The following is a 144,179-nucleotide window of genomic DNA, read 5'->3' on the forward strand; positions in this document are numbered from 1 at the left end:
TGCAGTGTCCCGGGGTCCTGTGATTGCCTTTTGTATCCTTCTGACAAGCAAATTCCATGGGGAAGCCAGATTCCCTTAACAACCATGTTACTAATTTAACAACTGCAGTGATTCACTTAACAAATGTGGCAAGAAAAGTCATAAAATGGGGCAAATCTCACTTAACAAATTTCTCATTTACGAACATAAATTCTGGGCTTAATTATGATCATGTCAAGTATTAACTGTGAAGGAAGAGCAATCAGAACAAAGTGAATTAACTTTAAGTCTTCTTTGAGATAATGATAGATTATTATCATTAATATTTCATTTGAACTTCAATTAGGCTTTGATCAGAGAAATGAATCTTTTGAAAGTGGCCAGAAATGTAGCATGTGATCCAGACAATATTTTAACATTAGAAAATTGGAGAGTAATTTTGTTTAAAAGGACCATTCATAAATGATGATCCATTTTACTGAATATCATTGGGCAGGATTCTGCTTCAAAAGGAACACAATACAAGTCATCCTGTACTGAACAAGGAAGGAGAAGCAGCAGCAATGTGGTGGAATGCCATATTTGCAATGTTTTTGGCTAATTTTGTCTGTGGTAGGGACTGCTCTAGGACAACGCCAAATAGGCAAGGGCTTAGGGTGCCAAAACTTAGGGAATGTCAACATTGTCCCTCCCAATGAATCATTCTAAAAATGAAAATATTTTCATCAGTGGGAAGTGCACCATCAAACAATGTGGCCTCAGGGAGCCATATAACCTTGAGCTGATCTGTTTGATTGCAAGTTTGCAAGCAGGGATGATCTTACTTTAAAAAAAAAAATAAGGTACTTAAAAATGATTAATATTTAGAACTGACAAAGCTTTTAATAAAACAACCCCAAACCCTTCCTAATAGCATACATTTGAAAGAGTATTTCTTACATTTCATGGTACTTTCTAAGCCTAGAGCTTGTTCTCCAGACTTGGAAGGAGAAAATGAATCAATATTATTCATCCACAGGCTCTGCACTATAATTTTTATTCACAATTTATATAACCAATTATATTATTTTTATTGTTTTATTGGCTGTTTTCTTCTTTAAAAAAAGATACTATTGTATCCTTTTTGGACAGCCTTCCCAGAACATTGGTTTAAAGATACCTGACAGGCTGCAGCCATATTCCTCTTCAAGCCTTGGCCTGCCACACTTTCTATTATTCTACTATGTCTTTTCTATTGCAGGAAAATGGGAGGGGGGTGGGGTTGTATGAAGTAGATGCTATGTAGCCAAAACAAAATTCCTTTCTTGAAAGCCAAGGTCATCCTTTGTCTCTGCACCTCTGCACTTGACCGGAACTGGATGGGTGGAAGTGCCAGCATGGCAGTGGAAGATTGGAACATGTGATGGGCTGATGGGTGGGGAGCAAGATCTTGAACTTTCAACTGGGTGGGGAAATCTGGGAAGCTTTTAGATTCAGGTTTTCCCAGATGTGCCAATATGGATCTCTTAATAAATTGGAACTTTGAGCAATACTTTGCCTTGGACTCTGATTTAATTTTGGATGCTATTTGGAACCTTGATAATCTGTGGTAGCGGATTTTGAAGCTGTGAAGGACATACAGAGCTGGGTGGGTAGCAAACCTACAGTGAACTCTTTTACAGATGTTTGTCCGTTGTCACAATTTTACACATATATGCCACAACTATGCACATCAGAGGAAAGTTGCTCAAATGAAGGTTGTGAGGACTCTCTGTGGCTGTCCTCAGCCCTCATTTTCCACATGACATTTTACTACTATATCTGTAGGCTACTAGAGGCTATGTCAAATTGTTCAAATATTACAGTTTTAACTAATGCAGATGAAAGGCAGAAAGAAATGAAATTGTTTTGATTGTTTTGTGAAAAATTACCCAATAATATCCCTAACCCCAACCAAGAAATAAACAACAAACGAGCCATGATACTGCCCAAGAGTCAAACTCTTACAGCGCCCAAACCAATTTGTAATCCTATACCCTTTGCATCTGTCAAGTTTGGTACATAATGTAGAAGCCTTTCTATGAAATGGTCTATTCCCACGGAGAATTTCATTACGGAATGATGCTCCATGCGAATAGTAATTTTGTTTTATTTGCCTTACGCATATGGGAATATTTATCTTCAAAGTTTTTTCCTCTGGCTCAGAGGCGGCTTTGTAAAACAGATGGTCTTGTGTGGCCTAATTGTACGATGATTTGTTGTGTGATTCAGTAGCATTGTTTATTTATACAGTGGTTTGATGGAATTTGTACACTGCATAATATTGTTCCACAGTGCTTTCCTTCAGGAACACATCCCATTTCGCGGCTGCAGTTGTAATTAGAGGGGGTTTGGAAGACCCTTTGATCTCAGTTCACTTGCTGCACTGAACCAGCAACATTAAAGAAGATGAGTCCTTGCTGAAGCCAGCCTTGCTGGATTTGGAGATTTAGAGAGCATATTTATCACTGCTGTAATGTCAGTGAAATCCCTGCTATCTGCTATTAGATGTTGCTCCAATATTCCAATTTCTAAAGTACTCTACTAATAAAAGAGTTTTCATAATGGAAGGGTGGCCACACATGATAAACATTTCAGGACCATATGTCAAATAGAATTCTTTATTGGCCAAGTGTGATTGGACACACTAGGAATTTGTCTTCGGTACATAAACTCTCAGTGTACCTAAGCTATAAGTGATAAATCATGATCATGGTCATCATAAAAATACATTCATCATAAATCATAGGACATAACAGTGATAGATACTAAATAAGCAATCAACACAAATCATACTGGGAAATTAAATACAACAATATAAATTGTAAAGATACAAGCAACAAAGTTTCTATAAGTAGAAAAGGAGATAGGTAATAGGAAGATGAGAAGAATAGTAGTAATACAGTCTTACTCAATACTTTGAAAGTGTTGTGAGAATTAGTTGTTTAGCAGAGTGTTGACATTCAGGAAAAAAAACCGTCCTTGTGTTCTGGTGTGCAGTGCCCTATAGCGTCATTTTGAGGGTAGAAGTTGAAACAATTTATGTTCAGGATGTGAGGGGTCTGTAGATATTTTCACAGCTCTCTTTTTGACTTGTGCAGGAGACAGGTAGAGAGACATTGCTTGATGCTTAGCAGTTGGTTTCTTGAGTATGAAGTCCGAAGTGAATCACAGGGAATATCTAGCACTAAACTGTACTGATAGTTGTAATAACAGTCAGCAAAATTCTACGACTGAATCTATCCATAAGCATCCTGTTCATTTTGCAAGGAACACTAACTTCCTTCTACTGAAACAAACAAACAAACAATTAAACACCCAACCAAACAAGAATATCGCCTTTTTTATCTTCATTTTGATTGCTAGAATTTCCTTCATTGTACAATTAATACACATTTTGTTCTTTGATAATGAGAAAGCTCGTTCCTGGATGAATTTTCAAACTTTTTGGGTAAGGATTCTCTCCAGCTCTGTCAGCTGGGGATTTAGTTTGATCAATGTTGAAGAGGAACTCCCTTTAAAAAAAAACTTAACTGCCAGAATTCTAAACTTGGTGATTTATTCTGTCACCAAATATTCCTCCAACTAAAGGCCAGTGGTTTTTGAAGACCTGGCTTCAAATTAGTAATATTGTACATATTTGCTTTTCTTTTCATCAAGTATATTTTGGGGCATGTATCTAAGCTCAATGAGAATTCCATGTTTCTTAGCCATACTCAGTTAATATCTAAGTTAACAGTTGATTGAACAGAATAACCAAGTATCAGATTTCAGTCTTCAATTCATTGGTTTTCTAAATGTAAAATGTAGCATTTTTGTAATTAATCACATTAAATTACATTACTGTTGTGTTGATGACAAATGGATGGCTGTAACATCCACCTATTGGCATATGCCAAAAGCCAACATTACATTTTCAGTTAATATACTGGAAGAAGCATATAGAAGAATATCATGCTATCTCAAAAAAGGAGTAAACTAAAATGAATGCTTTACCAAGGAAATATATTGCTAACACCCACTTAGAATAAGTAAATGATTCCTTTGATTTGGACACTGTAGCAATATTGACTGGATTGTAAATAATACTGGTAGTTAACCTTTTCTGTTATATTTCCACGAATCAATTCTTACTACACATTTTTACAGCTTTCCTAAAATTTGCTGACCTCCAAAAGTAGATGAGCACAAGGTAGTCCAGATATTTTTGTTTTACATTTATGAGAACTGAGATCGACAGTACAACATAATTTAGATTGGGGAAGGTTGCGTAGTATATAGTTTTTATCTATAACTGTAAAACTAGCCTATAAAGGCTTCCACCTTTAAGAGGAGCAATCTAATAGAACAATCATATTCCTAAATGTGTGTAACACTTTTCTGAAATGTTGCCACTAAAAGCTAAATTGTTATTCAGATCTAGAAATGTGATTGTAAACCCATCAGGTGTTATTTGGAAGGCTTCTGCTAACTATTGCTATAGACCTGTCACAGAGTGAAAGGTAAATACCTTTCTGTTTTCCAATTTTCTTGGCTGTCTGCACAACAAGTTCATTTTCAACATTACCTTGTAATTAATGACTTGTAAGAAACATGTTCAAAGTTATATTTGGCTGGAACTCCTTGAACTCTGTTACTATGAACTAAGCACTGTCCAAAACAGACTTTCCAAGTATTTCTATTGAGTGGATTAGGCATCCATAATTTTATGCATCTTTAAAAATAATACTGTTTTCGTTGTTTATGAACAGCAACTTTTGTCTCTCTTCTTAAAATGATTCTCTGCTTTGGAGAGAAACATTACAACCACCTCAGACACTGCACCACCAATGTAGGTATATCAGCTAACAGCAGGACTACCTCTCTCCAATTGTCTTCGCTCATTTTACAAGGTCTGACAAGGTCAGCAAAGTATGGATCTCTTCACTGAAGGATATCATCTCACGGAACTCCAGAATTTTGTCTTAACTGTCACCACTCCTATAGTTTGCATTACCCCTTGGTCCATATAGCCCAACCCTGATGTTCTCTAGGAAAGCTAAAAAGATGTGACTCTTCCAGCAGGGTTTTGGCTCTAGTGTTTTGCAAACCCTCTAAGACAGGGGTGTCAAACTCAAGGCCTGTGGGCTGGATCTGGCCCATGGGGTGCTTAGATCTGGCCTGTGGGGCCAACCTAGAAACAGTGAACGACTGGCCTGTGGTTCCTCTGCTGGCAAAAATGGGCTGGCCCACGGCCCTCCTGAGCTCTGTTTTCACTGACAGAGAGTTGCAGAAGCTATCACAGCCAAAAATGGAGCTCAGGAGCCCATTTTTTCTGGCAGAGCACTCGGGCCACCACAGGAGCCTCCCAACACAAGTGATGTCATGCTGGCCACACCCACCCTGGCCACAGCTCCCATGGACCCTGAGATCAAACACAACCCTAATGTGGCCCTCAATGAAATTGAGTTTGATACCTATGCCCTAGGACTAGGATTATTATGTTTGTGGCATTCATAAAATAACTGTTTGGTATTTGTTTGTCCTTCTACTGTTATGTTATATTTTTATTATCCTGCATGGTTTTTGGAGTTGTTCAAACATATGGCAGTCTTACAAAACTAATTAACAAATAAATAAAACTACTCTTGAGTCAGTTTAGTGGCAAATATATTGTATGATCCTGGAATATACCAATCTGCAGATATTGTACCGGCCAGATTTTCTGAAATTTGTGATTTTAATATTTTGGAAGGAAGACTTTTATATGTCCATGTCAGGGTGAATTTCTTTGCTGAAGCAGTTTGGGATTGATTTATGACTGAATATTGAGAACATTAGTAAGAAAAAGAGCTTAAGGAAGCACTTGGGTTTGTTTCTGCATCTGTATGAATGCCTGTAGTTTAACATTGTTATTAGTTCCTCCAAAATCTCAAAAATAAAAGAGCTTGCGGTTTGTGTAGGTGTGCATGTATATGAACACATACTTTAGGGGCTTTTAGTTTATGACTTTAGGATAGTGATCAAAATGTTCAGTGTTTCTCTTTTTACTGCATAGGCCGCTCTACATCTTCCCATCTACATAATGTCACAGAGATCCCTCCTTCAGGCCCTATGAGTCCCACTCCAAGGCCAAATGGCGCGAGTAATCAGGACCCTGGTCTCAGGCTGTTGTCGCTAAATGCCAGGTCTGTAGTTCACAAAGCTCCCCTCGTCCGGGACCTAATATTAGACGAGAGGGCAGACCTGGCATGTATTACTGAAACCTGGCTGGGCCCGGAGGGAGGAGTCCCCCTCGTAGAGATGTGCCCAGAGGGTTTTCAGGTGCTTCATCAGCCGCGATCTCAGAGAAGGGGTGGGGGTGTGGCTATTGTTATCCGAGAGTCTCTAATACCTCGTAGGATCCCTGCTCCGGAGCTTGTCGGGTGTGAGTCCCTGCTGGTGAAGTTGGACCTCAAGGGACAAGTGGGTCTGCTGTTAACGTACCTGCCTCCCAACAGCGTTGCAGCAGCCCTCCCCTTGCTCCTCGAGTCGGTAGCCGAGCTGGCAATTGAGTTTCCCAGGCTTATAGTTCTGGGGGATTTCAATTTGCCTTCGCTCGGTGAACACTCTGATGGGGCGCAGGAGTTCATGGCTTCCATGACAGCCATGGGCTTGACCCAAGTAATTCGGGGCCTGACTCACTCAGCGGGTCACATGCTCGACCTCGTATTCCTCTCGGAGCAATGGAGTTGTGATCTTGGTTTGAGGGGTAGTGAGATCTTACCCCTGTCATGGTCGGACCACTACCTACTGAGGCTTGACTTTCGGAGACCAAACCCCCACTATAGGGAGGAGGAACCGATTAGGTGGTTCCACCCCAGGTGACTTATGGACCCTTTGGGCTTTCAGACGGAGCTTGGAGTTATTCCTGATACCCTCGTCCGCAGTCCGACGGAGACTCTGGTTGCTGCCTGGAACTCAGCAGCGACAGAGGCTCTTAACTGGATTGCACCTTTACGGCCGATCCAAGGCAGTGGATCCAGGAGGGCCCCTTGGTTTACTGAGGAACTCCGGGAGATGAAGCGCCGAAAGAGACGCCTAGAGCAACGATGGAGATCCAGTAAGTCCGAGTCAGACCGAGCACTTTTAACATCTAGCATCAGAGCTTACCTCCGGGCAATTAGGACGACTAAAAGAACACACATTGCCTCTCTGATTGCTTCCGCTGAGTCGCGCCCAGCCGCCTTGTTCAGGATAACCCGTTCCCTCCTAAATAGGAGGGATACGAGTGATCCTTTGCAAGGCAGAGCTGAGGATTACGTCCAATTCCTCGCAGATAAAGTTGCTTGGCTTCGGACGAACCTGGACTCCAATTGCGCAGAACCAGCTGAGGCACCAGGGGAGAATCTGGCAGGACATCACTGGGCTGAGTTTCAGGCTGTTACCCCTGAGGACGTGGACAAGGCCATGGGAGCTGCAAGTGCTTCCACATGTGTACTGGACCTGTGCCCCTCCTGGCTGGTTGCTAACAGCAGAGAGGTGACACGGGGCTGGATCCAGGCAGTTGTTACCGCCTCCCTTTGGGAGGGGTTCTTTCCCCCCGCTCTAAAGGCGGCGGGGGTGAGACCCCTTCTGAAGAAGCCATCTCTGGATCCAGCTGTTTTAAACAATTACTGTCCAGTCTCCAACTTCCCCTTTGTGGGGAAGGTTGTTGAGAAGGTGGTAGCCTATCAACTCCGGCGGTCCTTGGAGGAAACCGATTATCTAGATCCCTTCCAGTCAGGATTCAGGCTGGGCTACAGCACGGAAACCGCTTTGGTCGCATTGATCGATGACCTCTGGAGAGCCAGGGATGGAGGTTATGCTTCCGTCCTAGTGCTCCTTGACCTCTCAGCGGCTTTCGATACCATCGACCATGGTATCCTTCTGCGACGACTGCGGGAGGTGGGGGTGGGAGGCACTGTCCTACGGTGGTTCTTACCTCTCGGACAGGTCGCAGTCGATGTTGGTCGGAGGGCAGAAGTCGACCCCTAGGCCCCTGAATTATGGGGTGCCACAGGGATCGGTCCTGTCCCCCCTCCTGTTTAATATCTACATGAAGCCGCTGGGTGAGATCATTCGACGGCACGGGATAAAATACCATCAGTATGCGGATGATACACAGTTGTATCTGTCCGCCCCGTGCCAACTCAGTGAAGCGGTTGATGTGATGTGCCAGGGCCTGGAGGCTGTTAGGGACTGGATGGGGGTTAACAAGCTTGTACTCAACCCAGATAAGACCGAGTGGCTGGTGTGCTTCCCTCCTACTAATTGGCCAAGTGTTCCATCTCTCAGGCTGGGGGGTCAAACAGTACGCCCCTCAGACAGGGTTCGCAATTTGGGAGTCCTCCTGGACCCACAGCTGACTTTTGAACACCACTTGTCGGCTGTGACCAGGGGGGCATTTGCCCAGGTTCGCCTGGTGCACCAGTTGCGTCCCTACCTGAACCGGGAGGCTCTCACAACAGTCACTCGTGCCCTTGTGACCTCTAGACTGGACTACTGCAATGTGCTCTACATGGGGCAGCCCTTGAAGAGCATTCGGCGACTACAGCTTGTCCAGAATGCAGCCGCGTGAGCGATCGTGGGTGCGCCTCGGTTCACCCACGTAACACCTATCCTCCGCGAGCTGCACTGGCTGCCTATTGGTCTCCGGATACGCTTCAAGGTGCTAGTCGTCACTTATAAAGCCCTTCATGGTATTGGACCTGGGTACTTGAGAGACCACCTGCTGCCAATTACCTCCACTAGGCCGATTAGATCCCACAGATTAGGCCTCCTCCGAATTCCATCCACCGGCCAATGTCGACTGGCAACTACTCGGAGGAGAGCCTTCTCTGTGGCTGCTCCGACCCTCTGGAACAAACTCCCCGTGGAGATTCGAACCCTCACCACACTCCAGGCCTTCCGCAAAGCCCTTAAAACCTGGCTGTTCCGACAGGCCTGGGGCTAAAGAACTGTTGCCCCCGCCTCGAATTGGTATGACTGTTGTGTTTTAATTATGCATTGTTTTTTTAATGTCGTTTAAATTCTTGTCTGTATCCCCCTTCCCTGGTTGAGTTGTGAGCCGCCCTGAGTCCCCTTCGGGGAAAAGGGCAGCATATAAATAAAATCAACAACAACAACAACAACAAATTTGTTACTAAACTTTCATCAGAATGAGATACTTCTCCATTCAACAAGTGGGACTGTGTAATGATACATGGAAATGACCTTGGGTGACAGGAGAAAGAGCCGCAGTTCAGGAAATGAAATAGGACTCCAAAAGAGGGATAGAAGTGGAGAAAGCATCTTAGAAGGGAGCTTGCCTAGTTTTGGGGAGAATAAAACAAGGAAGGCGAGAGGTACTTTCAGACTTTCAAGAGTCTGTTATTGTAACCTTACAATAGTGTTAGGTAGTGTTAGTATTCACAGTTGGTGCTTTTTGTCTGAACTGTCCTGAAGGTCTGACAAACAATTTAATTCTGTTGCTTCCTCAAAATAGGACAATGCTCCAAGGGGTTAACATCATTGCCCAAAGGATCATGGGTTGTCCTCTCCCCTTCTTGGGAGAGTTTTATAGCTCCCATTGCCTTAAGAAAGTTCAAAACATTCTTAAAAATCCATCCCATAATGGGCACCCTTTTTTGAACTATTACTATCTGGCAGATGGTTGTTGTTGTCAGTTGCGAAGTCATGTCTGACCCATCGCAACCCCATGGCCTTCCTGGTCTTCTACCATCCTCTAGACTCCATTTAAGGTCATGCTACTGCTTTGGTGACTCCATGCAGCCATTTCATTCTCTGTTGTCCCCTTCTTCTTTTGCCCTCAATCCTTCCCAGCATTAGGTTTTTCTCCAATGAGTCCTTCCCTCTTATTAGTTGGCCAAAATATTTGAGTTTCATCTTCAGGATCTGGTCTTCTAAGGAGCAGCCAGGGTTGATCTCCTCTAGGACTGACTGGTTTGATCGCCTTGCAGTCCAAGGGACTCGCAGGAGTCTTCTTCAGCACCATAGTTCAAAGGCCTCAATTCTTTTGACGCTCAGGCTTTCTATGGTCCAACTTTCGCAACCATACATTGCAACTGGGAAAACTATAGTCTTGACTATACACACTTTTGTTAGCAGGGTGGTATCTCTGCTTTTTAGTATGCTGTCTAGATTTGTCATAGCTTTCCTCCCCAGGAGCAGACTGCAGACTTTCTTGGCTGCAGACCCCATCTGTGGTGATCTAGGAGCCCAAGAAAATAAAATTTGTCACTATCTCCACTACATGGCAGATGGTACAGGACAATAAAAACAAGGACAAATAGGCTAAAAACAGCTTCTATCCCAGGGCAGTAATTATATTGAACTCTACTGTATAGTGTAATATTAATGTGGTATCAAGGGTTTTCAATTCAATTGTATAGAATGTGAAGGATGTGCGCTTTTGTTTTATTTTTATAGTTTTCTTATGTGTGATGTACATTGAAGATGGCATTTAATTTCATTGTACGAGGTGCAATGACAATAAAGCAGAGGTGGGTTCCTACCAGTTCGCACCTATTCGGTAGAACAGGTTCATCAAATCTACTGAACCGGTTAGAAGAGGTTCCACCAGTGGACCCGGAAAGCAGGCCACACTTACAGAAGAGGTTCCAAAATTTTTTGAAACCCACCACTAGTCCTTGGATATGATTATTCTACACTATCATGCTCATATTTATAAAACTCAGTGCCTCTGTGAAAGGTAAGGATGACTACTGCGTTTGTGGTGCAATCAAAACATTGCGTGTGTTGAAGTTATTTTAACGCAAACCAAAGATGCCTTTTAAAAAACAAGTTTACATCATATTCTTATGCATGCCAATGCTGTGTGTGAGGTAATTTAAGGTGGTTCTGACAAGTGTCGTCGGCATCTTCATATCTGGTCACATGGGTGGCAAGCCACTCCCATCCAGTCACATGGGTGGCAAGCCACTCCCACAAAGGTGGCCACACCCACAGAGTAGGTTCGAACAATTTTTGAAACCCACCACTGCAATAAAGTAAACTAACCAACTAACAATGAATTTCCAAATGCAATTCAACTGCTGTTCACTACATTTAAAGCCCTGTATAGTTTTGGACTTTGATATCTTTTTCAAGATAAATTCAGCCCAACCAATGAAAGATCCTTGATTAACAGGGATACAATGCAGTGTCTGGGTCTGGAGAGCTTCCGCCTTAGGAATTCCCTACTTATGGAATAGCTTGCAAGGCAAGGAAGCATCTCTGTTACAGCTTTTCAGAAAGTTTAAAACTTTCTGAAAGATCTAGGCCATCTGGGAGGGGCACTTTGGGGATTCATTGCAGAATTGTCAATACCAGAATTAATTTCATTGCACTTGTGATGACCTAACCCAAACATCCCCACATTCGCTACAAGTCCTGGAACAAAGCTGCCACACGCACCTTCAGAAGCCTTTGGCTGCAAGCAGTCCAGTAAGCCAGGTTAACTGAGCAGCAAGCAGGGCCAGCAGTCCAATAAGCCAGGTTAGCCCAAACATTAATCATGGCCAGCAGTCCAATAAGCCAGGTTAGCTAAACAGTAACCAGAGCAAGAGGTTCAGGGAAGCAGGCAAACTGGCAAGCCCCACAAGACAAAGTACAGCAATCTCCAGGCTTTGGCAAGTGCACATGAGGCTCCACAGATTCAATGCTTGTTCCCGAAAAATGTCCCTCCTACCCTTACATCTCAGTACCCAGGTGGTCCTTGTGAATAGGGGCAGGGCACACTCTTCCCTCATAGCCACCTTAATCTGTGTTGATCTCACCATCTCTCTTCCCTCCTTGCTCTTGTATCAGGAGGGGGTAATCCTTGCTCTTCTCCTGAGCTCTCACTGTCTGCAGGCCTTACTAATTCAGAAAAGCTTTGCCTGGACTGGCTCTGCCCTTCCCAGTTTCCTCCAAGGCCAACGGAGCCGGCCTCTCCATCTCTGTCAGTTCTTGTTCCAGTTCATCTTCCTCGATGGGGGCCTGGCAGCACTGTTATCTTGCATTGTATTTTCTATTGCATTATTATTTATTACTTTTGTATTTTGTTATATATTTTTGTGAACTTAAGAGTTTGAATGAACTGAAGTGGTGCATAAACTTGAAAATGAATTTTAAAAGTTCAACAGTGTTGACAACCAGAAGCAATAGCAGTAAAATGTTTAAAAGCGTAGGACCAACCCTGCAATTGGGTAGACAGGTGAGTACTTTAGAAAGAAGATGCTGGGAGCAAGATAAACATTAAAATGTACGAACTGTGGATTCCATTTACCTTGTCCCACAGCCCTAAAGTGGTCAGCTCTCCTCAGATGAAATGAAAAATTCTTCCCCTTGAGTAAGAAGATTTCAGTATGACCATTAGTTGGAAAAATAAAGAAGAGCCGAGGTGGCGCAGTGGTTAAATGCAGCACTGCAGCACTGCAGGCTACTTCAGCTGACTGCAGTTCTGCAGTTCGGCTGTTCAAATCTCACCGGCTCAAGGTTGACTCAGCCTTCCATCCTTCCAAGGTGGGTAAAATGAGGACCCGGATTGTTGTTGGGGGCAATATGCTGACTCTGTAAATCGCTTAGAGAGGGCTGAAAGCCCTATGAAGCAGTATATAAGTCTAACTGCTGTTGCTAAAAAAAAATAAATAGAAATAAGAAAGCTTTAACTTTTTGCCACCATATACTGGTCATCTAGAGCAGGGGTCTCCAACCTTGGCAACTTTAAGCCCAGAGGACTTCAACTCCCAGAATTCTCCAGCCAGGTCCCTGATCTAAAGTTCTGCAGCTCCAATCTGGTAGTACTAGATAACCTATTCTGGAAATTTGATTACTTCGTTATTTGAAGCAATGACCAAACTCTCAAAAGTTTAAACACTGAAACAGGGCCTGAAGCTTGAAGTGCTTTATAAAAGGTAAGTTATGCTGACATATATGAATGCTGCACAAAAACCCAGGAAACAGTGGTTATTGGTCTTCTCCTGCCAACATTTTGGTTTGGTATTGAATGTAGTTCATTCAAAAGCAAGATTAGATTGTTGGAGCACTACTGGGTAGGTTACTTTATGTCCCTGGAAACTGCTCTTAGATTCCAGCAGGTTACTTCATGAAATGAGCGTATCCAATTTGATTGAGACTTCTCATCAGTTTTCTGTTCCGTTTAATTATATTTTTATACAGATGGAGAAATTACCATTACATCCATACCTTATGACAAGCCAACTACATGACTTCATATCTACTTTATAACCACATATAATTACATAACCTCATCATTTATTTTCTCTCAAAACTCATGGCTCCTGATACTCATCTTTCTGATCTAAAATTCAGATTTTGGATATTAAAAAAAACCTTAAAACACTTATACAATGTGTTTCCTCCCTGCCTCTTTCTCCTCCACCTCACTGAACCTCACCAAAATATCTACTTTTTATTTAACCATGTTATTATTTAAATAATACAGAAAGAATGTTCCGTATAGGATAAACAAAAGGCAACTAGTCCAGCTGAAAATTTGGCATAAGCAGCCTTGTTTAAATTGTATATTTAAGAACCATGGTGGCACAGTGTTAGAATGCAGTACTGCAGGCCAACTCACTGTTCACTCCAGGAGTTCGATTCTGAGGGGCTCAAGGTTGACACAGCCTTCCATCCTTCCAAAATTGGTAAAATGAGGGCCAAGATTGTTGGGGGCAATACACTGACTCCATAAACTGGTTATAGAGGACGTAAAGAAATATGAAACAGTATATACATCTAAGTGCTATTGCTTTTTAACTGGTTGTGCACACCAGTTAATAATTCAGCTATTTTCATATTTCTATTCCTACATAAAACGTGATCTGAAAAGCATTTATCATGTATTCCATTCCTGCTAGTTGGTTTTTTTAAAGCTGAACTAAATTCAGGCTGATCTGGACTTGAATCTCTGCATATACAGTAAGATCTTTGGGCTGTTGATTAGCCTAACCTGTTTTTTGTAAAATATCTACATCTATCGCCATATAGATCAGTTCTTGATCTTAACCATAGTGCCCACAATGATCTCCCTTGGAAATCTCCAGAGTTTTATAATATCAAGTTTTTATTTATGTTTTTTTCACTTAACAGTGAAAGCAAAGGACCCATCACAAAGCAAAGGATGCATTACAAGCAACATTTGTGTTTCTGATTACGCTTTGTGATCTTTCTTAAGTCTTGCCTTTCTTGCCTTTCCAAAAGCAGATAAGCTAAGGCAGCCGAAAGCATTCCTGCAGGTTCAAATAAATGTTGGAAAGTTGACTGAGAAACCACATTCAATGTATGAAATTACATCCACATGGAGGGAAGTAAGCAGTTGAGTTCTCCAAGGTTCCATTTGGCCCAATAGCTTCATAAATGAATATTTAATAGCTTCATAAATGAATAGAAGGGGAACTCATCAAAGTTGCCAATGAGACTAAACTGGCAGGAATAGCCAACACTCCAGAAAATAGGCTCAGGATCCAGATAGAACTTGACAGACTTGTACATTGGCCCCTATCCAACAAAATGAAATTCCATGTAGAACAAAGTAAGGTTTTACACTTAGGAAAGAAAGATCAAAATACAGGTACAGATTAGGTGAAACCTGGCTCAATAGCATTAATTGTGAGAGAGATCTTAGCATCTTAGTGAAAATCCTAAGCTCCATTAACAGAAGGATAGAATCAAGACCATGTAGTACCACTTTACAAAGCCTTAGTAAGACCATGCCTCAAATATTGTATCCAGTTTTGGTTACAACCAAAAAAGATGTCAAGACTTTGGAAAAAGAGAAGAATAACAAAGATGATTAGTGGCCTGGAGACTAAAACATATGCAGGAATTGGATATAGCTAGTCTAGTAAAAAGAAAGACCAGGGAAGACATGATAGCAGTGTTCCAATATTTGAAAGGCAAACAATAGGAAGTCAACCTATTTTCCAAAGCACCCAAAGGCAAGGCAAGAAACCACAGATGGAAACTAATCAAAGAGAGATCCAACCTACTACTAATAAAAAATATCCTCAAATGAGAACAATGAACCAGAGGAGCAGTTTGCCTTCAAATGTTGAGGGTTCTCCATCACTGGAGGTTTTAAAGAAGAGATTGGACAGCCACCTATCTGAAATAGTATAGGGCCTCCTGCTTGAGCAGAGGGTTGGACTAGAAGACCTCCAAGGTCCCTTCAACTCTGATATTCTATTTTCTACCCAGCAGTCTTCTATTAGTTAAAGAGATGTTTTTGTGCTTGTACCTGGCTGGTGAGAGTCATTTTAGTGAAACTGCCCATAATTTTATAAATGTCTCCATGTTTCCATGTATCTTGCAGGAAAGGCAGAATACAAAGGAATTAAGTTGATATGCATTCTTCTTATGTAGATGATACTTTCACCATAATAAAAAAGGACCAACCCTTGTTGCTGCTTATTTAATGATTCAAAAAGCTGTATTACTTATGTTTAAACTCATATGCCAGAGATTTTAATCAGAAGCATCAGATGTTTACTTTAGAAAGTAATAACCACCACTCTCTATGGAACATTTCCATCTGAAATAACTAAAAAAAGAAGCATTTTTGAGGTTGGACCTTGTAACTTCAAAAAGCTTTGCAATTTAATTGTATACATTTGAAGATTGTTTGCAACACTTTTCTGAGCTGCGTGGCACAGTCACTGATTTTATTGATTAAATAACTGCTGCCTCACATTATGTAAACAGATCGTAACTAGTTTTATGACTGGGGGAGATTCCATCCAAAAAAGAGCATTTTAGCACAAACTCAGATTATTTAAAAGAGATTTTTAAAACATTTCTGTATTCTTTTTTTATTAGTAAAGCTTTTATGGTATTTGCCATTGCTAAGGGTATGGAATTTTACTTTTCTACAATGTCGCTGTTGAAAATTGAGTAAGATATATAATAAATAATTATTATTGTAATCAATAAAAGACATCTAAGAGAACATCTAGGATATTACTTGTTAGGAGTAGCTCTAAAAATGTCAAAAAAGCTCCCCGTGTATGAAGGTGGCAGCCTTTTAATAAGAAAGAGAACTATCATTTATTTCAGAGTAACAGAACAGCAGAATTGGAAGACACTTTGGAGGTCTTTTAGTTCAACCCCCTAGAAACCCTATAATATTTCAGACAATTGGTTATCCAATCTCTTCTTTAAAACCTCCAGTGTTGGAACACTCACAACTTCTGGAGGCAAGTTGTTCCTCTGATTGTTTTATCAGGAAATTTCTCCCTTTTTTCTTGGTTAGTTCTCTCCTTGATTAGTTTCCATCCATTGCTTCCTGTTCTGCTTTCAGGTGCTTTGGAGAATAAGTTTACCCCCTCTTTGTGGCAGCCCCTTAGATATTGGAATACTGCTATTATAACCACCTTTAATTCTTCTTTTCATTAAACGATACATACCCAATTTCTGTAACCATTCTTCATGTTTTAGCCTCCAATCCCCTAATCATCCTTGTTATTCTTCTCTGCACTCTATTTCTTTTATTCCTGGTCCTTGGCTATAATGAAGTATGATGGTGGTGGAATTTGTTTGCAGATGTTTTAGGGTATGCTTATAAATATGGATCTAGAAGTATGTTACAGTGAACTCAATAGTCCTTGAAAACACATATGGCATACAGATCTGATCTTGGGACCTCCTGTGGAATAAGGTCTTGCAGCTGAAACATATGCCCAAGTTTTTGACATTCTTGAGTCTATTATTTTCCCTGTTTTGTAACACCTTGCCTGATTAAAAGTTGAAGGAAATTCAAATAGTCCATATAAACCTTTAAGCTTTATGGCTTATTCCCAATGAAGGTGTTGCTCAGTTATAAATTTAAAGATAAATAATGTATAGAAAGAAAACTATCTGCCAGTTAGAAGAGACAGTCATTAGACAACAAGTAGTTTAACGTAAGGGAGTTTCAATTTGTTTGGTGCATTCTCCTTATCAGAATTATCTGTGCTATAAAAACTTATTTTGTACCAAAACATATATTATGTTATTTGTTGTTTTAAAATGTCTGGCCTCTATCACTGATGATGTTATCTAGTTAGGATAATGAAAACAACCAAGCACAGAGAGCCCCAACTGAGGCTACAAATATTAATTGTTGTCTGGCCTGTTATTTGAATGGGGAAAAATGGAAATAAGAACCTAATCTTAAATGTGTTCCCAGTCTGAATAGGGTCCATGTACTAATTTTCATCAAAATCCCTTTGCGAGACTATCTTGAAGGTTCTCTTTACTATTAATAGCAGTGTGAGAGAGAAATAGCTAGATGGCAAGTTTAACCCCAAATCACTGTATTCCTGCTCCCCACTTCCAAATAAAATATACACCAAAATCATGCTTCCTCCTATATTTTGTAATGTTTATTTTCATTTAATTAACATGCTTGATACATACTAAAGCAGAATAAATTAAAATAAGACTAATTAGCCTTTTTTATACAAGGAACATCTAAAAATGTATGACAGCTGATGTTCATGTGGATGCTTATGATTTCTTTTAATAAAAAAAGCAAAAAGAGTTATCAGAACAATACAGATATAATGCCTGATCTTTAAGATCAATTGTGAAGCTGGTGGATTGAGAAAGACAATTAATTAGTTTACTGATTCCACGTAAGATTATTAGCAATATTTGAATCTATCAAATATTATTACAAATACCCTTCTTTCTAAATGTGAATTCTAATTAAAACAATTCCATTTAGACTAGATTTAATCAGGGGTAGGATTAATCCAATTTAGGCTACGTCCTGGATATTTTGCTTAGGAGTAAGATTCATCTGACAAAGCTTAAAGGACTACCTAATAGTGAGATTTATGGGAGCTAAAGCCACCAGTTTGGGGAAAAGTAATTTAAACAAATTAAATATCATTTATGTAACAATTATTTGTATTCAATATAGATAGGATTTCAACCAATATTACTTTGGTAGCATTAAGTTACAATATTCAGGAAAAGTAACTGGAGACTGTTTACCTTGGTGTAAAAATCAATATACCTGATACCTTGTGTTCCTGTTCCAGTCTTAATAGTTCTGGGGAAAAACCATTAATCATCAAAAGGTAATATTTCTTGACTGAATCAGTATAAAACATTATTTTCTTCACCATACTATGACTTCCCGAATGCTCAAATCCAACAGTGGGGAGCACATGTTGAGAAACAACTTTTTTCATTGTATATCTGTATATATAAATAAGCAGTGCACTTACAGCTTTAAAAGTTTGGTCCGGCTTGGAAAGATAACCCGTAAGCTTTAATAAATCCCTATATGCACAAATCCTGGGTTTGTTGAGAAGAAAGATAAGACTGCTTCCTGTTCTGTCCCACTGCACCAAGGAGCTACTACCATTTCCTTAGTGTCTACTATGTTGGACAGTGTATTGGCCCTTCCTTTCTTTAATTTGGAATTTAACTGACCTTATTACAGTACCCTTTTAAGTAATTAATGAAGGAGTATGGTGGTTCACAAGGTTAGGACATTGGGCTGACAATCGGAAGGCTCATGTTCAAAACCCAGTTGCTGCTGCGGGAGAAGGTGAGTTCCTGTCACAAGCTCCAGCCAACCCAGCAGTTCAAAAATGGCCAACTGCAAGTAGATAAATAGGTATCACTTCAGTAGGCAACTTAAGGGGAAAATGAAAGGAGTCCTCAACTGGGTGTCGCCCAGCAACAGTGATGTCACTGTTCAACCCAGAAGTGTTTTGGTGCTCCCAACATGACAGTAGTTGTAGTAGAAGTAGTAGTAGCAATTATTAATACATTTTTTAAAAAAATAGGGGCAAGTGTCAAAAATACTTCTGTACTCAATCTGCTGTTCCCCAGGAAAGGGGTAAAATTGCACATGCAACCAGCTTTTACAGATTTCTCTGGTGATGCACAGGCCCTTCACAATTGCCAAGTTCACTTTTGCCTTTTGATCTGGAAGATCTTGTCTTTGGACTAACTGCCTGTGAGCAGAACAAGGAAATCAAGGGCAGCCTCCAGTCTCATCCCATCATCCATCTTCAGAAGTGTGTGTGTGTGTGTGTGTGTGTTTTAAAATTTTAAGATGTTTAAAGATACATACATTTTATACAAAAACAATATTTAAATCTATCTCTCTGTCTAAATACAGACCGAAAGGGGGAAAAAGAGTAGCTTGCATCATAGAGATGAAAAACAACATACAAAACGCATGTATAGCAAATATTATAAAACATGTATTTGTAGTGCAAGTTAAAAGTACAGGGGACTCTACTTATACTGGCCAGCTCGAGGGAAGCACATGATTCCGAGTAATCAACAAGAGCCCCCAAATTCAAATTCTTCAGAGTTGACAGTATTAACAGAATACAAAAATATGGTGAAAATTTACACATTACACATAAAGTACTTATTTTTTTTAATAGTTTACAATAGAGATCTACAGATATGTTTCCAATTTAGCTGGCTTCTTACTACCCACCCTATTTTAATATCATAGGTGTGGTTACATATATCAAAAAACAATCTCAAAGCATAGCTATACAGCAACATATTAGGGTCTGAAGATGAGACCAGTACATGTTAAATATTTCACTGGCTTACTAAATTGACAGTTTATTCATTTACAATTGTTGTTTTAATCTTAATAGATTTGTCTTTGAGACGAAAACAAAATGTCCTTTATTAATAACCTCCTCGTATTACAACAATGGTATAAGGCTTTACATAGAAGCCCGCTTAGGCGTTCTGCAAGAAAACAAAGGTGTGTGTGTGTGTGTGTGTGTATGTGTGTGTGTCTTTTCTTTTATAGTAGGCTTTCTTAATGATGTAATAACAGAATTCTGTTTTAATTGGGTTAAACTAATTGTTGTTTTTCAGGCTATTTCTGAGTTCATGTTTCCCATATATTAAACACATTTAGTTGTTTGTTTGGTTTGGTCTGAACATTTGTGTCTTTCTAGTCTGTCCCCAAAACCCCTAGGGCAATACATATTCTTGTTTGTTCGTATTACACAAAAATAAATAATGCACTGTTAATCCTAAAAACTACAAGGAACAGATAGGGCATCTATGGCATAACAATATAAAAATCAAGTAAGCCACGGGATAGATACAGCAACTCCACTTAATGGGTTTTTCCTGTTTTTTTCCTTTCACATAAGAACTCTTTAACAAATTCTTCCAGTGTTTATTTTTTTTAAAAAAAGGTTTTCTTTCTTTTCTTTCTTTCTTGTTAGTATTTCTGCTTTTCTAAAAATGCTTCATGTCTATCTCACTAACCAAGTAGATGAAGTGTAGGATAAGGCTTCACGGTTTTGCATCAGGTGACTTGTTTAAAAACAAAACACGAAACAATGAAACCAAGTTTCAATCCATTCAGACTAGTACCGTTTCGTTTTTCTTCTTTTTAAAAATCATGGATGATGGGTTGTTTTTTTTGTTTCCTTCTTTTTGAATGTTTCTTTTTCTTCCTTTCTTTCCAGAGGGGGAGGGGGGAAATGCATACTCCAAAATGCTCCAATACATCCCTTAGCTGCATTTGCAAGACTTTACAATCATGTTTGAAAGCTGTTCAATTTTGGGTGTTTTGCCAATGTAATACAAGATAGTGAGAGGTTCCAGATCCTGGGATACACAACACGGAGAAGCAGATGCTTCTGGGTTGATTGAGTTGTACAAGCTAAGCACCTAGGAGGAAAAAGACAAAAAGAAGATACTCCTTCACATTCTGCAGTTATTACAGTAGCAAATAACTTTGGGTAACAAGGAGCCTAGGGCTCTGATGGCATCATTGACATGGTGAGAATTTATTCATTTAAACTAATTATACTCAAATTCTTTTTCCTCTGTATAAGCCTAGACAGCTGGAATCAATCAAAACACAGATATGTAAAACATCCAAACAGTAGAGAATTTTCACAGCAGTGAATTACTTTTTTTATGTAACAGCTGTTGATTAAAAAAAAAAGAGACACCAGTGAATAACTTCAAAAATGTTCTCTCAAGATTCTAGGCTTCACAAGAAAGGATAGAGTTGAAAATTGCATATTATTCTTTGGCTTATTTTGAGGGAGCAGTTGATAAAATTATATAAAATAACTGTTAAAAACAGCAAGGGAGAGAAATAAAATGCCCCATTAACATTTTGCTTTTTGCCATCTCCCTCCCTTCTCTCTCTCTCTCTCTCTCTCTCTCACACACACACACACACACACACACCAGAAGTGATATTTAGCAGGTTCTGACCGGTTCTGGAGAACTGGTAGTGGAAATTTTGACTAGTTCGGAGAACCGATAAATACCACCACTGACTAGCCCTGCCTCCTTCTATTCTCTGCCTCCCAAGTCCAGCTGATTGGGTGGAAATGGGGATTTTGCAGTAACCTTACCCTGGAGTGGGGAGGGAATGGAGATTTTACAGTATCCTTCCCCTGCCATGCCCACCAAGCCATGCCACACCCACCAAGCCATGCCCACAGAATCAGTAGTAAAAAAAATTGAATCCCACCACTAACACTCACCCACCCCGGGAGTCAGGGTTGGCCTCACCTGACCTATTGCTGACAGTTTCTTAGTTCCACATATTTTAACTTGCTTCAAAGAACAAACGAAATCCTGTGGGATGGGAACTATTCAGTCCAAAATCATTTGTTTGGTCATTCCAGAATGACCAAACAAATATCTTACAGGAAACCCATAAGCAGAACATTGCAACTAGCCCTTTCCCACTACCCACTATAAGACCTTGACTTATAGTAGTTCATTTAGTGACTATTTAAAGTTACAACGGCACAGAAAAAAGTAACTTATGACTGTGTTTCACAGTTACAACCTTTGCAGCATCCCCATGATCAAATTTGTGATGCTTGGCAACTGCTTTATACTCATGACAGTTGAAGGGTTACCTTTTGCAACCTTCTGACAAGCAAAGTCAATGGGGAAATCAGATTCACTTAACAACCAGGTTACTAACTTATCAGCTGCAGTGATTCACTTAACAACTGTGGCAGGAAATGTTGCAAAATGGAGAAAGACTCACTGAATAAATGTCTCACTTAACAACAGAAATGTTGGGCTCCATTGTAGCTGAGGACTACCTGTATTGTTTTAGCACCTCTGATCTCTAAAAGCATATCTTCTCAAGATAAATAGCTTGTTCCTATTTATTTATGATCAAGGATATCATGTTTAAAATTGTTTAGAAAACAAATAAACTAAAAACGAATGTTCTGTATAGCCCCCACGTTTATAAACAATGCAAGTTATAATCCTTTCAGTTATAATCTGAACACATATTTCTACTGTCAGGCATCAGCACCATTCCTACTCAATGAAGGTTACTAACTTCTGTGCTTACCATTGATTTATATTTCTTTACACTGTTTTGGCAGCAGGATGTTGCATGGAGTTGATTGCCTTTTTTAAAGCACCAGATAAGAAAGCTGTGCGGTGGGTTCTAGCCAACGTTATTGTCAGTTCTCTCATTCGCACGCTGCACATGCAAATTGTTCTGTGCATGCACAGAACTCCCAAAAAAGATGGTAGCGGTGATGGCAGCAACCAGGGAACTGGTTCAGGAGCATGGCCAGCCTGGTTCGCTGCCAGTTCTGTGACCCAGGCCAGCATACCATTACGTGTTCATCCAAACCGGTCCAAACCGGTAGGAACCCACCTCTGCTTTGTACCAAAGTACCCAATTTTGAGTTTTTTGAGGCTAGATTTTCTTTAACTTTGAGAGCCTGAGTCAACTTTGCCATTAGTATATGCATCATGTGTTACAATGGAAAGGACATGGTTTATGGCAGTGTTGGCAAACCTTTTTGACACAGAGTGCCGAAACAAGAGAGTGTGCATGCATGCTTGCCGGAAATAGAAAGAGCAAGTGGCTAGCGCATATGCATGCACCAGAAACCAGAAAATCATCTTCCCAGCTCATGCATGTGCACTGAGTGGCTACTCTTCCAGTTTCCATTGCTCTCACACACGTGGAGACCAGCTGGTCAGTGCGCCAGAACCCAGAAGAGCAATGGGCAATGGGTTGCATGCCCGGAGAGATGGTTCTGCATGCCATTTCTAGCATACGTGACATAGGTTCGCCATCACGGGTTTATAGTTTTAAACCATGGTTGCCATATTTATACATCCTTCACCATTGAAGCCATAATTGTAATTTTTGTACTGACAGATGGATGTTCTTTTTGTAAGCCACATTGGAATGAATCAGAACTGCTTAAAGTCAAAATATTCATTCAAATGATGCAATCACAAGAAACAGCACATTGCAACAGGCTGTGCAGATTCTTTATCAATGTAAAAGGTAACCAGTGGTGGGTTGCAGGTGGTAGGCCCCTGTACGGGCATACCAGAGCCTGCCTGGAGCACTGGGTACCGTTCTGGTACAGTGCTCCAGAGGGTCCACCTGCCCGCCTGAGTTTCTTACCATGTTTTAAAGCCTTCGTGTTTCCGCGCATGGCACGTATAGCACCTGTGCGATGCTCCGCTGAGCAGCTGGAGAGTCGCAGAGGCTTGCGGAAACGTCTTTTGCAGCTACAATGCACGTGCGGGCCCCGTGTGCATGCACACTGTGCGCATCCATGTGGGCGACGCCGGGCCCGTTCCAACCGTACCGGTTGGAATGGGATCCGGAACCCAACACTGAAGGTAACCTCCATGCCAGGGTCTTTTAAAAGCAGGACTTGATGAACTTTTTGTTTTTGAAGAATAAAAGATTAGGAATGGGAGGGTAAGTGGATACATTGGAAGTGCTTTGAAAGAAGAATGTAGGGCAAATAGTGACTGAAGTTACAAATAAAGGATATTCCATAGAAAAGGAATAAAAGAAAATGAAATCACAAGAAATCATAGACTGGACAAAACTGGTCTATATGACTTAATAGGCTCATTCAGTCGGTGGCAACTTCAGATATACATATTAAAAATACTTTTTCCACACAAGTGCTTATTGTACCAAGATAATACTGCTAATAAGGTGGGGGGGGGAGAAGAAATGTCTCCACTCAGTAACCAGAGGGCTAAGATCAAGAGTAAGCCTTTTGCTATTCAATAGGATAGTCTGAAGGAAGAAAAACTGAACATGAAGCTGAACAGAATGACAATCTCCCATCTGTTCTGAAATACTGTTCACACTGAATTCTGCACATTCAGCTGGAAGATTTATCAGTATTTTCCAACAAAGCTGGTAGCTCACATGATCACTGAGGCAGAACTGGTAGGTATAGCATAGCTTTTCCTTCAATACATCCTGAGAAAATATGATGGTAATGGCTCAACAAAATTGTGACCCCAACATCATTGAGCATGAAAAATCAAAGTGGAAATTAAAATACAATGTTCCAATGTTTCTATCAATACAAGGATTTCTTTTGTTGCATCATCCTTTGATTTCTCTTGTGGTTCTGGATATGAAGTACAGTTCTTCGGCTTTTAAAATGATCTTTTCCTTTCTTTCAATTTCTGTCAATGGTGTATGCCATAATAATCAGATTCTTTAAAATGTTGGGGTAAATGAAGTGTTACCATAATATGATCTATCAATTAATTAATTAAAAACACATTTTAAACTAACAAAATAGGTTTTGTTCTGTTTTATAGCCCTAATAGCCCTAGTTTTCTTAATTTTCTAAAATACTTACTCTACTGTGCTGAGTATCTGAACTCCATAAATAGGGGCAAGCTCCTGCACAGAAATTTGCATTATATCCTTTAGGTTCATGTATCCATTTCCATCCAAGATCTTTCTTGAAATCAATATAAAATTGACGTAGACAGCAGTTATCTTGCACATTCCTGTAAATGGAATTATAGACATAATATTTAATAAGCTTCTATGCAGTGCAGATTCCTTAAGGCAATAAATCGTTCAGAAATACAACAAGCAGCCTTTTCTGTGGGTGAATTTTATGAAATCCACAGTTTACTGATATTTTAGAGCACACTTTCAAAACTCTCTTATTAATAAGATCTGGTTTCCAACTTGTCAAAAATAAACCTGAGCCTAGGCATAGGACTACCTCTTAAGAATTTTCCACCATAAAACTGGATGGACAGAAGTAGTAGTAGTACAAATTTCAGCTTTAATGAATGGAGTGAGTGGGTGGTCAAGGCCAGGGCACAGGAAAAAAACAATTCTTTAATCAGGCTCTCCCATCTCCAGAATGGCCACTTTATTAAAAAAAAAAAAGGCACATTAAATTACTCTTTTGTTTTAGTTCTCAGCATGTCATAGATTGTAGAAGAGAGAAATCCTTGAGTTTACACACAGAAACACAAATACACACATTGTAAAGTTTAATACTATATTTTTATACTTAGTGCCACTCTGGGTTCACAATATACAAATATTCATGCATAAAAAGGAATTAATGAATGAAATGTTAAGCAGTATATTGTAATTACATAATTATGTAATTAAATTCTGGGTTTTTTTAAAGGATGCATTAAAATAGCATATGAGTGACACTTTGTGGGCAAATATATTCAGGAAAGATTATTTCTTCACTTCTCATGTGTGTCTGTTTATGTTTCACTTTGTTTTGTTTTTATTGTTTGGGAATATGAAATAATGAAAACGATAACATAAAATAAAATTTTAAAACTATAATCTGCTTCTTTCTAGCTAGGACTTTGGAAGGAAAAGGAGAGTGATAGTTGTTGTTTCACTAATAAAAGTTTTGTGTATTTCATTGTTAGGATTTATTGCAGACATTTCAAGTTTCTCCTGGTCCTGCCAGTCAACATTTCTTGACGGATGGGACCCAAAATGTGCCCAATTTGCTAGACCCAATATATATCATCATTTGAGATGAGTGTGATTTTTGCATGGACATATCCATGCAATTTTCTTGGGAACAGAAGACGTTTATCATACCATACCATAGCTTCCCAATCTGACCTATCGTCCTGGTATTCTCCAGAAGGTTCTATTCAGAAAGGAGCCTATTCCAAACGCAGACAAGATCAGCCTAATGCTGCCACCTGTTAAAATTTATTTTTACAACTGCATCCATACAAATGCATTAGCAAATGCAAAATTTATCTCTAGACAGATGCTCTTAATTATGCTATGTGCGTAGGTGAGCAGAGATAGGGGAATCTTTCTTTAACCAGTAACAAAATATTTTTGAGCAGTTTACAGTCATCTTATTTGATTGTCTTGAGGGTGGAGCTTCATTGGTTTTTGTATCTGGTGTTTTAATTTTCTAAGCTGCCTAGAGTTATCATGAATGAGTCAGACAGTCATATATATTTTCTTAATGATTAAGAAATTATTTCTTAAATTTATAATTTAAGTAATAGGATCAAAACAAAATACAGCCATAAAATATAATCACTTGCTTCCTGCCAAAGAAATAAGTGATGACCCCAAAATATCTCCACGACAAGAGTGAAATAATGCAACCCCAACAAACCTGAAGGGCTTGCCAAAAAGCCCATTTTTCTTGATTTTAAAAGAACCCAAAGAATTGGGGCAAACTTCATCTCGGGGGGATGGTGTTCCATAGAAGGTGGGCAAAGGGGGCAATGATCCAGAAAGGGTAACTCGGTGGTTCCTCCAAGTGCTACTTCCCATGGATAGGGATCTAGAGCAGAGTTCCCTAACCTTTTCAGCTTTGTGGACCAGCAGGGGGATGGTTCCACGCACATGCCTGCCGCTTGTGCAAATGGAGTGTGCACACATGAACTTGCCCACTGCTTGTGCAAGTGGGGATGCACGTGGGTGCACGCTCACTCACCATGGCCCAGTTTGGAACAGCTAAAGGTCCAGGGGTCGGGAACCCCTGATTTAGAGGAAGTCTTCCCTTCTAATACAGGCAGCAGCTACCCAAATTGTTTTGGTCCTCCAGATATCTAGGACTGAGTCACATAAGATTTAAAGGAGAAGAATAGTACCATAAATTATATCTGGAAGCCAATTGGTAGCCTTGAAATACTTATGATATGGGGGCAAATTAATTGGTTTCTACCAGCCTCTGTTTTCTGGACCAGTTTCTGGGTCTTCAAATATTCCAATGCAATAATCAAAATGAGAGGCGATCAAAGCATAAATGGTAGTCAGTAGCACTTCCTGAACCAGGAAAGGTCACAATTAATGCCCATGATGGGGTGATAGAAAGCCTTCCTAGCCACTGTTGCCACCTATTCTTTTCCTGGAGTTGTAGGTCCGGGAGAATCTCCCTATTACAAGCCAGTTTTGCACAGGAACTGCAAACCATTTCAGTATCCAAAATGGAATATCCTGCTATCAGAAGGCTTCGAAAAGCCACTGTCTCTTGCAACTGAGCCTCAATTCCTCCCTATTCAGACCTTAACTGGTTCCAAGCCACATTTTATGATTTCTGGCACTACATTAGCAGCTGCTCAATTACTAAATGATTCTGAGCATATGCTCTTGTTTTATACATTTGAGACATATTGCTAGAGCATAATTATATTTGTTTAATTTTTCAGATTGGAGATAGCCTACCTTTTGAACAGCCAAAATGTCACAGGGATTTTAACAAAGGTGCAAATAAAAGCAAATGTTATTCTTCAGTAAAATGCAGTTAGTACAGATTGCCAGAAAATGAACAAATCAAATTTAGGTTTGAATATACTGTATAATCTGATGTGTATCAAGTTCCTCCCTTCCCCCAATTCTTGATTTGCTTGTTGAAGTTATGAAGCAGCTGCTCAATGGTTCCTTTGCCAACTATCCTGAAGAAAGTGTCTTCTTCAAAGCAGCCACCCAAGTCCTTCAGCAGCTGTAGCCCTTCAAGACTTTCAGGAACAAATCCAGAGAAATACAAACTTTTTATCCAAAGTTATGTGGGCGGGGTAGGAGTGGGAAGTGACATATATTCCTTTCAACAGAATGATGTTAAAATTACAAATAAAAAGCAGGTTCCTTTTTTTTAAAAAAAATGGACTGCATTAATATTTTTACACATGCATAAAAGTCTATAAAATCTTATAATGTGATTACCTAAAACAATAGGCAGCATCTAAAGCACGCTTCTTCCGCCGACTGGATTGTTGCGACTCAAGTCTGTAGGAGGGTAATAACATTAGCAGAAGATGTGGGCTCTTCCCACTGTATTTTTTCCTACTGGACTTTAAAGCTTTCTCACCACTGGAATAAGGGTAGTCATCAATACCTTTAAAAAATACATTTTGGTAATAAATATTGTGTTGCTTTTTTTGGAACAAATTACATAAAGTATCTCTTAACAAGAAATTTAAATCATAGAATAATAATCAGGTGTGTTGGCATCAGTTGGGCTGATTTGAGACATGCTGATGCATGAATGTGGGAAGCAGGGACCTGCATTGAATTAAATATCCTATATTTTTATTATCTCTGCATCATTTCAGATCAGGAACACTTGCTTTGTTCATATCAATTATTAGTCATATGATCTGTTATATTTTCCTTATCCCACAATTATTATAAATATCCACATAGTATTTATGTAATACCAAGCAAATATTAATTCTTTTCAATGCAGGGCCATAGACAATAGTGTGTCACTTTAGATCCATGGAAATGGAGATCTAAAAGAAGCAGCTAGAGAATCAGCCCCAGTGAAGCAGGGACCATAACACAAGTAGTTAACATAGATAACATGTGAATCTAGTGACCTGCATTGCCATATAGACTCTATTAACATGCTTGGCTGTACCTTTTGGATACATCTAAGGTCACCAGTTAGATAATGGCAAGGGTTGAAATTAATCATTTACATTCTGAACATATGTTTCTCTGAGCACCAGTGCTGATATTTATTGGTACATAAAGAGCTTATAGCTGAATGCTCAAAATCAAGAATCTCTACGCAAATTGCAAGATGAGTACACAAAGATCACACAGGCAGAAACATTTGCATGAGTACTAATGAAGCTAGCAAGAAAATTATGCTAAGAAGTAACTTATTAAACATGTTCTAATCCATTATCAAATAACTACTTTAAACAAAGATACGTTCAGCAGTTTTTACAGATATGCTATACCAGATTTTGAAAGCAATTGTTTAAGGATCTTTTCTCCCACACCGTCTGACACCCCATATTTTCCTTCACTAGTATAGTTTAGCAATATTGGACATATTATAAGATCTGCTGAAACATTTCACATTCATTACACAATTATTTTATTTTTAAATTTTTAGTTATTACCTGCAAATCTTGCCTCTAATTCTTCACTTTTATTTGGAATAATATAATTATTTGAAGGCACAAATGTACAGCATGGGCAATGTAAACTGATCTTAAGTCCCAAATTTCTGTCTGCAAAATATAAGAGAAAGAAAATTTGCTTTATATCAGGTCAGGCAAGACTTCAATCTGTTCAAATTTAATACAGGTTAACACTAAAGCAATTAATTACTATCACCTTTGTGATGGAGCCATTCATGTACAGCCTCGGTTACATCAAAAGATAACCATTCCCCCTCAGCTCTTGTTTTCACAACCTTGCTATCAATATAGCGTTGTGTAGGTGATGTGGGATCTTTATTTTTGATCATCTGCAAAACAAGAACATTTATATTCAGTGATATGGAATCCTCACAATTTAATTTGAAAAAATAACTAAGAGGGACTCAAAACAGAATACAAAAAATAACTACAAACCTCAAGAGGTTGTGCCATCAGTTGATCTACCTATCTATCAATGTCATGAAAATATATTCTGACATAGTATTTTGACCAACTCTTATACAACACAATTATAAGAAAAAAATATGGAAATAATTTGTAGAGATCAGCTCAACTGCACAAGTGAGATTCTTTTCTTCAAATGGAGATTGTGTACACAAATTTCTATTGCTTTACCATAACTTGAAATACATATAAGCAAATTTCCTGATGTCATTCTTTTTTCACCTAATTGTTTATAATTCATCTCTTTTTCTTTATGTTAAAGTAACTTTAACTAATGCAAGATAGATAGAAATCAATTTCAAGACTTTTATTCCTGAGTACACCTTTTGTATACAAATGCAATGTTTTTGTAGTGTTTCTTTACTAAAGAAAAATGGATACATCTGTTCCTCAGATTTTTTTTTTTTTACATTCCTTCAGTTTTGCATATTTGAAACATGGATTATTTCAATGTAAGACAATTTTTAGTATTCATGACTGCACTAAGACTTCTTAAAGTCTGAAATATAGAGATCACGGAGAAAAATGGCTTTCAAGATGATAATGTGATATTTGAGTTGCAATTTACAAATGAACGTGATAATTCAGGTGCAGATTTTAATATATTACTGTTTAATCTACTGACAATGAAAATATAATAAATAAAATGTGAAAGATGCAGCTATGAAAATCTTGCAAGAGATCTTAACTGCATGAATGAGTGAAATCCAGTATTATGGATACTTAAAGAGTTTGGTTCAGACTTCAGTAGGCATTGTTTCATATTCATAGCATTATGGGAGAGCAAATTGTGTCCAAATAAACATTTAAAAACTGAGTTTAACATAGATTTAACACATCCTATATCTACTTTAAAATACTCTGGGACCAAGATTTTTACTCTCTTAGAAAATAAAATTAGTTGCTAGGAGTCATAAACAACTTGATGGCATATAATCAATTGGAAATCCAACACTGATGGGACAGGACAAATATCCCATTCCAGATATTGCCAGAATGGATTAAGGCAGACATACTCCTAGAGGCACTAAGCAAGTTTTCCTTGCACCAAGTGTACTCCAGACAACAAACATAAATTGCAACTGAGATACTAACAATACCAAGAACTCTGCTCACCTATTAAGCATAAGTCTTTAACTTTTCATGAAACTTGTTTCACAATAAACATCCAAGTATTTTGTTTTCATCAAAGTATAATTATGGCTTCCTACATTTAGTCTGTTTCTAGGCATATACTTTACCCAAATCCTTTTTGTGTATCTTGGCTGGATGCCTTTCTTTGTACATCATCTCAAATGCCTGCCCAATGAAAGTTAAATTGTGGCTTGGGAACACATGATCTGCTTTTTTACCACTGAGAATTACCATTTCTCCATTTGTCTCAGAAGATAATGATAGACAATACTTCTCCTTACTCTCTCTCTTCCTCCTTCAGTCAATTCACTGTCTTTCTCATTCTTAGTCCTTCTGGGATAGCTTTCAAGCCTTTGCTAACTGACCTTTCATAATTTGATATGTCTGTTTCTTTTCTCTTGGTATACTTCCTTTTTTTCAATTAAGTCTTTTAAATCTCCATTTTGCTGTTCTTTCTTGGAAACCTTATAGAGAAATTCCATTATCTAGATGAGAAACTAGTCCTCAGTAAAATTCCAATGTCTAGATAAATGATTATTTATTAATTATTATATATATCAGTTGATTTGTAGATTTCTGAATTACTGGACAATGGCACCTTCAGAAAAAAATGCCACAGATCATATAGGGAAGCAATTTTGTAGTGCCAGATGGATTCCATAAATATTCAGTTTCCCTAAAAGATGCATTTTTTACGACATAGATACAGATTTGAACATACCCTAAATAGATCAGTTGATCCATTATCACATTTCAAGCAGTGAGTGGTCTTGAAGCCTGCTCTCCAAATAAAATCTTAAAGAAAACCACAGGCATATAGGATGAGGGAGTTCTTTTGTACACCTGGCTCTAGTCCATTGAGAGCTTTAAAGTTTAAAATAGTTTTATGTTTTATATCCAAAGCATCTTGTTTTCTGGGAACATTGCTCATGCCATAAATGCTTAGGGCTGTGTCTTCCCAGGCAAAGCAAAAGAATTAAATTAAAATCCAGATGCTAAAGAGGGATGTCACTACAGTCAAGTGAGTTAGAGATTCACACTCTGTAATATGTTAGGAAAAAAACTGAAATCTCTCTCAAACACAAGCTACTCCCAGGATAGCATCTACTGCAATCTGCTTTTTCCAAACTTTCCTAGAATATTTTATCTTTGAAACATATATGGATTTATCTCTTCTCACCCAGTAAAATTTATTTATTTAAAAGTTTTATATGGCCACTCATCTTGAGCAAATCTGGATGGTAAACAATCCAGACAATTACAACAATCATAAAACAAATCAAGCCAATAAAACAATGAACAAAAACCCTGTGCCATCATTTGCCCATTGGGATGCTCAGTTAACCTCCTTCCATGTAGACATAGAAAAGCCATGCTACTGAGGTCCTGCTAGATGACCATATTTCAAGAAGAGGACTTGGAAAATGCCCACCCCATCGGATCTAGTGGGATGGGCAGATATTCTTAGGGAAAGATGGTCCCACAAATAGTCTGATTCTTGCCGTGTGGGGTTTTAAATGTGATAACTAGCACTTTGAATGGCATCTGAAAGAAAACTGAAGCCAGTGTAGTCAATAAAGATGTTACATGGGCAAACCTAGTGGCAGCTGTTGTCTTCCAGACCAATTGTAACTTTCAAATAGTCTTCAAGGGCAGCCCCATGTAAAGCATATTGGAATAATCCAGGTGGAATGTCTATGGAGAGTCATCCAGCTCATGGTTGTACCAAAGGTGCTTTTCCAAGAGGCAACTAGACTTTCTGGTTTTTCTTTGGGAAGTGAAACATCTTCAAAGAAAAACCAGGAGGTCCAATTGTCTCTTGAAAAAGCACCTTTGGGACCTTCCAGGTGGGAAGTAACTAAAGTGTGAGTGACTGAGCAAGAGCTCCACATCCAGGAAAGGGTGTAAATGGTTTACAACACAAATCTATACAGACTCCCACCCTTAGATATGGCTGCTACTTGCTCATGGAGCCATGCATCCAGGAGGACTCTCAAATTGTGCACCCACTCAGTATGGAGAAGTGCAACCCCATTCAGAATCATGATGATAAATCACCAGGCCCCGTTGACCCAAACAATATGACTTGCTTGGCCCAGAGTAGAAAATAATAATTGCATATCATCAATATACTGATGATACTGTATTCCATGTTGTTGGATAACCTCATCCAGAAATCGTATAGTTGTTAAAGAGGAGAGGTGAAAGACTCAAGTCCTGAGGTACCGCACATTGCAAGGCCTAAGGTATGAACTTTCTTCCCTCACTGGCATAGAGAAAGAAGTAGAACCAGTGCAAAATATTGCCTCCCATTCCCAATCTCTGGAGCCAGTTCAGAAGGATAACATGATATCAAAATATCAAAAGTCACTGAGAGTTAAAAAGCTCCTGAGAGATCCAGGAGAGCCAGGACAGTTGTATAATCCCCATTGGGAGCCCTCCAAAGGTCATCAGCCAGCATTACCAATGCCATCTCAGAGTAAAAGTTGGCCTGAAAAGATTCCAAGTAATATTACTCAGCCATTTCATTATTCAAGATTTAGTTTGATCATACTCAAAATGTTATTTCACCACATTCAAAATCTTTGGGTTTACAGGATTTTTCTTATCTCCATCTCATATCACATGGCTTATTTTAGTTGTTAGTTGCAAAATCACGACCCCATGGACAACATTCCTCCAGGCCTCCCTGTCCTCTACTATCCTCTGGAGTCCATTTAAGCTCACTGCTTCAGTGACTCCATCCAGCCACCTCATTCTCTGTCATCCCCTTCTTCTTTTGCCCTCAATCTTTCCCAGCATTTGGCTCTTGTCCGGTGACTCCTTCCTTCTCATTAATTGGCCAAAGTATTTGACTTTCATCTTCAAGATCTGGCCTTCTAAAGAGCAGTCAGGGTTGATCTCCTCTAGGACTGACCAGTTTGATTGCCTTACAATCCAAGGGACTCGCAGGAGTCTTCTCCAGCACCATAGTTCAAAGGCTTCAATTCTTTGGCACTCAGCCTTTCTTATGGTCCAACTTTCACAGACATACATTTCAACTGGGAAAACCATAACCTTCACTATACACACTTTTGTTGGCAGGGTGATCTTTTCTTTTTAGTATGCTGTCTAGATTTGTCATAGCTTTCCTCCCTGGAGCAAGCATCTTTTAATTTCTTCCCTGCAGTCCACATCTGCGGTGATCTTGGAGCCCAGGAAAATAAAATCTGTCCCTACCTCCAATTCTTCCCCATCTATGTGCTAGGAATTGAGAGGGCCTGATGTCATGCTCTTAGTTTTCTTAATGTTGAGTTTCAAGCCAACTTTTGCATTCTTCTTCTTAACTTCTTATTTCTTTCCAGCTATCTCTCTCTGTTTCTTGAAATAAATTATGAAAAACAAAATCTTGGATATATATATCCAAGAATTATATATCCAATAATTTATATATATATAAATTCATTATGGTGAAGTCAGTGTGAAAAAATGGGAGTATCACCATCCTCTGGGAAGATAAAATAAAGAAGAGTGCCATATAGGGTTTCTTTAACTTCCCAGAGGAAAGACGACATGACAGTTTAATAAACATACTAAATATTACCCCAGTAGTTATATAACATAGTAAATATAATAAACAGACCATTCTGCCTCTTACTATGCCTGAATTTTAAGCAGTGGCCTTAGCACAGATGCCTGAGCTTGCTTGAAAGTGATTAATGTTGTTGGCTGTTTGCTGAAAAGTGTTTCCGGGATATTTCCCATTATTAACTTTTGCCAGCAGGATTTTGGCAACCTCAGCCACCTGCTAAATTCTGCAGGTCATGTTATTCCGTCAGCTGGACTTCCTTAAAGCTATGTAGCTGCAAAGGGAAATAGTTCTGCCGAAGCGGAAGGCAGTTGGGGTCTTTCTTTTGGCTTCAATCAGCTTTGTGTCTGGCAGGCACTGAGAACAGAGTGCGGACCTTAACAAGCTATTGTACGAGGTACAGCACACTTGCCAAAATACAAAAGGTACATATGACTTGCCAAATGTTTTAAAGCCGATAGTTCTGTGATCCGCTTCCTGTGATCTTGCCAAGCACGTTCATCATGCAAGATTGCAAATAACAAGGACATGTGGCATACTACATAAACCCCGCTTATAGCTTGTATCGGGGTAACACAACTATAGTGGATATTGATTGTTTGTAGTATTATAACAGTCTCTTAACAGTGGCTTCAATTTCCTCTGTTTGTATTTAGCATGGTAAAAACTACCATAGTTTAAAAATGAAAAAATTCTAGCCTTCTTGTCTGTGAGAAAAATGTATGTTAGGGCTCTAAGAAAAGCTACCATGGGTCTTGCACCACTAGGATCATTTCTCTGATGCTTTCATCTTTATTTCAATGCCAGTTCTTTATCTTGGCTGCTCTAAGCACCACACCTCAGTGCCTGTAATCTCTGCAGCTTACATAAGGATAAAACAGTGCTCTAAGTTTGTCTTTCTTCTTGGGCCAAATATATTTTATCAAAAAGTCATCCTTGCCAAGATTTTTTCCTGCTAGAGGTTAAAATGTATTAAGCTGTGAAAATACTGAAAATGTAATTTATTTTTGGCTTGTTTGAGAAATGATTACTGTGAATTCTGTGTATTTCGATGTACCCATCCACAGTCATGCAAAGAACTGAAGACAAGTGTACAGTTAAATGTGCAATGAGGCTTTTATTAGGGGAAAAAATGGGATCAGCTACAATACAATAGCTGTCACAATTTGCATAAGCCAGTTTTTTTCTTTGACAGAAGCATTAATACTTCCCACAATAAAGCTGCCATATTACCCGAGACTTCCTCTAGTGTACCCCACTTGCACTAGCAGATTCCACTAGGAGAGATCAATTGATAGTTGTTTTTTAATCAACATATTCTAAAATAATTTATGGGTATCAAATGAATTAATGAAACTGAAACTGGGACAGAAGAATTTCATTATAAAAGTATCATTCTCCATCTTACCAGTTAGCCAAAACCTATATTCAGATCTAGATGATCTTTTAATATGTTACATCATTAATGATTTGTACACTGTATATTGGGGGATGTCCAAAGAATGCATAAATAGCATGGTCATAACTCAGAAAAAGGCTGGGACAACATGAATAGCTTAGCACAGTTCAGAAATTATCAGGAATACATTTTAATTTTTGATTAATCAAAACTCTTCTTAGCTACCACTGCCTAAAACATGCTAGGCTAGACTAAAAATCAGAACCATGAAACTAGATCAAGATACCACCATGGATGCTGATTTAGGCCATCTTTCAGTTCATAAATAAAAAAAATGTGACTCTTGGACTTTTTAAAATTCTATATAGCTGGTCCTCAATTCATTACTGCAATTTAGCCTGCAATTATGGTGATAGGTTGTGACAGTCATTAAACAGGTCATCACATAACCCCATCTGATTTTACAAACACTGTGGTTGTTAAGTGGACTTTTGTTCACTGTAGGGCATTTTTTATTGGAAACTGGAAGTAAACACCGGTTTCTGACAAAAATGTTATAAATCAGCTACATGACTGTGGGCATTGCAAATGTCTGTAAATACCAGCTGGCTGTTGAATGCTCAAAATGCGGTCACATGACTATAGGAAGGATGACCTGGACATTGTAGTTTCTAATTTGGGTTGTAAATATTTCTTTTAGGGGAGAGGTTCTGTTGCAACTTCAAATGATACAAAAGTGACTGGCAGTAAGTTGAGGACTACCTGTAGTCTTCCTTGAAGTCACATATATTGTCTACTATCATTCAGAGTGAATGCAGTTTTGGGGAGACTCTGGGTTTGGGCTAGTTGCATCTTCAGTTTTGGATGGGGTTGCACTCCAGAGTGGGGGGTTGTCTTAAATTCACGGCTCCTAGTCAATGAGCAGATGGAAGCTGCAACCAAGAGGGCCCTCACAAAACTTTGTCTAGTGTGCCAGTTGCCTCTGTTCCTGAATCAGATGGCCATCAAGACTATCATTCATGCTTTAGCCATCAAAGGATTGTATTGTATAGGGTGCTGTTCTTGTTCTATATGGAAGCTGCAGTTGTACAGACTGTAACAGCACAAGCAATGGTTGCCATGCCATAATACGTTTATATAAAGCCATCGCCTCTCGAATTGCACTGTTTGCCATAAGGCTTCCAGTTGCAATTAAAGGTGTTGACCATCATCTGTAAAGCTTTTCGTGGCATTGGACTAGGTTTTTCTCCTATCTCCCATGGTTTCTGCCAATCTGGTAAGATCAGGCAGAATCAGTAGGCCTCTGGCCCCCTCAATTAATTAAACAATAGCATCTGTTGGGATCCAACAGACTATTGCAGCACCTGCCATCTAGGATGTTTTCCTTCTCCTTTCCTGTGTGGTATATAGTACATTCCATTCCTTCCAGAAGCTTATCAAATATCTAGGTATGCTAAAGCTTCTGATAAGAGCAGCAGTAAAACCCAGAATTTTGGCTCTATTTTTCATGATGCTTGATGTGCTATCAAAACATGATATTGTTTCCATGGGAAATCACTTGAATCCCTGCTTGTTTTATAGTCTGTATATAATACAGAATATGCCTACTATTCAGCCAATGTACCCCATAAAAACAAAGGTGGCACAACCATTCAAAATAAGGGAGAGGATGTTTCACCCTACTTCCGCTCTTTGCTTGCCTTCCGTGCCACAATGCCTATTTCTTTTTCAAATGCTTATTTGTAAACTAGAAATGTGCCAAGGTTTATTTCCCTATTTTTCTTTCTAGGCAAGAAGTTTCTTAATAAAGTAAAGATGTCATGAAATCAACAAAAATGCTACTGAGGATATGTGTTCAAAGACATTCCCATAACATTCAACCTTTTATCTGATTAAATTCCAGTAAATCCTGGATTTGGCAACCATTTTTATAAGCAAAGGAAGAGACGCTGGATGTTTGAGATTGTTTAATCATTTTATTTCTTCCCCTCCCCGGATTTTAAAGTAGTTTTACGTGTTAATTGGATTTGCTGGAGATCTGGAGAAAAAAGCTGACAAGTTATGGACTCACGGGCAGAGAAACAAAAGCAAAACTTCATTGGTAATTTAGGCAAAGAATGTGCTGAGCCAGAAATTATTTAAAATCCTGTCTTTTAAAAATATAGGTAGTTCTCAACTTATAACAGTTTGTTTAGTGACCATTCAAAGTTACAACAGCACTGAAAATGTGACTTATGACCATTTTTCACACTTATGATCCCTGCAGCATCCCCATGATCATATGATTTACATTTGGATGCTTGAAAGCTGGCTCACATTCATGGGAGTTGCAACATCCCAGGGTCATATGATCATCTTTTTCAACTTTATGACAAGCAAAGTCAGAATCTGGTTAAATCAAACCATATTTATTTAACCACCACATTGATAATTTAATAATTGCAATGATTCACTTAACAAATTTCTCAACTTAGTAAAATGGGGCAAAACTCCATTAACAAATTTCTCATTTAGAAACATAAATTTTGGGCTCAATTGTGGTTGTAAGTTGAGGACTGCCTGTAATAACTCAAGACAACTAATATACCTAGTATTCCTCCTCCTCCTTCCTCCACAATAACTCTCTGAGGTGAATTGGGCTGAGGAAGAATGACTGATCCAGTGGTGGAATTCAAATAATTTAACAACCGGTTCTCTGCCTTAAGGACCAGCTGAATAGGCGTGGCTCAGTGGTCATGTGACTGAGTGGGCATGGCCAATTCAACATCACTCACATTGATGGGCGATTCGCCTTAGCTGTTACAATGTAATAAGGGTTAACGGAGAGGCAGTTTCTGTAAGCAGGGCAATAAATATTAGGCTAGAAACAACATCAGAATGTTTCCTTCCTGCCTTCCTTACAAGATTAGCTCTGAAAAGTGGGGAAAAACAAAAGGAGAACCACCAGTTCTCCCAACTGCTTAGAAAGTTAACAACCGGTTCTCCCAAATAGGTGCGAACTGGCTGAATCCCATCACTGGACTGATCCAAAGTCACTCAGCTGACTTTTGTGCCTAAGACTTGAGTAGAACTCAGCCTCCTGCTTTGTAATCTGGTGATTTAATTGTTGGGCCACACTATTTTTATGGGTTTTTTAAAATATAAACAAACAAACAAAACAAACTGGAGTCATCTGTAACTGAACAACAAATTACTAAACTGGGGGAACAAATTAAACAGAAGAGATCCATCAAAAGTATGAAAGGAAATTGGGACAACCATAACAGGAAATTGCAGAGACAATCCCAGCTATGAAACTGGGAAAAGCCCTTGTTCTTGATGGCTTTCCAACTGAGTGCTGCAGAAGTTTTATAGTCTTATTAGTATTTAAGCATATGTGTTGTGTTTATCAGTGTAGTTTCTCATTGTATTTTAATGCTGTTTTAACTTTGCAACCTTCGCCTATGTTAGTTTTCGGATTTTTCAGTCTATAAATCTAACTCAGTAGCAAAAATAAGTTAAAGAGTGAAAACCTATTAAGGCTGGATTTTAATGTTAAGAATTCATCTCAAGGCCTAACTTTACCAGATGACTTAAAAAAAAAAAAGAATAAGCCTAGATGACTTGAAAATGCAAAGATGTATATCAGATTGGTGGCCCTGGCTTCAGTGGAACTAATTGGCCTTAAATCGGAGCAAGTTGATTTAACTGGATTACATATGAAGTTGCAAGTGAATTAAAAAGAGCATAAAAAAGACTTGCTGGCACTGAGCAGTTAGAAACAAAATAAAACAAGCTCCTGGCTTTAATTCCATGGAACACAAAACATCATCAATTGAACTAAGACAAAATGGGGTCAGGTGGGGTCACTGAGGATGAGAAGGACTCCACCCAGGACTCTGTCATATTTTTTTGCAAAGTAAAGCTGCAATCTTGGGCTTGATTTATTTGAGAATAAATTGCACTGTGCTGAACTGGATTTGCTTCTAAGAAAGCATGCAGAGGACAAAGCTGGAACATTCTAATGATAAACATGTTTATATATGTTAGAATCAGTATGACACACTGAGTAAAGTGTATCAGCCAGCACTTGTGAATGTCAATAAATGTCATATTCCACATTTATTTATTACTTTTTCTAGCCCTAAATCTCATTGTAGCAGCAGGAGCAACAGAAAAAGGACCATATATTGCTTGGATCATTCCAGAAAGTTACAAATTATGTTCTCCTCACACTGGTAAAATAAGCAAACTGACAGCTTGTCTATTGTAGCTTCAGGATTTTGATTTCTCCCCTTAGCAGAGCGACAATTTAATTTAAAGAGGAACCACCAGTTATTAACGTCTGAGGTATTACTCCCAGAGAGTTGCAAAAGGTGTACACTACAGTCACAGATTTGTAATTTTTAATACAGAAAAAGAGAAGAATGATCAAACAGATGATTATGTATTAATCAGGTTATCTATGTGTAAATTTAATTAAATGCAAATGAAATGAAATCAGTTTTATTTTTTGTCCTTGTCTCATTTATGTTTCCTTGGAATGAGATCTGCAACATGGCTTTTGGCCTGGAAAATTTACTTCTCCCTGACTCACATAGCAAATCTAAAAAAGAGGGACCAGAAGCAAGAGATGCAATTACAGTAATTCAGTGTAATAAACTTTTCTTTGTTTATATAGTTTAAAGTGGTTTTTAATCAGCTGCTAATAAAGATAAATTCATACATGCCTTTAAAAAGCAAGCATTTAAGTATATTTAAGTATAATGTATATTTTTAAGTTAACTTTATACTGTTTTTTTTCTTTCTGCAATCCTGATAAATGGTAAATTTAAAGAATGAGATTTCTCTGCTACAATGCGTGAGATTTCTTTTCATAAACTGCATTTCCCAAAGTAACAAAGAAAAGAGAATGACTATTACTATCTATTTATAGTGTCTAAATATGTTACAGAAAAATGACGCATATTAAAAAAAAACATATAAGGACAGCAACAAAGCTTTACCTGATATAGTTCTATCCGTTGTTCTGATACACGAGCTTTCGGATTCTGTAAGCGGAACACTCTAAATTCTGCTTTCACTAGGTTGGAAGCATTTTTTTCCATCGCTGAGACATCAAACCTCACTCTTCTAAAGTACGGGTTTTGATTGCTTGTTGAGATGAAATCTGCAAGAAATTAAAATTATAAAGACATTACTTTTTTTTTACAGGCTGCTACATAAGACAGATCCCAGAAACAGTGACGGAAATGTCTGTAGGATGATAAAACTTCCAGCAATCAATTTTGATATCCTTACTGTTTAAGCGGATAAACAAACATATGTGTTTAGTTACAGAAACAGCAGATTAATAGTGATCAGAAAAAAACATGCCCAAGTTTATTTCAGGGCATGCATTTAACCCTATTCTTTGAAAGTGACTGAGTATTATAAATTGGGACCTACTTATGATAATTATATTTTTAAAAATTATCCAAATAGTTCCATAGGTGAAGGTAACATATGTGGTAGTCCTTCCCGACTCTAGGGGACAGTGCTAATCTCTGTTTCAAAGCTGAAGAGCCAGCGCTGTCTGAAGACATCTCCGTGGTCATGTAGCCAGCTTGACTAAATGCCGAAGGTGCATGGAATGACCTTGGCTTACCTGAAGGGTCGTTTTCAGTATGCTGCGAGGAGAGTCCAAGCAATGGGTTAAACTCAGCCAATCTGCCCAGGACTGAATTAAAACTTTAGCCATGCCTCTGGTGTTGCCTTGACTTGCCAGATTTTCAATGAAGGCATGGAACTGTACGTGTTGATAAGAAGTCCAAACTAATCCAAAAAACCCAACAGGTCCAATATAGTAGGCAGACAGAATGGCACCGGCAGGCAAAAAAACACAGGGGAAAATGTGAAAACAAAATGGTGGCTGTGCCAAAAAAAAGGCAATCCAAAATGGTCATCGGAAGCAAATAAACAGCCTGCCGAGGCTCCGCACTAGCAGCTGGCTTCCCCCAGCAAGCACAGACAGCAGTAGAGAAAACCTCTGCTGGGAAACAATCGCGCAGGTGGAAAAAAACAGTGTGATTGTGTGGACGTCAGAACTCTAAGCCCCTGCTTAAACTGGCAGTTTCTGCAACCTCCGCAGCCCAGAACACTGTGGAAGTCGAGAATGGCGAGATAGGAGAGAAAAATCAAGAAAGGGTACCTGTCCTGCTCTTCCAAGGGAATAAATAACTGCAAAAAATGGAACTGGAGAGTCCAAGCAATCTGCCAAGAACTGAAGAGAAACTAAAACGCGTCTATTGGGCTTTGACTGAATTGAAAATCTGGCAAGTCAAGGCAACACCAAAGCCGTGGCTAAAGTTTCAATTCAGTCCTGGGCAGATTGGCTGAGTTTAACCCATTGCTTGGACTCTTCAAACAGCGTACTGGAAAACATTGTTATTTTCCCATCAAAGGTAGATCCTATTTTTCTGCTTGCATTTTTACCTGCTTTCGAACTGCTAGGTTGGCAGAAGCTGGGAAAAGTAACAGGAGCTCACTCCATTATGCCACACTAGGGATTTGAACTGCCAAACTTTCTGATCGACAACCTCAGCATCTTTGCCACTGAGTCTCCGCATCCCAAGATAGTTCCATAATGGAACAAAAAACCAGTAGCTATTAGTTTGCAATGGCAATTTCAAACAGAAAAGCTCAACCTGCCTCAGTTAGGCATCCCGGAAATGCGCTGGGATTACAAATACCAGAATTCCCAGCCAAACTCAGTATGAATGATTCCATTTGCATTAGAATTAACCATAAATGGGAGAACCTATGTATGGTATCCTCCTAGAGAGCTGTTTGTTTCCTAACCTACCATAGTTGCACAAATTTTGAGAACCTGGTTTTATTCCTAAGCCTGCGGTTAGGGAAATTGTCAAGTCTCTGTTAGTTTCTTAGTTTCTATTCTAAGTATTGATCAGTATTTTCCAGACAGATTTTTTCTTCATTTTGTTTTTTTATTTTTTGTGATGTAAGCTATCCAGTGTTGTTTGGAAGTTGGGTAGCTCTAAAGCTATTGCAATAAATGCATCCACAAACAAAGAAGTAAAAAAGTTGCTTATTTCTTTGATTAGTTTCCACCCATTGCTTCTTGTTCTGCCCTCAGGGACTTTGGAGAATAGTTTGACTCCATCTTCTTTGTGGCAAACCCTGAGATACTGGAACACTGCTATCTTGTCTCCCCTAGTCCTTCTTTCCATTAAACTAGACATACCCAGTTTCTGCAACCGTTCTTCATATGTTTTAGTCTCCAGTCCCCTAATCATCTTTGTTGCTCTTCTCTGCACTCTTTCTAGAGTCTCCACATCTTTTCTACATCGTGGCAACCAAAACTGAATGCAGTATTCCAAGTGTGGCCTTACCAAGACATTATGAAGTGGTATTAACACTTCACGTGATCTTGATTCTATCTCTCTGTTTATGTAGCCTAGAACTGTGTTGGTTTTTTTGGCAGCTGCTGCACACTGCTGGCTCATATTTAAATGGTTGTCCACTAGGATTCCAAGATCTCTCTCACAGTTACTACTATTGAACAAGGTACCACCTATACTGTACCTATGCATTTAGTTTTTCTTGCCTAAATGTAGAACCTTACTCTTTTCACCATTGAATTTCATTTTATTAGATAGTGTCCAATGTTCAAGTTTGTCAAGATCCTTCTGTATCTTAAGCCTATCTTCTGGAGTGTTGGCTATTCCTGCCAGCTTGGTGTCATCTGCAAATTTGATGAGTTGCCCATTTATTCCCTCATCTAAATCATTGATGAAGATGTTGAAGAGTACTGGGCCTAAAACAAAGCCTTGGGGTACTCCACTGCATACTTCCCTCCATGTATATGCAGTTCCATTGAGGACTACAAGTTGAGTGCGGTTGTTCAGCCAGTTACAAATCCATCTGGTGGTGATGCTGTCTAACCCACATTCTTCTACTTTATCTAATAGTTGGTTATGGTCTACCTTATCAAATGCCTTACTGAAGTCCCAGTAAACTAAATCAACGGCATTCCTCTGGTCCACTAATTTTGACACTTTGTCAAAGAATGCAATAAGATTAGTCTGCCATGATCTGTTTTTGACAAACCCAAGTTGGCTTTTGGCTATTACTTTGTTTACTTCTAGGTGTTCGCTAATTCGTTGCTTGATTATCTTTTCCAGAATCTTTCCTGGTTTTGAGGTCAGACTGATAGGTCTGTAGTTTCCTGGATCTGTTTTTTCCCCTTTTTTGGAGATAGGAACCACATCAGCTCTTTTCCAGTCCTCTGTCAGTCCCCCGGTGCTCCAGGATCTCTGAAAGATACAGTTCAGTGGTTCTGAGATCTCATCTGCCAGTTCCTTCAGAACCCTGGGGTGTAATCCCTCCAGTCCTGGTGATTTGAACTCGTCTAAGGTAGACAGGTGCTCACTTACCATTTTATTCCCTATTTCAATTTGTGTGCCTAATCTGATTTTTGTGGTGCTGTTTTTGATAGGTTGGACTGTTTTATCCTTTTGTATAAAAACAGATGCAAAAAATGAGTTAAATAGTTCTGCTTTCTCCCTGTTGCTTGTCACATTCTTGCCACTTTCTGCCAGCAATGGGCCAATTGTTCCTTAACTATTTTCTTGTTTCTAACATGTTGGAAGAAGCTTTTTTATTATTTTTTACTTTTGTGGTAAGCCTTTCTTCATTGTGAGCCTTAGATTTCCTCACTTCATCTTTATAGGCTCGGGCTATTTACTGATATTCTGCCTTAGTTTTGTCTCCCTCTTTCCACTTTTTATATTTATCTTTTTGTCTTTCAATTTGTCATAGAGTTCTTTATGCAGCCATGATGGTTTCTTTTGGGAGCTGTTATTTTTCTTCTTCATTGCTATTGTGCTAGACTGGGCTTTTGTAATCTCATTTTTCAAAATTTTCCAAGCTTCTTGAGTTTTACTTTTTGACTACCCTATTACCTGTTTGGGCAGCCCCTTGAAATACTAACCAAAGCATTGGGGTAATATGCCACAACAGCTGATGAGTTGTAAGCTCATAAAAAACCTTGGCCACACATTTGGCAATTAACTGCCCACAGAATAACTATTTCTAAACCATGAATGCATGTTCATGCACAGCCTAGCTCAGCAAACCCTGCTGTGGTTATTGTATAGTGAGAAAGTGCCAATTGAGGCAACAATGTGGACTTCAAAATCTTCATAGCTTACACTGACCACAGCTTTCACCACTTGGAAAGTGGTGAACCATCCCTGAATAACTCTTTCAGCTTTGAAAACACTCAAGAAAAGGAAGCATTTCAGCCACAGTCATACCCACTGAATAGTGTGTGTGTGTGTATATATATATATACATATGTACACACATATACATACATACATATATGTGTATATATATATATATGTATGTATGTATGTATGTATGTGTGTGTATATATATATATATATATATATATATATATATATATATATATATATATATATATATATATATATATATATATATATATATATATATATATAAAAGCAGGTCTAGCATATTGATACCCCCTGATGAGAAGGCTCAGTGCGCTGTTACAAATCTTGGGGCTTAAACAGAGCAATGTCACTTTTCAACATCATATTCTTTGATGCTGTTTTGTAGCATTTATTTGTACATCTTATTTTATACCTCTGTTTAGTATATGACAAATTTAGGATTAGCCAATAAAGTATTCCTTAAGAGAACATCATAAAGTTCCCACATTTGAGGTTACAAGCAATGAGTAAATGGTACATATACTTGGGATTTACAATCAGTAAGATAAAAAAACCTCTGCCAAATAAATAACATATTGATACAAATACTGAAAGTATCAATTATTATGAACTACATAATTAGCAGTATAATCACTGTATGTCAGTTTATAGTGATACATGAAATTTCATTGGAGTGACAAATTTCCGTGGTTGAAATGGAAAATCTTAGACTGAATATCAGAAAATTGCATCCCCATGTATTTTCAATTACTGTTTAGGGGCAGAAAATATAAATCATTTAAAGAAAAGACATTTATTGAAATCAATCAATCACTTTATTCATAGCCAGGTACTATTCAAGTTATTTCTGTACTGCCTTTTGATTGATGAGCTTATTCATTAAAGTGTCAAAAAGATATTTGCATAGTAAAGAACCTTACTGTTAAGAATCTATTAAAAGGATTAAACTCTGCTTGTTCTAAGAGATCTCTTAGGAAATGGGCAATGCTGGTGGGGACAATGACAATTTAATTTCATGTGTCTGGAGAGCTATTGAGTGGGGAATCTGCTAAAACAACCCTTTTATCTTTATTAAATGTGAAATCATAATACTTACAGAAATGGGTTTCTAAGCTATATTTCACAATTTTCTAAAATTTTCCAAAATCTGAGGATTAATATTATTAGATTAGTATACACCAAGAGTAATATCCTCCCGGTTCGGCCAAACCAGTAAGGAAGATTGTCCCTGGTTCTGCAAACCAGTAGTAAAAGAAAGCTTCCGAGGATCGTGTGGCTCAGCAGTTAGCCACGTGATCATCGGAAGCTCCCTCCCCACTTTTTTCCTGCCTATTTGTGTGAACCAGCAGGAAAAAATGCTTTAAAAAGTGAATGGTCATGCCCACCCATTCATATGACCCCACCACCAAGCCACGCCCACAGAACTGGTGGGAGAAAAAAATTAGATTTTATCACTGGTATACACCAGTGCTTTTCACTCATTAACTTTAAGATGTATGGACTTCCAGAATTCTCCATAATGGCTGGGGGATTTTTTCAGCTGAAGTCCACACCTTAAAGTTGCCAAAGTAGGGATGATTATATTGGTTCCATTGAGAATTTGAGTTTTTCCTTTTACCTACTCGTTCTTGAATAGGTCATTACTGAATTGATTATCATCATTATCCAAAGAAAATCCTATTGGATTTTCTTAGTCCTTGTCAAGGTCAAACTGAAATGCCAAGTCGTTAGTACCACATCCACAAGATCAACAAGCAATTATCCAAAAGCTCAGCTAATCATTTCAACTCATTGAGACAAAGCTAAAAAACAGCTTTCTATCATTTAAGTATAATTTCAATGAAGTACCCAGAATTATAATTTGAGATTGGATGTTTACCTGAGAATTCTCTCTTCAGTTGCACAATTTATTTTATAGAAAGTTCTCCTTCCCAATGTAAATTATCCTCTCTGAACCATAATAGTTCAGATCAGAAAAGCCCAATAGCCAAACTATTGAAGCAAAGGGCAGGATTAAAGATTGAGGACCAGGGACAGTGGGCCACCTGGGCAGTGATAGTCTGTCAGCAGCCTGCTTGCTGATGGAGTAGCATGCTTATAATGGCTCCTGCACTCCTTGGCCTGCTGGCCCTTTGGAGTCAAGGGGGGGGGTCTTTTCAAGCTAAGTTTGCCGATCCTCATTCTATATCCCAGAAGTAGATTCATCTGTCACTTCCTTTTCATTTGCAATACACTGTAAAGTGTTATGTTTATAAAAGTTTGGAAAACCTTTAGGAATTTGCCCATTTCATAGGAATAACCATAGTTGAAAATCTGCTTCATTTCAATTTTAAATGCAGCCCCCCCCCCTTCTTCTCTAGAGACCCAGATGCATCAAACTTTCTTTGATATGGTGTCCTAAATGAGTGGAACTAATTCAATATGTTTCCTGTTGCAGGGAGACATAAACAACTTTTCTTTGGAAGAAAAGGCAGACTCTTCAGGACTGCCTTTATTGATTTGCTCAGTCTCTCTCATTCACGTGCTAACAGGAACCAAGAGCAATCAAATCATTCCCATAAAGGTGGGTAACTTCCTTCCTTCCTTCCTTCCTTCCTTCCTCCCTCCCTCCCTCCCTCCTTTCTTTCTTTCCTCTTTGCAGAACCTTATTTACAGCATCCACAGGCTAGGCTTTGATGCTCTGTATGAAAATGTGTGACTGAAAATATTTATAGGAGTCACTTGATTGTGATTACAAGTTTTTGTAATGCTCTGGCTCCCTTCCCTGAACCTCTGTCTACCAGGTCTGTGTTAAGTTATTTAAGTTTCATCTGATAACATAAATTAATTAAAGCAAATGAGCACAAACCAGTCCCTTCTGCTGAGGGAAAAGCTATTCTTCCTGGCCTGTTTAGAGTTTCCTCCCTGAACCACATACGGGCTTCTGTCCAGAAGTGTCTCCTCCCTGTTATGAAATGTGGTAACTGACAGATTTGCATGGAAAGCAAATCCAAACAGAGTAGTTATTAGTTGGCCACTGAATGACTTTCTGGCATGATTCCATGGTCTCTTGCTACCCAGGGAGAAAAAATGTCAGGCTTCCTCTAAAAACAAAACAGAACAGAACAGAACAAAACAAAACAAAAAAACATGGCCTCCAATTGGAATCCCAATCCATGCCGAAGTACTGCCTTCCCTCACTCCTATCCCTTTTGATATTCTGATGCACGTGTATCATAGAAGGACAGTTGTTTCAGTCTATGGCAGTGTCTCTCAATATGGGCAACATTAAGGTGTGTGGACTCAACTTCCAGAATTCCCCATGCTGGCTGAAGAATCCCAGGAGTTGAAGTCCACACCTCGAAAATTAGAAAGGTTAAGAAACATTGGTCTATGGGCAGGCCAGTCAAACTGGCAGTTCATGAGCTAGATGTGTCACGCCAGTGGTGGGTTACGACTTGGTGCCTGCCGTCCTTACTGGTATTTGAGGTTTTCGGGGCTTCTGCACATGTACATGGAGCGTACGGAATAGGAGTCAAAGAAAACAAATTAGCAGATATTCTAAGGGCCATTTAATACCACATAAATAGGAATTTGTGCCATTATTCCAATGATCATTTGAAGACCAAGGACTGGAAAAGATGCAGGATACAAGCTGTTAAAGCTTTCTCCTCTTGCCTCATTTCTCCATTTCAAATAATCCTTCAAAGTGATTCTCCTCACCTCCACCACACCTGTTTTCTATTTCTATAATGTATGCATCTATTAATGTACTGAAGACTGAAATGGTTAAACCAAATTTCCATATACTTTCCCAAAGCTACTCATCATTAGAAATGGTTCAGAATAAAGGTCTTGGGGTTATGGTGAGCAGTTATATGGATTTTTCAGCTCATTAAAAATGTTGAAGAGTGGGTTTTTGGAAAAAAAACTCTCAGGAACCATGTGGCTGTTTGCTTGTGCTGAAAATATATCTGCAGCTATTTTCAGCTCCTTGAAAGTCTCTGGAATGATTGAGATTAAGTATCATGGCCTCATCTGTGGAAGACTCCCGAGAGGAACAAGACAGGTCAAATGATCCCACTGAACCATCTGCACCAGATGAACAAGACTTCAGCATAATACCTGAGTTAGCATCATTCCCCATTAGTCTAATATCAGGTTAAAATGCAGCCATGCATCCTAATTCCACTGGGTTGAATACTGGAAGTATTTCAATGTACTCTTGTAAGGGAGAACTTCTTGGGAATGAAGGTCTATTCAACAGATGGCATAGTGCCTGGAGGCTATGCAACCAAATCAGGTCTAAAGAGCAGAAGCTGAGCTACTGAAAGGCAAATCGATAATTAAGTAACCATATGACAGAGCAGAATTAATGAGTTCTATTGACTAGGACAAGGGTGGCTTCAGCCTCTAGTACAGGACTGTCAAACTCGCAGCTGCAGGCTGGATGCATCATGTGCTGGCAATGTCCTCGCCCGTGTTTAGCAAAGGGAAAAAAGTCCCGATACGTCATGTGATGCTGCCGTGACGACACAAGTTTGACACCCCTCCTGTAGTATAATGTTTGTGAACTACAGCATCTTGTAAAGTTGTTGTGCAGTTCTATATTACCTGGATGTTGACTTTCATTCTCCTCCTCATTCCTTGCAACTGACTTTTACTCTCTATACTCTTTGGTATAGCTCTCTATGAACATCTCTTTTTGGAATTAAATCTGGGAAATCACAACTACAGCTTGCCATTCCTATCTGTACCTAGGAAAGGAGAATGCAGTTTATAGAGCGTGCAACCACTAGTAATTTCTGGTAATTGGCAAAACTATGTGATGCAATGTAATGGAGAAGCAAAGATACTTCAGAGTGAAGACAACTATCTTTATCGCTGTCACAAACATTTTAAACCTTGTGCTTTTAAAAACCCATTTCACTACAGGAGAAAATAGAACAGAATTAATAATAATTTACGAATATAGTGGTACCCTGATACTCAACTGCTTTGAAACTCATCAAAGTTGATACTCAATGCATTTTGACATGGAAATTTGTCCCGGTACTACTCATTTGTTTGCTACTCAGTGCACAAGCTACAACTGGTCAGTGTTGGCTATCTTGTGACTCACTACATTATTCCTTATGGGAAAAATGTGTTTGATATTCATTGTTTTTGATACTCATTGTGTCTCCCAGAACCAATTAATGATAAGTACTGACATAGCACTGTAGTATAAAAACCTATTAGTTTCAACAATCTTCAAATTTATTGTCATACTCTAGCTAGTGTGCTTCAACTCCTTAATGTATGAATGATCATGGCCTCAGGAGGAACAAATGTTTCTATTTCACTCTATAAATCTGGGAGTGACATCTATATACAATTCTATGGATCACATATGTTCATAGAAACAACATGTCACATATTAAATGACTATTTTCAAAAACAGTTGTTTGGATTGAAATGACTTCTTTCAGTTTCATAAGATACTTTGAAAATATCTATGGGTATTTTAAAGAGCGTTGTAAAAAAATAATGGAGTGTCATGCACTATTGTAAAGTAATGCTTTAAGTAGGTATTTGAAGAACAACCAAATCATACCACAACAAGGGGTGAATTATCTGAGCAGGAGCTGAAAGACACTACTGGGACTGGTAATAGTACTTAAAAATTTGAAAATAGAAGGAAAAAAGGACATAGTTTTGAAATGATGGACTGTAATTGGCTATTATACGCAGTAATGAATGAAGTTTAAATTCTTTCACATGTCTCTGCATGTGAACGTTGTCCCAGAACTGCTGATGTAATTTCCATCACATTTCAAAGTAGCTTCTCTGTCATTGGACATTAAGCAGATAATCAGTTTTTCCACAATGTTCCTAGCAATGTCTATATCAACAATCTGAAAAATACTGATTCCTAGTAAATGGCTTGAAATACAAGGACTTTACTCATTAAGAAATTGGCTGCTGTATGGGTAACATGTGTTCATTCCCCACAAGTTTCAAGTAGCTATTTTCTAGTTTATTGCTACTCCACAATCGAAACTGACTTGATCAGGGGAAAGTGTTGTAATGAAGACACATAAGGCTGGTAGCCTTAGCAATGGACCATACGGTTTATATACATGCCAGGCTAAAATGCAATAAAACAATCTTGAGCTTCAGACATTCCCACAAGGGGGAAAGACTATTCTTCCTATTGACTTTCTACAGGGCAGAACACACCCAGGAGTGTCAAATCACTTGTTGCCTTTGTTAAAACAAGACTTGCCCAAGCATAACGGGAGCACTATTAAAACTCATTCTGGCTTTGCTTCTCATTTTGTCTGAGTAATCCCATAGCAGGTAATTCTTGACAACAAAAAACTAAGAATCTCTCTAATTTACAGTACTTTTTGTTTAGTCCTAAAACCACACAATAAAAATATAAACTATGATTAAAAGATGGGAAGGTAGAGAGCAGAATGCACAAGGGGGAAGTGGGATCTACTATTGATTCATCAACCAGCTCCAGGGTAATACTCCCCTATTGGGGACCAAGGCCAACTGGCAGTTAGGTCTTCAGGCCTTACGGAAGGTCAGGAGGATGGGGGAGATCTTACCGCAGTGGGCCATATGTTCCTAAGAGCCAGTGCCACAGCAGAGTCTCTTTTCCTGGATCCCACCACCGGAATTGCTTGACCAATGGAATCTATCAGCATGGGTAGGGCTGTTCCATAAGGATGAGACAGTTCCACAAGTAACCAGGATCCACTGCATACAGGGCTTTAAAAGTAATAACCAACACCTTGAATTGCCCAGAAGCAAACCAACAGCCAGTGAAGCTCATGGAAGAGAGGTTAATATGGGTCAGTCTAGAGGCCTGACCTGCTACACTCTGCACCAGTTGTAGTTTCTGAATGCTCTTCAAATAGCTCCACATAAATAATATTGCAGTAGTACAGGTATGAGATGACCAGGGCATGAATGACTGAGCATGGTGTCTCCTGATCCAGGAAAGATTGCAACTGGTATATGCAACCCAATTGTGCAAAGGCTCTCCTAGCTGCAGCTGCCACCTGCTCTTCAAGCAGGAGTTGCAAGTCCAAGAGAATCCCCAAGTTGTGAATTGGGTCTGTGTGGGATAGTGCCATCCATCCAGAACTGAAGGTGTCTAAGTTCCAGATCTTGAAGCTCCATGCACCCAAAGCCATTTGATCTCGCCAGGATTCAGCTGAAGCCTGCTATCCACCATCCAGGTCCATAGCCTGAAGGCACTGCAAGAGGGCAGAAATAACATCACCTGGGTCACCAGGGGTGGAGGATATAGACTTGAGTATCATCACCATACTGATGATATCCCAAAGGTTCTTTTTCAAGAGAAAACTGGACTTTCTTGTTTTTATTTGAAGATGTTTTGCTTCTCATCCAAGAAGCTTCTTCGGCTTCAGGTGCTTCTTCAAGATAAGCGAAATGTTTTTGGGACAACTATGACCCTGTGAGCTTGTGCCGGGTGATCCCTGGATCAACTCATAAAAGTGGCCATATCCTGAGTTCAGTTTTTATCATGGAGCTTATGATCGGATGATGAAGGAATTCCTGCTTCCCATTGCTCTCTACCCATTACCACTCTTCTCAACACAACTGACACCTGCAGGGATGGAAGATTAGTTGCATGGCCTGCCCTAAGAGGCAGGTGTTTTCTTGCAGGTACTAGGGATTTTCCCAGCAATCTGGCCATGAGCATGGTTGATCTCTGGAACCTTGAAACAATAAGGATATAACCTCTCTCCAGTTGTCATACCTATTAACTGTCAAATAACAAAAGCTAAAATATGAATATAATGAAACAGGAATATAAACTCTTTAAAATTTCATTGAGAAGCAATATTTAAAATGACCTACACTTTCCCTAATAGGTACAGGAGAGAAAATCTATGACCACTTTACAAAATGTTTTCAGATAAATCAGTCATCTGAGATTCCTTGCAGCATATGTTGCTGCAGTAACATTTGAGTACCAAAAAGTTGTACCTCCAATGCATTTTGGAATGAACCTTCCTTTTACTGTCTCATTTCTTAATTGTAAAGCCAGTTAGAACAATTTGCATATGTTGGCTGCAGATAATATTCACATTACTTTAATGTTGCTTGAAAACAAAATAAACCATCCTTGATTGTCTTTGATTTGTTGTTGTGCCTATGTTTGGTTATACCAAGTGCACTGAGGGTTTGGGATCCCAGCCTGATTTGCTTGATGTAGAATTTAAAATGTATGAATTTCACCTGGTAGAAAACAAGTGTTTTACTTTTTGATTAAAAGAAAGCAAGTCAGTCTCTGAATGATATGAATAGTCTGCTTTTCTAGTGGCATTAAACATGAGCTTCAACTGACATATCCTGCAACCACTGGGACAAGCATATGGGCATGTCGGATATCCAATATTACACATGTAAGACTTAAGAGGAGCTCAGTTGGGATGTCCAGAGAACCAAGTTGAATTCGTGGCATTGAAACAGGAGAGTTTACTCCTAGCCCAAACTGTGTGCTCCATATTATCCTCTGATGTTTCAGATAAGCAACAAAAGTCCTTTGGCGTTTGCTGAAACATCTGAGAAAGCCAACATCCCTTCCAAAGCACTATCAAAATTGCATCTTTGGCCTGAAGATAATGTCTCCTGTATCACCAGTGAAATAAAATACACCACTAAATGTGTGTTGTTTTTGGAAAATGTTCAGGCATGCACTTCAGTATTCTGCTTACACTGAGTATTTTTTTAAAGGAAATATATCCATACACTTTCATCTCCTTCCATGAAGAACAGCTTCTCTACTGGCTTATATTAATGTTTGTGAATTGCAAACTTTTCTATCTCCTAGCAAACAGAGGCCAGAAACTCAGACGGGCACGATCATCCAGTTTGGCTGCATAAAGTTAGCTATATTGATAAGATAATATTGGTGAAGAACCTGAACTATGGATTAGAAAATCCCCAATGCAAATCTTTCTTCCATGAATTGGTAATGGATCTTGGAGAAGTCACAGATTTTTTTGGCAGCAGCAGCAACCTGAAACACCTGAAATTTGGAAGACCAATACTTCTAATAAACTTTGCAGGGCTGTTATTCTATTTCTCAAAACCATATATTGCAAAGAATCTATTGCAAGGATTACAGCTAGGTCACAGGCAGAACTTTGTAAATGCTTAGAACCACTGTACAAACATTAAGTCTTAAATTAAATTCATTCATTGCCTTACTCTAAAAAGGAAACTAGAATTGCCTTACTGCTTCCTCTGACTGGCAAAGCATATCTGGGAGTTCAGAGGTAAGCCCTTCACATGTCCATCAGATCCCTAGTTATGGGATGTACCTTCCCATTCCTTCCTTAAACATACCTTCTCAAATTAATTACAAAACTTCAGATACTAAAATGACTAGAATAGATCCAAGGTGTAAACATTAATTTAAACCATCTTTCACGGCTGATTCCAATCTTAAATATATTAATGCGGCAACAGCGCTTACTTAATTCCAAACCCTTCTGACTATCTCTCTGTTGATAGCTTGGAATTATCTGGTGCTACCAAGCCTCTTAATAGGCGATTAGAGTAGTGATCTCTGGCTACTGTCAAAGCTTCATCCAGGGCTTGGCAATAAATTTTGAAACTCAGATTCACTCCTAAGAGCTAGCGGAAGTGTCAAGGACGTGGTATATCTGTTACTGCAGATATAAGAAGCCCTAATAATGAAAATGGTTGGCTATTGTGGAATCAAGCAATTCAGACTTTTATTTGTAACCACTTCAGGGTTTAAATCTTATGTCGCTCTGTCATTGACTTATAAACATATTGTTATTTGTTTCTAAACCTTGGAGGAGATTTGATAATTGTTCTCTTTAGTCTCAGGCTTTGCTTCCAGCCTTTCCAACTTTAGTCTTAAAAATATGTACAAATAACTCTACCAAAAATTTAAGTAGACATATACTATTCTATAGAACATTATGTTACTCCTCATCATTATTTCCCTATTTCTGGAGGTCATCAAGACGGGGAAAAATATTTAGAAATCCAACTTAAGAGCGAACGTTGAATGTAAATGGGGACAGGCCAACACTAACTTAAGCTTTTAAAAATAATTATTTGTATGATTATTTCCTAGATGTTAAGTCATCTTCAGTTTTTGCTACATTATAAATTAATTTTTGGAGGTGAACTGGAGACTTTACCCAAGATTTTTGATGGCTGTCCAAACAGTACTTGTGAAGTCACAGATGTTCCACCCCTGGTTTGGATTGCCAGTCACACTCTATTACTGGTATGGCATAGGAGCTAATCACCGAGGCATAACTACAGCAGTCACATAGATTCTTCCTATCTAAGTTATCTAGTTTCTCCTGGTCCATAGACTGGGAAGTAATCTTAGTAAATTGATTTTACTATATGAACTTCCATTTCAATACATTAATTTTGTCATTTACTGTATGAACTTTTCTTTGTATGTAATTCACACTCGAGGGGAAGGTTAGTGCAAAATCCCCATTTCCTCCCAATCAGCTGGACTCAGGAGGCAGATAATAAATGGGGGCGGGGCCAGTCAAAGGTGGTATTTACTGGTTCTCTGAACTACTCAAAATATCCGCTGTGAGTTCTCCAGAACTGGTCAGAACCTGCTGAATATCACCTCTGATCCAGACTTAGGTAATTTAAAAGCAAAGTATAGTTTTGGGAATTTATAATTGACTGTCACAAAGTTTTTGTGTGTTAAATTAAAATGCATAAGGAACTCTCTCATACAATACAAATTAAAGAACAGGCAGTGTTATGTCAATTATAACTAAAGTTTTATATAAGTATAAAGTATACATATGTAGTGTTTAGAAAGGCAATGCATTCAGAATATTCACTAAGAGCGGTTATGACCATTTTTTTGTTATCTAGTAGCAGGATAGAGATTTATAGATTTATAGTGCAGGAAGCTGGATTAACATGAGAGGACTGTAAGACCGCCTAGTGCCGCATTCCTCCCAACGGCCGGTGAGATCCCACAGGGTGGGCCTCCTTCAGATGCCATCAGCCAGACAATGTCGGCTGGCGGCTCCCCAGAGGAGGGCCTTCTCTGTGGCTGCTCTGACCCTTTGGAATGAGCTACCCCCAGAAATCCGGACCTTACCCACTGTTATGGCCTTCAGAAAAGCCGTTAAAACCTGGCTATTCTGGCAGGCCTGGGGCTGTTGACCGCATTGTTGAGGTCCAGCCCCGATCAAAATGAATGTATGTGTGTTGATTTTAACCTGTTTTTATTTTTATTTTTTTTACTATTTCTTTTTTCTTCGTTGTAAGCTGCCCGGAGTCCTCCGGGATTGGGCGGCCTATAAATCATATAAATAAATAAATAAATAAATAAATAAATAAATAAATAAATAAATAAATAAATAAATAAATAAATAAATAAATAAATAAATAAATAAATAAATAAAATAAACTCGGCTGTACTAGATCAGACCAAAAGTTCATCAGGTCCAGTAATCAAAAGTCTCTGATAAAAACTTTCTTTTTCTCCCTTCCTTAATAGGGAATTACAGAGAATATATTACTGTGCATCTAGAACTTTAAGGTAACCACCATACTGGCTTTTATTTTCTCTGTAACTTTCCCCACATCCTGCTATTTAAGCCATGTAAGTCAGCAGCCAACCTCCGGCAGTAAAATCCATAAGCTAATTATGTATTGTGTGAAGAGGCCCCTTCTTTTGTCTTGAATCTTTTGCCAAATACTATTATAGAAAGACTCCAGGGTCCAGTGGTAACAGAATGGGAACATCTCTGACTTCATACAGTGCATCATATATTCTTTGATCATCTCTTTTATGATCATGTCAGAAATTAATTTTGAAGGACAACTGCATTTAAGTTTTCAGAATCTGGCCATCATGGGAACCAGATTACATAGCAAATTCCACTATTGGAAATGTAGACTGAGGTTGATTTATGATTAAGCCATTTGATGATTATAGCCCCTGCTCAGCTCTTGGCTTGCTACCCATTAACTACATCAGTAGGAGTGGTGTAGCAAATATAAATTGGTGTGCCAAGGTTAAACAAGCGTTTGCTTATTTTCTTACATGCTGTGCTTTGCACAAGCCAGTTTCAAATACAATTTAAGAACGTACTACAATCTTGCTTCTAATATGTAAATACCTGACCACCTGCAAAATATTCAACTCCAAGAATAATGAATTCTTGTGCTTTTGCCACCAAGCTCTCATCAAACAACCACAAAGGAATCAAAATGAATTGGATGTTCTTCCTGCCCCAAATTTGGCCTTGTTTCTCCTAGCCTCAAAACACTTCCACAATTACCCTATTACTGTCCAAGCGTTTTTCTACTATTACAGAAATAAAACTTGGATCATAATTATAGTGGTATATATCCTTTTCATAACTTGGTGCCTTTCAGATGTGCTGGGACATAACTCCTGGAATTCCTAGTCAGACTCAATATATTTGGAGGACATCAAATTGGGAAAGCTGCACTATATAATGAAGACAGAGGCTCCAGTGGATTAGCTTGGAGCAGTCATGGAAAACCTGGACTTTTGTTCCAGCAGTCTAGCATTCATGGAAAGGTTCCAGCAGTCATGGAAAGCATGGAACATTTGTAATAACATGAAAATGGGTTTGGTAAGTGTGCCATCATTCCCTGTTTCCTATAGTCATACTCTGAATACTATAACTTATATAGCTGAAATGGAACTATCCATGCATAACCCATATTTTCCCATATATGGAAGTGTATGAAAAAAGTATAAAGTTTGTAAAAAAAAAGTTTTTAAAACAGAATGAAAAAGGACCCAATTCAGCTTAGTTAGAATGCTCTGTCCTGGTGGATTTCTAACTACTGTATATAGGCGGAACAGAATACAATGGAATGTTCAGAATAAAGAATGTTGCATGATTGTTGCTTGTGTACATTTAAATACATAGGTGAAAGATAATATTGAAAGTTCAGGAATGATAGAGTGAAGTTGTGGGCTTTGTATTCCTTTCCCAATTTTTGAAAAATACCAATCTTATTTGCTAATATACGTTAGATCATGACTTTACTTTCTATTCTTTTCTCAAAGATCATTTTCTTTTGTGTTCTAAAGATAGGAATTCATCTTAAAACTTAACTATAATATTTGAGGAGTCTGATGGAAATCTGGGACATTAGGAGTGAACATTCTAAAGTTTTTTTCTCATCTGTAAAATATATGACTTGAATGACTAAAATTATTTTTATAGCTGAAAAATTCTGCTTCTAGGGTAGATAGAAATTATTTCATTTTTAACATATTATAATATCTATGAATTAACAAGCCTCATTGTGATTTCCTCCCAGGCATGAAAATTTAGTGATAGACATTAGCAGTGATGCTGGACATATTAGTCTTACAGGGCTTTGTGGTATAAGTACATTTTTTCATGTTTACTCTAAAACAAATCCCATGTTCAAGGTATAGAATGGCAGCCTTTTAAATATATTTTTAATTTATTACCTGGCATGGATTTTATGCAGCAAAGAGCTTGTTAATGGGAGATATTTAGTATTGTCACTGAAGTTACGCTGAGCTTGTTAATCAGAAAGGTCGGCAGTTCAGTGGTTCGAATCCCTAGTGCTGTGTAATGGGGTGAGCTCTTGTTACTTGTCCCAGCTTCTGCCAACCTAGCAGTTTGAACGCATGTAAAAATGCAAGTAGAAAAATAGGGATCATCTTTAGTGGGAAGATAACAGCATTCCATGCGCCTTCGGCATTTAGTCATGCCAGCCACATGACCACAGTGATGTCTTTGGACAGTGCTTGCTCTTCAGCTTTGAAATGGAGATGAGCACTGCCCCCTAGAGTCGGGAACAACTTGCACATATGTGTGAGGGGAACCTTTACCTTTACCTTATATCACTAGGTTATGGATCTGTAGAAATCTGTGGCTCTGGATATATACAGTAGTTCAGATACATTAGTATGAATAACTAAGAGTAGATTATTGGTCAACAAAGAGAGCTTAAACTTCAAAGCAATTTGTTAGTAGAGAAGATATGGTAATTCTTCAACCCAAATGATCTGTAGGAATAGGAAGGGTCTGTCTGTTTCTACAAAAATCTTACTCCCAGATGATTTTATGCTTCTGAATAATTCATTCTTGGTAGAAATTGCCAAGTAGACTTGCCTTTTACTATTGTAAAAATTGTCACTCCTGCTAATTTTAAACTACTCTAACCACTTCTAAGTCTCTGAGAGCCTGATAAGAAACTGACCATTAGTTTATCCAGGGCAGGATCCTCCTCTTCTAAATAACTCTATCTCGTATTCCTATGTATTCTCAGGACACCACATTAACCTCTTTAATCAAGTATCTACATTTATGTTAACACTGTCCATGTGAAAGAGGTTATAATTACATGTGTAGGGCCACAGACAGAATACGCTCTGAACAATCCTCTGTTCTACATCAATCTGAGAAAACCAAACTCAACCAAATCCTGAGGTTATAAGAAGAGGATAGACACTTACTATTCTTGCTGTATGATTTAGAAGGCAGTATGAAGCATGTTGTGCTGAGGGAAAGTTAAATTGAAAACATTTTGAATTATTTAGAGAGCTAAATAAACTTTCCTTAAATCCAATTTTCTCCAACAGTGTCACATGAACCACAAAGCTGTCATCCATGACAAGTTTAGCAGTGTTGAAATCAAGAAAATGGCAGTAAAAAGACATTCTCAAGCTATTTCACAATTCTGTTTGGGCACTGTTGATGGCTACATTTATGTGTCTCCACCTTAGTGTTAAAAAAAAATCCAACCAAGTCTGGTTATTCCAACCTTCTGGCAGCTCCTGCTTAAAAGTTGAAGAAAATCATTGAACTGATTCTTGATTAACTTTTGGGGAGTGACAGATAACTGGAAATGAATGTGTATGAGACATATGCATCATAAAGCTATGTTGAATAAAATTGTTGATCATACTGAAATACATCTGCAGAAAAAGATTTATGTAAAAATGGTAATACTAAGCATTGGCGTTGGTATGTATTTTAATACTAAATTAATTTTGTAGACACTCTCTCAAAAACATCCCAGTAAGATTGAAATAAGTACGGTCTGAACTTTTTAAACTCAGGCTTGTGGCTGGGAAACTGTGCGTGAGAGAATTTAGCTTAAGTGATACAAGAGTATTGGATTGGCTCTAACTGATTGCAATGCAAGACCGTTTGTAATACAATCCTGCCAATATACTTCAACAGTGTGTTGGAGTTCTGTTGCAGAAGAGAAAACAAAACAAAATAATCATCCTACATGTCTATTGTAATTATTGATTCATTATTCCTTTTCCATACCTTTATTTCTAATCTCCTTTCTTTTAATCCATTAACATTTGTATCTGTCTGACCTATTCTATTCACACTAAGGAAGAATCATTGCCCTTCCCTGAGGATATAGACTTAAATGCCTATTTTTTTACTCTAGTCATAGTGTTTGAAATTACTTATATTGATCTTTTCTGATATCATGCTGTATTATTCAGCAAATCAAGGGAAAAAGGATTAAACATTTTGTAGAAATGTCACACATTTGTTGGATTCATACCAGTGGTGAAATTCATTTTTTTACTACCAATTCTATGGGCGTTGCTTGGTGGACATGGCAGGGGAAAGATACTGCAAAATCTCCATTCCCACCCTACTCTGGGGCCAGCCAGAGGTGGTATTTGCCGATTCTCAGAACTACTCAAAATCTCAAAATCTCCATTACCAGTTCTCCAGAACCTGTCAGAACCTGCTGAATTTCTCCCCTGGTTCATATGTAATACTAAGTGATAAAATGGTTTGCTGGTTTGTAAATCATCATAGCTTATGGGTTATGAAGTGGTTTATTCAACAAAAAATATTTACAGAAATCATGACTTAGCATAGGGAACAGATCCAGGCACTGGCTATTAAATGAGAAGAAAAAAAGAAAAATGAGTCCGTTACTCTCCTCTTGCCCAACCCCCTGCCAGACCCAGAATAGTAAACAGAAATCAAAGTTTTCTCTTTTGGTAGCAGAGTCCCCTATTAGGAAACAAGTGGTGCTAACATGTGGTGCAAACCTCTCATCATTCAGAATAGTGCTTTCTACATCTCCTGAGTATAATCCCACTGCCAATATCCTCTTGCCCTTTTTCTTAACTGGAGAGATCAGCAGCTAGTCATGAATGAAGGATCACTGATGTATAACTAAAGAAAACAGCGCTAGGTCCAACAAAAACACTAACCACACAGAAATCAGATCTAGGCTTTTGTTCCTCTCCCATTCTTCTTTCTGTTTTCAGTTGAAGCAAAAACTGATAAATATTATAGTTGCAAGGAAAAAAGGTTTTGGAATTTAAGACATCCAGGCTGAGACTCTTCTTGGCATCTAGCTCCATAGATGCAATTGCTTGGTGCCAAATTATATTCAACTAGTTCTACATACATAAATACATAATTCAGGTAAAGACTTTGACTGATCATCAATGAAAAAAAGGCTTTTCCCGAGACTGAGAAAGGGTTTTCACATAGGTGACTTAGGCATGAACCATTCTTGGTTTGATCGTTTATTATGGGACATTTAAATCATGGTGTCAACACCTCCCCCATGAGAAACCTTCACTGCAACAGAGTTAACCTGATGGGAGATAATGAACATATAAAAAGTCCTTCAAAGGGTATTCTGCAACAGCCTCTCAAATAAGCGAGTTCTATCTACAGTACGTTGATAATCACAAATATATTTCTATATTTGTAATTTATAGCATCATCCAGGTAGGTGGATGACTGGGTCATACTGTCAATCATTAAGGTAGAAACCCTCAGTCATTAAAGAAATTGCTCTTCCCATAGTGCAACCATATAGTGCCACATCCCTCTTTGACTACATCAAGTAAGGTATCGGAAATACAAGAAACAGGGAAAGATACATATTCCAAAATAAACTTATGTTTATTTAAAAAAATACATGCTATCCTTAAAAACTATAGTTTCTCAAGAAAGGATTTAGCCAAGGAGGGGGAGATAGATTAAGACTAAACATTTTTTGTTGAGAATAGTCATTTATTCTACATTTACCAGATACCCAGACATCTGGGTCCCCAGAATTACCCCAGACAATGTGATAATCTCTGAGAGATTCTCTCTCTATGTATATCTGGGTTGAATCCAGGACAAGTTTAATTTAATCCCTCAGTCTGGAAATATCTAATGTTGTAATTAACATTCATTCAGCCTGACTATCTAGGAATCACTTAAAACATTGTGTGATTTGAAGCATTCTTCTTTCCAACTTATGATGGATAGTTACCCTGAATATGTGCAAAACTGGCTTTAAATAAACATTTTATTTCAGTTTAGTAAACACATGAAACCAAATTACCATGCAGGTATTCTGGCTCTTCCTCCAGATGGGAACACATATGGTAGACTTTCAAAGCCCAAACAGCTAAGACATCCAGAAAGAAGTAGTTTGAGATGGGATGAATACTTCCTTTTTGGATGGCTTAATAAAATAAAATAAAAATGTGTGCTGGCATAAACATTTGGTCATGAAATTTGGCAGCTGTTCAAGTCTGCTATCCGGACACTACTCATGAGCAAGTCAAAAGACTAAGCAATTCATCCTCCTTCTTTTGCTGGTTTTGTTTAGACCAATAATGGATTGTTAGTCCTTCAGAGTGATAATTTTTGGAAAAGAGGGCTCCAGAATATCTCTCTTTTTAGCAGAAATATAATGATTGGATTATTGCTGACACGCCTTGATTCAGTAGATAGCCAATATGCTTTGCACCACAATTTTAATCAATTTTAAGGCTTCCTAAGATATTATTCCCACTAAAATTTTGTGGACTTTATCCCTGTTAAATATATGAATAATTATATTGTTTGACATATAGTAAAACATTATAGCACATTAGTAGAATGTAACTAATTTCTAGAAGAAGTTTCATGTATGTAAGCACTTAGAAGTTTTAATTCACCTCTTCCCTTTTCTAAACACAGATTTTTATTCATTCTATTAAATAAATATTTGAAGGCTATTGAGAGCCCTAAATAAGGGTTTTAAATGTTACAAAAATCTGGCTTCACCATGAATTAAAAAAAAACTCCAACTTTTGTAACTTTTGTAACTTTTAACAAACTTTGTGGGAAAGGCGTTGCATTGCTCTAGCTTAGAAAAAATTCTGAGAAAGATTCTCTAATATACTGAAACTCTAGTCACAGAAGATCTTGTGTCACATACCTGCTACCTCCACAAACATTGGTCATGAATTTTGAAACATATGCTGGTTTAGCAATTAAAATATACCAGTATTTTCGTCAAGCTGGGAGAGTTTGAACAGAAAATACAAATATGAGTGTGAGTTTATAGCCAGCTTTATTTTTTTTTAAGATTGTCAAATAGATTTGTTTAAGATGAAGAAGTGTGGTGGTGATAACCTCTCTTCAGTTTACTCATAATCATGCTAAATCCTAATGTGGTTTGTTTAACTTGGCTTGTCTGTCAGAAAAGCAAACCATGATTCTATATGAACTCCCTAAAGGAGTAAGTTATTTTTTTAAGGGGAAGGAGCTTGTTATAAAAACAGAAATAAGGAATAGATTTCTAAATTTACCACTGTAACTGTCTTGTCAGTGGGTTAGAGTTGATATATTATTTTCCTGACCCATTTGGACTTTACACTTTTTGTGTCCTAGACAGTCCAAAAACTGACCTATTTAAAATACTGTAAAACTGGAGAGGTGCCCTGGCTGGAATAAATTGGTAGGTCATAATGAAAAAGATGGAAGATTTTGATATACCCTGAAACTATTTTAACCCTGTAGTATGAGGATGAAAGAAAAGCAAATACTTTCAAAGTAAAACTTCAAACTTTTAAACTAAATCTTTACAGTATTCTTTTCCTCTTTCCTATGGCTTTTCAGAATTCATTCACAGACATAAACAGACCCCAAGGGATTGGGGTTGTCAAATCAAGATGGTAGCTGTGACCATGTGTTTGAACCTTTGCTCCTCCAACCACACAGTTGTGCAGATTTGATTACCCTGTTCTAGCTCCCATCTTCCCTTTTTAAAAATTTCTATATTGTAGATAGAATCCTAGGTACCATCCTGTTGCTAACAAAGGCAATTGGTGCCCCCATTTGCTAATCAACACTATAGACTAATAAATAGCTGAAAAATATTCGTTCTTTTCTCAAAGCTTGCAATTCCCAGCAAAAGGGATTAATATAAGGAAAACAAAACCATTATTTATCCCTAATGCCCCAAAGGCAACAATTTATTTATATTTTATATTCTTCAATTATCTGTTGAAATACAAATTGGGAAAGCAGTAGTTTGATGTTCAATGATATCCAGCAACTAGCCAAAAATTAGGAAAAATCTAATAGCAAAAGAAAATCAACAATGGAACTCGTTACTAAGAGAAGAAAGGGTGTCTCCTCTATTGAGTGCTTTCAAGCAAGTACTATACAAAATATAATTGCGATCTCAACTTTTTGCTTTACATTTCGGAGAGATGAGCCAGTTCTATAGCAACAAAGTTAATCTAATTATCAAAATCTAAAATGAACATTTCATCTTTTCTGTTTCGAACATAAAGTCCAGAAGCGGTTTCCAAATGGAAACAAAACTGGATTAGTTTGTCTCTTTACTTAAAACAGTTAGCTTTGCCATCTCTGCCATCACTTTTTCCATCCATTCTTCCATTGTGGGAATTGACGTTTCTTTCCATTTTTGCGCATATACTGTAGGATTCTCACCGCTGTCAATTTATATAATAACAAAGTTCCAAATTTTCTTTCAAGTTTTTTATCCAACAGCCCTAAAAAGAAAACGTCTGGTTTCAATTTTATATTTGAAGCTAGGGAGGGTCCTTTCTGCGCCTTTTCTCTGGTCATTATACATCTGCGAGCTATGATGTCTCTTATCTGATTGTTCTCTGGGCAGCATTTCTTCACCACATCTCTCACATACCATTACAATTGAAGACAAGCACCTTGGAATCCATCTAAAAGCCAAGGAGTAATGACTGCTCCTTGTTGAATAAAGGCAAATTGAAAGTACACCCATAATTCTTTTGCCCACTATATGCATTCAGATGTATGTTCTGGCTATTTGGCTCTACTCTAGAAGACTGTGTTGTCATAGACAACAACAAAGAGACCAAGGCATGAATATAACTTTCTAATGCAAAAAAGGTGTAATTATTACATAAAAAGGATTTGTCCAAAGCCACAGCCACTCAAGCTTCCACTGCCCCATGAACAAGAGTAGTGACTCCAGGATGACTTCAGTTCCATTTGGGGAAATGCAACTCTATTACAACTAAAATAGCAAAATTCCAGAAACAGAGGGCCCATCAATCCATAGCCATTTAGCCCTTCTAGAACTATGTGATGGCCAACTCAGACTGAGATGAATATGAGATTAAGCTGTTCAGGATGCCTGGAAAAATAGCAACCTCAAAGGGAGCCCAGAAATCAGTTGCCAGAGGCTAACTTGCCTGAGGAACATTCCAGTTACCGGGAGGCAACAGAAGATGAGGCGCTGGATGTAGCACCCTTCTTATAGCATGTAAGAGTGGACACAAAGCAGAACAGAGATCTGCAAGGCTTCTTGCATGTTAAAGATGTTTCTGTCCTTCATGCAATTCCACTTAAGAGCCATTGCTGCCCAGAAGTTTTCTGTTGGGACCAACTGCTCTGCTTGCTAAACCTTCTGTTGTTTGTCTTGTGTACCTGTTGCCTGTGGAAACTTCTTGGAACCCAGAATGACTGACAAGCCCTGTTTGAACTCTTGGACTGTGACCCAGCTATGCTTTTGTTCCCCCACTTTGGATTCTGGCTGTACAAATTCTTTGCAGGAAGCTCTCCAGGGATTTTTTGCTCTGCTGCTTTGTGCTTCTCTTTGCATATACTGTATGTCCTGCCTGCTGCTGCTTGTATCTACTAAATCCTAAGTAAAGCTCCTTGCAATTACTTTTTGGTATGTGTGTGTCTAGCCTGGAACAGGACTGGTTAAGTCTGAATCTTCTCTTTCCCATTCAGATCTTAGTTCCTCCAGACATGAAGATAGAATTTTGATGACAACAATTGGGTATTATATGTATACTGAAGAGATCTAACCCAGGGAAAACAGATGATGTGCCTAGATGTTCATGTAGATATTAAACAGGAGTGTTGAAATCCACCCATCTTAATGTTGCCAAGGTTGAAAAACACCAGTGTAGGCTATGTTTGACCCAGAATTGTTCTTATGCTAGTGTAGTTTAAGGCTGCTTTAAGGCCTGCCTTCAGTACTACCCCAGCCACACTGGACTCCTACCAAATTGCTCAATAACATGGTAGAATTCTCAGTAAGATGTTTCCCTACTATAGCTAACAGCAAGGTAAGCATAAAAAGAACTCAGCAAGGCTTTCTGATTTCTGATTTAACTTTAGAAGTCAATAACCAAAAGTCATTCCTCTACCAATTAAGAAAGCTTAGAAAAAAACAGGAATAGATTTGTGGATGAAAGGCTATCCATGCAAGCTTAGGTGTGGTGATGAAAATAAACTTATATGCAGAATAAAAATTGAGAGGTTCCTTCTTCCATAGTTTGCCTATTTTCCTGAGCTCTATTTTGCCCTATCTGTTTCTGGCTGCCTGACCTACGGCACACAATTTGAACAGGCTAGGACCATGATGGCAAATCTATGGCACTCGTGCCAGAGGTGGCACACAGAGCCTTCTCTGTGGGCATGTGTGCTGGCCACCTGGTCTTCTGGTCTTTGTGCACGCTGGAGCGCCGGAAACCCAAAGACCAGCTGGCCAGTGCACCGCATGTGCGAAGACCAGTTGGCTGGCACATATGCGTGTGTTGGAAACCCAAAGAGCAGGTGGCTGGCAAGGGAATGCACACCAACCAGCTGGTCTTCGGGTTTCTGGCACTCTGGCATACACACATTCCGATTTGGGCACTCGATGCCAAAAAGGCTTCCCATCACTGGGCTAGGAGTATAAAGAACTAAAATGATCACCTTTCAGTAAGGCAAGCTAACCTGTGGAGTATAGAGTTGTATAGCAATTAGAAAACTGAACAGTTATGCTGACTGTTGAGCATTCACAAAGGTTATTGCTCTGAAAATCTATGCAATTGTTGTTATGATGACATTCATGTTTTGCTTGAATCTTGAATACCCACAATGAAGTAAGTGTAGAGGTCTGTAGTGGTTAAAGGGGATTTTTCCGTATTAGGTATCAAATAGAGTTGGTCAAAATACAGCTGAAAGGGATGTTGGAGTTCTTCTTTTCCAACCCACTTCTCAAGCAGGAGACCCTATACCCTTTCAGATAGGTGGCTGTGGAGTCTTTTCCTAAAAACCTCCAGTGATGAAGTACCTACAACTTCTGAAGGCAAGGTGTTCCACTATCATTAATTGTTCTCACAGTTAGGAAATTTTTCCTTAATTCCAGGTACCTTTACTTCTTGATTAGCTTCCATCCATTATTTCTTTTCTTGCCTTCTGGTGCTTTGGAAAATAAGTTGACCCCCTCTTCTTTGTGGCAGCCCCTCAAATACCAGAATACTGCTATCATGTCACCCCTAGTCCTTCTGTTCTCTAGACTAGCCATACCCAATTCCTAGTGGTGAAATTCATTTTTTTTTACTACCTGTTCTGTGGGCATGGCTTGGTGGGTGTGGTGTGGCTTGGTGGGTGTGTGCAAAATCTCCATTCCCACCCTATTCTGGGCCAGCCAGAGAAGACTTTTGGCGGTTCTCCGAACTACTCAAAATGTCCGCTACTGGTTCTCCAGAACCTGTCAAAACCTGCTGGGTTTCACCCTTGCCAATTCCTGCAACTGTTCTTCATATGTCTTAGTCTCCAGGCCTTGAATCATCTTAGTTGCTGTTCTCTGCACTTTTTCCAAAATCTCAGTATCTTTTTCATAATGTGGTAACCAAAACTGGATGCAATATTGCAGATGCAGTCTTACTAAGGCTATATAAAGCTGTACAAATACTTCACGTGATTTTGATTCTATGCTTCTGTTTATACAACCAAGGATGCCCTCTCTGTGAAAAATTTCCTACCATTAAAGGAAGGTGGAGATGGGGTGCACCACTATTAAATACAATAGGTAGAACAAAACAGAGTAAGGTAGCAAGCTGTGTTAGCTGACTGGTCCAAATGTGATATAGAAGACAGTGGCTGTCATGCTTTATTCAATAATTTGAGAAATGAATTCCAGGATCATGTGGAAAGACATGGTGGCAAAACAGAGCCATGTTTCAAAGGTGGGACTTTATAAAGAGCTAAAGAAAACTTGGGCTTGAAGAAGGAGTTGAGGGACCTCCTGAAGTTGGAACACTTGAACTGTATAGCACCTTAGGAAATTTCTGCAAGGGAAATGTGTTCTCCTGGTAGTTAAAACATCCCAATATGTAAAGAAGGCAGATTCTATGAAGTTGGTTAATCAAACTATGCATTTATTTTCCCAGTGTGGAAATGCATAGTGTCTGCAATATTGGTGAACATGAGCTACAGGCATGCCATTATAAGACCATAGAGAAAATCGGTCAGACGTCTATATTCATGAGGCCATCTCAGCCGATCCATGATACTATTGGACTTATGTGTCTTGTTTGAAAATGCAACCACTTATTTTGAAAATTTTATCTTAAGTGCTTTCTCAGAGAAAAGGCAATTTTGGACTGAGCACTTTCAAATATCCACATAAATGAGGTGGTAACTGTCTTGTGAACAGCAATACAGCTTCATCATATACTTGAGAGACCGCCTACTGCCAATTACCTCCACTAGGCCAATAAGATCCCATAGATTAGGCCTCCTCCGAATTCTATCAGCCGGTCAATGTCGACTGGCAACTACCCGGAGGAGAGCCTTCTCGGTGGCTGCTCCGACCCTATGGAACAAACTCCCCGTGGAGATTCGTACCCTCACCACCCTCCAGACCTTCTGCATAGCCCTTAAAACCTGGCTGTCCCGACAAGCCTGGGGCTAAGATTTTAACCCCACCTGAATAGTATGACTGTTGCGTTTTTTTTTTAACGATATACTGTTTTATGTGTGTATTTTTGTCTTGTACTCCCCTCCCCCTTGGACTGTGAGCCGCCCTGAGTCCCCCCAGGGAAAAGGGCGGCATATAAATAAAGTAATCCATCCATCCAATCCATCCAATCCATCAACTGACTGTTTGGATTGATCTTCATTCCAAAAAAGAATAAGCATCACTGAATAGAATTACAATGCATCAAGGAAGAAGCACAAGATTCCAATTGCACTAATGTAAAAATATTTTTGAAACATCTCAAACTCTTATACTGACTAATCATGGCCACAGGAGTAACTTGCATTTAAAAGAGGCGATGAACAAGGCATCATGTGTGTTTTGCATATTGCTAAAATATGTGTGGTGATAGTGTAAGGATACATTTAATCAATTACAATAAGTTGGAGTCATACAACACATTATGGTTTGACTATACAAACTCAGCCTTTCACTAATGTTGAAGAGGTAAAAAAAAACCTGCAATGCTCTTCCCCTTTATGACTCCCTCCTTCCCATCATACACTGCCTCACTTTCTATATATTTTACATCTCTTGCACAATATTCAGACAGAATACGTTCATTCAAGAGGAATCCGCTTTCATCCAAGCTATTGACTGAGACAAAAGATACCTGCTTATACAAAGAGGCAATTCTAATTATTGAAACAATTGTAAGGTAATAACAAATAACATACAGTGACGCAATGTGATGTACCTTCATTTCAGTTCACCACCCAGTTATGTTGTTTTCTTCTATTTCCTGGTTGAGCCTACACGTATTTGATGATTTCTTAAATAAGCTGCTGTAACCAGATTCATAAAACCTTACGCTATAAATCGTGTCTTATATGGGTTCATAATACATTTGCTAAAGTAAAGTCCACAAATGCTTTTTGACTGACTCATGGGCCCCAATAAAGGATGGGCAAGGAAAAGAAATTATCTCATACACATGATGTTTTCCTGTAGAAGTTGCAAATTATGTAATTTGTACTCTGATATAAACTCCATTACTCATCTCATTCACAGTAAGATACCATGATGCACATGAGCTTAACATGGATTCCAATAGAATCCAATGGACTCACCGCAATATGTAATCTAGTTTATACATACAGCATATTTCTTTATGTTCCTCCTAATCTCATTTCTTCCATTAAATATCTTAAAGGAACCTTATTCCTTTAAACTTCATATATACACATTAAGATAGAAAATGCTTGCAGGGAAAAAACTTAAGTTGCTTTCCAATGCAAATACATTTAATACTACCATAATATTTAACTGATCCTGCTTCCTCTCTACAATGAAGTTTAGGAATGGGATGTAAATGGCTTTCTTCATGCCCAATTACAATACAAGAACAAGTTTGGGACTTAGGCACTTTCTTCACACACACACAAACGCACAAGCACACACACACACACACCTAGAACAGGCATGAGAAAATGTAAGAGGGAGGGAGACAAAAGACAATCAGGCTTGCAATGTTCTGTTATTATGGCCTCTAACACAAAGTACAAACCTAGTTTTCCTGTGAAGTCTGTTTTGATTTGATCTACCAAATGTCTTCCAAATACTATCTTGTTTACCAGGACTTAAGGAAGGTTTCAACCTTCTTTGCTTATATAAAGGTTTGTATCTGTTTCCCTCAAGGTCCTCTCTCTGATTCTCTACAAGAAGACAGAAGAAAACTATAGCTTTCATTTTCAACTAACCACTGTATTCAAACCGAGTTACGTTAGTTTTAATAACAGATGGTCCAAACAAAGCAATTTCAGATATATGTTTTGAAATCTAAAAGTAACTGAAGCAGAGGTGGGTTGCCAATTTTTTACTACTAGTTTGGGCAACTTCTACGCATGCACAGAAGTGTCCGGGTGGGTGGGTTGAGCCTCCCACCACTGCTGCTACCGGTTTGGCTGATCCAGGCCAAACCGGCAGCAACCACCTCTGAACTGAAGGTTGTGCATTGTACTAATCCAAGGGATTTCATGAGATGCACCAACAAAGATTTATTAGACAAACCACTCTTGAAACAAATCGTGATTTTGCAGAGTATGTAATGTATATTAATGAATAAGAGCAAAAATAGGTGCTGATTGATATCTATTATTGCTATTAGTCTACTGCAGATTAGCAGATTAGATGAGTTTTCTTACTGGAATTGTTCAATAAAGATGTAAGTGTAGTCTTATTTTTCTATTTTAAGGTCTACAATTTGGAAATAAACCTCCAATGAGAGATCACTGACTGAATGCCAGTCAACTCTCTAAAAAGTGCCAAAGCCAAGAGAGAGAGGAAAAGAGAAAGATAGAAGCCACCATCCTAAAAGGGGTCAGTTATCATGAGTTATCTGAAAATCTCAGTGGCCACTTTATATTTAGCCCTGCCCAGACCAATCAGTTCAATGCACATTTTATCAAAGCCACCCAAAGGCCTTCCCCCCCCCCTTATTCCTTCACAGTATGAGAATTACGAACACAGCTTTTCAGCTCTGACAAGAACTATGTGCCTTTTGTAAAGAAAGATGGGGAATGTACCACCAGAGACAGAAAAAGAAAATATACACTGAATGAAAGGCTGAAGGCACCATAGGGCAGGCCCCAAAGAAGGGGAGAAGAATATGTCCCCCAAAAGGGAATGGCTCTCCCTGCACATGCTATATATTCCCCTTTCTCCGGAAATGGACAAAAAATTAAGACTTCAAGGACAGGCTCCAGGGATCCTGGTTAGCTCAAGGTCAAGCATGATATTCTGGGACTACTGGGTCAGCAGCTGGAAACTTAAACAGCTGCTGAATTCATTCTCTCTCCAACTAATAAAAGAGCACCATGTATGTTTCGATCAGAATAGATTTATCTCTGGATTTCTCTCCCCCCTCCCCCCCCCACTCCAAAACTCCGAAAACACACAAGCCCTAGAGATCTGCTTCAGAAATGGAATTTCCATGCTCAAGGAAGCTTTGGAATGCCAAAGGTTGTTTCATTCTTAATGGGGACAGAATGTCAGAAATTTTCCATTTTAAAAATAAGATTAAATAAATATATAAATCACAGGCCAAGCACAAAAGAAAACGGAGAGTTTCTCTTCCCTCCCCATGTGCCTAAAAGCTTTCTGAAGGTTCTGACTGCTGCTTCTGATCTAGCGTGCTAATAAAAACATCCAATGTTGGGTAAACATTTGGAAAAAAAAATCCTTGTGTTCTTGTTCCAAATTCTCCTGTATTTGGCTGTCATGCATCCCTCTGTTAGTTGTGTGCAAAGTCTTTGTTGAACTTTAAAGGACCCCACATTCAGGTATTACACAATGATCTGTAATAATAGATGCATTTCATTTCTATTTATTTTCCATCACAGGTTGTTTACCTGAAATATCCTGTTGTATTTTATCAAGGTCTTATTGTAGGGTGACCAATGAAACATCATGAAATATATGGAGCGGGGAGGAAGAAGGAGAAGAAAGAAGGTCTTTTTTTGGGAGGGGGAACCTATCATCCCAGCAATGGAAACTCAAGAAACTGCTTCAAAATTAAGGTAACATTACAAGAGGGACCTTCTTCCTTGGAAAACTCACCTAATCTCAGCATGCTGGTGGTCCAGAAAATGAATTCACCAGAAAGAATTGTTTCATAGAAGGATAGGCAATTCCCAAAAGGTTTTGAATGATGCTGATACCTGTGGCTTGAATAATATCAGAAACATGTAAAATATTTCTTGTAAGCTGGACATACCAGGGGTGAAATGCTACCAATTCGACCAGTTCACCTGAACCAGTAATAAAAAAATGCTACCAGTTCAGGCCCAATGATCAGCTGTGTGACAATCAGCTGTGCTGTGTGATTTAGAAATCACATCACACAGCTGATTGTCGCATAGCTGATTGTAAGAACTACCAGTTCGCTTGAACCATTTTTTACTACTGGTTTGGTTCCGATGATCAGCTGTGCCGTGCAAGTTAGAAATTGTGTGGCACAGCTGATTGTCGCACAGCTGATCATCAGAACTACTGCTTCAACCAAACTAGTAGCATTTCTTACTACTGGTTTGGGTGAACTGGTAGTTCTGACAATCAGCTGTTTGACAATCAGCTGTGGTGCACAATTTGTATTCGCTAGAAAGCAGGAAATCCTGCTTTCTAGCAAATCCAACTCATGCAGCACAGCTGTTCCCCTCCCCACTGTTCTACTTACCTTTGCAGACTCAGAAAAGGCTTCTTAATCCTCCTTTTTCAGCACTGCGTGGTAGCGGCTGTGGTGCACCTGCGCGCAAAGCACATGTTTGGAACGCATGCACGTGTGAAACAAACCAGTAGAATACTTCAGAGCATTTCACCCCTGGGACATACTGTATATTATCTTGTGCCAATAAAAATTTCCAAAAAAGAGCTTCAAAACCAGGATTGCAGTTGTCAAGTTGGAACAGAATGAACAGAACCATGGCCAGGTTACCCGTTTCCAGAATAGCATGTAGTTGAAACACCACTGAGCTAGTTTAAAACTGTAGAATTTAATTGAGCTAACAACACTCCTAAACCTGATCCTTAATAGGAAACACAACTCCATACCTAATATATATTCTACTCATTTGAGATCAATCAAACTTGGAGTTTGTCTCAAATTAGTTTTGTTTCATGAGCCCTTACTGCTAACTTAAGATATGTATTCTGTATAACAATTTCTGCAGTTCATCATGAAACCAATGCATTACTGCCTCTGGAATTCTGAGAAATTGTCCAGCCACCTATACAGGATAATAGATCATGAGAATAGTCAAAATGTTATTTTTCTATGCTACCATTAGCCAGACCTAATGCTCTCATGGCTGGCAACAATGGGAATGAGCCTAATACATATGAAATTATATGTGATGGTTTCTCTTCTACTTCTCTATGAGAATCTATGCATAATGTTTTGATAACAGCAAAATTATTAACCTTCCAACAGTAATCACCATTTGTCACTAACCATTAATGAGCCTGGAGAGTAAAAACAATAACAACTAGTTGTTCCATCAAGAAACTAAGATACCCTTTGGAAAACAATTCTGCTAAAAGATTCCAATGTTTAGTAACATTTACATTCTAGCTCTTAAGCTGATTTATCAAGGGTATCTGGCAATGTATGACTGTCCTATGGTAAATAAAGCCTTCCAAAAAACAAGGACACCAAAACAAGTTTGCTAAAACAATCTAACACTCTTCCCACTCTTCTGTTTCTGACTGGAAACAGCCAAATACCAAATAAATAAAATGTTAGGTAGCCTTTTCCAGGCTTAAGCCATGCCAAAGAAAGACGTAACTCCCTAACACTACAACATGGAGGTGATTCTAATCAGAACTTCAGTAAGATTAGTTTATTCAAAAATTACAAAATATAGATGAAAGACTCTTATTTTCCAGGCCTGTGGAATTTGAGCTTCTCAGCCTGCATTTCTGAGCAATATTCTCCAATCACTATGCATATTTTCAGGTCAATACATACAGTATGCCACTACCAATAGATCTCTGCAGTTGAATAGTTCATTAAATTTGCATAATAGCCAGTTGTACTAGAATTTAGCTCAGTAATAGAGAATCTTTTTCCATACAAAGAGCCCCTGATTTAATCCCTGGCTTCTCCTGAAAAGGCTAAAAATGACTTTAGTCAGAAATCTTTTAGAGCTGTCCTTGCCCTCATAGTCAATACTGGATTTAATTATTTAGCTAAAACATTATCTGTTTGGTTATTTTCCAATGGTACACACATTAGCTGTACAAGTTCATCACGTAATTTTAATGATTAGCATCCCTATCCCTTGGTAAAAATTTTGTTAGTTTCTCTTTCATGGTTTCATGGTTTCAGGAGCCAAGGTGGCGCAGTGGTTAAATGCAGCACTGCAGGCTACTTCAGCTGACTGCAGTTCTGCAGTTCGGCTGTTCAAATCTCACTGGCTCAGGGTTGACTCAGCCTTCCATCCTTCCGAGGTGGGTAAAATGAGGACCCAGATTGTTGTTGGGGGCAATATGCTGACTCTGTAAACCGCTTAGAGAGGGCTGAAAGCCCTATGAAGCGGTATATAAGTCTAACTGGTATGAATCTCTCTATTATCCTGAAGTCATTGCACTATCCATAAATTTACTGTATGCTATGCAATCTTAATTGCTCCTCCGCAACTCCCGAGTTTTTCTTGCTGTTGTCAGTCTGACCTCCATTTTTCTATAAATTAATGTTATGAGAGGTGTGGACTGTTCTCTCTACTCATTTTTTCTATATTTTGCCTCATCTTATGAAAATTTGGCATAGTTTCCTCTTGGCCATATTTTTTTCCCAAATGGAAAAACACTGGCAAAAGCTGGAATCCCCCCAAAGGCAATCCATCCAGCCCAGAAGTATATCCTGCTTGAGTACAATAGGAACTTACATCTGGGAAAATAGGAAAGTCTGGATTTCAGCCTCATTCCCATTTAGAATCCATTAAGTACAAAGATCAAAAATAAGGATTATATTCTGACAGTAGTTTATAACAAGAACGTTCCACAGTTTTCAAGACTGAATTGTATGCAATGTGAATGGAGACAGTCTTGCAAATTTATATCCAGGTTACAAGGGGTTAATACTTTTAGAAGAAGGAATAGGTTAACAAGAATGATTGAAAACGATCACTATTTGAGACACAAATGTGTCAAAATGACTGCAGTTCAAATTTGCAAAAGTCCTCTTAATATCAGTTGCCACAATTCACTGGAGGATCCCAGATCCTCCAGTGAGATTGTAGCAACAGATGAGGACAGACGCTCTTATCCAGATAAAGATCTGAGTGAAGAACAATCTGCACTAGGAGCTGTTCTGTTCATTGGATCATATCTAATGGTATAGTAAGCTTAAGAACAGTTAGTCCTGTATCTAGTTATATGGGCTAGAGGGAATGATTTGCTCACTGTATTTTCAAGGATTTAACCAGGACAAAGATAAAAAAATAAAGCAATATAGAACTATCAGAAGCTGGGCTTGAGCAGCAGTAGATCTTATCTACTATTCCCAATGCAGCTTTGCTTTACCTGGCCATTTCCCTATGCTTCCCCTCAGTAAGGGCACTAACTTTTTTGGCCTTATTCTGGATTCACAGCAAGAACAACACAAGGGGTCTGGAGAAGCAGTCAACCAAAGACTAGAGGAAAGAACACTGAAAGGTGGAATAGTTCTCGGAACAGAGGCCTTTTGAATGGTGTCTCTGGATCTGATGCTTTATTGAATCTTGCAGTATGTTTTTAACACCTACTTCTGAGGCTTTTCATACAGTAGTGGGATTTACAGACAAGGGCACATAACTGGGAAAATGCTGGTAAGATTGAGATAAATGGTAGGCCATGAGTATGGATAAGAAAAATCAAGCTTCATCTCATGTATGGACTCAACTGAATAGCCCATGCTGCTTTTACCAAATCACTAAAAAAAGAAAAAAAAGAAGCAAGCAAATAAAAATCTGCAGTATTAGGGTGACAACTCCAGGCTTAAACTGGAACTCATTGATTGATTGTTTTGCTGGGTTGGATTAGATTTCTATAGCCACACACCTCAACAAATGAACTAGTATCCATCCACAGATCCTGGTGAATTTTGAAAGTCTTCCCAGTTTTCAAAGCAGAAACAATACCAGTTACATCCAGCAAATTAAACCCTAAGCATTTAGTACCTTAGGGTTATTTAGGATGGTGTAAACCCAGAAGGGATGGAGTGTTTGATGGCTAAGTGGTTAAATATGCTGAGCTTGTCAGCTGGGAAGCTGACAGCCTGTGTTCAAGACCCTAATCCTACGCAATGGAATGAGCTCCTGTTCTTGCCCCAGAACCTGCCTACCTAGCAATTTGAAAGCATGAAAATGCAAGTAGATTAATAGGTACCATTTCAGTGGGAAGGTAACAGTATTCCATGCACTTTTGCCATATAGCCATGCTGGCCATGTAACTATGTAAATTGTCTTTGGACAATGTTGGTTCCCTCGGCCAAGACATAGAGATGAGCACTGTGTCCTGGAGTCAAATACAACCGGACAGGGGAAGCTTTACCTTTAAGTGCAAAGGAATTATCACATAAAGCATTACTTCCCTGAAATCTGAAACTATCCAGGACATACCATTTCTGGGTTTTCTTTGCCCCAGGGACCTTCTGAAGAAAATTTTGCTCCTCATTCTGACAGAATAAAATCATTTCAGTCATCACTGAAATGCCATCACAATCATTTTAGGGTCTTTAAACTTCAAGCGCAAAGCCTCACTGTGCTCCCTCCAATGCAGTTATGACAACTGGCACAGTGGTAAGAAAATCTGATTCAGAATTTTGGGACCTTCACCTGTCTGGAAGGTACTTATTGATGTACATGACATTTTCATAGAGTTTTAGGATGATATTATCCCCCATTACCAGAGAAACATTTTGAGCACAGCTGAGAAGATGCTATTTAGGGAAGATAATACTGATGGTACTCTAGCTACTTGGCAAAGTATATTTTCCCTTTCCCTTGAGTCCTCAAAATCACACTCAGGATGGAGAAATCCACTCTTTCTCTGGACGCTTGCCTCCTGGCACTGGCTAACTTAACATTTTTATTCAATTACTATTTATAAAAGAAAGGGAGAGAGAACAGGGTAGTTTCCTTTACTCAACCTTTCAAAACCAGGCCCAAATTGGCTAGTAACACCAAACAGAAGATTTTAAAGTATCAGCAAAGCACAGCATCCTAAAGAAGAAAGAGGGAACAATGTGACTGCACAGAGAAAATCTGCTCATCCAACCATTCCCTCATTGCTGCTAAACCTGATTCTGCCCTGGAAGAACTCTTGTTCTCTTTGGCATACTCCACCATGGGCTGCTTTTGGAGATATGGGAGGTTACAAAGAAAAGAAAATGTTCAACCATTCCTTGGCTGCAGAAGGAAAATCGGTCATTAAAAAAAAAGCAGGGTAATTTGCCTGAGATGACAACTCTTGATTAATAAAAACTGCCATTATTGAACATTACTAGTGATGTCTATAGGTACATGCTTGAACAAGGGAAGGAGGGAGGGAGGAAGAGAGGGAGGAAAAAGAAAGAAAGAAAGAACAGGAAAGATTAAAAAACAAACTTTCAGAAGAATTTAGAATCTACACCAAAAAAAACCATAGATGAAAGATTCTAGGATGCGTAGCAAGAAACCTGGATGATGGCTAACTAAATATTGAATAAACCCAGGCCAAGTAAGACATAACATTACAAATATTTAACAGCGGCAAACTCCAATATCTTTTCTTTCCTTTCCAAAGCTCACTATAAAAATAAATGCAATTATAAATAAACCTTGATTAAACCCTTTAAAAAGTGAGGAAAGTTTCATGTTAATTTGATAGTTTTCCAAATGCATTAGATCACAGCTGTTTCTGACACTCTTTAAGACTTAAATGCTTACAGAGGACAAATTATTAGCCACACAAATGCAAGTAAAAAAGAAATCTAGTGATTAAGTCTGTGCAAATGCAAAGTGATGCTTAGGTTTCAGCTGTTGTGGAGTTATTCCAAAGCAATGTCTTTGTTGGACTTCACCATACTTGTACATTTGTGTAGAAGGCAGTTTTCTTGAAGCCAAGTAGACAGGTAAAGTGAGCCTTGCTTTCCTATGCCAAGCACTCTTTAGCAACTGAGCTCAAGGTAGCCCCAGAAAGCAACATGTTACGATATGACACATTCCTGCTATTTTTTTTTCTGTTAGCAAAATACTTACCCAGTTTATCAATCCGCATGCAATGGGTTAAAGACAATGGGTCATGCTAGCAGCTCTCCAGTAGAGTATACTATGTTGGTTTATTCAAGGTAAAAAATATCACTCTCTACACACTTCTGTGATACCCAATAAGTTTAGTGGATGCTCCCAAAAAATATGAATTATGGCAACAAGGATTGCAAAAAGCCTGGGAAAATCAAAGAGAACTCGGTGTTCTGCTTTGCAGAAGTGATTTGCAATTCAATGGTTTTATGGGTTTTCCAATTTGATGGTTATATGGGACTAACAGATGTTCAAATGAAGTGAATTGGATGACCTAATCTTGAACATTAGTATTATTTTCAGTGGGATAAAACAGAGCCAGCCTTTATTGGATCTGTCCGTGATAAATTTATGTAAAGCTGTACTTATGTGCTATGGTTTATATTTCCCAGTGTCATTTGTGTTTGCAAGGAAGCTTGCCAGATCAAATGCTTTAAAAGGCCAGAATTTTGGAAACTGTTAACAGTAGTACATTTAGCTGCTAATCAATTAGTTGCATTTTAAGACATACTGCATTAATATCCATTTCAGCAGATTAGTGAAATGGTTACCCTAAAGGAGTTCAGCACTCATTTAAAGCATGCTCATAGCTGCAAAAGCAGTAATACTACAGAGGAAACGGGGGAAGATGAAATACAAACAGATGAAACCAAATAAGGATTAAGAACCAGTAACTGACTTGCACGTTCTTGATAAGTGGCCAATGCTGATCAGTAATACAAATGTAAACCTGGGAAAAAAAATAATTCCCAAGAGTCATGGAGAGGAAACATGCCTTCATATTGTTTTTGTTGAAGAAAAACAGTATACAGGCTTCTGTATGACATCCAGAAATCAAAAGGCACCCATGTAGTTCTTGGGCATTACCAAGTCTTTATCCAAGGTTAATAATTGTCCTGTTTACCTATGTAACAGAAAGAAGGATGCTGTTGACAGATGGTGGCAATTATCAGTTTAAGTTCTATCTGGATCAGGGGTGTCAAATTTGTGTCATCAGAATGGCATCACGGGACACATCGGGACTTTTCCCCCCTTCGCTAAACTGGATGTGAACGTGGCCAGTGCGTGACGCATCCAGCCCATGGGCCCGGAGTTTGACAGCCCCGATCTAGATCATACCAAAATTACAATATTTATTGCAATGTTTATTATTGTGGTAGATGACCTTTTAGACTAATCTCAGCTTGTTCCACTACCTAATACACACCATTACAAACATACATTTAGGCTCTCTTTTGAATGTAAAAGAAAAAAAGCTAAGGAAACTGGAAGCTTTGGCCATGAATCTTAAGCAAAGACTGTACACATAATCACCCAGTTAACAGATTAGTGACCTGCCAGCTTGCCAATTAGGATCCCATTAGAGCAGGAAAATGGTAGGCATCATCCCCAAGTACTGTAAGCATCTTTAATGCCATTCCAGCTACGTGGGAGGGAGGGTATATTTATACTTTAGTTTCTCTGCCTTGCCAAAACAGTGGCACTGAATGTTTCATATATATATATATTCCCAATATGTCTCTGTCAGCTTGTAATGCCAAATCATGATGATCTGCCTTCTTCGTAATTCTGTTAAGAAATGCTGGTAACTGAAAATGCCTTCCTTTGGAAGATATGCCATCCTGCCTAGACTTCGTATGCAACTGCCAAACATGCAAAGCATATATTTAAGGAAGGAACCATATGATTGACCTTATTCAAAGGGTACCCTAAGTTATTTCCTTGTTTCGTATTAGAACCACCGGAGTCCTACATTAATGCATCCAACCATTCTACTGTTGAATAACTGACTTTATGCCTATTGCCAGGATGAAAAGGGACTTGGTCTTATTCATCGAAACTCACAACAAGAATCTTGGTGGGCATCTACCCTAACCCGTTGACTGAAGTACAGGTAGTCCTCGATCTACATTTAGTTCACAGTTAAGTCCTCTGCAGCATCCCCATCATCATGTGATCAAATTTCAAATGCTTGGCAACTATTTCATTCATATGACGGTTGCCGTGTCCCAAGGTCATGCAATCACATTTGCTTCTGAGAAGCAAAGCCAATGAAGAAGCCAGATTCACTTAACAATCAGATTACTAACTTATCAACTGCAGTGATTCACTTAACAACTGTGGCACAATAGGTCACGAGGCAAAATTCACTTAATAAATGTCTCACTTAACAACATAAATTGTGGACTCAAGTGTGGTCATAAGTTGAGGACTACCTGTATTAGGGTTGGGTGGAGAACATAGTACTGCTTAGCACCTTTCTGCCTGAACACCCATATTTGTTGACTTTTACCTGACTGGAGGATCAATATTCTCTAAAATCATTCATCATAATCATAAACCTCACATTAATCCTATTTTGGTGTCTGCCTTTCAGTAAATGATAATATTATTAGTTAAAAATCTGTAGAGGTTCTGAGTTATGCAATCTTATTAGTTCATTTGCAGAGGTAGATTGCTCCCAGTTTTACTACCGGTTTGCTGCATGCGCATGCACAGAACAATTTACAGTTAACTGCGCACATGCATGCACTACTAAATAACATGGTGGCAGCCGCAACTGGGGAACTGGTTCGGGGGCATGGCCAGCCTGGGTTGTGACTCAGGTCAAAATACTACTACCGGTTCGGCCAAACCGGGAGCAACCCACCTCTGTTCATTTGCCACAGAGATGCTTTTACCTTGCACACCCAGAAATAAAGCTTTATAGGCTCCTGTTAAGCATCTATTAGAATCCAAAGCCTGGCTTCTCTACTTATATTTCTGATATTTTGCAATGAGTCATATCTTAGGATCAAGTTACTAGTTTTGAGCCAACAGTTGTAGTGGTCAAGTGGAGAATTTGGAATATTTTAAGAAGTTTACAGCAAAGATGTACAGTCAAGCATATCCAAGTTAGTTATTTTTAGGTCTCTCTATATTTACATATTTCTTATATCCCACCTGTTTCCCAAGAGCCCAGATGGTTTACACAGCATTCCTTTCTCTATTGTTTTCTTAACAATAACCCTATGAGGTAGATTGGGTTGAAAAAGACTCAATTGAATTTCTGAAAGAGTCCGGAAGGAACCAAAAATGACAAGAGGAATTACTCCAGATAAGTTTCCTTATTGTTGTTCACCTATAGGCATGAATCTTGCCAGACTAAAGCACAAATCTGAATGACTATTAGATATATTCTGGTTTGGAAAGGTCCACCCTGTCTTCTCTTCCTACATACCAAAGATTCCACACTGAGCTGCCTCTTTGTTCTTTGGGAAAGTCTGTACCACACTTCACCACAGCAGGAGATCTTTAACTTGGATTGCCCAGATCCTACTCCAACACCTCCATCACTATATCACACTAATACAAATTGTGGTGATTCTGGAATATTTAATAATAGCTAAACAACTCTTCAGCTTCCTCACTGTGGCTGTGAACATTCATGTTCTAGAACTACATTCAGACATTCACTGGCTGCTATATAATTGCAGTGTTGCCTAGGAAGTTCAAGGCTTCTTCCAATAATTCCATAATCAAACTCTCAGAGATTACAGAATTATCTGTTCCAAATATATCTAACTGTCCATCATCAATCAAAATGAGGTTGTCTGAGTTTCCATTGTTCTGAAGCAAGTCATTACTGTGTTTCCCTGAAAATAAAACAGGGTTTTATTTTCTTTTGACCCCCAAAATATGGCCTTGGCCTTATTATGGGCGGAGGGTTATTGTTTTGGCAGTGCAGGATGCAGCGAGCGTGGGCACCTCATGGCTGCTATGTTACACTGCTGCGACAGCGCAACACAACCATTTGCCCCTGAGCCTGTGCACGTGTCCTCCCATTCCTGCGCCAGGCTCTTCGGAAGCCCACTCACAAGAGAGCAGCCACCTGGCAACCCCACTCCCCAACCGGGCAGAGCAGCACTCACCGAACTAGTCGTATCTCAAAGGCGCCAAGCCGCGGGAGACAGGGGGGAAACAGGCACTTGTGTGGCTTGGCACCTTCGGGATACCACTGGGTCAGTGAGTGGTGTTCTACCCGGCTGGGGAGGGGGGTTGCCAGGTGGCTGCTCTCTTGTGAGTGGGCTTCTGAAGAGCCTGGTTCAGGGATGGGAGGACACATGCACAAGCCTGGCTGGAGGGGGGTTGCATGAGTGCCTGTTCCTACCCCCCACTCACGGGCCTCCCAGTCTCACCATGACCTGGGCCAGTTCTCCCTGAACAGCCAGGGTGCCGCCCCCATCCCAGTACTGAGGATGATTTCTTCTGCGGCTTCCAAAACACCAGAAGTCTGCTACCGAGTCTTCCAGGAGCTGGGGCAGAGAGTTTTCTGGCAGTGGCTGCTCTGGGAGTGTGCATCCCATTCTATGGTTGTGGCCCAGCTCCCAAAAGACTCTTCATCCTGGCTGCTGGAAGACTCTCTGCCTTGGCTCCGAGAAGACTCAGCAGCAGATTTATGGGGTTTGGAAGCCGCAGAAGCAGCCATCCTCAGTGCTGAGATGGCAGCAATGCCCTGGCCCTGCAGGGAGAGACGTCCCAGGTTGTGGTGAGGCTGGGAGGCACACGAGGAAGGGGTTGAACAGGCACTCATGCAACCCCCCTCTCCAGCCAGGCAGAGCACCACTCACCGACCCACCGTTATCCCAAAGGCACCAAGCTGTGTGAGAGCCTGTTTCCCTCCTGGCTCACACGGCTTGACACCTTCAGGATACTGCTAGGCTGGTGAGTGGTGCTCTGGCTGGCTGGAGGGGTGTGTGTGTTGTCCAATGGGCTTATTTTCATGGCATATATTTTTGCCCACCCCAAAAATCTGGCATGGCCTTATTTTCAGGACATGTCATATTTTCGGGGAAACAAGTTATAATTTATGGGTTCCATTCCTTCTTTCTCTTTCCAAAGGTAATAAACCCATAGAAAACAGAAATTTGACCCTCCTGATGTTGTTTGATGCCGGCTTCTATTGATCAGCAAATTTAGCCAATGGCCAAGAATGATGAGTATTATACAAATATGGTAATTGAATAAGGGAAGATTCCTCATCCTGTCCTTGACTATCTTTTGGTATACAGCTTCCTTGCAATCATCTGTCATATTTTGTTGCTGTTCAGTCACAAGTCCTGTCTAATTCTTCGTGACCCCTTGGACCACAGCATGCCTGACCTCCTGTCTTCCACTGTCTCCCAGAGTTTGCCCAAATTCAAGTTCATTATGTCGATGACACTATCCTAACCACCTCATTCTCTGCTGTCCCCAAGTAGAGCTATACAAAAGGCTGCAAATATTGTGCCATCAGTCTTGCAGCAAAATACTGCCATCCATTATTTCAATGGCTTTCCTAATGATATATACACTCTTTTGAAATGATACTGCAAAATGCTGTGCTGTTCATTATTTCTTGTTCCCCATCCAAAGCAGATTCTGCCAACAAAACTTGGATTATGTTTTATGGCTTCATTGATGTATTTCACCTTTGCTTTTTTCCTTCTGATCACAGTGAGTATTTGTAGTTATTAGAAAGTTTGATGTTTACATTCAAATGCCTTAAAATGTGAGCTGGCATTTGTCCTTGGGGACTCTTTTTTTTTTAGTGTAAAGCCCAGTTTGGCTCTTTGATGAGTAACAGCTTTGAGGGAAGGCATGAAGGAAAGACATTATAACATGTTTATTTGAAAGGTCAGATCATCATTTATTATGGGAAGGGGTGTGCATTTTGAATACCAGGAAGGTAGAGTGCATAAACTCAAGCTTATTTTCTTGCATTCTGAAACCACATGCTAGGCCCATATTGCTGCCATATGTTGCTACCGAATGACAACCGCTATCAAACGCAGCTACCAATAACCCGCCACTCTGTTTATTTCTACATTCTTTTTTGTTTTAGGGGGAAAAAATTAGCTTGTGTAGACAGTAATTCAAAGGAAAAGGGCCGCATTTTTAAAAGGCATTCCAAAATATCTTGCATCCACGACTCTTGCAATGATACCCAGAAGTATAATCTTTACCCGTCTAAAAGTAAAATCACATCCTCATCCTGGTAAAATTCAGCCGGTTCCAACTGATTCGGGGGAACCTGTAGTGCTGGAAGCGGGAGGCTCCACCCACCCACCTGGACGTCATCACATCCAGTTGTTGACACTTGCAATCTCGCATGAGCAATCACATTTGCGAACCGGTAGCGAAGGTAAGTTTATTTCACTCCGATCTTCACTCTTTGGGCTGGGCTGGTATTTTATTCTCCTCCCTAAATTAAACTACAAACAAAAGGGACCTATTTACACTCCCAGGAATTCTGTTATTAGCAATTCATTCACAGCTACTAGAAAGGTTTCATACATAATGCATGAATCAGGGAGCCCCAGTGATCCTGCAGAAGATATTCATTTAAAAGAAAGCTACCTATAGTTCAACCCCCCCCCCCCAAAAAAAAAAAAACCCCTAGAGATTTACTGAAAATTCTGGCTACTGGCAATCACTTCTAGAAATAGTTCCCACTGGTTTCCTTCTGTGTGATTACTGAATCCTGTCTGACTGAATAAACTAAAATGCACCATTGTTCTTGCCACAACCGACATCACCTCCCCCCCCCCACAATTATAACTCAGCAGAGCTATTGTGCTTGTGTTTTTCAAAATCCAAATCAAAAACATTTGATGAAAAATATAATTATATCCTACAAGCACACCTAGCTGTAAATTAATACAGTGTTATAAAAGATTTCATTGTTTATGTGGCTTAAATATATAAAACTTTAAAAAGCTCATAATTAAAGACAAATTGTATCATGTTACAGATAGAAGAGTTTGGAAAGATACCAATCAGATGTATTCTACTATGCAGTCACAAATTTAGACTGAATTTGATCTTAATATTAGTTTCCCTCCTCAGAATCTTTTTTATTTGTTTCCAATCCTACCTCCACATATGCACACATTTGCATTTCTTTTATGTATACATTTGTGTATTATTATTTCTTACATAGAAAAAAATAATCTGCTAATTTTCTAAATTGTTAAAAACATTATTGGGAAAGTTAATATACATAACTGGATGCCAATGATACCCTACTGGTAGCAGTAACATTCTTAGCTTGCTACATCCCTGATATCTATATATCAGAATCTTTTTATTTAATATCCTACCATTTTATTCTGTAACAAATTGCTGTTTTAACTGAAGCAGCTTATCAGTAAATGGAAAATATTTGGATTATCTATCTTACAGTGATTACATTGTTTGTTCTTCTTTAGTATAATCTATTGTTTATCTTACATTAGTCATCTATTCACCCTCCCATTTCAGAACTGTGTCTCTCCTTCACTGTATGATCATCTTCTGTATGCCGATTGTGAAAATTAAAGATTAAAGATTAAAATAACAGTAAAAAAGATTGTAAACAGCATGGTGCTCTCAGCCTTTACTGTAAGCTGTGACATTCTCATGCCATCCTTGCAGACTGGAATTTACCATTTATTCGGGCTTCATTCCTAGATACATTTACTCCCACACAGCTGGCAAGAGCCTTGCTTCTGGATTGCTTCATATATTCTGTATACCACATTTCTCCAGTCTAGAATCCTCCAAAAGGTTTCAGACTACAGTACCCAGCATTGCCAGGAAGCACTACTGAGTATAAGTTGGAAGAAAGTTTGGGTGAGAATTGTATTTTCCATTTATTGTTCCATGTATGTTTGGAAAAAACAGATCTGGGAGAAAACATTACTGGATAAGGTAGGAACAAGATGATCCTGCAAGATCTTCAGTTTGTAATACTATATGGCAAATCTTGTTGTACGGATATAAATAGGCATTTACTTCTTTCCCCCTTGCAATTTATAAACAAAAGTTTCTCTTTTCTTTATAAGCCTATTTTGGCATCCAATACATCCATATACTGAACATAAGGCCTTTTTAAGGGGAGAAATGTGAAGGGAACTACCTAAAGCATAGCTCCATATTAGAAATATTCAGGTTGGTATTTTTTATTCAAGACGGGAAGATCCAACAGTTGAAATATAATACTAAAGATTATTTCAGGATTTTGAATGTTCTACATATGTTACCATTTACATGGCTGTTGACTGCAACGGATAGAAAGCAATGGATTTAGGGTTCAGTGAGAAGAAAATGGTGGACATTCAGATAACAGATCAACAGAGTTGGAAGGGACCTTATAGGTCATCTGGTCCAACCTCCCTGCTCAAGCAGGAGACCATTTCTGACAAGTGGCAGTCCAATCTCTTCTTGAAAGTCTCAAGTGATAAAGCTCCCACAACTTCCAAAGGCAAGTTGTTCCAATGGTCCATTTTCTCACCGTCAGAAAGTTCCTCCTTATTTCTAGGTTGATTCTCTCCTTGGTCAGTTTCGATCCATTATTCCTTGTCCGGCCTTCAGGTGCTTTGGAAAATAGCTTGACACCCCCCCTCCCTGTGGCAGCCCCTCAAATATTGGAATACTGCTATCATGTCTCCCCTGATCTAGTTGATGTTCTTCCCTCAGGCATTTAAAACTGTGAGAAGAGCCCCAGCTGAATCTCTATTCTGCTGATAGGAAGGAGAAGTACCAGATTCCTCCGCAAGCTCAAAAATTTACTGGTTTTTTAGCCATAGTAATCACATTCTCCGTTTTTCATCAATTAAATTCTCTCATATTGTGGATAGGGAAAAACACAGTGCTGTGATCAGCTGCTTCCCAGCCAAAACAGTATGAAATAGACCAATGATCTATTTCACTCCTAAGCTCCATTTGAGATGTGCCAGCTGCTGACTTGCAAATGCTTAAAGGAAAAACAAAATCACAGGGCCCAGTTGTCGGGCTGTCTTTAAATTCAAGGCAGGATTCTGAACAAAAGGATACTTTGGTAAAACACTCATTTGACACTGGCCAAATGAGTAAAATACCACAAATTTCTTTGGGAAAGAAAAAAGACTTGGAAAGGATGAAATGTTTACTGCTCATTTTGCTTTGCCTCTGCCATCATTGCAGATAGCCTCTTACCAGGAAATGTTGAAATTTCCACTACTGATACTGACCCAATCACTGAAATTAAATTATCTTTCCCCAAACATTCCGATTTGGGCTTTTGGCAAAAAGAAAAGACCTAAAAGCTTGAACTAAACTGAAACATATCTTTTTTAAAAAGAAAAAAAGGGAGGGGGGTTATAAAAGATAGGACCCTCTGATAGGTTAAGACCTCTCTTGGGCTTTTCCAGCCATTTTTTTTAAAAAACAGCAACTTTAAAAAGCAACTTTGACCTTTTATAGAAATTGCTGAAAACAAGCTGCATTAAATGTGTATTTGTGTCTTTCTCTGTGTGTGCATGCATGCGTGCTCCTTCAAGTCATTCTTGACTTCTAGAGATTGCCTGGACAAGTCCCTGCAATTTTCTTGGCAGAAGTTTCAAAAGTGGTTTGCTATGGCCTTCTTCCTAGAACTAAGTGACTGACTGGCCCAAAGTCACTCAGTTGGCTTCATGCCTAAGGTGGGACTAAAAGTCCTTGTCTCTTTGTTTCTAGTCTGGTGCTTTGAACCATTACAGCAAACTGTTCCTCATGAAACCTTTCAGTTCATTTGATTACAAGACTACAATCTCTTAGGAATAAAGTAGAACCTGCTAAAAATTCCTTGGATATGGACTTCTTTTAATATCTGATCAATTTTATCACTTTGAATGCTCAGCCACATGGACTACAATGCTTCCCGCGTACAGCATGTAGTTTGACTCACCTACTTAAACTACTGGAACTGTTTTTTTCTACAATCAAATTTTAGATATTGGAGGTATAAAGGAAAATGGAATTGTGACAGAGCTGAATTCTCATGGGCAGAAATCCAGCTGGTTGACCTCGTCACTCCTCTTAGCCCTAGGAAGGAAATAGTGGCAAACAATTTCTGAAAAATCTTGCAAAAAAAAAACAAAACCTGAAGTGGTCTGCCTAGGTAGATAGTGGCCTGGAGTCAACATTGACTCAAACAAACATACACACAAACATACACACACACACACACACACACACAAATCTTGAGAGTGGAAATCCTTTCCAGGGAATACATAGGGATAGGTAAAATAAAATTGTTAGGAGGAGAGAGACCAAACTTATCTGTTGTGTGCTTGGGAACAAAGACGGAGAGAAATGACTTCCAATGAGTAATCTCTTAGGCAAAGAGCAAGTAAAGGGACAGATAGAAAAGGAGCACAGTATAAATCCTTGATACTCATTCTATACTGTACTGCTCTCTCGGATTCAGTAGCTGCTGAAGAGTTGTTGGCTTTGGACCTCAAATACTGCTTTATTACAGTGGCTATGTTTATGCTTCCTCCTGCCTGGGAAGAGATAATCCCACAATTAAACTCCATGAAAATCTATCTACCAAACAAACTAGCCAGCCTTAAACAAATAAATGATTTCCTGAGATATTATGGCCTGATTTACCTTTGGTTCTTCATCTGTGGGTGAAACAAGAATGGCAAAAGCTGACACTTGAAGCTCTCATCATAACTTTAAAAAGAAAAAAGAAACATTTTGTGCATATATTTTTTCTTTCTCTTTTACACCCACATAGAGAGTTGGAGATACATCAACAGCAAGAGGGAATCTGAAACATCTAGAGAGCCAAAGGACGTAAAGTTCACACAAACATAGTTAAATGGCAAGAGATTCTTGGCACAATATTAGTATTAGCAGCTAATACTGTTTAAAAAAGAAAATCACCTGACTACTTGAACAATATAATGCTGAAAATGAACATGATTGGTAATCAAAAGCTTCCTAATATGTATTTACATTAATTAAATGTAAGGAAATATTACTATGCTTTGGACAATGCAGTGGCCATGTATAGGGAAGAAACTGGGACTACACGATGTAACCCCTGCTCCTATCCTTGTTGGTATAATTTTTGCAAATGATGCACTTCTCCTTTTCTCTGTTCATTTCAAAACAAAGTCATCCCCATATCCAGGTTATTTGAGGAACTGTCTCATCCCAATTTCATTGACCCATCGGGCAAGAAGGGAAGACATATTTCTGACTCCATGAGTTAAAGATTTTCGATTGGTGAGGTCTTCCAGGAAGAGCCTTCTCTGACATTGTGCCTGCCCTATGAAACAGCTGGCCTCCACTCCTGGCCTTCCAGAAATGCATTAAAATTTTGGCTCTACCAAATGGCCTGGCGCTCTAAGAGTGTCATGCAAACCTGGGGTGATTGACAGTTGAAAGTGCTCCCTCTGCCTTTTAAGTTTGCAATTGTTCCTTTTTGTTTTAATCTGATTTTTAACTTGTAATTAATGAAAGCTTTTGAATCATTTTAATGTGTGTTCTGTAAAGCAGACAAAGGCATGAAAATGTTTTGGATGGTATAAAACTTCAATAATTAAAATAAAAATAAGTAAGCACTCAATTCCTTTCACTCAAAGGGCATATCTTTTCAGCCAACATATCAAGAAAAGATTATCGATGGAGGAGAAATATTTTTCTCCCCATATTTTTTTTAAGCAGAAATGCTAATAACTTCACAAAATCATGCAAACATAACTCTATTATCCATTAATCTGCCTGTGGTCATTCACTGATCACTAACACGAATAAAACTTAGGAAATTGATCATAAAATGCAGGGAATCCCCTGAGTCTATGGGCTTATCCTTGTGACTGTTTTCAAGTGGTATCACCCACCACCAAGCTAAACATCCAAAATCAGAGCACTAGAATGTATTTATTTTTATTAATTAATTATCAAACTTATTTGCCATCCATCTCATAGTTCAGATGACTTTGAATGGCTTACATCAAGATAAAGCAAACATTCGATACATATACAAATTTATTAAAAAATATAGAAATTAAAACAAACCAAAAAGAAGGGTTTGGGGTTCACTTTTATAATCAAAGATTCTTTTATTACATTTTCATTTTCCTTTATACAATCACTTAAATACTGTGCAGTTAAAAAAGAAGAAGCAATAAACAACTCATAACACTTCTATCCTACATACACCCTTCCTTCTACCCCTCCAACTTTCATTTCTCCCTTCCAACAATCCCCTCTTCTACTTCCCCTCCCCCTCAGCCATTCCTTTCTCCCCTTCCCACCATCTCACCCTCCTTACATTCCCTTCTCACTCCCTCTTAATTCCCCCCTCTTCTTTCCCTCTACACCTCGCTTCGGTGTATTTCTAATATTCATTGGGCTATTTGTTTTGTACTAAAACAAAAGAAAAATAAAAGGAAAAGAAAGAAGAAAAGAAAAAAAGAAAAAAAAAAGCAACAGTATCCAAGTACATTCATTGTTCTGAAAATTGAGTCTATACTTCCACCCTCCCCCCCACCCACCCCCTGAACCCCCCTCCCTGACCCCCTTCCGACTTCCCAGGTCCCATTCCCGGCATCGTTCTTTATCAAGCAAAGTCTGGAGTATATTGAAACCAAATAGATTAGAAGTTACAAAATAATAAAAAATAATAAAAAATAAAGAACAAAAAAGAAAAGAATAATAAAAAGAAAAAAATTAATTAATTAATTAATTATTAATTATCAAACTTATTTGCCATCCATCTCATAGTTCAGATGACTTTGAATGGCTTACATCAAGATAAAGCAAACATTCGATACATATACAAATTTATTAAAAATTATAGAAATTAAAACAAACCAAAAAGAAGGGTTTGGGGTTCACTTTTAGTGCACCAACCACCTCCAGCCAATAGCTTCTCCTTCATGGGCACCTCCAGTCCACATAGTCAGGTTTTAAGGACTTTCCTGAAGGTTAACAGAGAGGGAGCAGATCTCACCTCCTGTTGCAAGATGTTCCATGGCAAAAAAAAGGCTCTTCTCCTGGATCCCACCAGGTAAAATTTCTTGGTTGATGGGGTCTACAGTAGACCCCTTCTGCCAGCACAAATGAGTCAGGCAAGTCGCATTGGGAAAAGACAGTTCCACAGATAGAATAGGAAAAGATTTTCTGAGATTGCTGGAAAGTGGGACTGTCTAAATGCATCTTTTAAAATGTTAGCCTAAAGATAAAAACAATATTGCAGATTATCATGATTTTAGGAAACATTATCTTAGCTCAGATTAACATGAAAGGCAAGAATACTTCCAAGTCTACCTACATTTTCCCTTTAAGGCCTAAAGTAAGAAGGTTAGACACAACCCTTAGGCTTGTTGCCATAACGCCAAGAGCTACAGCTTTGAATTATACTGAAACTGAACCCAGGGATGGAGATATTTCTTTGGATTGTGATTTAATGTGAACAAATCCACACTTCCTAAACTGAAGCATGAATTGTAATGCAAATTTCCATTTATATGTATCCTTTTCCAAATTCGGTCATGCTATTTTCCATTTTTTTAAAGCATATAAAATGTATACCAAATGTATATGATAGAAAAACCTATGTACACATTAGAAAAAGCATGCATAAAATGCATGCTACATTTTACATGGTGGTGGGGGTTTTTTTTGTAAGAAAGAAACTGCTGCAGAAACAGGAAAGAACAAACTAAAGTTTGGAAAAATAAGAAATGAATAAAATTGAACTTGACAGATTAGTTCATCTCTACTAATGGCACTTTCCTCCCTTCCCTATTATGCATCTTTAGCAAATTACCCAAAGCAGACAACTCCTCTTATTTTTTGCATTTGGCACTGCAATTGTTGTAGTCAGGGGTATTAGATCAAAATAATGATGGCCTGGTTATAGTTTGGTCAGAAAAGGGAAGCCCTATCCTCACAGCAAATTATTCTCAGCCATAAGGTGAACACCCATTCTTTGAGAAAAGCCATTTCCAAAGAACCAAACGAAAAGAAAACTAATCCACAATGACAACTGGGATGCCAACACATTTTATTTTGGGCTTCCTCAGCCTGGTGTCTTCTTAATGTATTGGGACTGGGAGACCCAGAAGCCCCAGCCAGCATACCATCTAGGAATTCTGAGATCTGCAGCCCCAATACATCAGAAGGACACATGGGTAGGGAAAGATAACCTAAACAAAAGCAACAGTCTTTTTCACACTAAAAAGCCTGTTGATGAAGCATTCCTTCCAGTTTATTAAGAATTTAAATTAATACCTGGAGAAGCACCACAGTTCCAGGCTGAAAAGGGGGGGGCATTGAAAAACTAAACAAAAAATTGTAAGATATGATTTGTAATGGGAATGAAAACATTTGTGTATTTTCATGAAGACTTGTTTTGTCAAAATGCATTGGAAATTTGGTTGAATTGATAATGTAGAAAGGCTGAGATGAGAGACACTGTGCAGGCAAAGGAAGCCAGAGGCCAGCTGGAAAAGGTTCTTTAGGATCACACTGTCACTGGAAAGAAAAAGTTTCTCACACACCAATGCCTCATATTTCATTTCCTGGGAATGTTGACAGTTAGAAGTACATATTTAGGAAAAGAAGTTCCATAACCCTGAAATCCTCAGAGCTGATTCTGAAGAGGAGAGCTGTAAAAATCCTGGACAGAAAAGGTGGGAGAAAAATAATCGTGCAAAGGGCTGCTATGGTGTTCTGTCGCCTAATCACAATCTAGAAATAACAGCTAAGAAATAGCATTCAACTTCTGTGTAGATTAGAATAAATGCAAGTCACCAAATATCCATGGTTTCCATGAAGTTGAGTGGGGAAATGCAAGGAATTACAACAATAAAGATTATGGGGATCTGCTATGTTCCAGAGCTGGACTTTCCAAAATTCTAGTAAGCCTGAATACAAGCATCCCCTTTCTCTCCCCAAAAAGTCAATGGCTGCCATCCATGTCTATGGAAAAAAAGAATCCCAGCATTCAATTCCAACTGAAGTCAAATATGCTAAGGTAGGGCTGTTAAACTTGCGGCCCACGGACCAGATGTGTCACACAATGGCCATGCCCACGTCTGCTTTATCAAAGGGGGGGAAAGTCCTGATATGTCACTTGACACCACCGTGAAGACATGCATTTGACACCCCTTAGCATAGGCTAAGGGATGTGGGAAGCATTAATCACATATAGAACAGAAGACCAACCCACATTGTCAATGCATAGAAAAGAATATGAGTACTTACATAGTCACTCCCTGAATGAAATCCTTTCTTATGCTTATATATGTGAAAATGATGCATACTAACACTGATCTATCATTCATCTATCCATCATCTACAAACTTCTTCTAGGTATTAATCCATTGGTCTGATCTGGCAGTGCTAGAAAAAGGGTCCTGGAGTCATGATGGGCCGCTTGAGGAAAAGGTCAACCAGGGAGCAGCTGCTATAAAAAGAGAAATTCTATTCCTAGAAACATTAGGAAAGAAACTGAAAATAGAATTGCCCATATAATAACACCCTCATACAAACCTAATTCTGCCACTCTCAAGGCGTTGTGTACAGTTCTAGTATCTCCACATTAAGAAAGATGTGAGAAGTCAAAAAAAAAGGTGGAGAAAGAAAAGTAGGGGCAACCCATTCAGGAAAATATATTTGAAGACTTTTCAGTTTCAAACAAAGGAGAATAAAAAAGGTCAGGGATCTCCACAGGTATGGTCAAAAACTCAAGATGATGGCTGCAACAGTAGGACCAATATCCTACCTGTTTTATTTGCCACACATTTAAAAAAATGGGAAAACCTTTAATCACACCGTTGTGGCCAATCTTTTGACTTTTTTCATCATGCCCAGCAACACATGGTAGAGATATATAAAATTTAAAGATAACGCAGAAAAAGGACGAAAATCCAATGCAGGAGATTGATGGAAGAAAGTACTTCTTCACAAAGCATATAATTAAACTGTGGAATTTGCCATTTTAATCATAGTAGCCATTCTGATATATCTTTGCCATGAAAACCCCATGGACAGTACCAAAAGGTAAAAAGATATGATGCTAGAAGACGAGCCCCAATAGGTGTCCAATATACTACCGGGGAAGAACAGAGGGCTAATACTAGTAGCACCAAAAAGAATGAAGTGACTGGGTCAAAGCTGAAAGGATACTCAGCTGTGGATTTATCTGATGGTGAAAGGAAAGTCCGATGCTGTAAAGATCTATACTCCATAGGAATGTGGAATGTAAGATCCATGAATCAAGGCAAGCTGGACATGGTCAAACAAGAGATGACAAGGCTGAATATTAACATCTTAGGAATCAGAGAACTAAAATCAACAGGAATGGTTGAATTTAATTCAGATGACCATTTGTGGGCATGAATCCCTCAGAAGAAATGGAGTAGCTTTCATAGTCAATGAAAGAGTAGGAAAAACAATACTGGGATACAATCCACAAAATGACAGAATTATCTCCGTTTGAATCCAAGGCAAACCATTCAACATCACAGTAGTCCAAGTCTATGCTAGTGCTGAAGAGGATGAAGTTGACCAAAATCACCGCAGATGGGGACTACAGACAATAAATTAAAAGACGCTTGTTCCTAGGGAGAAAAGCTATTGCAAATCTAGACAGCATATTAAAAAGAAGAGACATCACCCTGCCAGCAAAAGTGTGTAAAGTGAAGGCTATGGTTTTCCCAGTTGCAATGTATGGCTGTGAAATTTGGACCATAAGGAAGGCTGAATGCCAAAGAATTAGGGCCTTTGAACTCTGGTACTGGAGAAGACTCCTGCGAGTGCCTCAGACTGCAAGATGATCAAACTAGACTGATCATCCTTTACTGCTCTTTAGAGGGCCAGATGCTGAAAATGAAACTCAAATACTTTGGCCACCTAATGAGAAAGAAGGACTCACTGGAGAAGAGTGGGAATGATTGAGGGCAAAAGAAGGAGGGGACGACAGAGAATGAGGTGGCTGGATGGAGTCACTGAACCACTCTACGTGAGCTTAAATGGACTCTGGGGGATGGTAGAGGACAGGAAGGCCTGGAGGAACATTGTCCATGGGGTCGCAATAGATTGGACACGACTTTGCAACTAACAACAGCCATTCTGAATTGTTTCAAAAAGGGACTGGGCAGAGTAACAGAGAACAGGCTATAAAAGGCAACTAACACTGATGGCATCTTCAGTCATAAGTAGCATACCTTAAATATTGGCTTCTGGAAACAACTGGTATGTGTGAGATAATGTGGGAGCTACTATCTTCCATTCCTGGTTTTCCAAAATGATTGTGGCTGGCCATTGCATGATTCAAAATCCTGGACTAAGAGAACCAATGGTATAATTCAGCAGAGAGCTTATATTCTTATGACCAACAAAATGTTATTTATATTTCAAGTCTGCAAACATTTATTCGCTTTCTTTTGGTTATCAGGAAAGCTAGAATCCAACTTAATTCATTTACTTATTCCATACAGCTCAATAACTGGAGCTTTTCTAAGCAGTGTTTGAGAATTAAAATTTATTAGAAGAGAAAAGCATCATAAAAAGCATACATATAACACCATATTTGGCAGTATAGAGGTATCAGAAGCAACTATAATAACATCAATAAATACAACAATTATAAGAAAGTAACAAAAAAGCATACTTCTAAAATATCAAAGTGACATTACAACACATTAAAGAAACACACCTTATAAGTTAAATCACAAATGTGACAAGTGGCACAAGAACGCACAACTTCTTCAATTCATGAAAAACTACAAAGCCCCTGCGGTATATTTTCAAGGCTGGCACATTTATTTTGGCATGAATTGCCTTTTCTTTTCTAAAAGAACTTCTGTGTCAGAGTTCACTTCTCTCAATTCATAGTTTTCATTATAAAAAGAAGAGGTAGAGAAAGAAAGCTGATCTTCTTTCTTTAAAAGTACAGCCAACTAAAAATGGAATACTTTTTCCATTCAGCAGCTCGTTGTCTCATGTGATTAACACTGAAGGAAGTTGGGTGCAAATTTATTTAAAACCTATCAGTTTTGCCCAAATATGATCCCCTCTGGAAGATTAGAATTCAATCTCCTTTCCAAAAAGAGAGAACCTCATCTGAAGTCAGTTTTCCCAAGGGATTATTAGGATTCTAGAGATGTCTTCCAGGTATAGTGGGACTTCAATTCCTGACATTTCCAGAGATAATTTCCTAAAAGTGTTGTTTCCCACTTCAGCTAGATATGCAATAATTCCATAATGCATGTTACAAGAAGAACTATAGGATAGTTGAAGCCAGGGGTGGGCAGCTGGGGTTCGCAGGGGTTCAGGAGAACCTCTAGCTAAGATTCTGTCCAGTTCTGAAAACCCCCAAATCCCACTCCTGGCTGGTCCCATCCACCCCGCCCCTCCCAGGAGTCCCCATGCAGCCTGTTTTGGATGCAGGTAAGTGTAGGGCACACGCAGAAGTCGGGGGGGGGGGCAAAAAAATGGGCCTACAGAAGTTTGGGAAAGCTGAAACTGGCCCATTTCCGGCCTCCAGAGCACCTCTGTAGGCTGTTTTTGCCCTCCCGGAGGCTTAAGTAAAGCCTCTGGAGCCCAGAGAGGGCAAAAACACTCCCCCGCCATGGTGCAGGAGGCCGACTAGGCCACGCATACCATGGCTATGCCCAGAAACCGGCCCGAGAGCCCCTTGCTAAAAATTTTGAAACCCACCCCTGGTTGAAGCATGCAGTTTATTTGAAACAATTTGTTACACCAGTTTGATTCTGTCAGGTAATTATATCACACAAAATGCAGAATAACTTAAAAAGCAAGTATCTCATATAAATTATTAATAAAGATCCACACAATGAATCAATTCAGCTCTTTCATTTATTCTAGATAAATGTGTGTACTAATTGAAGAGGTTAGATTTCATAGTCTTGAATCAAAATAAAAGTTGGAGAAAGATATGATTTCAGAAACTCCAGCATTTTATGGATAAAGTTTATTCTGCAGCAGTATTATGAAGACTCTGTAGGCCACGTGTTAATAGTTTCTCAAAAATTTCACTGTAACTAGCATACCAGTTAATTGTCCATCTTCTTCTCACCTTAAAATATGTTGTCAAAATTCAGTACAATCCTTCATGTTTCAGCAGATTCCCCAATAATCCCTTTGTCTCCTTCCTTTCTTCCAGAAAGCCATCACCTCACCCCAAGAGGGATGGAGAACCATTGCCATTCATGGGAGTGCATGGTAAAGGATTCAGGTGGCATTGTCTGTATCGCAATGCCATGCAAATTACATAAACTGCATTATTTGCGTCAGTCATGTCCTTTTTGCAAGTTGGAGTTTAGCAACATTCCACACATGTTTCTTGACCTCTGACATGCCAAAAGGCAACATCTTTCACAGCTGTGAAACAACATATTTTTTTACACTCTTGCTGAAGCTCTTCCCATTCTTTTTCTCAACTCTCAATCCCTTAAGTGAAAATTTTTGGAGGCCAAGCCAATGCATTGGAAGTGAGTCTCAGAGTTAGTAGCTTTCTAATAAATTCTGGCTTAGTTCCTCCCTCATCCATGACTGTCTTACAACCCGCTACACTCTCAGAAAACAAAACCAATAGCTCTGCCTTCACTAGGCTAGTAATCCAACAACTCTTTTGAAGGCAGAGAACCTGCACCCTTATAAAGGTAAAGGTTCCCCTCATTAGTCATTCCCAACTCTAGGGGACGGTGCTCATCTCTGTTTCAAAGCCGAAGAGCCAGTACTGTCCTAAGACATCTCTGTGGTCATGTGACTGGCATGACTAAATGCCACAGGCACACGAAACTATCCCTATTTTTCTACTTGCATTTTTAATGCTTTCAAACTGTTAGGGAGGCAGAAGCTGGGACAAGTAATGGAAGCTCACTCACATTATTCGGCGCTAGGGATTTGAACTGCCGACTGCCTACCTTTCTGATCGACAAGCTCAGTGTCTTAGCCACAGAGCCACCGAATCCTACCCTTATAAACACTGGTAAATCAATTCCTCATTGATAAAATAGAACTAAACCATTCTATGATGTTAGTTTAGAATGTTTTCTTTCATTAGATAAAATGCTGAGCAACGGGGGAGGGGAGGGTAAAAAGCCGTGAGTGAATATTCGAACTAACAGAAGGATAAATCACACCAGCAGCATTTGTAAAGCTGAGGTACAAACCAGAGATTCAAAGACTACAGGGGCGGAGGTGGTGGTGAACTGTTCTGCATTAAATTATTTTAACTTTCATGTGGAACTGCTACAAAAAGTATAAACAGTTGCAGTTTTTCGGGACTCTGTAAATTTATATCCCAACCTCTGAACATCAAAGTGATAAATTACTCTCTAAACTTAAGCCCAGTTCTTACTCAAGCAAAACTCTCATTATAGCTAAAGAAAAAAAAAAGTTTTTCCCTTGAAAATAAAAAGCAAAGAAAAAAAACATAATTGGCTCTTTTATATGTATTAAAGACCAGTTATGCAATTTTAGTTTCTAGAAAGGTACACTAATTATCCTTAGAATAAACTACTTTCTCATGTGATTCTATTTTTACTTCCAAGCTCTGAATGGCCAAAAATTCAGTTGCAGAACGAGAAGAAACAATGGCAATTGAAATAAGAAGGCCAATTCATCAGCAATTTAATCACAAACACTTCTTCTTAACATTACTACTGTATCCAATTATATGCATTTGATTCTGGGTGTCTGAGAATGCAAGTTATAGCAGGTGGAAATCCTTCCAACTTTGTCTACCTTGGAAAAAGCTAAACTAGTCCAGATTTTTGGATGGGAGACCACCAGACGATCCAATGGCTCTAAGTAGACTGGAAGGTAAAATAACAACTTGTAGAAGGCCATGAAAAAACCTTTCCTTCAATGCTAACAAGGAAACAACAGGGACATGTCTATGAAATCACTAGACATTGGGCTTAATTTGAATATTTTATTTCCATTACCCGAATATAAAGTCAAATTGACAGTTAATTCCTACATGCATGTTTATCAGGCTATGACTACATATTGATAATCCACCCATGTTGGCTATCATGGATCAAATTAAGTGTTAGGATTATGCAAATTCCAAAAAGAGGGTGCTCTGTAACATGTGGGAATGCACTGCCAGGAAGCAGCAGTTTCCAAAGCAGTTGTGTGAACCTGGAAAACTACGTGGTGGCTTTAACGAGTCAAGGAAAGGCGTTATGAGTGCAACCTCAAGCACGGAAGTATCAGTTTCCGAGGATTTCCACAACCCAATTCAACCTATTTCAGACTACACAGACCACAACACTTGCAACTGATAGTGAAGGATGGGTCTTGCAGCTCTCCTAATACAGGTAGGAGACTACAGCTGAGCCCAAAATGTCTGTTGTTAAGTGATACATTTGTTAAAAGTGAATGTTTCCCCATTTTACAACCTTTCGTGCCTCAGCTGTTAAGTGAATCACTGTAGTTGATAAGTTAGTAACCTGGTTGTTAAGTGAATCTGCCTTCTCCATTGACGTTGCTTGTCAGAAGGCTGCAAAAGGTGATCACATGATCTTGGGACACAACATCGGTCATAAATATGAACCAGTTGCTAAACATCTGAATGCTGATTTCCTGATCATGGGGATGCTGGAAATGTCATAACTGTGAAAAAAGGCCATAAGTCACTTTTTTCAGTGCTGTTGTAACTTTGAACGGTCACTAAGCAAATTGTTGTAAGTCGAGGACTACCTGTATTGTTATATCTCTTATATGGTGAGGAATTTTGGGGGCTGTACTTCAGCAACACCTAGAAGGCCACTGATTCTGCATCTCTTAATGAATGATTTCTGCTTGATGTGCTCAAACCGGGTGCTACACATAGAACCTCCTGCTACTCATAAATCAACACTGAACTAAAAAGATGTGTAAGCAGGAGAATACCCAAAATGCTCCAGCATCAGACTTTACCTTCCAGCACAGTTATACTGTGGATATATAATTTTATATGTGATCTTGAAAAGCTTTAGGGGTGACTAATACCAGTGTGTGCATAGCAGAAAATGAATTTGATAGTGTGAAGCAGCTCAACTGGATTACGCCAAAATGAAGAACAAGTTCTTGCCCAGCCTTTACCAGCCCCCACCCAACCTGCTTCCCAGCTAGGAGTTGTAATCCCAGCACACACACACACATACACATACGTATATACATATATATACACACACACATACACACACACACAAACACATACATACATACATACATACATACATACATACATACATACATACATACACTCTAGAAAGAGTGCAGAGAAGAGCAACAAAGGTGATTAGGGGACTGGAGGCTAAAACATATGAAGAACTGTTGCAGGAACTGGGTATGTCTAGTTTAATGAAAAGAAGGACTAGGGGAGATATGATAGCGGTGTTCCAATATCTCAGGGGTTGCCACAAAGAAGAGGGAGTCAAACTATTCTCCAAGGCACCTGAGGGTAGAACAAGAAGCAATAGGTAGAAACTAATCAAGGAGAGAAGCAACTTAGAACTAAGGAGAATTGTTCCTGACAGAACAATTAATCAATGGAACAACATGCCTCCAGAAGTTGTGAATGTTCCAACACTGGACGTTTTTAAGAAGATTGGATATCTGAAGTGGTATAAGGTTTCCTGCCTAAGCAGGGGTTTGGACTAGAAGACCTTCAAGGTGCCTTCCAACTCTGTTATTCTATTCTATTCTATTCTATTCTATTCCATTCCATTCCATTCTACTCCACTCCACTCCATTCTATTTATATTAAGAATGAATAAGTGATTTAAGCAGGGAAGGTGCTTTACTAATGTATTCCTTCTTACTCTGACCTTACTATTTATGAGTGCAATTGGCACAAGACAATCTGACAGACAGACAGACGCACAGACAAATGTTTGCTAACTCAATAGAACTAGTGGAGTTAGCAGCTTTATCAGCTGTCTTTTATTTTAAATGTTACGTTATGCTCCTAGGAAACCTAGGAAAGAAAATAACTGATAATGTGTTATGATAAATATCTTATGTACAGCCTTTCGATCAGAGGTGTTAAACTCACAGCCCGCGGACCAGACGTGTCACACGCTGGCCATGCCCACGCCTGGTTTAGCGAGGGGGGGAGTTGCAATACATCACGTGACGACGCTGTGACAATATGAGTTTGACACCCCTGCTTTAGATGGAAGTCAGATCCATTGCAATCAGAAGAGAATTTTCTAGCAGGATAGGAAGTGGAGACAGAAGGCTAACACAAACTGATGATTCAGAAATATATATTGATACTAAATTAATACACATCTATCTACTCAGAAACTTCACTGGGAATGCTTATACAGAAGCTAGGTTAAGAAAAGTAATCAGACTGGCATCCCTTTGCCTATTTCGCAGAAAATCCAGTAAAGTGGTTTTGGGGAACATATTAAGCAACCTATCCTAATATCTCTTACAGCTCCTTCAGCCCATCCAGAAGCCAAATGCCCTTTTATTGCCTATGTGTAAATGAACTGGCAAAATTTTAGCACAATACCACTTCAAATCTTAACCCAGAAGCACACGAACAGTTTAATGTGAATAAATTCTGAGCTAATCAGGTTCCTTCTTTAAATGTTGACACAGTATTATGCATATCCCATAAATACCTTCTGACTAAAATTCATCCCAGGAGATTGGCACCATGCCAGGGCTATTCATATTTACTGTATTTATATAGAACAGTTGGCCAAAGATAATATTGAAGACAAAATATGCCTTGAGATATATACAATATCTCTGGGTTTTCCTTTTAAATCTCTTCATTGCTAAAAATATTTACAAAATGTCCCTCAAAGACCTATCAGGGATCTGCACAGTGATATATAGCCAACTATGAGTATAATTAGAGCATATTTGTAATATTTGAGCTGTAGTCTCTTACCAAATGCTAATGTCTCTGTGGTTTAAAAAAAGTTTCTTAAAAAAAAAAAACCTGAATGATTACTCTTTCCCAGGCCTTTTACTCTATGACCTCAGTGTGTTTGCGAAGATCTCCTCCCCTCCCACCACCATCACATTGTCTGCTTGACTGGTACTAGAGGCTTAAACCTTTTAAGGCTGAAGGGAAACGGTGCAGAGCCTGGTGTTTTCTCATTTATATTGTAGCCGTTTCTTCTTGGTTGCACTTTTTTTCCTCTTTAGAACGGCTCACCCAGCTTAACGTATAACTAGACAGCAGTGGAAAAATGGTTAACTCTTTTACCCTGATCTTCTCCACCAAGTATTTGCACAGGAAACCTGGCTGCAGTAAGCAAGCAAGCAAGCTGTGGGCTCTTGAACATCTGATGCTCCCTATTGGCCAAGGCCTGCAACCTCCACTTGTCCTTTTCTGCTGTTCTATTTCAAGTCCAGGCAAAGGGATCCAAAAGTGTCAGGGGCACTTTTGCATTCATGCCAAGATAACCCTTCATTTTCCACAGACAGTGAAATTTTCCAGAAAAAAAAACAATGCAGAGCTGTACATCATTCACTCTGGATAACCCGGCCTCTTTCTATGGCTCAGCCACATCAGAAACGTGATCAAAGGGATTGGGGGGTTATTTAAGATGATAAACAGTCTCCAAAGAAATGAATGTTCGCATGTTAGATCCATGGGAGGGAAGGAGGGAGGCAATTGCATGTGTGGATGTGTGTAACGCACATATGTATGCGTGCATTCTAATGTCTTAAAATTCCCTTCTGCATTTCAGCATTATTGCCACAAATTATACCAGAGAGCTTGCACATCCCCTGCTTGGCTCCAGCACGTTCTGCAAAATGTTTTCCCCCTCAGGGCAGCAAGGGTGGAGTGTGTTTATCATAGACTTCTGGATGGTGCCTTAATTACAATAATAAAGCCCTTTGATTCCCAGGGTGTCCTCTTCCTTGGATTGTCATTTGACAATAAAAAGTGGGGGGAAAAGAGAAGGCAGTTCACTGAGAAGTGGGTGCATAAATTGCTGGCTGGCACTCTCGCTCCCTGACTCTCATTGGCATGCCCCAGCAAGCCTCAAAGTTACACCTCTGTAACAGTCAAAATAAATAGAATATTGAGATAGAAAATCTAGTATGGAGTTACCCAGATGGCTGTAATGCTTTCCCCATTACCTACTTCTCAGAGATGGTCAGGTATGGATATATAGGCTCCATATAACAGAAATAGAAGAGAACAAATTAGAACATTAATCAGTGAGCAATTTAGTGAATGCTTTGAGATCCAATCCTTTTCTTCCTCCTAGAAAATTTCTCATGCTGACCTACATTTGACTATTGTTCTACGACAGTATTTCTCTTAAACTTTGGCAACTTTAAGAAGGGTGGACTTCAACTCCCAGAATTCCCCAGCCAGCACATGGTTGAGGAACATTGTTCTAAGGTATTCCAATTCCGCTCCAGACCACAATAATAAGTTTTTCGACTTCCACAGATTTCATAGTTTGATTTTCTAAAGAGCAAAAAAGTCCACAATTTCAGAGAGTTAAAGCAACAATACTGTCTAAAATTAATGCAACACTCACACAGGATAGCAGTATAACCCTGCACCCTTATGTAAAGATAACTCCATTGGGCTGGAGTTGTTTGTAGTTACGATGCAGAGCATTGTTATTTTTATATTTATATCTCGCCTTTTGGGGTATTTAAGCACTCTAATTGACTAGACTTTTTTGGCCACAGCCCAACAGCAAGTCCAAACTTGGAGCTGCAATTTGAATTCTGCCACTGCCAACCCTGAATGCTCAGCATTCAGATTTGTGTGAAGCCAACTTCTTCAAGCTCGCCCTGATCTTCAGAAAAGAGTCCATCTAATCAGTTCCAGCTGACACATTCCCAGGCTGTGTCCAGGAAGCTGGCCTTAAAAAAATGTTGGAGGGAGATTTATTTTGTACCTGGGGAGAAGATGACCACAAATATGATGGGCTATTAAACTGAAAAGGGAAACCTAGAGTGGAACTTCCAGAATTTGGACAATTTTTTGGTAGGCAAGGAAAATTTGAATTTTAGGTAACAGATAATTCTTGTTTTTCCCCATTCTCCCTCACTTCTCACCCCCTCCACACTGAAAATCCTTCCCAATTCCAACATAATCCAGCAGTGGCTAGAGAAGAGGAGACCACAGGAAGGGGACAAGAGATAGGAAACTGATAAAGCAACAGGAAGGGATGTCAGAGGGGCAGTGGGCCCCCGGGGGGGGGGGTTAACAAGTAAGCTAATCCCATTTGTGAGGTTGTTGACCCAGGTGTTTCACCAAGAAAGATCAGGGACTTGGAAGCAGCGGTCTGATGAAGTGCTGAGGTGGACAGTATCTAAGGAGAAAGCGCTGGGGAGCTAGAGTTCATAACTGAAGGAATATGAAGAAATATTACACAGGAGAAGAATGATAGGAGAGAACCAGGAAAGGAGCCTTGCAGATATATCTTCTCCTCAAAGACACCAGCCGGTCAATTTGGGGTGGGATGAGATGGGATGTACTCTCTACCAAAAGCTTTATGTGGACGTTTATGGGGAGGCAAAGCCTAAATTGTATTTGTTCTTTTCTGCTATGAAGACTTACAAATGCTTAAGTTTAGCTGTGTAGGGTTTAGTTTAGTTTAGAAGAGCAAATGACAGGCACTCTGCAGATGTTCAGGCACAAGCATCTCTCCTTACTTTGCATATCCCAGGTTTACATCTCTCGACACTCAAAACATTTCCAGGGTTCGGATCCAAATAAGAGTCTGATTACCAAGTAAACCTCACTGATGAAACCTAGCTCACTTCCTTTGATTTTCATCCTGAGGAATAGCTGCTAGCTGTGCTGTACCGTCCAAGTATTACAGAAATAAAACTGGTAGGTGGCTATGTCAACATCCTCCCTTTTTGCAGAGGATGTTGTTACATTTATCAGATGTGGGGGAGGGGGCCTGTCACACCGCTGTGTGACATGTGGGGGAATGTCACACCGCTGGATCACACTCTGGACTGCCCCCTTGCCATCTCTGTGGGACCTGAACCGTCAGGCACCCTACCTGAGAGGTCTCAAGGTAACAGAGAAGACACCTCTCCACGCCTCCTCACACATCAGGCACGTTAAGCAATCCCTCTGCAACAAAGCTCTAGCTGGCACAGGCACACAACAATTATTCAGAGTAGACTTACTTGCGGACGGGTGGTAACTCCCCATGTCAATTTTGTAAACTTCTTTGGCATAATATTCCTCATCGCTCCTTTCCTTTTCGCAAGAGGCTGCCCTGTGGTTGGCTTTCTCCTGCAGCAAGTCCCTGGTGCTATTGTAGATTGAGATGACCTCCGGAGGAACCTCCTCGGGCTCGGGGTACTCTTCCGGAGGGCTGGTGAGTTTCAGTTTGCTGAGGATCTGGCCTCGGATGGCTTCGATCCGCTTGCGCATGAACTGGTCCGTGTCTAGGGTGCTGCACGTAGACAGAGCAAAGGCCACTGTGGCCAGATCCAGGGTGAGAAACACACTCAGGAGATAGCAGTGCATTTTAGAAAAAAGAAAAAAAGGATTAAAAGTGAAAAATAAAATAAAAACCCAAAACACACTTCTTTTTCTTCGGCTTCTCTCACAAAGAAAGGACCCAAATGTTTCCTGGAATTTTCTCCGCGGCAGTCTAAGATGTGCAAACAAGATTCAGATCTTTAAAAATAACAATAACAACAGCGAGGGATCGAAAGAATAAATGCAACGCCGATCGTGAGTCCAGATAAAATATGCCAAGTTGCCGGTCCGCCAAGCTGCTTGAATTGGTTGCAAGTCCAAGAGTGAGTTTGAGAGCAGATGCGATGCTCCAGCAAAAGTGACGGGTTCAGGCCAGCAATCGCTTTCTATTAAAAGCAAAAACAAAAACCCTGCAACAGATAGCGCCTAATAAAAAAGAAAGAAATGTAACAGGTTGCAAACGTTGCTTAAAAGCAGGAAAGCAGGTTGCTTTTTCTCTTCCCGGCTACTAAAGGAGATAATAAAATCCCCAAAACGTTGCCGGGAGGGAATAACGTCTGGTACGTGCAAAAAGAAATTAAAAAAAAAAAATCTTAAGGGTTGTGCGTGGAAGGAGGGGAAAAAAGAAGGGAAACTGGCCGCCACTTAAAGCGAGGGCTCCGGAGGCTCGGCGCCCTGCTGCCCACAAGCTCCCACGCTCCAAATTGAGATGGCACCAACTGGCAGGCGGAGGAAAGTAGGTCCGGGGTGGGGGGATGCCCCCCTTCGGGAAATCAGCGCGTCTCTCCCCCCTCCTTTTGCCCAGGAGGCTGGTGTCCAGCTGCGAGCGGAGGCTAAAAGCGCCCACGTGTGTTGAGATGCGTGCGTGTGTGTGTGTCTGTGTATATATGTATATACACGCGCGTGCCGGCGCCGGACAGACCCCGAGACGCGCCTGGGACAGCTGGACGTCTTCAAGGTGGTTCTCTCCCTTCTCCTCCCACGACTGTTGCTCTTCGACACCCCAACAACAACAACCCCCCTCGCGGCGTGGGCAGGATTCTCAACGGTCCTGCTTTCCTGGGGACGGCGGACTGCAGCGACTGTTTGCATTAACCGACCAGCTCACCTCCCTCCCTACCACCCTCCGCTCTCTCTCTCTCTCTCTCTCTCGCTGGCGACTGCTGGCTGTACAACTTTTCCAGGAGCTCCCTCTTCTCCTCCTCCTCAGTTTTTAAAAAGCCAAACCGAACCAAGAAGGCTGAGCTACCGCTGTTTCTCCGAGGCTTTCGTGATTCCGCCCCCTCCGCCGGCGCGTTTTCTCCCAAGACTGGGGATTGCAAAGTTCGTTTTCCGCCTTCGCCTTGGCACTTTTCCACGCGGAGTAGTAGGTGGCGTGCCTTTTCCCCCCTTTTTGGCCCACGGCTCCCCACTCCCCTTGCTTCCCCACGGAACTTGAAGAGATGGGGCTGGCAGGCACGCCGCCCTTCGTCCCCAGGTCTTCTAGCCTCTCCCCGCGCTCAACTCACGCCTTTCGCCCGCAGAGAACCTCGCACTCTGCCGGAGAGGGAGGGTTGATAAGGTCCTCTCGGACCGCGGGTGGGGAGGGTGTGTGTGAGTGTGTGTGTCTCCGCTGCCTCCGCAAAATGACAAGGGGAGGGAGCCGACAGACTTTAAGTGACCGAACGGATAAGGACCCTGCCGCTCTCTTGGACCTGGGCTATATCTTGCTCTGTTCCAGCGGTGGGGAAGCCCTGCAGGTCCGCATCAAAATGACGGCGATAGAAAGTGTCTTTGGCCAAGAGAGTTGTCGGGTGTTGTTACCGCGAGGAGGTGGAGGTGCTACAGCCGAGTCATTTTTTTAGGGTGTGATTCTGATTCATGAGGCGCGAACTAGAATGGGCTACCTACCCAGTGCCTTCCAGAGGTTTTAGACTTCAATTCCCAGAATTCCATTGGTGATGGTATCCGGGGCTGTAGGGAATTAAAAGTAACATATCAGGTGGTCAACCCCTTATGGGAACTAAGAAATAATAAAACAATAAAACGTTACGATCTTAATTACCCTGGTCAGACTCATTCTCACTTGCTCCGACCTGGTTCCCAAATTTGCACTGTCTGTGATTCATATATTCCGTTCCAAATGTCCTCTTTCTTGCCTCCATTTGTAGAATCTTGCCCAGTTATAAAACTAAGTTTCTACATACTTTTTGGCATGGTTTGTGCATGCTTTAAAAAAAAAACTTTGCCAAATGTTTCAGTGGCTGCAAGCTCCCAGTTGTTGAATGGCTTCAACATTACAGGGAAATGATCTGTTCATGATCTGGTCCTCTAAAATTTTTATATGCCAGGGCTGGAGATCCAACACTCCAACTACAGGATTCACATTAAATAAAAGAAATGGAGTGAGGGCCATACATGTGCATTTTCAGCCTACCCACTTTATGGTTGGCTGAACCACCAAGAGCCCAAGTACATCTTGTTACACTTTCACTGGCAAACTGCTTGCACACCTGTTACACTGTTGAAGATGATGCAAAAAAAAATATGCCCCTCTGTACAGGTAATCCTCTACTTATGACCACTGTTGAGTCCAAAATTTCCATTAAGTAAGAAATTTGTTAAGTGAGTTTCCCTCCATTTTATGACTTTTCTTGCCACAGTTGTTAAGTGAATCACTGCAGCTGATGACTTAGTAACCCGATTGTTAAGGGAATCTGACTTCCTCAACTTTGCTTGTTAGAAGATAGGTAATCACATGACCGTGTGACCCTACAACCATCATAAATATGAACCACTTGCTAAACATCTGAATTTTGATCATATGCTCATGGGAATGCTGCAAAGGTCATAACTGGGAAAAACGGCCATAAGTCACAATAATATATGGAACTGAATCTGGATGTTCTGCTTTCCCAGTTGCTAACTGGTAGATTTCAGGAGAGCAGTTCTCATGACAGGCACTTAGCTTCCCTTAGTTCAGGGGTGTCAAACTGACAGCCCGCAAGCCGGACGTGTCACATGCTGGCCACCCCATCCCCATTTTAGCAAAGGGGGGAAAAGTCATGATATATCACTTGATGACTTGACAATGCGAGTTTGACACCCCTGCCTTAGTTGAGGGGAACTGTCTACATGGAATCAGTTCCCAGGTGTGTATCCTCTTCTCCCACTGAATTTTATGACTGGGAATTCTAAACCTCATTTGTGTACCTTGAGTTTTTCTTCTCAAATAATTTAGGAATGTCTGAGATTTGATGAGAAGACTGTAATTTTTTTTCTGCCAATCTTTCCCCTTGAAGGAGGCATTTTAAATTCAGGGTTATCATCTTGAAGCAGAGGTGGGTTGCTGCCAGTTTGGCCCAGATCAGCCGAACCAGTAGTAGCGGCAGTAGGAGGCTCCACCCGCCCTCCTGGATGATTCTGCGCATGCAGGAACTCACCCAAACCGGTAATAAAAAAATTAGCAATCCACCTCTGTCTTGAAGGCTGTATCACATAATCCATACAGTTTAGTGACAGACGCATATGAACATAAGGCATTATTTTAATCCTTCCTGTATTGTTTTTTCTGCTTTATCAAACAGGGGCCCCAGCAAAGCAAGTGAAAAGTAACTGTAATGTTTAAACCATTTTTTCAAAGATTTTATGTTTATAGTGGGAAGACTTTTGCACTGGTTCAATACAATTTAGGCTCTTTGCTAGACAAAGGGGTTGTTAAGCTGGCATTTCCACAAAAAAAGCTGTTTAGGGGATAAGGAAGATTCCCAAAGGACCACTTCTTCAAGTGATGTAGGACCTTCTCTTCATCTATAAAATCTATTTTTGAAAATTCAGTCCATCATAACAATTATTAATTTAATAGAAGAAATGACTCAACATGAAGGATATATGCTCGGCCAATTGGTTGAAACAGATTACCCAATGCCTCTTTCTGACCACATTCATGTTAAGCATGTTGGATTAATTTCAGTTTAATGTGTTTACAAATTAAGACACTGTTGACTTCTAAACCATGGTTTGTGGCACAGTAGGTTGTGTTCATTTAAAGCAGTGTCACTATTTTAGAAACAAATGCCATACACTAACAGTTAAAATGTTATATCTTCCTTTACTGTTGGCTTTCTTTAATTAAAATATATTTTTTTCCAGTCAGTTAGGAGTCAGAATATATGTTTGCAGAGACCATATAAGTGCAAACTAATATGAAGATAAGATCTGTAGTAATGTTTAATCATCAGATTATCTGTTCCATGTTTCTTGCTGAGTTCAGCAAGAAACATGGAACAGTTGGTCCTTTTCCACATATTTTAAAAATAAAACTTTACTGCAAAAATGGGGATACCTTGAAGATTGCTAACTAAGCAAAAGGATCTTGTATTTCCCTTTTTAGGAAAAATATATGATCTTTAACAATCTTGAAGTTTCTTTTTACCCTGATTTTGATTGTTAGAAATAATAAGGTATAAAATAGAAAAAGTCACTTTATGCAACTGATGACTAAACTGTTATGTAACATAGCCATATTTTATTAGCTGAAGGTAATTCATGAAGAAATATAAAAAATATATTATCATTTCCAAAATATAACGTGGTACAATGACAACTCCCCATCCTTAAAGCAAGACTCTTTGAAAAGTAACATGGATTTGAAATGCTCAGTCTAATTGAAGAACATATTCATTTACACTCTCTTGTTACATGCTACAGCTGTGCTTGAAAAAAGAATATTATTATGGTTGGTCACATACTCAGCCAGATGTTTAGACTGTTTGGCATTTTGGTTAATCTGTTGAGTCCTTCCCAAGGATCTGGGATAGGCAGATGTTGTTTGATGGTATTAAAGGATATATTATTATAGGATGTGAGCTGTTTCAAGTAAAGGTGCCTAAGGCAATCAACCGATAGTGATTTTGATGGTGTTCAAGTGGTGCTGCAGATATTTTGGGATTGTACCCAAGGCATCTATTACTATTTGTATTATCTTTGCTGTCTTTTGCCACAGTTGTTCCACCTCTATTTATATGTCTTTCTATTTTGTGACTTTCTACAGTTGTATATTTATCATCTTCTATTATAATGACAACTATGCTGTGATTAAACAGGCTAGGCCAGATTAATGTCCTCGTGAAAAAGTTCCTAGAAATTCTACTTTGGTACGTTTGGTTTTTTTTTTAAAAAAAAAAAATCATGATTGCTTGATGATCTTGTCTCCTAATTTAGGATCTAAAGGTAAATGAAATTTGGAAACCCAATTTAAGCCTGGAAATAGCTGGGTGATCTTGGACCAATCATTCTCATCCAAAAAAGGCAATATCAAATCACTTCCAAATTGCCAAGAAAACATTAGGGATTTGTCCAGGTAGTCACCAGGAATCAAGATAAATTTAACGTAAGGGGTACACACACACACACACACACACACACACACACACACAAAAATCACAGTTAATGTTAGCACTTTGGTAAAGGGCTGCCAGGACTTTGAACATCTGACTGAACAAGTCACAGTAGTCTATTTCACAGATAATATAAAGCCACAATAAATGGGTTTGCAAACTCTAAAACCAAATATCCTCATTAAGTCTTAGTTTTAAGTGGCGTCCAGGTCATTGTGTCATCAAAATGACTGTACTGTGACTGATGACAATGCAAATCACTTTGTGAAGAAGCACTTCCAAAGAATTGCTGTAGCCTACAGAAAATAAAATCAGTCCAGATTTTTACTCCAAGTTAAGATCCAGAATTAGCTTTCCGTCACTAGAGTCTTAGCAAGAAAAAGGTGATACTATCAGAAGTTTAATTCTCATCAAAATCTGAACAGCCACTCATTTCTTAACCCCACAAATTCCAGTCTTAATACCATCAGACCAAAGACCTACACAGCTCATTAATTTATTTACCTGGTAAATAAGCCAATAAATCCATGGGAGCAGGGCAGGATAATAAACAATTTTCACCTGCTACATTTCTTCCATCCAACTGGTTCTTAGAAGCATCTAGGAATTATTGGATTAATCTGCCATTCATTTACTTAATTGTCTTTTCAAACTATGCCAGTTCCTAATGCCTGTCATATCCATCTACCCAGCTAAGTATCTATTTAAAGAAAATATCCAGTCTTAGTCATTGCATTTACATCTTGATCTCTCCAGCATTGTTATTTTGCTTTCTCTATTCCTTTGCTTCATATGGTTGATACAAAATTCTTTTGCTGTCCCCAACCACCTATCCATTTGAAAAATCTGTACTTAAATAATATGTCCCGAAGGGAAAAATAAATTAATTTAAATTATACATTACTACTTGGATAACTTTATTATGATGATGAAAACAGATTAATTAGAAGAAGACATTCAGATGATTGCACACATTGTAGCATTTAGGCATTTTTTAAAATAATAGCTGAATGTAGAAAAATAATTAAGATTTATTCACAGAAGTTCATGAGCATAATGACAATCCAAAGTATCTATCACTCATTAGAAAATTGATCTTAAACTAGTTTGAGAAAATAATATCCAAGATTAATTTCAGAACATATTAGTAAAGAAATAAAAAGAGCTTTCCTATTGTGCCTCCAGTACACATTTAACATATGAAAAGCCTTGGTACAAATCTTCAGTCTACTACAATTGTGTGCAATTGAATTAACATTTTTTCACTTTCTTCATGCCAGGCATAATTTGATGTCATGACTCTTCTCACTGACTTTTTTACCTCAATCTAAAAAAACAGAATGAATATATGGATATAGATTAAAATAATATCCATACATCTACTTTTTTCTGACATTAAAATCACAAATCTATATCTTTTAAGTATTTAAGATGCTGAAAATATGAACTAATTTTCTTTCAGCAATCCTTAAATCACTACAGTAAAATCCTAAAGTATACACTTTGCAATAGCCAAACTAATGTTTCCTCCTCTACTTATTGAATTGTCCCCAACTGTATTTGAGAAATATAAACCTATTATTCAAAATGGCCTTGTTTATTGAATTCAACAGCTTATATGACTTGAAACTTAAATGTGCTATATTTTTGGATATTAAGAAAAAAAATCAAGCACAATTTCTGGACATGTTCAAGTCACTTCTTGGCTATAACACAGAAGTTGTTTGCCATTGCTGTCTTTAGATTTTTCTTCTTTTTTTGGCCTTCCCAGGCTATTCTACAGCCCTGGAATTTCCTGGTACTCTTCTGTCCAAGTAAAAACTGGTAGATTTTTTTTAAAGAACAACCAAATTCCCCTAGCTGCTGATTTCTTCTGTGACATTTTATAAATATGGGTTCATATAAACAGAAATTTTAGTTTAGTTTCAAATCCATGGCTTCAAATTGAGAATTTCACATGTTTTCAAATCAAAAACATGTGAAATTCTCACATGTGATGGGAACACATCAGAAAAATATTTTATTAATAGATAGATGATAGATAGATAGATAGATAGATAGATGATGGATGGACAGACAGACATAGAGATAGAGATAGAGACAGAGATAGATGGAACGGGCTAGCTGCCAGGGTGAATGGCTGCTTGAGCGGAGGGCTCCATGAAGAGCAGCTGGTTTTGGCATCCGAGAGGCTTCTTGCAAGCCAGAGGTGTCCTGGAGGGACAACCGAAGAAGGGCGGTTTGGCATGACCATCACGCTGGTGGTTCATGGTCTAGGCTTGAAATCTCCTTCATGGCCCTGGATGTGGAAGAGGGCAACATGTCATGGCTGTCCCAGAGCATTGAAAGCTAGCCGGAGCAAGTGGGGAACAAGAGGAGGAAGCAGCAGAGTCGTGAGTGGCTTATTTGATTCCTGATCTTGGTGGAAGGTGTTTTATTCCAAAATAGCCCAGAAGATTGAGGGGCTCAAAGCTAGGACTAGGGGATGGAACTTTCCATTTAACACCCACCCACCCCCCACTGTAGTGGCGAGAGGAAAGTGTGGAGCGAAGTTGGGTACCGGCAAGCAAGATGATTTGATAGCTGAAGTGGCGGAAGTTTAGTAGATATTTTTAAGGTGGTAGAGGAAAATATACCAGTTTATTCTGGTGTTTAATAAGCACAGTTCTATCAAGCAATATGATGGTCTGCTGATCTAAGAACTGAAGTTAAATAAATTCCCAATATTTTATATACCTAAAGGATAAATTGAGATCTTCAGCATTCACAACCACAAGTACTGGTATAAAAATGATGTGTATTATTATAAACTGATGAGAAAGAGAAATACATATCCTACAGTCACCCTCACCAACTTGTTATAAATAGAAGTTTAATTTAGTAAACTTAATTAGCCCATTGCACTCCATTGATAACATAAAATGAAAATGGGTAACAGTTTGCCCAACAGATGATCTCACTGATAGATGAATGCTTTGAGGTTCTCATTAGTCTAACTATAGTTTTTAAGGTGGGTGTTTTGCATTCTAGCATTAACAGTAAGAGGAGGGCCAATTCTGATGTTTTATGTTTCAACTGTTTTGCTTAATTTTTTGCTATAAATTGGCTGCAACCTGTCCTAAGCCATTCATTAGAAAACATATATCATAAAACAAGAAGAGCTTGAATCTGGTAAAGGAGAAGCTGGTAATGTAAAGTGCCATCCAGATGTTTGAATGCAATTTAAATGTTCTACGAGAGAAGAAGATCAATTTCAGCTTTGCACAGATTATGCCAAGATGCACAAATGTATCAAAAGACAGTCAGGAAGCTCCTGGAAACAGGGGACCTATCCTTATTACTGTGTTTCCTCGAAACACGGTTCTTTTGACCCCCAAAATAAGTGCTTGGCCTTATTTTCGGGGAGGTCTTATTATTTTTAAGGTGCAGGAAGCGGTGAGCATGGTCACCTCATGGGTGCTGCTCTGTGTTGCAATATTTTGCGGGGAAGTCTTATTTTAGCACATGCTCTCAAAAGTCTGATTGGGCTTATTATCCGGACAGGTCTTATTTTTGGGGAAACAGGGTATTAGAATTTACTTGAGGTTATTTGATTAAAAGGGAATGCACCAGTTGAAAAACATTGATTCCATGAATGCTGGAATCTCTATCCATTATGAAGGAGTTTGTTAGATAGAAAGGCAGAAGTATAAACAGGGTGCAACGGTCCTTTCAAACTAACAGCTCAGTCCTTAGGTCCATACTCTAATAACCATGAATGCAAGTTCACTAAAGTTGAAGTTTCACAACCCCTCCTTTCTCTGCAGTATTCCAAAACAGAAAAATGACTCACCATGGTCTATAACTGGATTTTTTTTCACCTTTTAAAATCACAAGGGTGTTTACCGAACACTCTTGAGAAGTAACCTATAAAGCCTTTTTAAGCCAATAATCTCTACAAGAGCAGTGTATTTTGTACAACAAGAATTACCATGTGGTTTATGATAAAAAAATAAAGCCAAGTTGCAATCACCAACATTTCTGGTTTGTTAGACAATGTCTTGTTAAGTTGAATTAAGAGAACTCTTGTGTGGTATAAAAAGGCATCTTTGTTTGACTTGAACATCTAATTCAAAATCTAATTCAAATGTCTATTATATCATCAAATAGGTGATACCAGGGGTGGGTTTCAACCGGTTTGCGGCGGTCCCTGCGAACCGGTTGGTCGGTGAACCCGGAAGTAAGTAACTTCCGGGAACGGCAAAAGGCCCACCCGCCCGCTCGCGCCCCCTACCCGGTTTTGATGAGTTCTGCGCTTCCATGCATGCGCAAGACGCATACAGCGCCTGTGTGATCCTCCAGGAGCAGCTGGAGCATCGCACAGACACTAGTACGCATGCGTGCACCGCGCGCGTGCACGAGGACGCCGCCGGCCCCGTTCCAACCGAACCAGTTGGAACGGGACAAGAAACCCACCCCTGGGTGATACCTAAATATGTATAAAGTATACAGGTCCTTTAGAAAGTATCAATTTATGAAAGGTTATTTGAGAAAATTCTGAAAATGTTGCCACTTTAAATGAGTTGGCTGATAAATGTGTATGTGCCACAATAAGTCAATAAATGGTTTACAGGGGAAATCCAAGGGGTTGCTGTCATTTTCTTCTTGTTGTTCTTCACCAGGGTTTCTTCTGACTTTTTGAGCAGCTTTTGTCTATGGCAAAAAAATGAAAAGGGCCGATAGCTGAATCTGACTAGGAACAAATATGAGGAGGGAGAACTAGGAATTAAAATAAAAAAATCCATGAAGTTCTACTCTTCGTCTTCTAGATAGATCATAGATAGAAGTCATTAGCTTAAGCATAATCAATTTAGAAATTCCTGTCTGATCCACAAATACTGGAATTACATGAACAACCATTTACTCCAGCTTTATGTATGTATGTATCAGGGTAAAATGCTACCAGTTTGGACTGGTCCTAAACCAGTAGTTAAAAAAATGCTATCAGTTCGGGCAAACCGGTATTTCCAACGATCAGCTGTGACGTATGATTTATATTAGCTAGAATTGTTGGATTTCCTGCTTTCTAGCTAATCTAAATCGCGTGGCACAGCAGATTTCCCCCCCCCCTCACTGTTCTACTTACCTTTGCAGGTGCACTCGGTAGCAGGCTCCGCCCACCTGTCCAGACATCATCATGTCCCATTTTCGATGCTTTGCACATGTGCAGAAGGTCCTGTGCATGCACGGAGATGGCACATGCAAATGAAGCAAGCACATGCTCACATTTGTAAACTGGTAGCAAAGTTAAGTTGATTTCACCTCATGTATGTATGTATGTATTGGCTGACTGGCTGACTGACTGACTGACTGACTGATTTTTTATGGCAAAACACAATTACAGCATTAACTGTTGTTTTTATTTTTGATATTTACGCTGCTGCTTCTTGTTGAGAGATCCTTGTCAGGTCAAGCAGCCAGAATGTGTAGACCATTTAGCTGTGACAAAGTCATGTTGCCTGGATGCACGCACAGCACAAGGAAGGGTGGTCTACATTGCTCCCCCGCTACTCCCATAAGAATGTTTAATGTGGAAATGCCTTCAATAAACAGACTCCATTATAGATACTTGTTTCAAATATGTTAGAACCTATGTTGATTTTTGTACATTTTAGATGGGCATTTGGTTCAGCTGTGTTACATCATCTCAGTACCCAATAATACAAGCTCAAAGCTCCAAATTTTATTAGCCAATTGGATATAATTAGCTTTGTGCATAAATTACCTGCAAAATCCTATCTAGCTGGTTCAGCAAGTTTCAGATGTGAACTATGGTACATAGGGAGCTGCACTACTCCCTACAATTTTTTCCTTGTTGGATCAAAGTAAAAAATGAATAGATCAGAATTACACTTTCCAACTCCACCTTATTAGGATTACTAAAATGATACATGCAAACTAAAAGCCAACTTCAATTTCTCTTTCTACACAAGCTGACATAAGAATCTGGGGTCAGATGCTTCAGTAAAAAGCAAGTTAGTAGCCAGTAGTAGAAATGAGATAATATCACACCTCTCTCTTGGGCTTAATTTACAGTTATCCCTGGAAAAGGCTTCTTTATAGCACTCCAAATGACCTTATGACCTCCTGTATTATTTTCACGAGAACAGTTCCTTTGCAAAAGTTCACATTTAAGTACTTTGAACTCATATTCAACTGCTTCATAGCCAAACTTATGATACTGCCTAGGTACACAGCAACCTCAGCCAGGGGGAAAAAATCACTGCCAGTATTTATGGATAGCAATCAGATGGGGATGCTAATCCATGTTTTTCTTTTCTGCCTAGAATCTAGCAGTATGCAGAATGGTGGTAAGATTTACAGCTTCTCAAGTTGCCGGATCTTTAAGGTTCAGAAGCAGTAAAATATTTTATACAGTGCAACAGCTCCACTCTGTGGCTTCAGTTCAAGCAAAAACATATAATGCTGGGGCAGTGTGTTGCAAGTGTCCTAAAATAAGAACAGTTCATCCAATGTACTGAGCCACAATTGAGTCTTCAAGAGTTTCTTACAAAATATACTTGTTACTGAGAATTAGAAGACATCTCTACCAATTAATCTGGGTTCTGATCCTTCTCTCCCTTCTGTTTATTTTCTTACTCATTCACTATGGTGTTTTAGTTATTTGAAATGTCTTTTTAAATATTCCCAAAACCTTGATATGCCTTTAAGGTTTTGCATTCATTGATTCATGAACTTTAACATTTTTATCTATAATCAATTTGAACAAATTCAACTTCCTTGCATAATCCAGATTCAACAAGAAGTGTAAAGATTATTTTATATAATACATCCTAAAATTCTATCATGTTCTCATTAAATTCTTTCACAAAAATTAAAAAAATCCTTTCAAAATTTGATTTGGGACAATCATCTTTTAAATCTTCTTTTTAGAATAATTATTTTTAATCCGCTGGATGAAACCAACTCTTAATTTTAAAAGCCAACTCAGTAGCTATGAAAACAGAATACTTTAAAAATAGTTAGTTACTCTACATTGGGGTAAACAACTAATTTTGCCAAGGGGACACAGGAGAAATTGGTACTGTTGTGGAGTCCCGCCATTGCTACTCCCCACTCCCACTGCCACTTCTTCTTCAGAGCTGAAGAAGCTTCTTGGATGAGAAGTGAAACGTCTTCAAACAAAAACCAGAAAATCCAGTTGCTCTTGAAAAAGCACCTTTGAGACAACCATGACCCGGATGGCTGAGAATCTCCATACACATAGAATATGCATGGTCAAATTAACAATATTAAAGTATACATAATATATACCATGGCATCTATTATTTTCCGTTAATGAGTTCAACTTTTTAAAAACCCAGAGTTTATTATGTTTTCTGGATTAGAGGCTATGAGGTACAGTTAGAAGATGTTCTGGCAGAAGTAAAATTTTGACCCTTACCTATATGATAAGCTTGTTCTCTGGGATTATCCTATTATAAAAAAAATAACAGCAATCTTTTTGGGCAGGGAGACTCTCCAAAAGAGGCATTTTTTTCTCAGTTCTACATTAGGGGGTAGCTTTCTTCTAATCTCTCACTTTATTCATTCTTCCTCTTCTCTCTTAGAGTGAACCAGTGGAATCCAGGAAAAGAGCCCAATTTAATGCGTAAGACCTCAGTTGCAACATAAGAGAATGTCACACTAAGTATGATTGTCTATAAAAACTGTAATTAAAAAAAAGACTTGAAATTAACATAAAATTGACAATGGTTTTGTATTATGGCTGCAAAAAACCAGGTAATCATTACATATGACAGTGGAGAGGTACAGAAACATAAACATATCCCAGCTGCTATGCAATGGCTATCCAGATTGTTGCACCCTAGTTCTGGTGCTTCATTATTTATGCCACCCACACAGTGACTTGCTCCTCTGAATGATGATTTAAAAGTAGTGAAGAAGAGTTATTCCCGGTTGAATTTTGAATAAGCAAATATTCCACATATTAGAAACAAATACCTCTCCCACTCTCTCTAACAATAAATAACTAAAGTAAGGAGTAGTCAGTTGGAGTCAAAGTTTTTTTTAATGTTTTACAGAACTGATGGGATTTGGCATGCTTCAATTAAGCCACCGTGACTTGGTGTAATTAGTATGGGTTATATCCAATCAGGCCCATGAATAGAACAGGCCACAGGGATGGATCACTGGTCTTCTGGAGCTGATTTAGGGAAGTCCAGAAAAATACAAGTGGAAGGAAGCAAGGGAAAGTCTATTGGCAATAGAATTCATTCTAATGGTACCCTATAAACAGGCAACATTGTATACTCTATGTCAATGATGGCTAACCTTTTTGTCGCTGTGGGCCAAAAGCATGCATATGACAGGATGTGCCCACACCATAATGCAATGCATGCATGACACCCCCCATTTCCCCCCCACTCCCCATGCATGCGTGCATGACCTCATGTAACCCATTTTGGGCTTAGTAGATCTCCCTGCAGCCTCCTGGGACAAAAAATGGGCCACAGGGGTACCCCCCACGTTTCCACTCACTCCCATGCATGTGTTGCATCTCACTCATGCATGGCAGAGACTCAAAAATCAAGTGCGCACACATGTGGTGGAGCTGAGGCTGGTGTGATGGCTTGCATGCCCATAGAGAAGGCTCTGCAACGCCACCATGGCTTGCCATCATGGCTCTATATAAAACTAAGCAAATGGAGAATATTAATAACAAATTCTATGGTAACCTTTGTCTATTAAAACATGTACTTTCTCCATAGAAGAAACATCATACCAAAGCTTTGTGAATAATACAATATGCATGAATTAAAATTTAGACTAAAGCATATGTTTGTTTAAAAAAAATATCTCCAATTAAACATCAATCCCTTGTTTAAAAAAAGCAAACTAACCTCAATACTTTCAAGGAAGAAGGCTAAGAAACTCTTTTACTTTATATAGAACTCAGTCTCAAACACCAACTCAGGGTGTGCATGCTGGGCTTCAAAACCCAAATATGAAAAAATGATGCACACAGGGGATCATTCACAACCTCACTTACAGCTCTTAATCAGAAGACTCAGCTGCAGCTGCTGGAAAACATCCACAATAAGCAAACATTACAAAACATTGTTTACATTACCTGGTCTCCACTCTACCCTGGATAACTTCATTTTCAGCCCACAGCAAATGCTGTAACTCCATCACTGTGCCCTTGATTAAGGCAGGACAGATGTTTTCATGGGGAGTCATGATGGGGACCACCCAAGAAATTTCCCCCACCTCAATATTTCAAAGTCATATTTTCCTCGGCTTAAATAAGTGGGGTGCCCATGAAGCCATACTTCAGGTTACCATCTACTAAGAATTAAACTGCAAATAGTCTAGCATCAAATTATAAAAATTAAGCATCAAGGAAATATGCAATATTAAAAGCCACATCATTATGTCTTTGGTGGCAATTTTACATATACTTTACCTGGGAGTAAATCTAATGATCAGACTAAAGCTGGAAGGGATCTTGGAGGTCTTCTAGTCCAACCTCCTGGACTAAATACCATTTCAGACAAGAGACTGTCCAGGCTCTTCTTAAAAGCCTCCAGTGATCAAGCTCCCACAACTTCTGAAAGCAAGCTGTTCCAGTGCTTAATTGTCCTCACTGTTAACCTCACTAAGTTTCTCCTTAATTCCAGGTTGAGGCTCTCATTGATTAGTTTCCATCCATTGTTTCTTGCCCCGCCCTCTGGTGCTTTGAAAAATAAATTGACCCCCTCCTCTTTGTGGCATTCTCTCAAATACCGGAATACTGCTATCATGTCTCCCTAGTCCGTTTCTCTAGACTAGCCAAACCCAAATCCTGCAACCATTTTTCATATGTTTTAGTCTCCAGGTCTTTAATCATTTTAATTGACCTTCTTTGTAATTTTTCCAAAGTCTCAATATTTCTTTTTGTAATTTGGTGACCAAAACCAGATACAGTATTTCAGGTGTGGTCTTACTAAGGCTTTATAAAGTGATACTAACACTTCTTGTGATTTTGATTCTATGCCTCTATTTATGCAACCGAGGATTGTATCAGATTTTGTGGTGCTGCATACTGCTGACTCATGTTTAAGTGATTGTCCATTAGAATTCCAAGATCCCTCATGAGCTTTTAGTCTAGTAATCAATATCCCACTTCCAAAAAGCTATCAAAACTGTATGCCTTTTGAGAGATACCTGTCATTTCTAAAAGCAGCCTAACATGAAAAACAAATACCATATAAAACACTGCTACATGGGAAAAGTGATCATATTTTAAAATAATTTAGATATGGATAGAGTAACTTGTTTCGTTCCTACAAATGCATGCACTTTCTTCTAGTGTAGTATGAGAATGTGCATGTGCACTGATGCATTTTATTTCTGAAAGCATATGCAAAAGAAATTTTCCTACCTGGAAATTCTTCTGAAGTATATCAAGAAAGCAGAGTATCACATCGGATATTTACAATGGTATTTAGAAAAATGGCAAACCTGTAGGGGTGCTATATCTATCCCTCATAATGCCCCCCCCCCTTAATTTGGAAACAGAGGCATTTGGTTCAACCTTCCTGAAGACAGAATGTTATACAAATCCAGTATGAGAATTATTATGCTCTTCTATCTACCCCAAATACAAATAAAAGAAAAAAATGTGTGTGAAACAGAGAAAGGGAGCAGTGGTGGGATTCAATTTTTTTTTTGCCACCGGTTCTGTAGATATGGCTTTGTGGGCATGGCATGGCTTTGTGGGTGTGGCAGGGGATGGATACTGGAAAATCCCAATTCCCTCCCCATTCCTGGGGGAAGGTACTGCAAAATCCCCATTCTCTCCCCACCCCACTAATCTGCTTTCCAGCTCCCTTCTCCTGTTCATGACAACAAAAGAAGATCAGCTGGGAGGCATTGGGGCGGGGCCAGCCTATTTGCTGGTACTCCATACTACTCAAAATTTCCACTACCGGTTCTCCAGAATCTGTCAGAACTGGCTGAATACCACCTCAGGAAGTGAGAGAGAAAAAGTACATACTCCCCTGGAGTTAGCTATCCATATTACATGGCCATTCAATTTCTTTTTTTTTCTTTTCATATTTTTATTTCTTTTCATTTTCATTTTCATTTTATACAATCACTTATATACTGTGCGTAACAAAAAAAACAAAAAAAAAGGGGAAAAAAAATCCACCATAAAAAAACCAACATAACACTTCAATCCCCCATACACCCTTTCTTCTCCCCCTCCAACTTTCATTTCTCCCCTCCAACATTCCCCTCTTCTACTTCCCTTCCCCCTCAGACATCTCCCCCTCCCTCCATCTCACCCTCCTTACATTCCCCTCTCACTCCCTCTTTACTTCTCCCTCTTCTTTCCCTCTACTCCTCACTTTGGTGTATCCCTACAATTAATCTATTCAGTTTATTTTTTAGAAAATGAAAGAAAAAAGAAAAGAAAAGCGAGCAACAGTATACAAGTGCATTCTTATTGTTCTAAGAATTGAAACTGTATTTCCACCCTCCCCCCTCCCCCCTATAATCCCCCCTCCCTAACCCCCTTACGGCTTCCCAGGTCCCATACCCGGCATAGTTCTTTAACAAGCACTGGAGTGTAATAAGACCAACTAACTTTAAAATTAAAAGAAAAAAATAGAAAGAAAAAGACACACAAAAAAAAGAAAAACAAGAAAGATCAATAAACCCGCTACATTAACACAGCTTCCCATCCTCTGTAAATCTTAAACAATGTGCCTCATTCCAAATTTCGGTTATTTTATTACTTGCAGGGTTTCAAACTCTATTAGAGCCAGGTAAGTTAATCAATTGGGGTTCTCCAACTAAAGGTCTCATTGCTTTATTTATCTATTCGGACCTTTAATTTATCTCTTTTTTATCCAAATATCCAAACCTTTCTATAAAACCATTAAACTCAAGTACTTCTTTCATTTTTCATTTCCAACACCTCCCATTCTGTCCTTACCCACATCCACGTGTAAATTTTTTACCTTCCACCCTGCCTTTACCCATGTCCACATATATATTTTATCCGCGTCCATTGCTCCTCACATATTTACTCCACCTTCCTGGAGACTCTCTGACTAATCTTTCTTAACCTTATATTGAAATAGCAATTCATTCAATTTCTGTAAACCACTAGAGTTGCCTTTGGTGGGATGGGCAGCATAGAAGTTTGATAAATAAATAATAATATAATAAGACTAACTATGGTAAACAGTCAACATTTATAGCATACCTGACAGTGTATTTCCCCATTCTCATCTCATTCTTAATTGGAGAACCAAGGTTGATCACTAACTCATAAATCCCTAGGAATCCAGAGAGAATCAGTGACAATGCTTCCCCTAACCCCAATATCATAAAGAAGTTTGAAATTAGTAGATATATTCAGAGAATGAAGTATCTGCATTGCAGCTGCATTTGCACAAACTCCTACTGAACCATTTTGGTCATTTAAATTATGTCCAAATAAAGGTAACTTTTTTTAAAAAAGGATTGAAGAACTATTTACATGCAACTAGGATGTTCTCTCTTATCAGTCCACTTTTTGTAGACCTACAATCTTAGGCCTCCATTTGAGAATCACTCCCTCTTAAATACAAAAAATAGACAGCCAGTCAAAAATGTCTGAAGGCAAGTTCACTTAATTTCTCATTAAGAGCAGAACATGAAAGCAGAATTATACTTGACAAAAAGAGGCAAATTATATGCCTAGGGGATTAGAACGAGGGACACAAAAGTCTTAACTCTTCTTCAATCATACCTTACAGGAATATTGGAATTTCACATTTTTGGTCATGCTGGCCAGGAATTATAGAACTGAAATTCAATAATCTGGAATATTGGTCTGATTTAATCTAAGATACTATTAATATATTTGCCTAGAAAATTGCTGTTCATCTACAAATACTTTTGGCATAATTTAAACAGGGCTAACAGATCTAGGGTATCAGGGATACTTTTCAGTTCCAGTCTCAATGAAAACCATAGGTAAAGGTAAAAGTTCCCCTCGCACATATGTGCTAATCGTTCCCGATTCTAGGGGGCACGGCTCATCTCTGTTTCTCCATTATGAAAACCATAACACTGCAAAAAAAAAAAATTGATGGACCCATTCACAGCCAGTGCGCAGATGACACTGAAATTTTGCATTCTACTACATAAGGTTAGTACAAGGTACTAACAACAAAGGTATTTTAAAAAATGGGGAAGAAAATATATTCTATCTAAAAATTTAAGCTTCAGATTTTTTGGTAGAGTGAAATGATACCTTTAACAAAAATTAGACTGTATTCATTATGAGAGGAATGTTTGCACAGGCAGATGAGAGACTGGCAGTGCTAGGATCTAAATTCTCTGTTCATAAACCAGATAAGGTTAATGTAGCAATAATGTTTTGTTGAATATTTTAATCCCAACCTGAGAGACCACACCGTCTATCGAAAGAATCCATTTTTATACTATGTTAGCTTGCTGGAGAAGAGTCTGCCAAATTATAGCTGTAAAGAACCAGTTTCCAAATGTAATTTGGACCATATACAAGTCTTAGTGGGACTATAATTTGCTAATAAATTCCAAAACTTGCTTGATCTTTCTAGGTTGGGATTATGATATTAACTTCACAAAGCATTCTTCTGAACAAAAAAAAAAGAAATTGTTTTCAATCTGGATAAAGTACTGGAGATTGTGATAAACATACTGTATTTTATTTCTAAGTATTTTATGATTCTAAACTACTTGGGGACCTTTTTGATTATTGAAGATGGTATATACAGTATTTTTTGGATATATAATTACACTGAATAAAGTAAAAACAATAGCATTGTGGAAAAGGGAACAACAGGGATTCACTTCACTGAATGAACATCACAGTCAAATGCTTAAGCTTTTCTTGATAAATTTGCTGTTTTATAATATATATCAGCCTCTTCAAGGTCAGGTTAGGTTTAACTTCATCTACAGATTGGCATTAGTGGTCTCTGGATAATTCTTTGATAATGCCCCCAAATACATGATAAGCCTAATTCAATTTTCTTCTTATTGAACATTAGTTTCCATCTTTTGTAGCCACCAGCTACAAAATTGTGGAAAAAAGAAATTATTTGGAGACTGAATTATAAAATAGCAATAGCACTTAGACTTATAAACTGCTTCACTGTGCCTTACATCCCTCTCTAAGCAGTTTACAGAATCAGCATATTGACTCCAACAATCTGGCTCCCCATTTTACCTACTTCAAAAGGATGGAAGGCTGAGTCAATCTTGACCCTAGTGAGATTTGAACTGCTCTGAATTTATGAAAATAATAGAAAAATATCAACTCAGAATTTAAATTTAAACTTAGAAGCACAAAAATATTTGTAATATAAGCATCTTTATTTTAAAACTTTCAACTGATTTATTTTCCAATTGCTGACTGTACAAGTATAATGGAAACACAGCTAACACATATCTCCCCATTACATTTTCTCCCTTAATACAGATGACATTGATCACAAAAATAACTCTCTGGATGTCTCCAACTATGAATTCCATGGTATGTAATCATGGTATGTATCAGATATCTATCTGTATATCTATCTATCTGAAAAACATTGAATGCTTTAAACTTAATTGGGATTAAGTATGTACTTAATAAATATAATTAATGTTTGTGTTTAGATTCTGCAAAAATATCAAAATAGAAGTTGTTTCACTAGCCAAGTGTTTCTGATCAAGTTAAAGGGAAGAATCAAGAAATTACATCTAACTAATCTACAAAATGAATTTGTAAACAAATTTTTCAGAATATATGCAAATACTTTAAAACCTGCAGTTCTGCATTATTCACTTTTCTTATATTTTAATGTTTATAGCAAAATTGAAAAATATATTCATTTTGGAAATTCCAAACAGTTAAATTATATATATATATATATATATATATATATATATATATATATATATATATATATATATATATATATACATACATACATACATACACACACACACACACACACACACACACACACACACACATACATACATATACGTATATACATACACACACACACACATATACAAACACATATATATATACTATATATACATATACACACACACACAAACATACATATACATATACATACACACACACACACACACACACACACACACACACACACACACACACACACATATATATATATATATATATATATATATATATATATATATATATATATATATATATATAAATTCAACTGTTCTTCACATTTCCTGCTTTCTGAGGTTTCACAAATGGGAAGCCTGTAACAGGCTAGGAACAAAGGGAAAGGTCAGGAGCTTCTGATTAACTGGACATTACTGATTATGTGCCATCAAGCTGAATTTTATCAAATCTTAACTACATAGATTGTTTTTTATTCCATGATAATCTTTCCCTGTCATGGTCTTTCAAGTGTTCCAACAGTGTGCCCATTGCTGGTATTCTTCGTCTTGCATATATAACAGTGAAAAAGCTTTAAGGCAGGAGTGTAAAATTTGATTTCATTGAGGGCCACATCACGGTTGTATTTGACCTCGGGGCCCAGGGTGGACATGGTCAGCTTGACATCACTCGTGTCAGGGGCAACTGTGGTGACCTGAGTGCTCTGCCAGTAAAAACAGACTCCCAATCTCCATTTTCCAGCTAGGACGGCCTCCTGCAACCCTCTGACAGTGAAAATGAAGCTTGGTAGGGCCACCGGCAGCCGTCCCTATCTCCATTTTTCCTGGCAGAGGCACCACGTGCCTCTGCTGTTTCCATCTAAGCACCCCACGGGCTGGATCCGGTCCCCAGGTCTTGAGTTTGACACGCCTGCTTTAAGGCATTTATGATTATAGAAATAATTAAACTTGCACTTGAGTGTCAAATAAAAATGTATCTGTAAGTGTCATGATATGCAAGCTTTTCTGGAATTAAGTACAGGTATCCTCGACCTATGACCACAATTGAGATCAAATTTTATGTTGCTAAGTGAGAAAGTTTGTTAAGTTAGTTTTGCCCCATTTTGCAACTTATCTTGCCGTATTTGTTAAGTGAATCACTGCAGTTGTTAAATTAGGAACATGGCTTCCCCATTGACTTTGCTTGTGAGAAGGTGGCGAAAGGGGAATCACATGACCACGAAACAGTGCAACCATCATAAATTTGAACTGGTTGTCAAGCGTCCGAATGTAAATCACGTGACCATAGGATTGATGCAATGTTCATAAGTGTGAAAAGTGGTCAGAAGTCAATAATTCTGCTAATTATTTTATTCTTTCTTTGCTAAACTTTACTGGCTTCTAACACTTCAGAAGCTGATATGTTTATATATTAAATTGCATTTACATGTAGAACAGGTGTATAGGAGTGGTATTCACGTACCTTCCCTACCGGTTCGCAATTGTGAGCTCAGCCATCCGCACATGCATTTTTGCTTAAAAAAGGGCCTAAATGGGATGCCATAGAGCTGAGGCAGGTGGGCGGGGCCACCTGCAATTTCTACTACTGGCTCGGGCAAACCGGTCTGAACCGGCAGAAAACCACCTCTGCAGGTGTAGTATTATGGCAATTGGCATAGGATATTTTATATTTTATTATACAGTTCATACCTAGCTGTATTCAATATGCTCAGGATATAAATATTTAAACATTTATATGCATTTAGAACATTTATATAGTTGTTTAAAACAATATCTATGAGCCAATCCTAAAAAATATTTCTGAAATAAGTTGAATCTGCTCATCCAAATAAGCTTTTCAGATAAGATAAGAAAGAAGGAAAACAAGAAGATCCTTTCCAGAAACAAGATTTTTTTTTATCTTGGAGAAAGAAAAAAGTCTTCTACAGAAGTCATAAGGTTTGGCAAGGATGAAGAAATATTTTGATAAACCATTAATTACATGAAAAGCAAAACCCTTGTATGTGGTTCAAAAAAAAAACAATTACTCCCATCTTATCTCACTAAATCTACAGAAAATGCTACAGATTTTAAAGTAGCATGAAATATTTCACAGACTAAAGAACTTCTTTGGAAGCTATGCAGGACACCAGATAACAGAAACACCCAATCTGCTGAATAGAAATAGATAACCAGAGATGGGATTTATGAAAGAACAAGATGATACGATGAACTTCAAACTTTAGGATATGGCAATAAATAATAATATTTATCGTGACCCACTTTTGGATTAATTTACTATAGAAAAAAAGTGCATAAAGTCTTTAAATGCCAATGATAAATAGTTGGGTTCAATAATGAAGTCCTTGCCTCTTGTTGAATAATATGAAACCTGCATTAAATTTATTTCTTAACCAGCTGAAAGATAGGAGTAAAAGGAGAACTAAGGCAACGTCATGAAGAACCATATAGCAGAAGCTTCTCCAGAATTGGATTAATTCCCATAATGGATGGAATTGAGAAGCTGCAGTAACTAGAGGCTAGAAAAGGAAGTGGAAAAAATATTCATTAAAATTTATCACAGAGTAAAGCTTCCTTGGGATATATCTGATGTAAAATATTGAAATTTCTATGCCCATCCAATTGTATAATCACTGAAACAAAAATAATGTATTAGATAAATTACAGTTTCCAGTACCCAAATTTGCACAGAAAAGAAGAATCAAAAGATCCAGCTGATTTTTGTCATACAAAAAGACAGATTTAACTCATGTCATAAGTGTTAAATTTCACAGACATAGAAAGCTCAATATAATTTCCTTTTTATTTGAAACATCTTTTTGTTTATAAGTACATCTATATTCATGTGATAGATGGATGCACTAAGTCATAACTTCTCCACCTGGGAAGTTTGATTAGGTCCTATTATATTTTATCCATCTCTACCTTCTCGATGAACTCACAGTTTACCAACATAGTAACAGAAAACTTGTCAGAAAGGTATTTTGTTCTCTTTTTATACTGTGATGCCCCATGGTGCAAAACAAATCCTTTTTGGCCAGTTCTCTATTCTGCTGTGATGGTGGTTGTCCATCATGTTCAAAGTGGACCTTGACATCTAATGGGTTGTGGGCTGTCCACGGTGTGTCCACAGGTAGCTGGTAAGGCCTATATGGGCACTGAATGTTCTGCCACATTTTGGGCAGCCATGCGTGGGTACCATGGTTGCAGCATTTGCAGCTCTGGCTTTGCAGAGTATCTCTTTTCTTGTGCTGTGATTGTTCTTCTGTCCTCGGATGTCTGGCAGCCTTGGTAGATCAAGGTGCGCCATGATGATCATCTTGTACCAGGGGTTTGATATCCAGGGACTTAAAGGAGGCTTTCAACATGTCTTTGTATCACTTCTTTTATTCTCCATGCGATCACTTTCCTTGAGGAGCTGTTTATGGATGCAATGGTCTGGCATCCTTGCAACATGGCCTGCCAAGCATGAGCAGGGTGTGAACTAATGGCAGGCTGCTCTGGAGAGGACTTCTGGCATCTTGTCCTGCCATCAGATTCTCAGAAATGTGCAAAGGCAACTCATGTGGAAATGGTTCAATTGCCTAACGTGCCTCTTGTATACAGTCCAAGTCTCACTGGCATACATCAGAGTGATTAGCACTACTCCTTGATAGACTTTGAACTTTGTAGTAAGGCTTATTTCACAACAATCCCATACGTTGATTAGTAGTCTGCCACATGCAGAGCTTGCCTTGGCGATTCTGCATTTGACCTCAATATCAATTGTCACTGCGTGGGAGAGGGTGCTACCAAGGTATGTAAATTAGTCCACTGCTTGCAGCTTTTGTCCCTTCACTGTGATGGTGGGCTCTTGATATTGGGCTTTCAGAGCTGGCTGGTGCATCACTTCAGTCTTCTGTATTCTACTGTAATAAAGGATCAGATATTTCTACATTCTAGTTCTATGATCTAGTTCAATCTACATCCTTGTTTTGCATCCTTGATAGCCTTGATGGCAGGATAGGCTTTGATGAAAGATGATGAAATCTTTGATAAATACTATGTTAGGCATGCAGTTCATCTATATATTACTTTCTTTAGAAGAGCAGTTGTATTATGATGTTGTCGTTATTTTTTTAAAAATAAACTGGACTTATTTAAGAATATATAGGTGACACCCAAGGTTCTTATCAATAATGGAATTTTTAAAATACTATAATTATACACTTGAATGTAGTTCATATTGTTGTTTCAATCCATGAGAGTTTTAACATGTTTCTCAAAAGTGTCTTTACAAAGAACACACGACAAAGCCTCTCGACTGACACATGACAAACACATGACAAAGCTTTTCAACTTAAGTCTTTCTTGTTGGTACAAGAAAATGCTTAGTTAACTTCAGTGACCTGAGGCCATGATTTATTCTACCCACTACTGAGTATAAAGTTCAAGCATGAATACAAATATTCATTAAAAAAAAAACATTTTCTGAAATTTTGTCAGACTCCACACTCTGCTCTCTTTTAAAATCTAAATAAGTCAATAGCTTGGTGCTCATGTGACATTTTAATCATTATTTCTCTTGGAAGTATTTCTGCAACATCTATCTCTACATTATTATAATTAAGCAAGAATGGGTAACAAAATGGGAACTAGATCTTCAGTATACAGCTTTTAATAAAAAAACTAATAAAACACTGCAGCTAGAGCTACATCTCAATTCAGATAAATATGATTAATGGTCTTTTTGAATTCAACCCGGTATCATACTACCCAGAATATCAATGGTATTAACAATGGGCCAATGAAACAAAGTAATTATATATTTTCATAAGATAAAATGTTTCCCCAAATTGTTCTTTCAGGCTTTTAGTAGCTTTACAGCTATTTCTCAATTTACAATCACAACTGGGATCAGAATTTCAGTCATTAAGTAATGCAGATGTTAAGTGAGGCATCACATGACCAGATCTGGCTTCACACAATGTGTAAAACTGACTATTGTGAACAACTTTCCTCCTGATGTCCGGCTGATCCTAACCCTCTCGGCTTTCCAGAAGGCCCTTTAAAGCATAGCTTTGTCAAATAGCTTGGAAATCCCATGATACAGCGGAACCTGATCAATGACCATATGATAGTTAATGGAATAAACTCCCTGTATGTTTTCCTGCCATTTTGTTTTTTATTTTTTATTTAAATTGATATTTTAATGGCTTGTTACATATTTCCATTATTATTATGAATACAACCCAGAGTCACTATATGTGATGAGTGGTATACAAATGTGAGTAAAAAAAGAAATAAATATATCCAGAGAACAAAAGCTCCATCTGAGAAGCAGAGAGAGATAACCATGGGACAAAAATGCTTGCATAGATTTAAAACAAGGTAGTTATGGAATAAATATCTATTTCCCTTCTTTAATCTCAATTGGAGACTCTTTGGGTCATGTAAATATGCAATTGGTATTTAGTGCCAATTCAGCAACATTTTCCCAAATAAATTAAACTGAAAAAATTAAGATGTTAAAGAGAAAAATATTTTTTAAAAATAGGTTAAAGAATATATTCAGTTCTTCTTTAAGGCTCATAACAAGCACTCCGATCTGAAAATGAGAACCAGATGAGAACTTTATTTACAGTAATCAAAGTAAGAGCTAATCAATACAGATTCCAAAACTTTCCTTGATTGTAAAGCAATTGCTGAAAAAAATCAAACCAGTTATCTTGAACGCTTGCTCAATATCTTTTGAGCGCATAAGCCAGCACCACCCCCTCTCTCTCTCACACACACACCCACGTTTTCAGATGAAGGGGAATATCACATACACAAAATCTACAAGACTTTTTGAATTAATTAATGGCATAATGCCACTTCACATATTTCTGCTGCTTTTGTATATGATTCAGAACACTCCTGGCAAATGTAAAAAGATAATTCTGATTTCTGCAAACCAACATCAGCAACTGCCCACTTTGCATTTCTCCACATATGTATTTGCCCAAGGACACTGAAACTGCTCATGGAACCCACATAGATTGTCATGTGACGAAAGCTCTAGTCCCATAATTATTTGAGGTCTATGGTGCAAAGGGACCTGGATGCTTCAATTGTAACAGAAAATTTCCTTTCAAGAATAATGCTTACTTGTTGAGATTTTCTTTCCTTTGCCTTTAAAAATGCTTTTTTTAGAGATATATATATATTTTTAAAAAGCATACTTGCTTTACTTTTCCATTCCTACCTTCTCTTCTAGCTTGTTCTAGCAGAAATACTAGGCTACTTTACCTTTTCAAAAACATTATTCTGATGCTTCCAGTCTATACTGAAAACTACTAGGAACTAAAAGACGTAGTCAGGCCACTACTTGTCATTATAGATGACAAGTATCACTAGCACACATGGCAGGGCATTTATCACATAGTGTGTCATTTCAGACACAAAGCCCAGATTCACAATGAGGAAAATTTGGGATAACAGAAACAGGCTATTTAAAAAGATTTAGAAAGTTAGGTGATTATTCAAAAGTTCCCCTATCCCAAATTCTGCAGGTTTTCCAAAGGAACTCAGAAATTAAAATAAGTACAGCTATGTAATATATAGTCATAATCCCCAATTCAACGTTGCAGTTCTCTTAACTGTAGTTTATAACATAGAAGACTGAAATGCCATCTGTTTGTGTGAATTATTTTTTATATTTACTGTTTAAAATAAACTGCTACGTCATAGGATGAACATCAACCAATAGGTAAAGGTAAATGTTCCCCTCACACATATGTGTTAGTCATTCCCTACTTGTCAGCGTTCCAAGTATCATGTAGAATTAAATCAGAGTCCAAGGCAAAACGATCCTTAAAGTTCCAATTTAATAAATCAAACATCTTAGCACATCTGTGGAATCCCAATTCTGGAAGTTATATCGCATTCCCACCCAGTTGAAAGTTCATGATCTTGCCACCACACCCACAAATCCATCACATGGTCCAATTTTCTTCTTCGATGCTGGCAGCTCCACCCAGCTGGTTCCGGTCAGGTCCAAAGGTGACAAAAGATGAGCTTGGGCTTCTAGAAAAGAATGACAACAACACATTCCACAATTCTACTCCTTTCTATTCCCCGCTCCCAACTACTACACTAATGAAACAGCATAATGAAATAAGAGAGAGTGTGGCAGGCCAAAGATCCTAAAAGGGATATAACTGCAGGCCTGACACTACTCTAGGGGGTGGTGTTCATCTCCATTTCAAAGCCAAAGAGCCAGCACTGTCTGAAGACGTCTCTGTGGTCATGTGGCCTGCATGACTAAATGCCGAAGGTGCACGGAACGCTGTTACCTTCCCACCAAAGGTAACTTGCATTTTTACATGCTTTCAAACTGCTAGGTTGGCAGAAGCTGGGACAAGTAATGGGCACTCACTCCGTTATGCGGCACTAGGGATTCAAACTGCCGAACTGCCAACCTTTATGATCGACAAGCTCAACCAATAGCATATCCACTTAAGCAAAACATAAGCTTTTTCAAGTAGTCTCTGTAAGAGTATTAAAATAAGATCACTGCCTTGATCAACTCTATGCAGTCGCGTGAAGGCCAATGCAACATAGTAATCTGATTGCAGAAAGAGCAAGTTGAGGTGACTGCTGACACTTTAAAGAAATATAAAGAATGAGAAAAATGATTGATTTGTATGTATATATTTTTTTTAAGGATGGAATTAACAAAATGATGAGCTCAGGCTCAGAACTCTTCCTGGGTAAACACTTAACATGTTATACTCTTGTCCAGATTATAAGCTTTCATGAGACTTCTGAAATCTTTTGTTGCATTTGATATAGTATGAGACAGTACGAAGTATAAATCATTTGACTCCCATGAGTCACTTCTTAAGAGTTCAATTTGATTAGAAACAGATTACTCAGGCATGCCTTTAGATCTGTTTTCAAGAGCACAAATACACACTCTTACCTCGTGGCAATTCTCTGAAGGCTTCTCTCCATTTCTCTGCCTTTGGTAACATCTGGCTTCACTCTGTACATCATTTCCCACTCCCGCTTTTATCAAGTTGCACCATAAATATTGTTATGTGGAAAAGAATTAGGCATTTTAAAATGTGGTGTAATATATAGAGTATTTTTTATAAAAGTAAAATTGATAAAGCATATAGAATAATATCAGAGGAAGAGAGAGAGGATACATCTATGCTTTACTTCTGTAGGGTCATGCAACATATCACAGATCAATGGAGTGAATTTTCATATAATGGGCTCACCCATGAGTCTCTCCAATTGCCTTAGCACCAACTGTTCTTCAAGGAGGCTTTATAAACACTGAAATGAATTATTCAAAATACAACTCATTCCTCAACCAAAGAAAACAACCACTTCACAACTGAAAGTTTAATCTGGCATTTGGGTACACAACTAGACAAATGAATCTTTGTTCTACATACAACCAAACCAAAAAAATTGAGCCTGGTTTACGCAACAGTATGGCACCCACTTCCCTCTCGACAAAAATTAATCTAGGCACATTATTTAAAACTAAATGCAAGGATTCCCAAGAAGGGAATATGAAAATAGCTTCCAACAATAAACACAGATTCTGAGTCCCTTAGGTCTATCTATTCTTAATACTTATTTACTTTAAAAATTTATATTGCTGTTTACTCACACGTGGTGACTCAAGGCAGCTTACAAGAATATAAAAACACCATATAAAAGAAATAAAAAGAATAAAAAGAAAAATAATTAAATAATAATATAATAAGAACGTCATTATAATAGCAACTCTTTAAGTAACAATGTTGGCATGTGCTACGTGGAGTGCCTAATGCGCAATCAAGCAAACTATCTTCTTGATTATCAAAGTATGTCTGACTTGTATTTAATAGCAAATATCTAATGAGAAATCAGTCTTTTTGAACCATAAATCTAAAATAATCCCTTTTTAAACTGTCATTCCAGAAAGATAAATACTACTGTAAGAGGCAATTATTCTTTCATCCCAAACATTCTTTAAGGGAAGAGCAATGTTATTAACATGTTATGGGGAAACTAAGCATTACTCCCTATACATTGCATTTTTAATTACCTCACCACATCAGCTCTGCCATTTTATGTAGAACGTATGGCACCGTGCTTAGTTAGGTCCTAAAGATCTTTAAGAACATTAAGGATTCAAATGTTTAATTTACAGAGTTTCAACATTACATTATTATTATACTAAACAAATTCCAACTCTAAAGGACTACACAGTCCTAAACTGAACAACTTGTGAAAACAATATTCTATTTGGTACATCATTTCCACTTGAGATCAGATTAATTGCAATTTTGCTGGCCTTCTGAATTGGCTTAAAAACATGGCTTTGCCATCTGGCCATGGGATCCAGTATTGCTAAGGAAATTGAATGTGTTCTTTGGCAGATTTTTAATGGTTTTTAAAATTATTTTTAATGATTTGTATTATGCTTTTGGTTATTTTGTTGTATTGTTTTTGTGTGTTTAAGTTTTGTATGCCACTCAAAGGCCCGTATCTGAAATGGGCAGCTATGTAAACTTATCAAATAAAAATAAATATTCAGTTAGAATAGCATGAATAATTAATATGAAAGTCAGTATTATCAAGCACACACTGTGAAACATCAATGTATGGCTTTTACTTTAGAATGCTAAGTCACAAAAATGACTATAAAGCCTTGTTTATATTTATGTAGGGAAAGTAGATATAATTAATTTCTTTGCTGCTGATTGTTAGGATGCCATCAAAAATCATTACGTGTTAATAAATGTATAGATGAGCTTTGCAGTGATAAACTGAACTAATATACCCATAAGCAGAACTGGCATTTTTCAAGAGCACAAAGAGGCTAATTAAATTCAGAAGACATGCCTCACCACAGCCATAACACACTTAATTGGATCATGGGGACAGTTAATATGTTGTGCAAGCACTCTAACTGAGCCAAGACAACTGACACAGTTAAAACTAATTAAGGATTTGTTTGGGGCTAAAGTAATTCCTCTTGGTCAGGAGAATGTTTTGAAAAGTACATAGCAACAACTCTCCACTACAACATGCTGCTACTGAAACAAGCCATTTAAACATAATTGAACAATTACATTTATCTTGAACAATTTTGAGACTGGAAGCCATTCCATCAGAACAGCCAATTCTAAAATACTTATTCGGTTAGCCTCTCCCAGCTTGTCAGCTTCCGGAGGTACTGGGTTATAGTTTCTGTAACCACAGCTGTCAATAGATTATGGGAGTTCTTATTCAACAGGATGGAAACTGTTGCGTTAAAAAAAAATCTACTGCACTTTTAAATTGCTGAACTCCACTTGCACTTTTAAAAGATCTCTGGGCAATATTCAGTTATGAAATAGCTTTCAAGTTAAAAATATAAAACAAAAAAAAATTGCTAACTAGTGCTACAGTTTGCTTCATGCAGGTAGCCATTGCTTCCTTGACCACTTAGCTTAATCACTTAGCAACCAATCAAAGTTACAAAGGATTCCCCTCAAAAGGTACTTATGATCTGGTTCCAGAGTTCTGCCTGCAGCACCCTTCCAATGGTCACTACATTTGAGGCACTAGGAAAGTGGTTCACATTTGCACCCAGTTGCAGAGCTCTGTAGCCCCATAGGCACAATTTACAACATTTGTTTTAGCTGGAAATTAGCCTTTATGGCCAGTTTCCAGCAAAAAAACAAAAAAAACACCCCACCTTTAGGAATGCATCAACTTGCTTAATGACTGCAGTGTCTCCTTTATGACCGCAATGTTTGCTTTATAACCATAGAATTTGTTTAAGAACTGCCAGAAAAAAGGTCAGAAAATCAGGATGGCCATGTGATTGCCTAGAGCTGTGACTGTTATGACTTAAAATTCCAGGCTCCATTAGTTTTAAATCAAGGTGGTTGCTAAATCCCTGAAACTTCTTTCTACTATCAGCAGTATAATATGACTAATATTACCATCCATGAATTTTCTGTATTTTGGCATTTGCACAATTATTACTTTGATTGCCACTGCCTTAAAAATACTTAAGTACATTACTGTCAGAAGGTACAGGTTGAAATATTGAAGTAAGCATTTATTTAATGCTGAGCTAAAATTCTCCAATTATGTTCAAAGTAACAGAAATATAATAAAAATGCTGTTCTGAAAGCAGTCTTTTTTTCTGAAAAATACAGGGGCAAGAAGTCAGTAGATCCCAGTGATAGTGCCTACTTTCTAAAATAGTATTTCCATGGAGATTTCCCACCTCTTGATACTTAGGAGGGAAATTAAAATGTTTCATATAATAATATATATTAATTACAATGTATTTGTCTGTGTGTATGTGTTACAGGGAATCTCTTGGAAAATGTGGCACTACTATGAATGTAAAGTAAATAAATAAGATGTATTTCAAATATTTATTAAATGTTTATACATGGATTACATTTTTAGCTAACAGGAACCCAGGGGTGAAATCAACTTATCTTCGCTACCGGTTCGCAAATGTGAACCACCAGCACCACCTCCGCACATGCACAGGACCTTCAGTGCAGAACATCAAAAACGGGACATGATGACATCTGGGCGGGTGGGCGGAAGCTCCCACTGCTGCCACCACCACTACTGGTTCGCCCATACCGGATAGAACCAGCTGAATTGCACCACTAATATCTTCATGTTTCTAACATCATTAGAACTAAGTGAATAGCTGTAATTATTCAATTTCCTTCTCTTCCTGGATCAGGTTATCTTACCTTTGAAAATCCTTTCGTTAAATGCAGGTAAGTTTTATGCATCTTTAACTAGGTAACCAGAGTTTTATGTTCATTGCTATCTTCTCTGTTAATTCTTCAATTCATCAAATATAAAGTTATTTTCTGCAACATCTGGGCTCCATTCAGATCCTAAAAGAAAAGACATGCCCACTTTCTTATCACTTATAAGCACATCAATCACAGAAAACAATTTTGTTCCAACTATGTAAAAAGTTAATTGAAATCAAAGATCTGGCTGCATCAAGTACAGGATGCATAATTTTAAGATAATTATTAGAATATCTTTTGTGCATTGCAACCAATTTTTCCGAGAAGGCTCTGTAATAAAACAAATAACTATTTTTTAAAAATTATTAACATTTTAGGCAAGTACAGGACATTAAGGGAAAGTGTTGGTTTATTTAAAAGAAATAAAACTCCAACACTGACCTCTAGTGTTGAAATCTGAAGACCAAATGAAGTTGAAACGAGCAGGATTTTATGCAATCCAATTCAGTAATTACAACTCAAGTGAGCACTTGTTCTAGTTAGAAGCAAGTTCCAAGCATGGCTGGAAAGTGCTTTCTCTACACAGAAAATTTAAGACTATAGTTATCGTATCTGCTATATGTTATTGCTTATATGTCTATATGTCACCCCCAGAAAAATTCAGAGAAGCGTACAAACTGAGGTCTACAAATATTAGGATGATTTTTTTTTAAAAAAAAATAAAACAATACAGTATTTGAGTCAGCCAAATAAAACCCTTGGGAGTTATTTCCAACATTAGAATCTTATATCTTAATCTGTACTTCTGGTTGTAATATGTTCCCAATGGAACAATGAGCAGGGCCTCTCCAGGGAGAGTATACTTTTTAAATACCTTGATGGAAAGCAGCACACCCATCAAACATACCAGCCAGAGATTAGGAAGCTAAAGTGCAACATAACCAGAGGGGTCATAAAAAAGAAGGCTAATTATAAATGCATAGAGCCTAGCCTGGGTTTAAGAAAAATATTAATGCAAAACAAGCTGTTAAAAAAACTTTTCTATCACATTCCTAAAACAGATAAAGAAATTTGTTCAGCTCCAATCCACTTAGCCATTCAATGAACTCCTGGTGTCCACACTTCTTTCCTGGTTGTCCTTGACATTGACATGTGTCCTGGCATACTTCAACAATCACTTCTTTCTTTAAACTTCTGATATATTATAATCAAAGCATACCCAGTCTTGAAATCTACAGTCCAAAATTAACTAACTAACTAAATTAACTAATTTATGCATACATCTAGTATAATGAATTCAAGTTCTTCCTGTTTACTGCTTTTCCTCCCTTCTCCTTCTTCTGCAACCCTTCTATTTGGAATTTAGTTTGCACCCGCCAAAGAGGGCTTGTGCTATGAAGGCATACTGGTAAGAATTATGTGACATTTGAGGAAATTAGCAAATTTCAAACAATGAATTTCTGACATGAACATGTAAAATGATTTATAGCCAATGTCAGAAGTCTCAATTTCCTGCACGCTTAAGTTGTAAGAGACACGTAGCAAGCAAGACAATTGTAGTGCTATTCTTTTAAATTTCAAATAACTCAAGGTGGGAAATATAGCTAACACTCTTTTCTCCTGTTTTCCCCACAACAATTCTATTAGGTGACTTGGGCTGAGAGAATGAATGGCCCAAAGTTGGCTTTCATGCCTTAAGTGGGAAACTCAGAAAATCCTGGTTTCTAGCCTACTAGACCAAAATAACTATTTTAGTTTCTTAGTTTTAGTGATATGCAGAACACGAAGTACATTCTAATGAGATGCCTCAAGTATTCTGCCTGTACTAATTTATCTTTATCATTAAAAGAAAGCAAAGAATGCTAAAATTAGATGCATCTGGGAAAGTGAAAAATCATCAGATAGTTCTGCACTGTATTTTCACTTCAGTCTTCCAAAGTAGGTGGCCATAATAAATGTAAATGTTAATAGACTAACTCAGTTATAATAACTGATCCAAAAGTGCTTTTTCAAAAGACAACTGGATTTTGTTTTTCCTTGAAAACATGCTGTTTCTCATCCAAGAAGCTTCTTCAGCTCTGATCAAATGGTGGAGGATGGGAGAATTCATGAGAAATTTATTGAGGAAGGATTAATTCCTCAAAAAAACCAACATCTCCAGTTGCCTTTTGAAAAAGCACTTTTGGGACAACCATGACCTGAATGACTGAGAATATAGACACTTATAATAATTGAACAATAAAGAATAGAGACTTTCCTAAAATCCAAGATATTTCTGAAAAGCAATAATATTCAATATATTAGTTTCTGTGAAATAATTAGTGAGTGGAACAGAAATTAGCAGAATACAGAATTAGCAGAAGTATAATACGGAACAATGTGGAAACAGGTGGGTGAACCATGGATAGTTAAATAATCAAGGGACTTAGGATGCGATAGAAGACTGGACTGTTAAGAGACAGCAATCCAAACAAACACTTTCCTCCTAAACCAACTTTCATACATTCTAAGAGACACATTGCTTTTTACCCTCAGTTTCTCCTCAGAGGCACCAGACTTATCCCATTTAATCAGCTTAAACAGCACAGTCTCTCCATGAGTCGACAAAGATGCCACATTCTGCTCTTGCCAAGGCAGCAGTTTCTGGCTCTCCATGTGAAATACTTGTAGCATCTACCATCTTGCTCAACCCATGTTCTCTTCCATTAAGCATTCCAGGGAAATCCCGTAATCACTATAAATGTTCCGGATTGAAACTATTCAAGCAAATAAGCAGGAGGAAGGAAAAGATCAAGTGTCTCTAACTCCATGGGATTTATAGAGGAAGCAAGAATAGCTCTAGGCTTTACTTTAGGAGAGCTGACACAGGCTAAACAGTATGGCAGCCTTTCTAAGCAGGAATCCTGGAAGGTGATGCCTGTAAAAATAGCTGTGGGATGCCTACTTTACCTTAATCAGTAACTGAACATGAAGATTGTTCACAGTTCTAATACAATGCTGCATACGGGATGGAGATTTTTTGCAGATAAGGTTGTTACTATACGTACAGTTCAGATCAGCAAGAAAATAGTTAAATCAGAGATGATCAGTATTAATGTCCAGGAGAATCTGAAGAAGAGCCGGAGCATCAGCACAGAGGCATCAGCATAGAGCTCATCCAGGAGCTGCCACTCTATTACTTGACCACATCACTTCTCTAACCATTCTAACATAGTAGTACACCCTTAGATAACATCCAAGTCTAAACCCAACATTTTGAATTTAGATTTAAAGGGGTGGGGGAAGACTCGCTTGTCTCGGCAGAATTTCAGGAACACAATTTTTAGGGAAATGGACACAAGTAGGATGCCACTTCTTCTTCTGCTTCCTCCCCACTCCAATCCCTACTTCACAGTGTAGCCTATGGGCTCAGGTAATGTACTGTTTCTCTCCCTAATGTTGCTTAGCTTTAAAATTCAACCAAAATGAGCTAAACTGAACTAGATATTGCTACTAGCTAGGCAATATCTAACTTTGCATTTTTACCTTTGTTGCTGTTAAAATGGGAGCAGATATAAATATAAAAATATGTTACAAGTTAGGGGTATCTTCTAGGATTGTATATTTTTTAAACTTGACTCCAAAGCATAATAAAGCCCTACCCATCAGGGTAGTTTAGTATCTGATGAAAACCAAAACATAGCCTATGTGCTGGTTACTTGCAGATACTAAGAAAACTCTAGTCAAATCCATCTTTTTCAGAAAAGGATTTACATAATGGAATTGGCTTCCCTAGGAGTACAGACACACGCAAATGCAAGTAGATTCATATGCACCACTTCAGTGGGAAGGTAACAGCATTGTGTGCCTTTGGCCCATAGCTGTGCTGTCCACATAACCATGGAAATTGCCTTTGGACAATGTTGGTTCCCTTGTCCAAGAAACAGAGATGAGCACTGTGCCCTGAACTGGGACACAACTGGACACAGAAACCTTTACATTACTGAAATCAGTAAGAGCTGATAAACTTGTTAACTGTTTGAAGTTGGTGGATACATGTTAAAATAGATCTTAAGATAGGGGAATCAATAGATGGATCCACCATATTTCTAATGTCTTATTGGTGAATGAGTGATTAGAGAATAGCATACCTTCCTAGGCTTCCTACAGTATTTTTGCCAAATCATTGTTCTTCACTTCCAACCTTACAATAAGAAGGGAAGCAGTATGAGATATGTTTTTTTAAGATTGAATGAAATTTAACTCACACATTGTAAAAAACCCAAACCTTTTAATTATGAATATGGATCTTAATTTTAAAGACAACTGACAGCATTGAAAACTTTGAAGTGTAAATAGCATAGTAGTTGAAATTCTAAATATATTTTTCAGTAATCTGGGGAGAGAAAAATACAGTAATGAAGAAGCGAGTAGAAGTTAAATGTTTATTGAGTTTCTCATGTTTGTGGAATCATGAAAAAGAAACAGACATACAAACACAGAGACACTACCTGACATTGAAATCTTTATAGTACAGTATAGGTTTTTTTTCCCCCCACGGACTTGGTAATCTGTTTAGGGCTGATGCTATGATAAGTAGCATCATCCCTTTTCAGTGGTTGGCATGGGAAAGTCAAAGGGCTGCCTTCAAAAGTTGTGAATGATTACTTAGAGAGACTTTTGAAATTAGGCTGAAGGCCATATCCTAGGGTCAAATATTGACCACTCTTGAAGTATCTTGTTAGACTAGGAGGCAAGAGTTTCAGATTCAAATCCCACTAAATCATCATGCTTATCATGTGAATTGGAGTATGTAAGTAGTTCAGCAAGACTACCTTGTAGAGTGCTTAAGAGAATGTAGTGTAGTGTGGTGGAGAAAGAATCATGCAGCAACTCTCAAATCTAGGCAGCAAAGTGAGATAGAAATAAAATTAACAGTATAATAAGCTTAAGACTTTTTAAAGACAAGAGTGGAAACATTCTTTGACCTCATCATATTGCCTTCCCTGTGAAGTTCTTTGCCAAAATGTCAGAATTACCTACTGACATTAAATACAATAAGGCACGCTTGTTGTCTTTCTGATATTTTTGGATTATTTTTCCCATTTTCTCTATTGATTGCTCATTCTGACTGAGTTTATGAGTGTTGTGATTTATTCTATGATTAGTACATTTTATATTTATCTCTTTACCTTGATAAGAATTTATAAGGTATTTTAAAATAACTTTTAATCCCCAGGCAATATGTTAAGAATTCTTTGATGATATACAAAGAGGATGCTGTCACATATAATTACAGAGTTACATGCTGCATTCATTTTAGATATCTGTTGAACCACATATGTTGTAATGTATATTACAAGTACAGAATAGAATTTATATATTACTGTGGTATGTTCATTTTCCAATATTATATTTTGTATATTTATGTCCAGACCACATCTAGCTCCATTTGAAGCTCAGTTCAGTTTAAAAGAATTTATTACAAAATAAAAAATAAAAATAAGACTGATACTTTTCCCCATTTGCCACTTTCTCAGAAAATCAATAAGATAATAAAACATTTTACTTCAGTCACATTAGAATACAAAGATTTACAAAGTGATATTTAATGTCTTCATGTATTCTTTTATTTGCTGATCTATGATTAACTAAAGGTTTATTGATTGATTGATACTTATTTATTTATTTCTTAAATCATAAATGTCTTGGCAGGAGCAAAAGAGCCACTGTGTTGTTGTGTGTAGTGTAAAGGCATAATAAATCAGAATCAGCAAATAAGAAATAAGAAATAGCATTCTGTTTCAATGTAAGATGGAATGTTTTGCCTTATTGAAAAATGTGGCCAAATTACAAAATGTTCTATACAAATAAGAGACATTTCAGTGCAGCCCAATTGATGTCCACCAGGAATGGCTAATACAGGATGGGTAGAAGGAATATCAAATTGAAATGTATTATTTAACAGAAAATGGGGGTTGGGGAGCAGACACTGTATCACATAGTTAACTGTTTGTTTTTACAAAGCTCTTTCTTTACAAATGCCCTGCAAATATTAATTACTACTATTAACTTTCAACCTTC

The 144,179-nt window shown here is 38.5% G+C and overlaps 1 protein-coding gene across 1 annotated transcript; it reads right to left on the minus strand.

Annotated features, from left to right (window-relative positions):
* Positions 1–18,364: 18,364 nt before the first annotated feature.
* On the minus strand, positions 18,365–107,608 carry TGFB2 (transforming growth factor beta 2). Its single transcript, XM_032216885.1, has 7 exons — positions 105,736–107,608; positions 40,712–40,875; positions 29,357–29,489; positions 29,140–29,250; positions 27,950–28,121; positions 24,621–24,774; positions 18,365–20,655 (listed from the first exon to the last, which is right to left on the minus strand). The coding sequence occupies exons 1-7, from the start codon at positions 106,079–106,081 to the stop codon at positions 20,497–20,499; spliced, it is 1,239 nt and encodes a 412-aa protein (XP_032072776.1). The 5' UTR covers positions 106,082–107,608; the 3' UTR covers positions 18,365–20,496.
* Between the last annotated feature and the right edge of the window lie 36,571 nt (positions 107,609–144,179).

The sequence above is a fragment of the Thamnophis elegans genome, chromosome 4 (genome assembly GCF_009769535.1).
Source record: "Thamnophis elegans isolate rThaEle1 chromosome 4, rThaEle1.pri, whole genome shotgun sequence".
Taxonomy (NCBI): Eukaryota; Metazoa; Chordata; class Lepidosauria; order Squamata; family Colubridae; genus Thamnophis; species Thamnophis elegans.

What these genes read in the sequence shown, in the direction of transcription:
- TGFB2 (XM_032216885.1), bottom strand. Translation starts at nt 106,081, where the DNA reads ATGCACTGCTATCTCCTGAGTGTGTTTCTCACCCTGGATCTGGCCACA. An exon ending in AACGGATAGAACTATATCAG is followed by an intron (nt 29,490 to 40,711) that starts GTAAAGCTTTGT and finishes CTTGTTTTGCAG; the next exon opens with ATGATCAAAAATAAAGATCC. An exon ending in TGAATGGCTCCATCACAAAG is followed by an intron (nt 29,251 to 29,356) that starts GTGATAGTAATT and finishes TATATTTTGCAG; the next exon opens with ACAGAAATTTGGGACTTAAG.